The 142,273-nt window shown below is 43.9% G+C and overlaps 4 protein-coding genes and 3 non-coding genes across 19 annotated transcripts in view; 6 read left to right on the top strand and 1 right to left on the bottom strand.

Moving 5' to 3' along the window:
- Positions 1 to 38,698: 38,698 nt before the first annotated feature.
- CLMP (CXADR like membrane protein) lies at positions 38,699 to 87,544 on the top strand. 13 transcript variants are annotated; one of them, XR_004780128.2, is made up of 10 exons: positions 39,266 to 39,679; positions 48,186 to 48,272; positions 59,179 to 59,285; positions 78,067 to 78,224; positions 78,955 to 79,156; positions 79,987 to 80,154; positions 80,499 to 80,621; positions 82,285 to 82,426; positions 83,881 to 85,214; positions 86,123 to 87,544. XR_004780128.2 is itself a non-coding variant. In XM_035555656.1 (10 exons), exons 1-10 carry the CDS (start codon positions 43,991 to 43,993, stop codon positions 84,173 to 84,175), a joined length of 1,329 nt encoding a protein of 442 aa, XP_035411549.1. In that variant the 5' UTR covers positions 43,976 to 43,990; the 3' UTR covers positions 84,176 to 87,544. The 13 variants fall into 13 exon arrangements, 11 of the variants coding, with proteins under 11 accessions (XP_035411555.1, XP_035411554.1, XP_050570959.1 ...); XM_035555656.1 differs by lacking the exons at positions 39,266 to 39,679; positions 48,186 to 48,272 and adding exons at positions 43,976 to 43,996; positions 52,018 to 52,075; positions 52,911 to 52,980 and having other exon boundaries at positions 83,881 to 87,544; XM_035555658.1 differs by lacking the exons at positions 39,266 to 39,679; positions 48,186 to 48,272 and adding exons at positions 49,131 to 49,154; positions 52,018 to 52,075; positions 52,911 to 52,980 and having other exon boundaries at positions 83,881 to 87,544.
- Positions 87,545 to 90,798: 3,254 nt separating this feature from the next.
- Positions 90,799 to 96,043, top strand: HSPA8 (heat shock protein family A (Hsp70) member 8). The gene is made up of 9 exons (XM_035555653.2): positions 90,799 to 91,095; positions 91,840 to 92,049; positions 92,536 to 92,741; positions 92,840 to 92,992; positions 93,090 to 93,645; positions 93,985 to 94,187; positions 94,450 to 94,648; positions 94,968 to 95,200; positions 95,576 to 96,043. Exons 2-9 carry the CDS (start codon positions 91,845 to 91,847, stop codon positions 95,759 to 95,761), a joined length of 1,941 nt encoding a protein of 646 aa, XP_035411546.1. The 5' UTR covers positions 90,799 to 91,095; positions 91,840 to 91,844; the 3' UTR covers positions 95,762 to 96,043.
- Positions 93,824 to 93,914, top strand: LOC118252560 (small nucleolar RNA SNORD14). Its single transcript, XR_004780185.1, has one exon. It is a non-coding gene; the product is annotated as a small nucleolar RNA SNORD14 (small nucleolar RNA).
- LOC118252561 (small nucleolar RNA SNORD14) lies at positions 94,280 to 94,376 on the top strand. The gene has a single exon (XR_004780186.1). It is a non-coding gene; the product is annotated as a small nucleolar RNA SNORD14 (small nucleolar RNA).
- LOC118252562 (small nucleolar RNA SNORD14) lies at positions 95,264 to 95,360 on the top strand. Its single transcript, XR_004780187.1, has one exon. It is a non-coding gene; the product is annotated as a small nucleolar RNA SNORD14 (small nucleolar RNA).
- Positions 96,044 to 116,720: 20,677 nt separating the features above from the next.
- On the top strand, positions 116,721 to 118,683 carry BSX (brain specific homeobox). The gene is made up of 3 exons (XM_035555815.2): positions 116,721 to 117,123; positions 118,099 to 118,295; positions 118,438 to 118,683. Exons 1-3 carry the CDS (start codon positions 116,856 to 116,858, stop codon positions 118,681 to 118,683), a joined length of 711 nt encoding a protein of 236 aa, XP_035411708.1. The 5' UTR covers positions 116,721 to 116,855.
- An 8,442-nt stretch (positions 118,684 to 127,125) lies between these two features.
- The window catches only part of JHY (junctional cadherin complex regulator), a 17,962-nt gene continuing 2,814 nt past the window's right edge, over positions 127,126 to 142,273 (bottom strand). The window contains exons 2-9 of the mRNA XM_035555918.2: positions 141,583 to 142,084; positions 136,722 to 136,832; positions 134,735 to 135,025; positions 134,382 to 134,629; positions 133,181 to 133,454; positions 130,796 to 130,876; positions 129,438 to 129,563; positions 127,126 to 127,329 (exon numbers count right to left, since the gene is read on the bottom strand). Coding sequence (XP_035411811.2) covers positions 127,126 to 127,329; positions 129,438 to 129,563; positions 130,796 to 130,876; positions 133,181 to 133,454; positions 134,382 to 134,629; positions 134,735 to 135,025; positions 136,722 to 136,832; positions 141,583 to 142,084 — 1,837 coding nt within the window. The remainder of the gene's footprint in view (positions 127,330 to 129,437; positions 129,564 to 130,795; positions 130,877 to 133,180; positions 133,455 to 134,381; positions 134,630 to 134,734; positions 135,026 to 136,721; positions 136,833 to 141,582; positions 142,085 to 142,273) is intronic.

Below are 142,273 nucleotides of genomic sequence, written 5' to 3' on the forward strand. Positions count from 1 at the left end.
TTCAGGATGTGTTCCCTCTTTGCTGAAGGGCAAAGGGCAGCAAGGTTCCACAGCTCGGCGGTCTTTGCCCTTTCTACTGTGTCATGTGTCACAACGATGAGTGTCACACCACAGGGAGAGATGACAGCTTGTTCTTCTACATTAGCTTCTCTTGGATAACACCAGGGCTAGTTATCTCTGAACAGCATTTCCAATCCCTCTTCTTTCCAATGCAGTATAGATAGGAAAGAATTAGCACTGCATGATCTACTTATCTCACAGGGAAAAGGTAGGGAAAAGAAAAACACTGTTTGTGTGTGTACATCATAGGAAAGCATAGCAAACCATGACAAAACACGGCAGCTACAAGGCTAGAACATAGCACGGTCCCTCTAATTTATTGCCCTTGCCCTGTTGTGAGCATGGCAATGCGTTACACAGCAATCTCTGCAACACACACACACCAAGTTTTCCCTCATCTCTAGCAGATAAAGACACATGCCCACAAGCATGACATTTTCCATCCTTACAAGACTCACTCCATTTTAAGTCCAAGTATCATCACCCTTATAAAAAAATCCAATTGCTTGGTGTCTATCTTGCCCAACATCCAAGATCTAAGAGTGGAAAAAGTTAAGTGGGAGAGGAGGCAGAAAGATATGGGCATGTGTGAAAAGTGTTGGAAATAGCATCGAGCTGATAACAGAAATAAAGCTGTGGATCAACGGGAACTAGACTGGCAATACAGTTGAAAAGCATGACACCTATGTTTATTTACAGATAGGAGACACTGAAGTCCACATAGGTCACCACCCACATTTTGGGTATCCTGTAGTGGTAGAATACCAGATTTTGATTGTACAGCACCATTTTCAGTGCTCAAGAGACTCCAGAGCAACACTAGTGTAGCACACTGCAGAATTAGGGGCTTATAAACCCACAGCACTGCTGTGCAAGGCTGACTAACTCCAACAAAAACAATGAAGCGTTCTCTGAAGTAGAACAGCACATCAACAGGCACTGTGCTGCCACAGGCAGTAGGGCTACCATTTTGTTTTGTATCCAGCTTTCGAGTCAAATCCTGTAACTGTACATGAGAAAGCCATTAGAAATAGTCTGACAGTATTCAAAGCTAATTAAAGGGGTGCAGAATGTGAAGTCTTACGGGCAGTCACTGGTAAAGCTACCACAAGCGAGACACTGTCTCTGAGAAGTCTATCTAAGCACTCTAGAGCAAAAAGAAACTATAGTGCTGGATTAGTTATTGCTTCCAGACTAACTACTTAAGGTGTTACTCTGTGTAGTTGCAATGAGAGCCAGATAACCTCCATCTGGTATTTATCATTACAACATCCTCTAGGATGCTGCTGTTATCCCCATTTTGCCTGCCAGCAGCTGAAGACCAGCAAGGCTAACATTTAACAGTAGACACCCAGCTACCAGCATATCATAAAATGGCTGACCTTAAATGACTTGCTTACAGTCACTCCAGTGGTCAACAATGGAGCAGGGCCAAAACAAACCTCTAAGTGACCTATTGCTAACTCTCTAACCAGCTGGTCATTTTATCTTTAAACAAAGCTTAAAATATAGATCATGCTGTTCATCTCCCCTATAAGAACAACAGACTCGATCCTGCCTTTCACGAACAGTAGAGCTAGACAGCAGACTACAGGACTACAAGATCAAGAACAAACTTAATTTGCACACTTGTTAGCTTCAACATCTAAAATGCAATGAAATTCAGCATATGTACCCAGTTACTGACTGCACACTGGATCCAGTTTCAGTTCCTATACTGACTTTATATCCTATAAAGAAACTTAGAGATCCAGTATTAAAACAATGCCTTTAACCTATTCTGCACCTGCTTCCTCCAATCAAGATTTATCAGAGCACAGAAACACGGGAGAGTTGAAATTGGCATTTCATTTCTGCAGAAACTTTTTTCAGTATAAAATGCTGTTCTGAAACTTGCAGCAATTTATTAGTAAACTTGTGTACTACAGTGCTATGCATGAAGCAGCTTGGGACAGACATGAAACAAACTGTGCAATGAGCATTTATCTGTATTAGGAGATTGATACACACAGGTCAAGTTCATGGGAAGGCAGCATATGTAACATGACAGTATGAAAGAAGGGAAGTATCTTGCTCTGCAACACACATGGGCAGTGGGCATTTAAGCATAATGCACAGACATGCTGAACATATATATTGACAATTAGAGTTAAAATCAGACTTGGGTTTGATCCAAAAATAAAACATGCCATGAAAGGTCATCAGTATGATTGCATTCCTCAGGTCAAGTAGACCTGAGCTTTCTCACTCATGTTTTCCTCTATGGCTCCTCTTCCTGTTGCTGTTTTACCTTACAGCTCAATCCAAATGAGTTTCAAGTTCTTCCTTAACCAAGAGCCCAGAACTCCAGCACCTCTTTCTCTATCAAATTTGGCTGAAGAATGGAAATGAGTAAAGCTTGGCTTTTGAATCCTGTTTACTAAAAAAAAAAAAAAAAAAAAAAACCACCACACAGCAGAGTGGGAATATAGCCATAGTTTAGTTATTTCTAAATTACACAATTAAAAAATGAGCAGATACTTCAAAAATATTAAGCAGCTATATTGAACAAGTTCTTGAACTCACTGCTTATTAACATCTAATACTACAATCCAGCTACAAGAATAGTATTTCCTGGAAAAAAGTCAACTATTAGTTGTCTTTTATAAATGAAACCTTTATAGGAAGTGTGACCAAAAATGATTATTACCTATTGGCTCTTGCACTTTAAATGCAGCCAAGACCACTTCCTGGGAATGACATCTTTGCCTCCAAGATTCAGAATTTCTTCAAGATGCAAGGTAAATCAGAATTATACATTTTCTGCCCTTTGGCAGCAAGCACAGCCTTTCCATAAATAGTTCCTAGCTCTAGAACTCCCTTGCTAGTTAGCATCCTGTGGTAGGTATTACAGCCTGTACGGATCATCCAGGTCAAAAACCACATTCCTGCTCAAGTGAATTAGCAGCATCCTTTTTCCTTAACGAAATTTAAGCAAAAAAAGACACTTAAAGCCAACTATAAGGCATGGTGTTTGATGGGGCACGTGGCAGCACGACATTCAAAGCCTATACATTCCCCAAAGTTTAACAGTTTTGTCTTCTCTTTAAGGTTGATCTCCCCACCACACACATTTATATGCTACTGCCTTCTGTCTCCTCCTTCACCCAATGCTCTATGTAACACCTCTCCAGGTCTCAGTGAGTGCTCTGGAACAGCTCCAGTGACAACTGTAACCAACTGTTGTTGCTCCAGGCCACAGTGCTAATAGCTAATAAGGGGATTCTCCATTTTCCATACCAAGGGCCACCTCTCAAAAATGGAAACTCCAAGCATTTCTCTACCCATAGTAGATTTTTAAGGCAGACAACGGGTGGTAACTACAGCAGTATTTTGTACTGAAGTAATATGCATTCTTAGCTGGTGTTTAGTAAGTGAAAGCCGAGAACTCCCATACTATTCTAATGGGTAGCTCAGCCCCTTGTTGTTACCTGAGGTATCAGATTTTTGCACAGTCTATCATTAACCTAACCAGCATGCCTCCTGGGCACACAGGGCCCTAAAAAGCATCATGAGGTGTTCCCTCCTAATAGTCCTCTGGGCTCCCTCCTAAGTTGTGCCTGCTAAGAGTCCTTGACCCCTGATTTGCTAGTGAAAAATAGATAAATCACATGAATTTTACTGCTAAACATTTATATTATCAAAAGACAACTAATGGTAAAAAGAATAAGTGACCATTTTCTTTCCAGCACAGGCAACAAAATGAGAATATTTATTCCCCCATTTCCACACTCACTGAGGGAAAGTCAGAGCTTCAAGCCTTGAACTTCCAGATTTTCGAGACCTGAGCTAGCATTGCCACTGGTAACCACTGAACACAGTTTGCAAAGGGAAAAAAAAGGAACCATTTGGAGGTTATCTAACCCAGACAAACGAGCATTATTTAATTTATGAGAATTAATATAGTTCTATAATAAACCTCTTCTCATCTTCCTAATAGTTTTAGGCTTATTTGGGAAAGATCAAAAGCAGAAAACATTAACACCTCTGATCTTTTTATTGATTTTAAGTTTCTCCCCTTTGCTTCAGAACATCTTCCTGAAACGTGCACACAGGCACAAAGGACCATACATCACATGATCTAAGTTTTTATTAGATAGATGAAAGAGAAGCAGATCAGCTCCCCTCAAACTGCAGTGCTCTTTCACTGCTGTTTACATGCTTGCAATTGCCATAAGCAACAGGACACTAAGTAGCTGCAGAAGATACTAAACCAAAAATGAGGGGAATGCCTCCTAGATCTTAAGCCAACGCTTCATCTGTTTTTCTTTGAGATTGAAGTTTCAATCAGAATTCCAATGGTTTATGAAGCTTGTTACTTCTGCATTCACTCAATACATATAACCATACAGGGCTAACAAATCTTGTCTTTCCCTTCCATTTCAAAAATTTGAAAATCATTAAGAGACTCACAACCAGCTAGCGACAAAGACTAATACTGTCACCATTTGAGGCCTAAACCCCACTTCTGAGAAAGGTGTAAGTTTTACGAGCTGAGTATACTCAGTGAGTAATCAGTGTGGCCAAAATCCTTGCCTTGCTCTGCCCATACTCCGGCAAGGGATTTTGGCAACTGCTTATTTACTCTGCAAAGTAATGCCTCCTCTCATACATATATGACAGTGAGTTCATGAATTATGCAGGATATTCAAAACCTTGTTCAAGTTCGTTCTAAGAGCACACAGCTAGCTATGAAGCATGGTCAGACCGAATTTGTTGTCACAGCTTTTCTAACCTGATCCAAATGAGAGGGCTAGACTAACCTGCTGCATTCAGTACCCTGCGAACTCACATTTGCTTACTTCCAAGGCAAACATGCAAACTAAGAATACACATTAACAGCTTAAAGTTTTTGTTTTTTAAATAAACCAGATAAAATTAGAGTAAAAGACCTATAGAAATAAGAGATCAGCACAGGGACTGTAGAGCTTGATTGTAAAATTGAAGCAGTATCTGCATAATGTTTTGCAATATCCAGGAGATCCACAAAATACTGTGTTGCTAAATATACTGTTGGGAAGTATCATTCTTCCTGTGTGAAGGAACATGACTTCCATTCTTCCACGGTGTGTAGTATTTTAGTATTGTGACTCCCAAAAACATGCCTCAGACATTTAAATCTTATAAAATGAAAAGTAACCAAATTTCTTATCCCTTCAAATACATAAGCCCATCACAGCCTTTTCAACAGTCCATGTTAATAGCTTTACTATTGACTTGCAGTAACCTCAATGCCCCAAGAAACAGATAAAATGATGGAAGTCCCCCCTCAGGACACATCCAGAGGGGAGACGTCCCCAGAGACCTACACTTTTTATTCTATGCTAAGAGATCAGCACAGTGATTTTTTCCCACAGACCATCCAAATCCTGTGCTTACAGTACTGCCACTGACTCCCAGGGTTACCTGAGCCAGATGCTGGCCAGAAAGGGGACAAGAGTAAGGCAACAAATGTAAGGCTGTCTTACCTGGCTCTGCTCGGAGGGGCACTCATTCATCAGCCAGCCAGCACCAGCATCTCACAGCAGCAGTCAGAGTCAGACGCCACCATGCGAAGGGAAGATCCCCATCCAGAGAGGCAGGATACAGGCTTGGGAGGAGGGGACCCTTCGCTGTGAACAGGACTCCAGCTCCAGAGATGTGAGGTCAGTGACAGGCAGCAAACAGAGCCGAGAGCTGCTCCACTCCTCCTCTCACACTGTAGCACATCTCTCACTGCCAAGTACACATGCTGCCTGCACAGGAGCTGTGTGCCTTGTTAACCCTCTTCTGGCTGTAGGGCACAAAGCAGGAGCTCCCCTCTTAGGGGATCTTCCTTTCCAATGCATCATCAGTGCCATTCCTGTAGAAACTCGTCTCCCAGATCAGGTGGAATTTTGCAAGGCAATCTAAAAGAGATTTAAAGGAATGATAATGAGGCTGTAAACCCAACAACTCCCCCACACATAACAGCTAAACAGCTGCAGATGTGGAAACTACAAGTAAGACCTAGTATCATCAGAACGACGTCTGCCATGGAACGAAGGTGTATAGAGAAGCTGAACCCCACATTGTTACCTAACAGAGCACTGGGGCTGGAAACAAAGTGCTTTGAATTGTACTATGGAGGGCTCTGAATGTTTATACTTCCTCCACTTACACATGGATTTAGAGAGGGGCAGATTTTGTGTACCCATATCCCCCCACCTGCAGCAAAACTAGAAGTATTCTGTGGGAGTTTAAGTATTTGTTTCCAGCATCAAAAAGGTTAGGGCACTAGGACTGCATACCTGACAAATGTGACATACAGAAAACACAGATACTGAAGCAGATCAGGTTAACAGGTAATCAGATTTGTTCTAGCATTAAATCACCCAAGTAGAGCATACCACTCGTGTGCCAAAAGAAGCTCATACCTTTGATATGTGATCCTCTTCTGGATCACATTCACTTCACTTTTGCACTTCATTTTAATTCATTAGCCAGGGACCATTTTTTCCCTCTTTGACAACACACCCTAGGGATTTGGACACCTCATCAACTGTAACCAAGTTGAAATCTCTTGAATACCTGTGCCTTTTTACCACAGTCCAGTACAGCAGCTAATACAAGAGCTCCAGTTCCATCAGAAACGCTATCCATCCCACCCTGTGGTAAATGCCAGGTCTCTGGGGTCAGGCTGACTTGTACAATCTATGTCTGAGAAAGGTGGTGTGGTACGCTGTTTTTAGCAGGTTGATACAGCCCACCATAAGCCAAGATTAAGTGTTAGAATAAAAGTAGCACATTTCCTTAAGAACATTTATTCTTAGAACCAGACTGCTAATGGACCGTGCTCAAAGAAGTGAAGTGTAGCTTCTAGCACATGGTGGAAGGCAGATTATCAAAAACATCTTCCCCAAACAAAACCCAATGATCTCTCCTACCTACACCCTTCCCCACCACCACCATGACAATCTAACTCAGGGCTCCGAGCTCCTATACCATTTCTTCTGTAAGCAAACCTCAGCCATTGGCAAACTCCAGTGTTTGTTCTCTAAAATCTGAGCATACATGTGACTGGATGCAATCACATTTTGCAAGGATGTTAACAGGCTGTAACCAAAGAGCAGCATTCAGGGGAACAACCTTACCTAGTGTGAAAGACTACTGCAGCAGCCAGACAGGACTGCCGTCAGGGACTAAAAGTTTGTCTACGCTGCAGAACAGACACCCAGGTTATCTCAGCTAGCAGACGCAATGGAAGCAGGGAGCAGCAGGGTGCACTAGCCTACTCAGCATGTCCCACGCTGCACAGCTAGACCGCTTGGCTGATGTACACAGCAGCATATGTAGAGCAAGGAAAAGTAGTTATCTCCCAGTTCCTTCAAGTGGAAGAAACATTCTTCCCCTACCCCCAGCATCAAAGTCTCCCTCACAAAGGCTACAGCTTGTGTATTTTTCTGATCTAATACAAAACAGCAGCATTATACATGCTGAGACACACCGCTCCTGGTTACCACTGGGTTGTGAAAACATTTATATACAAGTTAGCTGAAGTTCGCTAACAGGCATCACAGCCACCTCCCCACAACTTCAGCTAACTGCTTCTCCAGAAGATGGTCCTCCTTTGTTACTGTCACATCTGGCCTAACTCTGTACAGGGAATATTTTACATCTGCTCACTATTATAATAGGATATTATTTACCCAAGTTGGACTCTATGATCCTTGTGGGTCCCTTGCATCTTGGAATATTTGGAATATTCTGTGATTCTATAAAGTACCAATAATCCACAGAATACAGCCATCCCCTGACCTCTCAGTGAACAAACTTTTCACTTTGCCTATGATTCTTACTAGCTATGCATAAGCAGGCACAGAACCAAAGGCACTGCTCTTCAGCTCATGGAGCATACACAATGTGCATGAGTAAAGTACTGTTCCGTAACTATGCAGTTCTGCAGGCTGACACCACAATCAAAGTGAGCAGTATTCTGTCTGAAAAAGACCATCCAGGCATTCTGCAATCTGAACACTGTAATCAGTGTCTGAGGTTAGCCAGCCTGGACTTGGAAACTTCTGTTCTCAGAAGCCAAAAATGTCAGGGATACAGCTGCTATTCAAATACAGCCACTACTCAAACTAGTTGCTTGTGTTATCTTTGTCTCTCCTGCTTTGAGTGCTTGTCTATAAAAAGACAAGCTCACCCTTTCCAGAATCCTGCTACTCCACACATCACCTGATGTCTCAGAAAAGCATCCTTGAAAACAGAGCTGTCAAAGCACAGCTTAAAATATTCTTAGAACAAGAAAGTTACACAGGGTTTTCCACAGAAGCCAAGATGGTGACTTTTGAAGGTAAACAAGAAGATAACAGTACCAAAAAACATGCTCCCTACACTTAGGGTAATTATGCAGTTGGACATCAGGCATCCCCCTGCTTATTCTCAGATAGAAATCCACATTCTGTTTCCTTGTGAAGAGAAAGAATGTGTGCCCCTACAGCCAGCTCTACCATTTTGCCTCCCACAGGCTCTAATCTCCCTTCTGCAAGCTGAGAGTCAGCACAAAGCTAATCCAGTGCTTCAGAGAATGGAATTTGACCTCAGAGACTTACAGGGATATTGATAAGCTGCAAAAGAAATGTAGTTTTACAAAGGAAAAATAAAACACTAAAAAGAGCCCACCTAGACATTGGATTAAGTCTGTGGTTGCACAACAGGTTCCTATTTATTCCCTTCTAAATATGATTATTTTCTACTAAGACTTGACTCAAGGGCAAAACCAAAATTTCAGTTTTGCCACGCATCCCATTTCTGACAAGACCAATAGTCAAATACTGCTTGACTGCTACAGTATTTTTTTCTCTGGGCAGTCAGGCAGCTCCAAGCTTTGCTCCTAGATAAGCCACAGGACACATCTCAGCACTTCTGTAGCATTCTCTGCTTACAAAATGTTTGAGTTGTATCCCTTCAAGGCAGATCACCACCATCCCAGATCCCAGAGAAAAGAGAAAAAGAAAAATCCCAGAGATTGGGATGGGAAAAATCCCATCCCAGAGAAAGCAAAGCAGAAGTGCAATGAGAACTTGGGAAAAAAACCCACCTACAATACAGAACTCTGTTACTATACAGATACAATACAGAACTCTCTTACTATACAGCTTGGCTTTTTGCATACATCTTTATTGCAGGAATGTATCTTCACTTCTATCCTGAACAGAATAGAGAAAGCAGGTAGCTCAGGACTGCAGGTACAACTCCTGAATTGTTCACGTATGTAATAGGCTCCATCCACCTATGAAATGCACCAGGACTAACTTTTACTTTTTCAGGTGGCAATACAACAAGAAGAAAAGCCAAAAAGACCTCGTTCTTACTCACAAGTCCTTAGAGGAAACTTGAAAGGGAGGTTTGGCCTTTCTATTCCAAGAAAAAAAAAATGGAGCAGTGGAATTTATTCCCCCTCAAAACTAGAATGTGAACCACTTACCAATAAGCATGAGCAGGGAGAAAGGAAATCAGATTACTTGAAGGCAGGAAATAAGTAGAAATTGAACAGCTTCTGGGGTTGTGTGAGGCAGCTCAAATACCAGCAATTTCAGCTAGACCACATTACCTGAACTTACACCACTCAAGACACCTTACCCAGAAGGAAGAATGATCAAGTTGACCACAGGGTTGAATTTATACTTTGTCAGTAATAAGCTGTACACAAACGTGAAAGTTTCTTCAGGAAACAGTTGTGTGGGGTTTTTTGTCTTCTGAGATAGTGTTCCAGAAGCAGGTCCTAGCTTTTCACCTCATTTTCCCTCATTGTCCATCCCTCCCTCCCCATATGACCAAGCCAGTTTTGAATCAAGGCGTTGGGTGGGTAACTCAGAAGCTAAAAGGCATCTCAATACCTTTGAGTGCTAAAGAGGAGAAATGAAAGCACATGTGTACTACAGAAGATTTTAAAACAGAAGAATTCTATTACTCTAAATCACTTCCATGAAGAGTTCTTGGCCTACAAGCCATTTACACCATAAGAACTTGACATTCCTCAAGCCATGGATGTCAGGCCAGATTAGATACTTATGCTAGATATGCTAGGTATTTTTCTTTCTTCTGTTTCCAGTTGAATGCTCCTGGCAGAAGTGCTCAACCTTAGGTGCTACATTTCTTTCAGTGAACTGTTGCATCCTGCTTTTAACTCCTGTTTACTTCAGAAAACCCATTTACAAAAGGAACAAAAGTAATGTGATGCAAAGCAATGCTATAGTCTGAGAAGTTGCAGTTGTCACTAACAACAGGAGTGGGCAAAACAGACCTGGTATCAACAACCACGCTAGCTTTGAGCTTCCTTTCCTCAGGAAAGAATCCAATCATCTAAGCCTTGCATGCAGTAAAAATCACTCTGTAGGCTGCATTTGGCAGTTCTGGCAGAGCTACGTAACAATGAACTTTCCAGCCATCAGTTCCTGTTGCAATCCGTAACAGTTTGATAAGGAGAAGAAAAAGATATTAAGACAGTCAAGTACTTGACAGACTGACATGGCCCTTTGAAATGATAAAACAGCTTATTTGTTGACCCTCAGCCTTTGATACCATAGGTGAATAGCAAAAAAAAAAAAAAAAAGTGAAATAACATTTTGCAATTTCATTTAGATATGGTGATTCTGTAGATGTAGGTACAAGCAGTTTAAAACTTAGAGCTAAATTAAATACCTTTCAACTTTAACATTCCCCTTAGATTTTTCTAGTTACATTAATGCTACTGTTTGACTTCAGTGAATTACCTCATACTCTTAGTACCCTTTTCACCCATTCTCATTTCCTGACACACTAGGCTATGCTATACTTGAGGACTAAACACATTGAGTGCAATACAGCCAGAGCTTCACAACATCTACAGCAGTAAGTGCACTTGCAACCGACACATCTTAGGGAAAAAGACCCCATCTCCAACAAGTTAAACGCTGGCAGACACCAAAACCCAATAATCCTAATTCTGTGCAAACACGTCAGAACTTTGGCAGGTGTAGCACTAATTCCAACCTTGCAATTTTTTTTTTATAAGACAAGTCAGAACAAAGTTCTGTACAAATAAATCCCTGACACAGATCAGAAATTCAGCGCACAAGCTTGGAGCAGAAAGTTGGTTCCTTTTATAGAAGCTCATGTGCATTGAGTGTAGTGTATAACTGCTGCTAACCTTAAGGCAGAGTCAGGAGCTGCTCCCTCTTGGGCCAGAATCTATGTTATCTGCCAGGGAAGCAGTGGCCACTGTTAGAGATTTCCATTTGAAAGGCCGGAGGCCAGGCCCATGTCTTTCTACGTACAGGGAGTTGCAGCATCTTCAGGACACTCCCTCCCCATCCAAATGGTCATTGCCATCAAGGCCAAGACAAACACAAAGCCAGTTGATTACATTAAAGACAAAGACAGCGATAACATACCAGAGATAAAAGTTCATGAGGAAGACTGTGGCCTAGAGGCTTCTTTCAGGAACAAGGTATTTAATAATGAATGCAAGAGTAATAGGTCTCTCAATCCCAAGGGCAGACATTTAGGAAAGAGTAGGTTTGAACCCATTTTATTAGTCATTTAGCATATTCACAATAATTCTTCCATACCAAAAACAAGCTTCCACTAAAAGATGCATTACCCAAATTCAGCTCTTGAATTTCCCCCTTCTTTTTTCCCCCCATATGCACACATTCTTCAAGAAGATTTTAAAAGCAGCAAGCAAAGAGAACAACAAAGCCAGTATAAAATCCCCAGTATAACAAGGGCATCAGTCCTGCTAAACAGCTCCTCTTTAAAATCATTAATGAGAAAGCTTCTAATTTGATGCTGCAAGAAAAAAAAAATCACATTGAGCATATGGGGAGAGCATCTGCCTTCAAAGCTCAAACTTTCCTAGTCTTTCTGGAATGCAAGTAACTCGAATAAATGTGGCCCAGCCTGACCTTGGGAGCACAGAATGCTACTGACTGTCACTGGTTTACGTGGAGATGCCAAACCCCAAGCCACCACACTTAATAAACCCCTTGTGCCTTGAACTCCAAGACATGTTTAGACAGCAACAACCATCAGGTGCCCCAAGCTTCAGCATGTCTCCTATAAATTCAGGGCTTTTGACACCTAGGCAAACAAAGTCAGCCCCCCCACACTACAAAGGCAGCACTAGACTTTCATTTTAGGATCCCACAATGAAACTGGAGGAATGCAGCCACCAAGTTGGCGCTACTCCTGCCTCTGCAGTGAAGTCACTGAAACAGCTTATGCTTTCAGCTCCTGTGGCCTCTGACGTCGGGATATGGATGTAAATAAACATGCCTTCTCCAAACAGATTCACAAAATTTAAATATTTGCACCTTAAAATAGCTAGGGAGCAAGGGATTTTTAGGTTTGATTTAGGCATCTATTTTTATTGCCCAAATTATAATCCAAGAACACCAACTGGGATTTTGACAATCACCAGAAGATCAATTACTTTAGCATAAATTTGGAGACTTGCAGAGTTATAAGAACAGTTTGTCACTTCCATGCCCTGCTAGAACATTTCTTCCATTAAAAAAACTTAGCTGCACAGGTATGCATGTATAGAACACGTGATGAGAAAGCTTTATTGGAAAACTAATCCACTCTTCCTTCATGAGATCCCATTTACATCTTAAACTGCAACTACTCACCTTTATCTGACCAGAAGGAACCCTATAGCTGTAAAGCAAATTCCAGTTCCAGAGAGTAACCAGAAGAAGCCCAGTTACTGCTATTAAATGCATTAATGTAAATCTGACTCCATAGATGTATAACACCTGTAAGTTTTGCACCAGTAACTTGCCAGTTTCCAGAAACACAGGCAAAGAAAGGAGCCCACCTGTGAGGTAGCACCAGGGTTGAGACAAAAGTTCTCCTCAAGCACTACTAGTCAGAAAACTGACCTTTAATTGCAAGGCACGGTCACAAGCAAGCCCCCTCTCCCAGCCTCTGGCCTGCAGACTTCTCGCACCCTTTGTCCTCCCTATTTACATTACCACACCAAAGCCAAATGGCACAACAGATGCACAGAATACCTGATATATCAGACAGGAACTATCCTCATTTTCAAGGGCCCACTCTTCCCACAACCCTACGGGTACTACTTCACACTCTGCTTCAGTAGACAAGAAAAAGCCAGCCGCGAGGAGCAGATTTATAGCAGCAGAGACAGCCCAGAGGTACCAGGGATCCAAGGGAGGACAAGAACTGTAGCAGAAAGATTATTTACTGGTCAGAACCCAGAAAACTCAAGACTTAAACCCATGCTGCCTGACCCCCAACAGCAAGGATCCTAAGTTCTCCTTTATTCCCTCATTTTGCCTTACAAACCGAAGCCACGGCCTCAGCAGACAGCCCTCTGACAGCCCCCACAGGACAAACCAGAAAAAGCATTTCCATCCCCAGATGGTGCCACACACACTCCTATGTTTTCCTTTTGCTCAAATTCCCTATTGCTTTGCATAAGTATTTACCAAGTGAAGAACCCCCCTGTTTTTCTGTCTTCATTGCTACATCACTCAATATCAAACTGAGTGCCAAGCTATCTTACCCAAGGTAAGAGTGAGGAAAAAGGCTTCCTTTACACCAATTTCCTTCCAAGCCTCCCATTCCACAAGTGCCTTAGCAAGCCCCACAGAGCACCCACTGTTTCAGAGCACAGGCAGAGGAGATGGGTGGCTGTGCAAGATAAGTGGAAAAAAAAGCATTCATATAGACCTGTTACTTCTTGAAGTCAGAGCTGCTATTGCCACTGGAAAGCATCCAGAAAGGAAATCATCCATTTTAAGGGAAAGGTTACTTTAAGCTAGATGTAAGGTAAATGACTTGCTCTGCCACCTGGGGGGCCTTGTCAATCAGAAATAGAGTTCAACTGAATTCCTAATCTCATCCTTTAGCTGCTAGATCATGTTGCTACGAGCTTTTAACTTCTTGCAATTCACCTAATAGAGCTGTGTCCAGCCAGGGAATAGATCAGAACTAAAGTGCAACTGTTCCCTTTTATCCCCATTGGAAGAAAAGTAATAAAAATTTCCAGATTAGAAGAGGAAAGTTTCTTCTCTGACTGCCTTCCACTGATGCAGAGAGAAAAATAATAAACCTAAGAATGGAACTCTGGACAAACAGAGGTGATTTTGGTCATGGAACCCAAGCCCTCATCAAGCACCTACCAATTATCAACAGTTTTCAAGTCCTGACACTAAACTGGCTCATGTGTTTGGCAGGCAAATTTAGCTCAGCTAGGAAAATACACAGCTTATATGCATCTTATCTTAGCAAGAGACAGTGCTCAGTCATGCCTTTTCTGTCACCTCATGTCATTGTGGTGACAGTATGAGCTTTCTAATTATGCCTCAAATCAACAGTAAAACTCAATCTGCTTCCATTAGGCAAGAGCAATTTCTTCTTTCAGGGCTAGAAGCAGATTCAGGATGCTGCTACGTGAATCAACAGCCAGTCCCTTTGGTGTTTCTCAGTAGGATTACTTAAACTTAGGCAAACTGCAAGATAGGATGACATGTTCTTTTCTGACCATCATTTCCGTATGGATTGTCTTTTCCATTTTTCTCTGATGAGAGACACTTGCTGGGGTAATAGCAGGTAGTTTCAAAACTCACTTCTGTAACCAGCAAAACCGGAAATAGCTTAGGAAGCAAACAAGTCTAACTCTACGGCTGGATTCCAATATTCAAACAGGCAAAAAGCAAAATGAAAGGCTTTCCAGCATTGATCACACAGCAAAGCAGTAGAATTTTTAGTGAATGTGATTATTTATGTAATATTTAAAACATGCCAAGAAGTAGATGAGAAGACCAAAGACCAGAAGACAGCCAAACAGCCTCCTGAGAATCCATAGCTCTCTAAAGTAACTGATCCCCTTAAAAACTGAATTACTTGCACAAAATTCTCTGCAACCCATTTCTTGTTTTTGCTTGTCTGTTCTTCCACCTGTTAAGCATTAACAGTTCACCAAGCTCAGAGCACCAAGCACAAAGGGCCACTGGTCACCTTGGGGACTCTGCACAGCTCCCCAACAACACTCTGAAGCCTAGTATCTCAAGAGAACAGTGAATTTAAGAATGAACCCCCAAATTCCTGTTTTAAAGCAACTTTTATACTTTCTGATAACATACAAAGTTTAAGGTGGGATTTAAGATGAAAATCAGCCTGGTTTCTAAACTCAGTTATAAAGCCCTCAGGGAACAGTTTGTAGAACTGTCCTTAGATTACAAAGAGAACATAATGAAAATTGGTCAATAAACTTTCTTGATGCTCTCTTCTTCATGTTGTCTTAAAAACATTAGCTGCCTTGGCAGGAGGTTTTATACCTAACAAACGAAGCAGTTGCTGTTGTTGCAAACAAACATCCCTGTGAGACATACAGTGGAAAATCACCATCCTTTGACTTTCTAAACTCTTAGTAACTGGGAGAAAGTTAAAGGCATATTAGCCTTTGTTCCAAGGAGAGCCAGAGGTCTACTCGGCTCTTAACACAATATTACACTGGACTGTTTGTTCCTGGTAATACCAAATTTACCTCTTCCAGGGATAAAGATCATTTCAGTAACAAGTTAATTTAAAATCTGAAGATTCCACTGATCAGATGAGAGAAGTCTTTCTATGGAAGAATTGAGAGGGAAACCCCTCGCTTGCCTGAATGTGTAAGCTGGAGAAATCTGGCAGACAGTTCTCTTCAGTCTCCAGGATAATGCAGAGTTTGACTTTTAAACTCTCCCACAGAAGAAAAAGGCACACAAATCCATTATTCCCATACTAGCCAGACTAACCCTTCCGCATTAGAAGATCTAGATCCAGATCATCTGAAACACATCTGGTCCAAGACTTGGATTGTTCACTCGTTTGCTGAATAGGAAGTTAATATTTCATAGTTTCCTGGGGCAGGACATTTTAGCCTGTTGAACAGCAAAGTAAAATATTCATAGCAATCATTCTGTGCAAGATCTCTCAGCAAACATTCTGGGGGAGGAAAAAGATGCAATGGCATTTGTCTATATTCCACCGCAGCACAGCAAATTCATTCAGCAGAAGCAAAGCAAAAGTAAAAGTAACACAGGATATGTTAGCAACTTTTTATTTACCCTATACTTAATTATATTGCTAGGCTACGTTAATGATATTTGTATACAACTTTTAGGTCACAAGGTTTAAAAGAGGCCATTATCTAAGGTAAAATGTTCTGAAAAATCAGAAGTGGGAACCGTCTATAGAGATGCCGAGAGTAAAGACGATCACTCAGACTTCTTGCTGTGGTTCACTGCTTTTCCAGTATGTCCTTGTTTGCAGCTTTTGTGCTTTGTGGGATACTGAGCAGCTTCCTGACACTCAGGATGGTTAGGAACAAAAATAAAAATGTGTCTCCTAGAACTAAAAAATAGGAAGTCCTCAAGCCAGTCTCCAGTAGATGTAGGGAAAAATAATAGGAGATTTTGAGCCTTGAGTGGTCAGGTGTAGTTAAGGCCAGCAGCACATCACCTATTTTGACTACTGAGGGGTTATAACGCTCCAGGTCTGCCAGACAGGAACAATCAAATTTACTTCTAGTACTCTGGCAAGTTATGGACCTTCATATGAAGGCTTCATACCAAACCATTCTATTTATAGCTACAGGCTTTATATCAAATATAGAAGGATTTTTTTTTCCTAGTAGCATCCAGACTCATGTTCCTGCTGCAGTCTTTGTTTATTACACAACCACAACCAGCGCGTTCCCAGAGGCTAAATTTCTCATTTTATATAAGGCAGTAGCAGATGTAGCCCCAAAGCTGAGAATAGGGGAGGAAGAACTCTTATTATATAAAGTGAGAGCACACAATACCCTGACAGTTTTCTGTCAGAAGGCATCAACCCTTCTAGCCTCCTTCAGTAAATCCATGCCTGATTTAAGCCTGTTTACAGACCATAAGAGTTTTGCTTCATAAGCCACAACATTGCACTGTTCAAAACTGGGAGGCAAGAGAGGCACTGCAAAAAAAAAAAAGGGCCTCGAGGGAAGCACTGTCCTTACAATACCAAGATCTTAATGTAAGAGCTAATTGAGCTAGAGACCCATACCACAACATAGGCTTATCGCACAGAAGGCAGGTTGTCTCTTCTCCCCTGGGAGCCAAGCAGCATTTGTGATCCTCAGCCGTCAGGTGGCACAGCCACACTGTGTTCAGAAGCTGCCACCCAGAGGTGGCTGCCAATGTGCATAACAGGTTTGAGCTGTTTCTGCCAAATACTTTGGGATCACATTTAGCTGACTGGATCAAAAACCAAGCTCATCACTTCACCCCCAAATCCCTCCTCTGTTTCCAGATCTGCTGATGTTGGGCCTCATTCATCATCTTGACCACAAAAAGCTTACTGTCAGAGCAGTCCTCTCAAATCTTACTCCAGATCTGAGGGGTGCTCCAGTTCATTTCATTTGTTTGAGTCCATGTTTTTCCAGCCTGGAGGGTGACTGTTTTCTCGTATACTGGGCTGCAGAAATTGGTGTGCTCTTTCATGCTAACCTTACGAGCCACCCAATTTCAGAGCAAGCCTTTGACTTCATTTCCATCAAGAGCACATGCTGCCTTACATGTTCAATCAGCATTTTCAAGCAGTTAGCAATTCAAAATGCACTTTGAAAGGCAGGCTGATTGCTACTGAGAACACTGATTACTGTAAATCCTCTGCTCTCTAGGGATGCCAGCAGGACACTGCTAACTGTCAACTGCCAAGCTAGAATTCAGGACTAAATACCAGAAGCTAGCAGAATAGAGAAGGGAATATCAAGGAACAGAGGCGGCATACCACTTAGGACAGGAGCATGATGCTATAAATATGAACTCACACCACTGTACAGGCATGCATGCATTCCTGCATGAAGTATTTGCTGAATGTTTTAACTGACATTATTTAGACCATCTTCAGAAATGAATGCCATTGCTCAACTAAAGACGTCAAAGCACTTCAAGTTTAGCTTAACATGACAAAGCATAGCCTCTTACACCACTGCTTTTATCCATACAGGAAAAAGAAAACAATTTTAAGAACAGTCTTTTCATTGCAAGGGGTCTAACATATCTTGGTTTTAAATCACGCTGACCATCCTTCCCACAGCTCACAGTCCCCACACACCCTCCTACACTTTCTTATGTAACCTTCAGCAGAAAAACAACATGCCTCAGGAAACCTTACCATATATTGCATACATTCATCTGTTGGCATGAAGCTCCTTTGCATGGTAGGATGTCCTGTCCCTACCAACCATACACAGCACATCCAGACTAGATTTTAATTGGCATTGCCTAATGAGCACCTTCCAGTTTCAATTCTTCTTTACCGTTAAGCTAAATACTAAGCTTCCCAGACAGCCTTACACAAAGGACTTTCACCTGAAAACATCAAATAACTGCGTGAAATGATGTTAATTGCACCACTCCTGGTTTCTCATTTTGCCTTTAGGAGATTCTGCTAGCACCAGTAATGGATAAGAGCATACACAGGTATTTACAAGGAACACTGCTAGGACACTGCTGTGACATCTGTGAACAGTTGAAGTAACCATCTGTTTTCTATACAATCTATTATATTGCTCCTAGTACCTGCCAAAATTTGTGTTTAGAGAAATAATTGCTGTATGAGCAGATATACCCACAGACCATCCTGTTTTTGCCAGTGTACAGAACCCAACATGCAGAACATTGTCCACCAACACAACATGAAAGAAATACAACAAAGTCAGGATTCACAGGTATTATTTCAAACTCCCTATTCAAATACTAACCTAGGCTGAGCTTGCTGAATTTATCATGTCATAAAAATCATGACCTTAAAGAAATTTGCTGTGGAAAGCAAAAGAGCATGCTTATAATTGAAGTGCAAAATAAGTAAAAGAACTAGGGAAAAACATTAAGCTTTTATTATTTTAAAAAATATCAGGGGCATTTTTTTCCTCTGCTTGTCCTGCATAGCAAGTTCTTTGTCTTCTGGACCAACTTAGTCAAAATAAACAGCTTCAGTACTGCTCTTCCCTTTACCCCACAACACACAGCTGTTTCCAGACATTTTGTTTACCAGGGTGCACTCAGCAGATGCAGCAATAACTGAAAGTGAACTCAAAATGGAAAAGCCCAGCAAGGGCTCCATCTGCTGGGACACAGGACAGGCCTTCGGCTCTGGTGGGACTGCATCCCAACAGAGGTTAGGAGCCTGGAAGATAGTTTAGGTTCCTTTGAAAATTACGTGATTGATGCCTGCATTCAGCAAGTTCATCAGCTGCAAATCCCAAATAGACATCCAGATAAGACAAACTAGATGTTCTGTACTTATGCGTGTGTTTGAGTAGAGCTCAAAGCCTTTTTCATCTTTTAGTCTGCTAGAATCAAATGATCTATGCTTACCAGCGCATTGAGCTGAGGGTAAAAGTAAAGCAGGCAAGTGTGGCTTCCAGTCTTGGCTAAGAGCTAGGTGTGAACAGAGGCTTCAGCTTTAAACCAGAGCAAAACACCTCCTAGCCAGCTAGCCTCCTTGGTTTTGTTTGACTTCATACTTCCACATCCTCATAGCATTTGTAGTTTCTATGCTAAGTATGTTTTCTGATGGGCCCAGATCCCAGTCAGGCAGTGCTTGTTCTACATAAAGATAATCATTGCTAACATGTAAAAACTGTTGGCAGTCTCCCCCAGGAATGTTTTTTATGAAATGAAAACAGAAGGGATGTTTCTAGTCTGCAGGCAGCCCACAAGCTCATTTTACACACACTTGTTTCTTGTGACAGAAGTCTCGTATTTCAGTGGCAGCATGAACTAATAAGCAGGCATTTCCAGCCCTCTAAATTAAGGGGTTTCTTTGCAAGTTTCTGTAAAAATTTAGTTAACAAAAGTGCAGTAACATTTCAGCATTTGTTTTCCTCTTTAGAACCAGGCTACTCTACAGTGAAACAGTGGGAAAAATACAGAATTACAAAGAAAATACCAAAAAGGTATTATGTCTAGAATTAAAATTCTCATGCCATGAACTCTTTTGATTAGCGTCTTTTACAGCAAGAACATAGTTAGCACATATAAGAACTTATACATTTGTACTGCCTTTCTGCAGGAGAACCAGAGATTCAGCTTGCAAAAAAATCCATAAATATACCACATTCCCAGCACACAAGAGGCTCGTTCCTAGTGAGGCATAGGTAGATTCCTAACAAACTAAAGAAAGACTAGCTTTAATAAAAAGGTGGCAGCCATTTTATGGAATTACAGCATTTTTTCTAATATTTTATTCTTCACAAAAATTAAGGACACCTAGTCACAGTGGGGAGGAGGATTCTTTTTTACCAGAGTAGAATATCAGAAATCCACGCAACTTCCCTGTGCTATTAACAGATTTGCTTTTTTCTGCCTATCACTGTCACAAGATATCACAGCATGTAACTATTTTTGTTGATGCTGCAGGCCAAGGAGACCAAGTGTTTTCTCTGCCACCCACCATCCTTTGAAAACACACCAGATCTTCACTAAGAAAGAAAGGTATAGCAAAGTAATTTTTTGTAGGACATGCAGACAGCACAGAAGATTAAATGACCTCATTCTTCTAAACACCTCTCATCAACGTGGCTAAGTGGAATGATTACAGGACAGCCCCAGCTGTTAGAAATCCCAAAGATTTCCATAAAGCTGCTACTTCAGCACTCAGTCTCAGATGGATACAAGCTTTAACTACAATAGTCAACCTATGAGCCAAGCCCTTTCAAATCTTGAGTAAAGGAGCAGTAAGTTACTAAGATTTGCAATGAATGAGCTGTTGTTGGCACTGTAGTTCTTTGATATATGACAGAGGCATCCACAAATTCAAAGCTACGATTCCCTGCTTTTAAAAGTGCAAATTAAATCCAAACACGCCTTCCTTTACTGCAGCAAGAAGTTGGAAACAGCTAGGTGGCAACTAAGCGTATGAAGTTTGTTAACCAGGAAACTGTTGCTAGGTAAGGCTGTGTAATGGTAAGCAGAATAAGTAGAACAATGGCAGAGGCAAATACCAGCCTCCCGAAGGCAGTGGAAATATGCTCCCTGGTTTCCAGCCCCATCCAGTCTGATGGGCCCACCATTTCATAGCCCACTGTCCTCCCTACCCCACTAGGTGGCATCATTACTAAAAGAATAAGAGCCTGGAAATTCATTTCACAATCTAATAACCGATAGCCCAAGACAGAAACCTGAGCTTTTACTGCACAGTTTGAAAGCACATTTTCCGGAAAGAATGGCTTTTCATTGCCAAGTTTCCCTCTAGCCCAACATAGAGGAAAAATAAAAGTCAGGGGCAGTCTGTTTGGTATTTGTAGAGCATCTAATGTCAATGTGCACAGTTCTGAGTGAGGCTCTCCAAAGCTTCTGTAACACAAATAACATTCGGCTATCCCCTTCCATCTAATGGACAGGGCAGAGACACATGGAGGCTTGCTTCAGAATATTTTTTAGTTTGAACAGCTACTGTCTGGACCGTATTTGTAATAAATCTGTCTGACATACCCTCGAGCTTTCATCTTGTGCATCTTCTCTCCAGTCCTAATTTTCATAACAATAGCATCAACAGAAGCATTCTCTCCCATCAGTTTCATTGGTTTTGACATACGCCTCAATATTTAATGACTAGAATATTGTTCTCCCTCTCTAGGTCCCTTGTTCCACTTTCATTTCAAGGTAGAAGTCTCAGATTTTTCCTGCTCCACCTCAGAATGATAAACATGTTCTGACTTTGCTTGAAAATGCTGTGCTCAGCAACTGCTGAGAAGTGTTGCATTCTTGTTTGACTCAGTGATAGATGTATACTTCTCGTTAGCAAAAAAAGAATATAATATCATTTTTCCCCCCTTTATTGTGGTAGCAATTTAGAATATCTTTCTGTAAAAGTCAAATAGGTAGAATCATCCCATGTTATGCTGTCTCAGCAACTCCAGAGTTCAGCCTAGCCATCCTAACACCTTTGAATAAACTTGCATCTTCAAAATCCTCAAGTGATACAAGGATGAAATCAAAGTCCTTGTTAACATCACTTCTTATCTTGATCTCACTTATCCAAGCACAGTGTGCAAGTGGCACCTACGTTTTAGGTGATTTCCTCAATAAAACACAAAAAGCATGAAGCTGGACAGAAGAGCGTATTCCTAAATACAAATCTTGTCTTACTGCTAGATAAGACAATTTCTCATATCGATTTAAGTATGTAGTGATGTGCTAGCAGAGCTTTACTCTTTTCTTGGGTAAAGAATGTTAACTAGAATGGTAGAAATGGCAGTGATCAGTCCACTGAAAATTGAAGGTGAGATCCTTGGCAAGGTTGGCAAGAACAGGTGATATACTAAACTAGATTATCTACTAACCAACAGTGCTTCATGTATTTGTAATATCAGCTTCTAACATCTCAACTGAAATTTGAGAAACTGTATTTGGACAAAATTCAGCTTAAGGTCCAGCTCTGTTGGAAGACGATAGTCAGGATGAAAAATTTCTAGTGTTTCCTGCAGAGCACAAAAGCCACAAAAATCATGGGTTTCTGCTGCTAAAGGTCACCCTGTCCTTCTCTAAGATCATTGTAATCAATGTGACAAAGGGGAATCTGAAATGAGGAGACATTCTCTACTTCACTGTGCAAAACACAAAGTAGGAATGAGTTGCATTCCCAAACTACCAGCAATCACAAGCATCTTATCAAGTGAAGGAAAAAAATTAGAGGAAAACACTACATTGTATGATATGTACACACATGCAAATGGCAGCAGCCCTCTGAAAGAAGGTGAATATGCCTTCTTGCCAGAGGAATGACACAACAGACCCAAAGTTTAGTCTTACTTTTTCCCCAGTTTAAGATTTTCCTCTTCAAACATTAATTTCACATCATATAGGCAAATCTTCACCCATCTCATATCTTCCCCCCTCAAAGCAGGCTATGAAACCCCCTACTGCACTGTTCTCATTTCTCCTCCCCATCATTTTCCAATTTACTCATGGCTTTTTCCTGAGCTCCTGTGGAAAATAGAGTTCATTAACAGACCAAAACTGTCCAGAAAAGGGACTGCTCCATGTACATATTGTAGTCTCTGCTCTGTAAACACTAATCGAGCAAGAAACATGAAATCGTAGTCCTCCTTTCACAAATGGGAGACCTAGGGCATTGCTCTTCAGAAGGTCCCATTCAAATGCCACCCAGTGTTGTTAGTACTCTTGAGATAACAAAACCTCAGTGGTTGTAGAGAGAGCTAGCGTGACCAAGAGTTATACAAGAGGAAGGTGGGGCTCACCTAGAAGCTTCAGTAAGAGTTCACCTGGTCAGCTGCATTTTGTTTCTTTTGCTTTTAAGCTCTTGATTAAAATTGCTGAGAGATACATGGGGATGACAACAGCGTCTGGTTCTGTTAGCATACTGAAACAAGAAAAAAAAAAAGCCGCCTCCTCCCTCTAACCAAAGCTAGAATTAAGAAAATGAAATTCTAATCAAAACATCCAATAGAGCCACACAGTATTGTCAGGCAGTGCTGGTCAACACAGTATTTACACCATATGACTTTGTAGCCTTCACTGCCATTCTCAAACTCACAATCTGTTTAACAACTAATTTCTGGGAGAGAAAGCCATTTCAGCTCTTATATCTTTCACTCTAGAAACCCAACTCCTTTAGAAAATTAAGACAGATATTTGTTTACTTGATGCATCTTCATTTTCCTTGCAATTTGCTCCTCCATCTGACCCTAGGGCTTAAAATCAGCACTCTGCTTCTGGGGAGAAATTAACATCCAGTCACCAAGGTTCCAAGATATAGAAGCTGCAGGATGAACAGGAATGTCGACGGCATCTGCCCAGTTAGAGGCACTAATCCTAACAGAGCATGGTCTGTGAATTATTCAATAAACAACATTTTTCTTTCCTTTTTGCAGTTCAATTTTGAAAAAACCCACAGTACAAGAGAAGCATCTATCTCATTATCCGTAACAACTTATATGTCTGCCTGAAACACATTGTCCTTCAGCAGGCTTCTGGATACATTCAGAGGAGAATGCAGACCTTCAGCACTCAGATGTTAAGGGACAGCTCGCAGCCCATGTAGCCATGTAAGAAGCACACCAGCCCAGAGGACTAAGCAAACATCATGAAATCCAACGCTTGAGGTACTAATCCTACCTTTAGTTCACATCACAACGACATTACACTTTTATCAGCAGCCTCATTCAAGTCCATCTCCTGTCTTGCTTCTCTTAATGGCTTCAAACCCCTTTCTTCCTTTCAGAAAAGATCTTGTCATTCAACTGTAGGGAGGGTAGTGTCAAATCTGCTGCCATATTATGCTGAGAAATAGATATATTGAGGGCCTCAGAGCAGTCAATCTACAATCTTGAAGGATAAACTACTTTCAAGATAAATAGAGTATCAGTTAACAGAACAGGCAACAAAACACTTGACAGCCTTACCTTGACAGTGCAGAGAAGAATTCTGCATTGTAAAGCTAGTTTCTGATTCTCAAAGATCAGCAATGTTTGCTGCTGCCGCCTCTACATCAAGCTTTACACCCCTCGATGTTCCCTCCCATCCGTCCCCCACAGGCCAAAGGTAAAAAAAAATTTCAAATCACAGTAATGGAACTGTCTGGGAAGTAATAAGGGCTCCTTGTAAAGATAAGAGGAAGAATATACTGCTGTCCTTGACTTATTTCACATACACTTGTCCTTATTTCACATACACTGAAAAATAGCACTGTTTTTTGACACTGAAAGCTGTTGCTCCCTAGCCTCCAGCTACTCAGCATTACTTCCTGAACTCCTTGAAGCTGCAGCTCAAGTGAGGCAAGGTACGGGCAAGCTCACAGCAAACAATTAAGTATCAGTGAAGCCTCCACTTAGAGACGAGGAAACAACGTACAAGACAGGAAAAGGAAAAGTGGCCTGATAAGCTGAGAAGATACTAGCACATTCGTAATTGCTTCTGCAGGAGAAAGTTGTTTCAGCAGAAAGAAACTAGGCCCCCAACACAGACCACACTGCCTAGAAGGCTCTAGCAAGCACATCAGCTCCTCTGCAACCTTTGTCTGCCTACCCTGGTCAGCAGAGCAGCTGTGGAACCCACCAAAGGAACATTATCGCTCTAGATCTCCTTCCCTTTTGTAGGAGGCAAAAACTAAGCAAGGATTCACAACTGTACAGTTACTCAGTAAATGACCAGGTTCCCCCTGCCAGACACAGGTCAGATGGCTTGTTTCACCCATCTGTTAAACCAGAATTACCCCTCTTTAGGTAACTATAGCAATATCAGCAATTGAGCAGCTGATTTCCCCAAGAGATGAACTTCTGTTATCTCATTGTTTTTCTCCTCAGTATGAATGATGGGATACAGCACAAGAAAAAGCTAAATCCGCCTGCTCTGTAAGTGCCAGAACTTGCTTCCCCAGCCGGTGACAGTCAGACCACCCAGCAGCTCCCTGCTCAGAAACAGCAGGGCACAGCTTCCACAATTTATGTTCCAAAGAGCTTTTTGCTTTATCTCCCAGACATGTTATTTTGTCTTCAGTTCCAGACACACAATGTACTTACAAAAATATTTAAGTTTGAAAATATTTCCATTAGCTAGTTTTCTTCTTTTCTTTTTGAAGGTCAGTCATAAATAATTCAGAGCTTCCTACTGAAGGAACATATAAGGCCCACCATTAAATGCACCAGAGTTAAAGGACCAACTTCCCATTAACAGAAAATTATAGATGTGGTAATCTGTGTTACTACATCTATTGTATCAACTTAAGGACAGGTGTAATGCAGGACTAAGTACAAAGTCACATGAGGTACTCCAAGGAATTCAGCCACAGTAATGCACAGGCATACTATATCCTGTAACACACAGGATGTTGATAGGCCACTTTATCTAAACCTGTAGTTATACCCATAACTAAGCATATAATGACTCATTAAAGCCTAAGACTGTTTATGATTTCTGACATTTCACAGAAACAATGACATGGGATTGTAGATAAAACATTGAGCCATATACTTCTAAGAAACAGTCATGAATGGACAAGCTGAAAAGAGTAGGATTTTATCTTCCAATTTCCCCAGCTCCCTTGAGCTTATTTTTTCAGCCATCAAACGCTGTGAGGCAGATACAGCCTGTGGCTCAAGCGATCTCTAAATCACTCCCTGCAAAAAGTTGGGATGGTGTAAAGGAGAAGGTCATACTGTGCTTGCCTGGTTCCTACACTCAGCCACTGAACTTCACTACCAGTCAGCATCACACAAAATACTGCAACTTCTGGATTTCTGCTCTGACCACATTCAGTTGTTCTATCTTCAGATTTTATCTTCCACAAGGCAGGGAGAACATTCTTGTGTATGGCCACAACTAACACAGGGCTCCTAAGCAGCCTTACAACAGTGGAATAGAATAGAATAAATACAAAATAAGGAAAATGCTGATGCTTCACAAATATTACCATCCTCACCAGGACACATGTACACACCCTTCACCTGCCTTAGCTCTCAGCAGCTGTCCTCTCTGGAGGAGGCTGGACAGGTGATTAAAAACCATTTGTGGTTGGGACACAGTCAAAGTAACAGCATGGCTCGCATTGCTATCACTTTACAACCTGTTTACGAGTCTCTCATTAATTCTCGGAATAACACATTGTGACAACTTGTTTAAAAGTTCAGTAAAACATTTATAACAAAACAAACGAAACCATAGGTCCAACAGGAAAGAACTGGTTCCTGCCTCCCCTCTGACAAACTTCCTATCCTCAGGTTACCAAACTTAGAGGAATTAATTAGAAGCTGAAAGAACAATTATAGTGACATCAGAAGAGAAACTACATCAAAGAGCAAGAACCTAAACCTCAACTTTCCCGTGTTTTCTGAACTGTGTTGCCTAGGAATTCCAATAAATGCGAATACCCTCTGCACTCAGCTTCCAGCTAGAAAGGGCAAGTTAAGTGATATAGCTAGCTGCAATGTATCTGAGCCAACAGTTTTCCTTCAAAAGGAGGCAGTATTACTGAAATCTGAATGTTTCATGGGACCAGTGTCAATTACTTAATTCCTGTCCACCAACAGAATGCAAGTAACATAGGGATGGCAGCAAAACATCAGACGTCATTCCAGAAGTCAGTGTTTCTCATTTATTCTGATTATTTTTACTTGAAAAAATCAGTGACTAAATAGTAAAACTTCAAAGTGAGATCACTAAAAGTTATTGTAAAAAAAAAAAAACAAACAAAAAACTTAGATTCATCTTTCAGTTCACACAGGCTTTTAGCAGCTCGTTTCTATGTAGAATTATTTCTTCCTTTAACATGGCTGTTGATCATGGAATGGAAGTTACAGTCCTAGGCTAAGAATACCTCACATTAAGAAAACCCACCTGCATAGCCAGATGAAATTAGAAGTTGAGGCAGAAAAGACATTTCACAAGCTATTTCAAGCTTTGATTTTGAACCAACATAAATTGAAAGCAAAATGTGTAGCAGGTAGTAGAGGTCTATGAGCCAGAATAACTCACTTTGAACATTCCTCTGTTTCAGTAATCCAAAGCTGAAAGCATCCAAAAACAAGTTGGCTCCATCTAGTTCCTGTCCAGATGCAAGCAAGCAGATACTTTCTAAGGCACCATACACAGATTAATTCCCCCATTTGTAAACTGAACCCGTTATTATGCAAAGCCATTTCCTTCAAGCAATAAATACACAATTCCCTTTCTACCTACGGAGCCAAGACAGATTCTAAATTTTATGCCTTAAGCTAACAAATCTCTTCAGTTAGAGGTTTAATAATTTGTTTTACTTTGCCTAAGAAAGCACTAGTAGGAGGTGGGGAGAGAAAAATACTGCTTCCTAGACGCCAATTTACACACAACTTCAAAGTGGCTGTCTGAAAGCTGACATTAAGCATGACTTGGTTTCAACGCCAGTTTAGGTTCCCAAGCACTGCAGCCTAAGATCTGAATGTCTCCCATCACAGTCTAAAATGAGTTGCATTGCTTTGCAATCACAGTGGCCTAAGTGTATGAGTAACTATCACTACACAGCTGACATAACAGTAACTGGTTAAAACACATTATTTTCATTGCTTGCTTCAAGTCCTAAGACTGCATCTTACCCAAGTTGGTCTGCAGGGTTGATTAATTCCATGAAATGTATTGCCATGACAAAATACACAAGTGTTGCCCAAGACAGATCTGTCATGTATCCGTTAGAAGCAGGAAGTGAATCACCTAAAGTTGGGATATGCTTTCCCATAGCTTCTATTCCTCATCTGATGGTAGGCTATTAAACGACGTGATACCAAGAATTAGCTTGCGTACAGGATACACATAGTGCATTTGAATCTAATATACAGAAGAAGGCGCAGCTGGTAACCCAGAAAGGGTTAGCAGAAGGAGCTAACCACTGAACAGTTTTCTCCTTGTGCACCCAAATGACAACAGAAGGAAAATCCTGTTGTGTTCCTGGCAAAGGCACCGTGTTCTAAATGACTAAACCTGCATGTAAGTGAACATCTTCAGCTAACAGTGTTCAAATGAGATTTCTCCCCGACACTGCTTCTGATTTCCATTTCTATCTTTAACCTCATTGTCCTTCCCACCACTTTTAAAAATATTTTGTATTTTAACTTAGTTGCAGAAATTTAGTTTGGAGCTTTTCCAGGTTGGAGCCTTCAAGTCCCTGTCAGCAGAAGCCTGAGAGTTAGAGAGAAATTTGCAAAAATCTGACACCTGCCACTTTCCATTGAGCTTTGGGTGGAAAATGTCCCTGGCTTCTTCCATTTTTAATGTCAAACTCAGCCTGGCGGAAGAGATTACCTCCAGGTAAAGTCATTCAGAACAGGAGTTTGTGTCTGCCAAGCCCCTCCTCTTTCATCACCCCACTGATGCACCAGAACAGCAGTGTGTGTTTTGGCTGAGTGTTGCTTTTTCAGTGGCAACCTTCTATAGGGGAGGTACATGCAGTCTGTGTACAGGCAGAATCGCTGCCTCTCAGATTTTATGTCTGAAGCGAGGAATCTAATGACATCCGAATGAGAATTTTCCTCTGCAGATACAGAGCAGGCTGTCTCTTTTGTGATTCTTACATGATAAAAATCAGGTTATTTCAAGAGGCTGAAAGAGAAGCCAAAAGTTAGTAGTGGGGGAACCTTCAGCTTCCCAGATACTTAACAGCCCTCAGATGTCTTCCAGAGGAGAGAATCTCAGCCAGAGAAAGTTTTGTTCCAAGGTCTTTGGGACTACACATTTTAGTTTTTTCCAGACTGAGCTGCATCTTCACCAAGTGAAAAACCTCCTCCCATGCTATCAGCACTTCCAGAGCATTTCTGTGCTGCAAATAGGAAAGAAATAAGCATTAAGGCTACAAGAGTTAAGAGCCAGAAAACTAATGGGCATATTTAGCAATAGTATGGAAGCTGGTCAGCTTTAGATTTGAAAGCATTATGGTTAGAAATTAACCATTATAACACTTAGATCTCCCCCCCTCCCCCCCCCAAAATTCTGAGATCAGGATCTGTACCTAGTAGAGAAAGCACTACATGGAAGAATCATTCCTGATTTTCCTCCAGGCCTTCTCCAGCCTGAAGTCAAGGCATTCAGATCTGCCAGCCAGCTATCTCCAACACCAAGATGCCCAATGGAGAGGCTTAGGGAACTCTTACACATCCGTACGTTCCCCCCTGAACTTAATGGATTCCTTTAGTACAAAGTAGACTTTTTTTTTTAAGTCATATCTTCAGAAACCTGCTTCAAGTGTCATTTTGAGCTGAATATTATAACCTGAATGTTCTAAAATAGAAGGAAATAAAAGCAAAAGATGTCATTCTTTCCTCACTAATACCGTAAGATACTGATGCTCTTTATTTATTGATGGAGAGCTCTCACTCCAGCCTGGCAATTTCAACATCTTCATGAATATTTCTATGTGCACAGGAAGGAAGTTCTTATGCTTCTGTCCTTACTACGGGGACCATGAAAATTTGTTTCCTCAGAGACGCTAGGCTATTGTAGTTCAGCTTTCAAGAAGCCTGAACAAACCCAGCTTGTCTATTCATTTTCCTTAAACTAAAACTCCTTGCAACTGACAAAAATCCTGTTCCAAGTAGCCAAGAATACCTTGGAAAAAGTTTACTCATTTAATAACATGATTAATACATAGTACAGTGCATGCATTAAACCTCTTCCAGATATTTAAAGACATACCTTCTTCCAAGACAAGTCACAGAAGGGGGAAAAGGACAAGCAAAATTCAATTAAGAACAAATCAGCTCTGTTCACTCCAAGCAACACAGCAACAGTCTATATGTATGCATTATTAAGCACAGACAGGTTAAGGAACATGCAGTCCTGCAATCCAGAAGCAACATCCACCAAAATACATTGACCTTTCAAGAAAAGCATCACCCCCATTGTCATTGTAGGGTCCCATGGCCTGTATCTCTCTCATCTATGTTCAGCATTTCCTATCACTTCTCAAAAGTCTTTTGGGCCTTTGGGTTTAAAAGGCTTTGACTTGTGCAACTGGGACTGTCAGAAAAGGTTTGCCAAGTGAGCAGTAAACCTTTCAAGGTGTCTTTTAGCCATGCAGAGACAGTGTCAGAGCATCAGTGACCATGCTGGCATTTTAATAAGAACTGAAAGAACAGGTCTTGGAACCTTCAATTCTTACAGCTCACATTAAATTAGTAATATACATTAAATGATTATCCTAGATGGCATTATTTAAACATAACCTCACAGGATATTTGCCTCAAGCAAACTACAACAGAAAACCTGAGCGATTATGCACCTCATATGCATGAGTGTACAACAACGTGTTTGCACATCTAGGTGTGCCAAGGCAAGTTCACAGGCTTCAACAGTTTTTGAAGCATACGGACACACAGGGCACAAACCCAAACCTATTAAGAATGCATACTGTACTCACACCATAGGCAAATGCCAGCTATTATGACCCTAAAAAGCATGCAGCCTTGAAACCATCTTAAATCCGTGGTCTCCTTCAAACACAATCCATGCATTTGAGCCTGTCAGAACAGTTGCACACTGCACAATATTGATACAATAGCTGAATAACAAACAGAATATTTCAGCAATGTGTTCAGGCTACTCCAACCAAGAGAAAAATATGCCAGTCTAGCCAGTAAGATATCAAGACAGCAACAAACAGTCATTAAAACTGGATATTGAGCAAATTCAACAGAAGCATGCATGCTTCAGCATTCATATTATTGTTGGGAGTTCCTAATCTTGACTCCATGGAACAATATGCTCAGTGTGGCATTGGCAAACAAGGGATTTTTCCAAATGGCTTTGTAAATGTTTCTTGCAGTACTGGATACCTAATGGAATTATTCTGTCACTGAGTTTACAAGATTTGACTGTTGAGAAGGAAAACACAACTCAAGTGCAACAATTGTAAAAACAAAGGAAGAAACGTCATGCTCAACCAAAATACACACAACCTACAAATAGCAGACTTTATCTTATGATGTCAAATGGCTTAAAATATGTTCTAAGTTCAAAAAGACTATTTTCAGATGTATTTATGGAGCCGTACACCACTGCACAAGTTAACAGCTCAGTGCCTCTCAGAGAAGAAACAGAACAGAATCCAGTACTGTGGGTGCTCAAATGCCATGCAGTCAATAACAATGTCATGCAATTCCAGTTTATTGCTTCATATTGGTTATCCTTGAATAAATAGGCTTTTAAGTTTCCACATGCTCTAAGCGAACTCTGTATTAGTAAGGACTAAACCAAAAGCCCCAGGGACAGAAAGCTTCTGCCTGACCCCTACTTGCAACCGACTGGCTGCCATTCAAAACCACATTACCCCTACGTCATCTTCACTTCACAGTATTTTTTAACCCCGACCTAGAAAAAATGTTTTTAAGACTAAGCCCACAAGTCTCCACTGATTATTTTAACTTCAGCCTTTTTACCCCTGCTGTGACAGGTCATTGTAACAATATGTGGGGTTAGTGCACCCACTAAGCAGTTGGGTTAAGTTTTCAGATTTATTTCCTGTGGTCCTGAAAACAGCTGCCGCATGATGTCACAAATTTTTGCCAATTCAGTTAGGTATTTTACAGTAGCCAAAAGTTCCATTTTACACATGTCATGGTCCCTAATGACAAGATTAATAGTTGAGAGAAATTTCTAAGATAAGCTGCTTCATTTCCATCTCTGGTTTGGTACAAGTCTTCCCTTTTCCTTTGGGTCACAAGAGATCTTACCCAATTGTTAAACACTTGTATGGGACTCTGCTGCTAACAAATTGGTGGCAGCTGTAAGGGAGCAGAAGTGAAGATAGCGTGGAAGCAGAAATAGTGACCATTTTGACATTGAAACGACCTGCTGCTCCCCCTTCTCCCCTTCACCAAGGGTGAGTAAATGCGAAGTACAAGACAAGCAGACTGTGGTTTGGGACTAGCAGTTTGTCTCAGCATAGCTATTCCTAGATTGCCCTGTCAACTGTATTCAGTATTCAGCCACTTGAAGTTCACTGTCAAGAATTCATAAACACATATAAAGGAAAATTGACAAAGCATTCTCGCCCCCACACACACTTTTAAAAAAAAAAAAAAAAAGATATTTCTTTCTCAAGTCAGCACTTCTAACTAATCTCTTCTAATACTGAGAGGAAAACCTTCTTTCTAGCCCAAACTGTCAACATTCTGCTAATCAAGATCAATGGAAGACCTGCTTTTATGCAGGCAGACAGCAATACTGTGTTATACAAGCTACATCATACGATGGAAGCAGTCAAGAATGTAAGCTTCAGTCTAGTTGTTTATTAACAAAAGAGAGTGTAAAAGGGCTGAAGTACATGGACAAATGTTACCTGAAAGCAATTCAGAAGCAGTATAGTACATTAGAATAGCTTGCTATTCTAGAGCATACAATTTTTAAAAAGCAGTACTGATATTCAAAGTGTTAAAAGAAAGCTCACTTTCAACATTTCCATTTTAAAAAGTCTTAAACATTTGTTCCTTGAGTAAGAGAAACTCCTTAATGTTTCTGCAAGTCAGGCCTAACCTTTGCTATTCTTTATGGAAACCTTTGAAGAAGAAAATTTCTAGAGTCCAAATGGTGCTTATGATAAACCTTCTTATTTCCAATCCACTTGAGGAATAAAAGACACTGGAATGGAGAAAATAGATGCAGGAAACTCTGGAAGTCTATGAGTACTCCAGGACCATGATTTCAAGTCAGTAAAAAAAAAAAAAAAAAATCTTTTTTACAGCATTGACTTTTTATCAGTTCAATTACAGTAAACATTATTGCTTTGTTTTGCTTCTAGGCATCTGAGCAAATTTTGGATTCACATTGTTTTATCTATCCCTGAAAGAACTTACACTCAGAATTAACACCATACTCTATACTGTGATAGTACTTAGCAAACAGATTTCTGTTTTACATTCTACAATATCTGAAGGCTCCAGCTGAAACTGAGATTGGTAGGAACTGCACAGCTACTGTGCTGTGTAAAAATGGTAGAAGAAGAAAGAAAGGGGGGGTGGGGGGTGGCAGCATGCTGAGTATCACTTAAGAGGTCAGTAGCAGGGCTAGCTTAAAAGCTTAGAGATATCTCTCAACTGCAATGTGCCAATGTACTTGCTATCCCTACTCCAGGGCAGCAGTTATCTGCTAGGAAGAGAAAAACAAGAGCTGTATACCTGTCTTCCTCCATTAATAGCTTCACAAATACAGGAGCTTCTCCTGTGAAGAGCCATGCCAATACAAAAAAGCCCTATCAAAACTCCAATATTAACACACAGAAGAGTTGTTTTAAAAATAAACTAGAACTATGTAAGCCTTCCTAAGCAAAGGCATAGGCAGAACACAACATGATCAATCTCACTCAATCCTTCTCTAGCATTTTTTCCTATACTACATTTATTTCAAAGTTGACTTTGTATGTTCAAATTATGCCCCTACTCACAGAAATTGTACTTAATCTAGAGGTATAACATAAGAAAAGAGTTCTCTTATAGATATTAATTTAAAAACTAACATCCTACTACTTAGTAATAGGCTCACATTGCCTTGATTAAGATTTCATTGGTTTCCTAGGCATAGCTGTATTTTATTTATTGTCATTTACTTACTCTTTCTAGTTTATAGAAGAGCTACTTACACATTACCTATAGCATTATGATAAGATATATCATATACCTCTACATTTTTGATCTTTGTTGGCTTGGGCAAGTCAATAATGAATTTCTTTATTTTAAAGAAAATGATTTGAAAAAAAAAATAAAAATCAATCTTTACCTTGAAAGCATTTCCTAAACAAATTAAACATTATATAAAAAAGTATTTGAAGAAATAACATTTTAATTACTTTGCACTATAAACAACTGTTCCTTTCTTCTTTTTCTTATATGTCACTTTCGCTTGCTTTTTTTCTAGCTAGCTTGCTTATACTTTCTACTAACATAAATACATATCTATTAAAATACACATCAAAACTAAATACATAAATATATGAAAGCACTTACAAACAGATAAACACTTAAAAGTAAAATTCACCTTAATTCTTCAAATATCCTTCTCTCCTACTTTTTTAAGTTGTGTTCTGACCATCCTTTTTCATCTTATAGGCTTCACACCTATGGATAGTAGATACAATTTACTTGCCAATTATCCAATCCCACTGATGGGAAATTAAGGCATGGTGTTTCACTGGCAGATGTTTCAGAGGAAACTGAATAAAATCCAGCATTCCTTATATATATGTATTTATTTTTCTTAGTTAGAAGTGGGAAATGAACTGTGAAGGTAAAGAGAGGTTATTGCTTGCTATGGTGTTTTTCTGTTCAATCTGTTTTTTTTTATGATCTTTGAGTTTAGGTGATGTTATTTGTCCTAGGAAAGTTTGTTAAGTGTACAGCTTAGAAGCAGAAGGTCTCTGTTATTAGAGTATTTTTGATTTTTTTGGTGTTAATAATAATGAAACCTTGTTGATATGGACCTATTTTATCCTTTACTTTAAAGTCAATGATGGTAATATAAGCAGTTCACATTGTGCTCAGCTGCTGGCCACCTTGCTATCAATATAAAGCTTAAATTAGTGTTTTTCTGTATGAAAACTCTTCTTTTCTGCTCAGCTAAACATTAAATTTAGTTATAGGCTCACATAGGTAAGACTATCTAAATAGTAATAAGCGTGTGTTCATGTAAAAAGAATAAATAAGTAAATGTTGGAGCGATAAATTGTGTGGCCTGAGATGTTTCAAAAATAGCTAGAGGTTGAAGAAGCTTTCTGGTTGCTTGTTTATCAGTCAGAGATGCACTTACTGACAGCGAGCACTAAGGCTTGTTGAAGTGACACTTTTCACCAATATTAAATGACTAATGATGCTTTTATGATCAATTATTGAAGCCTGCATGAGAGATGGAGACTCTTAAACAACTAGTTTGTAAGTAAATATCTGAGCACTGATGTGGTATGAAGCAACATTTTTAACGGCAGACTATTGTGAAAAGAAGCTTATGTGAAGGATTTTATTTTCTGCCCTAGTATTCTTTCTTATCTGTTTTGAGCTTTACTACTTGGAGCCTGGTTTGCCTGTGTGGCTTGCCTTTCCTTTGGTGAAGTGTATTTTTGTACTTTGTAAAGTTTCAAAGCTAGAAGCTGAACGCAGCATAGCTTTGCTCTGGAGTTTCAAAGTGCCTTTCTGGACATCCTTATGGATGAGCACTGTTTTTCTACTGGCTGTCTGAATAAATTGTTTAAATCGCTTAAGCTGTATGTGGGAAGCTTCTGTTGGGAGTCTTGGAGAACAGACTAAAAGAATCAATACAAGAGAGTGGCTGAGTAGTGATAGCATTTGCTCCTGCTACGTAATAACACTCCTGGAGGAAGAGGTAGAAAAGAAAGGTGATAGTAGAGCTGGTTTCTTTACTTTTCTTGAATGTCTAAGCAGGACTTTTTCTGTTGTTGCTTCAGAAGAGAATGCTTTTCCCTCCGGTTTCCTTTAGGTGGTAGGGGTGTTAGAGCCGCTGCTGGGTGTGTGCAGCACCACTTGACCCTGGGAAGACAGCACGTGGCTCTGCAGTGGAGGGGGCAGCTGCACCTCAAGGGGTTATTTTCCCAGAGTTAGGGGTAACCAGGTGAAAAGAATAATCCAGTGGGGTTTTTTGTATGTTTGTTTTTTTAAAAAAAAAAAGGTTGGGAGAGGGTCCCTTCCACATCCTTCAACCAGTACAGGAATGAGCTAGCAAGAGCTGGGCAGGCTCTTGGGATGTGCAGGTTTGAGGGAGCGTACTTTCCTGGCAGGATTGATGCAAATGTGAAAGGGGCTGAAACTGAGAAGTCACTAGGGAAGACAATGAAAAAGCTGGTGTGGGGCTTGTAGGGTTTCTACAAGTGTTTTGTGTACAGCTATTTTAATCTGGACCTACCCCAGATTTAAAGCTGTGGCTTGTTAACAGCAGTACGGGAACCCTGGAAACAACTCTGTTTACTGAGTGTTTTTCCTTAATGCTTATGACAACAAACAGCAGTTTCTCTACTCCCCTGTTCTTTCTCCCTGCTGAGAAGCATATGATAGGTATCTTCCATGCTGTGCTAGCACTGTATAGGAACAGGTGAAGTCATTCATGAGCCTTCTAGAAGAATTATTGCCTTCTGGGGATTAAAAAAAAAAAAAAAAAAAAGAACTTGTTATAGATAAGACCTCTGTAACCTCCAGGCAGTCAGCAAAGGTCTTGAGAGAGGCTGTGCTGGTGTAAGGCGGGGGGGTATGGTTGTCCTTGTATGTACCTACACCAGCCCTTGCTAGCCTGTCACTGCTGTTACACAGACAAGCGAGATACCTTGCTGTAAGGGGTATGAACACCAGAGGGAGAATCCCCACTGAACCCCAAAACGTATTTTTTTCTTGAGTTGCTTCCTGAAGGGACTGAATGTAATGGGAGAACAGGCTGTGGAGTGGCTCCTCTGAGAAGATGGAGGAGATTTGGCATGCATGGTCTCCTCTCTGATCCTCAGCATCCTCCTCCTCTTCTGTGGGCATATTCCAAACATCCCAGCTCTCTGTTTCCGTGGAGGCTGGACAGCAAGTGCAGGGTGTCACCACTTCTCTCTGCCTTAGTTCGTGCTGCATTGATTCAATTAAAGCAAAGCGGCATGCTGGGTATTCACAGCATAGCTTGGGACATCTTCTGTCAGACTTGTAATGCAGAGAGACAGGCTTGGTGTTGCTTGGCTTCTGGGAAGTGGAGGAAAGGATTAAATGCACTTTTCTCCATTGATTTGTGTTCTGCACTGAAAATCGATGATGCTCTCTCAGAGCCAGTCAACCGTTTGAAAGCAAGCAGCTTGTTTGGTCAAGGGTGTGGGAGATGCTCTGAAGGAATCCAGCTCCAATGCTATGGCAGATGATGCAGATAAAGATGCTCTGTAGAAGCTGTTACGTTCGCCTGTATTAGTTAAATATGCTGTCTAAAATATTTTCTCACTGTTATAGATAACAGCTGTTTTGGAGAGGAGTTGGGTGTTTGTTTCTATCTGTGAAGCAGATAGGGTCAAAGGATGCTGTTTAATGAAAGAGGATGTAGAAAGATAAATTTTATCCATGTTATTTCTCTCTAATGGTATTTACCTGAATCTCAAGCCCCACTTTGTCTGAGGTGGCAATGTTTCCCATCTTCCAGTAAATGCTTGAAAAGCTTGTATGGTAATGAAGAGCCAAGATAATGAGGTCCCATAGAGCTTCTAAACATAGTGCCTTCACTGTGGACTTAATAACAATGATTTCATCCCTGGAGAGGGAGAGCAGCATGCTGTCCCTGATTTTACAGGGATATCCATTTAGAAACTAAATGTAGATGGTCTTGCCCAGGGAGCTACTGAGAGAGCCTGGGACTGAAGTCAGAGCTTGCAAGCTCCAAGCTGGCAATCTTGCATATGGCCTGCTTGTCCTCTTAGAGATATGTTCGTAAGTGCTCCTGAAGCAGAGGATTTTTATCTTCAAAGCTTTCCTTCAGTCCCAAGTTGCTCAAGGTGGGTCAACTTGATTTGCAAGCAGCTGTGCATTTTGGACGATGCTGTGTGAGTGTGCCTGTGCTTAGAAAATGTACAGTTGCTGCTTGTATAGATGCACCTCAGCGTGTTTAAATCATCTAGTTAGGGTCCTGGGATTTGCAGTGTTGTGGCAGCACAGGTCAGCACAAGACAGCCACCCGAATGCTTACTCAGACACTTGGTTGGTTTTACAGCCCCTGTGGTGTTTGTGTTACTCTGTTGATATGCAGGTGGGAAAGCTGAAAGTGCTTTGCTTTTCGGAAAAGCAGATGTATCCCAGGGTATGTGGAAGTAAAGGTGTAAGCACGACCTGTATGTGTGAAGTGCTGTAGATCGGAGCAGTGGTACATATGTGCACATATCAAACACTGCTTCCATAGTCTTGCTGTGAGCAGGAAGATTTAGAAATGTTAGCGAGGCATTTAAAAAGTTCAGTTCTGGCTGTTTCAGCTCTGTAGATGGCCAAAACCTTCTGTGAACTTGACTCTATTAAATTTGATCCTTCTTATGGAAAGTGAGAATTTTGTCTGAACTGCAGCAATGGCAGAAAATATGGTATATTTAAGCTAGCTTTTTAAGCTTGCTTACTGACTGCACTAGTGTGAGGCTGAAGGGAGGCTGCTCGGGTTTAAAATGCCTTTGAGGGTATCCTAATGAATTTATCCAGAGGGGTCACTAAATGTAGATATACAATGTTTGCTTGATTTGGCCCTTTCTCTAGTTGGGAAACAACTGACAAAATGTGTGATTAAATGAATTTTTAGGATTTTTCTTTCCTAGAAACTCAGATTTATTCAAAGAGAAAATAATAAACCAGACAGGAGAAATCCTTCCAGTAAGACTAAAAGCTTCAATTCCGTAGCTTACTAGCTACAAAGATAGTGTACATAAAATGTATATACGTGAGTGTTTATAACTCCGCAGTGCATGTGTGCTTTTTCCGAGGGAGTCTGTCTCCAGCCCTTGAGTGACGAATCGGATTCTTTTTTCCATGCTGGATTTTACTGCCTCCAAACTTAACTGTTTTGACACTAGAGAAATCCTCTTGTTTCTCCCCCAAAGGTAAACATATATATTATTGCTAGAAGTTATCTTTACCTCACCCACATGACTGGTCTTCACTATTAATCCCAGCTGATGGTAGGGAGGGGCTCTTCTGGGAGGCAGCCATGTGGTGAACATTGAGCACAGTGTTTTCCCCTGCTTCTCTCCTTTTCTTTTCAGACATGCAAAATTGTTCTATGCTGCTGGAGATGTGAACTCCTTGCTGCACTGCCTCTCTCCTCATCCACAAACTCAAGGGCCTGAATTACCAGCCGCAAATCTAAAAGCTCTCGCTGAATCTGGATGGAATATGGACAAGGAGATGAATAGCAGAAGGGAAGAAAGAGTGAAGTTGGTTATTTTTCTGGCGCATGGATGCAATTACACTCGGTGCATTCCAGAGGCGTTCCTTTGAATCCTGTGCAGGTCTGCCTGCTGTTCCTGGGAGAAAGGAAGAAAAAGGGAGGAAAAGTCCCCCTCTTGCCTGGAGACGGAATGTCTGCACTTTCCATCCTCTTTTTAGGTAGGTTGGCTTTTTGGTGTTCGGTGTTTAATGTAACTTCCATGCGCCCTCTCTGCGCGACTGAAATTCATTTCTGATGAGCTAAACGGGTTTGCAAAGAAAAAACTTTTACGGAAAACTCCAATTTCAGTGTCATTTGGTGCTTTTCTCGCTGCTTTGGTTATTAGCAGGTTGATGGCCAGAGACCTTTTAATATCTGGAATCGTTTTTTAGAAGTGGTGGTCAAACAGACTCCTTTAGGAATGTGTGTTTTTGTTTAAAAAGGGCAGCGCTTTCAGACAATGTACTAGTAAGGGGCTTGAACCTCTTTGACAAAACAAAGTGAACAAAATGTCTTTGTTCCAAGCATAGTGTCAAATTTGTTAAACTGTTTTGCTTTGCTCGAGCCTTTAACATTCAGATTTTTAAAATGAAAAGGGGTTATTGTTTCCAATTGATGTCTCAGATTAAAAACAGATGTGTTGAAGTGCAAGAGGGAGGAGTTCAGGAGGAAAAGGATGGGAGAAGGGAGAAAGGGGGGAAAAACAAAAGAGCATGAAACAGGGAGGGAAAAGGGCTGCTGAAAGAAAGGAAAGAAAATAGGTAGAGATTTCCTGTTGAATAGGAGTGAAGGAGAAGAAAACAGGAGTGGAAACAGTAAAAGAAGGGGGGAGAGAAAGTAGAAGGGCTGAAAAGCGAGGTTTGTTAAATCCGTAGTCTATGGAGAAAGGGTTTGCAGCCCTGAGGTCTTTCAGGGGGTCTTGCCTACAAGAGTGACTCAGAAGCAGCCTGGGTATCTGTGTCTCCAGAGGCACTGTAATGTGATGAGTGAGCTTCTGTCTCCATTCTGCTCACAAGATAGTGCTGACAAGCGGACAGCTCTGAGATCTGTTGTGGTTGAATGAGGGCTGTGATTCCTGGGTCCTTCTGTCCCTCCAGAAACCTGCGTACAGGTGTGGAAGGGGTCAGGTCTTTGATTCCCACGGAAGAGTTGTGCCCCACATGGTGAGGGACTGATGTGGGTGGACACAGTTAAAACAGGTTTTGGATAGGGTCCTAAAAAGTAATGCTGTACAATACAGACCTGTTCTAGTCTCACAGGCGTGGGACATGAACTATCCAGCTTTACAGACATCCAAAAGAAAGGCAGCATCTCTAGAGCTGCTGAATATATTATGGAAAAGTTTTTTGCTCTGGGAATTATTGTTAGCAAAGGCTTTATCTGTGGGAATGAGGGAACTTGAACATGGTGAAGAATCCATAGGGGAATGCAGGCAGCAGTTTGTCCCCCCTACATTTGCACATTTACCTTGGCAATTTGTCTCCATGTGGTGGTGCTTAAAGAAGACTGAGATGAGGCACCAAGAACTGGATGAACACCTGGGCTTCTGTTAGAGGTGCATGGGCTGAGTCTGCTGTGCAGAAATGGCTAATGAGCGTTTCTGAAAATTAGGAAGCGGAAGGCAAGGTTGTCTACCTCATTAAGGAGAATGGATAACGGCAGTCTTTGATCCACCAACCCTCTTCAGAGGGTGTATCTTCTCACAGAGCCCCCATGATGAAGGCTTGGAACAAAAGGGATAAGCTGTTGCCACAGAAAAAGTGCGTTTGGCTGTCATGACAATACAACTATCCTTTGGGTGACTATTACTAGTTTTATCTGTGGAGTGTAATGGGCTTTAATCGTTCCCATTTCTTTGGAATCAAGGGATCTCCGTAATGCTTGTAATGCATAAGCCCAAAAGAAACGACAATTCCTGCCCTGAAGAGCTTATGCACTTACCCATGAACTAAGTTCCTCAGCCTCTGTGGGAGTTGTCCCAGCTGTGGCAAGGGGAGGATAAGTGGCTTCCTAGAGCTCACAGCACAGCCAAGAATGTTTTTTCTCCTTGTCATTGACCTGCCCCTAGACTTGCTTGTGCCGTACCTGTCTTGTCAACAGACAACTTGATCTTTCTGCTCCAAGTCGAGCTTTACTTATCAACATTAGAAGCATGTTCTAGGGAAGAGGAATCATGGCAGTCCCTGTTCAGGGCTCCTGCTGGAGAGAAAACAAGGAGACTGGGTGGTCTGATTTGCTTGCTTGAGAACGTCTAATTGCTCCTTTGTAGTAGAAGGGTGTAGAAGTGTCAGTGGCGGCTTGCTTTTTCTCGCTGTTAAAGTGAAGGAGTAGTGTGGGGAGAAGTGTTTAGAGAAGCCACGTAAACCTTGAAGGTTGCCTCTTCTGGGTTTTGATTATTGTTAATGGTACGTGTATACAGTCCTTGTCTTTTGCACTGTTTACCTCTGGGGCAAGTGAACAGCTGTGTGAGGAGGCAGCAAACAGGAGTCAGTGACTAAAGGAGGCTGTTAAAACATGACAAGACTTTCCTGAACGTGGCCAAGAGCAAGACCATGCTTCTGTAGCAAAGGCTAGGTGAATGAAGCAGGAAGGAGTGTGGAGAGGATGGTGATGCATGCCAATTTTTGCCTACATGTAGTTGTGATGTCTGATTCTCATCTTGGTCCGTGGCTGGTCAAAATCCTGTTTTGAGCTTCAAATATAACAAACTGTAATTTTGAAGATGAAAATGGAAGTTTCCAAGGGAAATTCCTGATTCTTCACTATGGAGTGTTTATTTCTCAGACAGTAAAAATAATTAGTAAATATATTTTCATATGTTTTGCTTAATTGATTTAAATTTTCAGGTTCTGGAAATCTCCTTTTACATTTTCCCATCTCCTAGTCCAAGTCAATTTTGAATATTTGTAATGAACTTTCTACTAAAGTAAAAGGAAATTTCATTTTCTTGTAATCAAATATGTTTGTGTGTAATATTTGTATGCCTGCTTCTACTCTGGTATTAGACTATTGTCTTCTCTTTTTGGCTAGTGTATGTGCTTTGCCCTTCAGAAACTGGTGGGTTCGAGATCCAAAGGAGTAGATGTGCCAAACCAATGCAGCCATCCAGCTTTCTGGTGTCCTGCTGCTGACACTGAACCTTTGCCTTAAAGCGTTAGGGGTTGCTCATCTCAGTGCCCTAATTGCTCAGATCTTGCTTCGTGAGCAGCGGGCAGCTGCTTGTCCACAGGAGTTCTTTTTGCACGGAGGAATGGTCAAGTCTGCTTTCAGACCTTTGCAGTTAGCTTCAACCTCAGTAACTGCAAAGATGTCTTTGTGGTTTCTTTAAATCTGACTAGCCAGCAGGATGTAAAGAAGTCTGCCCTCCTAGATGAAGCACAGATGCCTTGGGAGCCAAGTCTTAACTACCTCTGCATATGGTGTCCTTGGGAAAAGGCAAAAGTAGGGTACAGTGATATGTGATATAGGGAGACGTATGTACCGTACTGAGGCTGATGGATGCAGGTGTACCTGGTGGCTCTGACTTGCATATTTAGTCTGCCTTATGGTAGTCTGATGTGCTCAGTGTATAAGAACTGGTGTATTGTGTAGAAGTGATTCTGCTGGAGTGGATGCAGCTGTAATGGCAAAAGTACCTTCTGTGTGGATGTGGCTGAGCTCTGCTCTGTAAGCTGAGGTCAATGGCTCTCTTGCAGTGCTGTCCCAGGGGAACACAGTTGCTGCACTGAACACCAAGACCTGATTGTCTCACTGTGCTGGGAAAGGTTATGGTGCAAATCCCTGTAGTGCTTGTTGGCATGAGCGATTGGGTCTGACAGCATGCGCTTGCCTAGGTATCCACCAGAATCCCAGCCTGAAAATCCTTGATGAAATGGAAGCTGCTCTGCAGCATTTGGCAGTGGCAGGTCAGCCTGGGGCTGTGCTTGTATACTGACTGACTTCTGAGACTTGCTTTTTCTCCTGCTGTAAGAGCACGGGCAACCTGCACAGTGCCTTGTCACACATCCTCGAGGCCCTTCTTAAAACCTTGCAACATTACACTCCAGCAAAGCCAAGAACTGCTGTGTTATAAAAACCAGCATTCATCCCAGTGAGGTTACTGGGGAGCTTTCGTTGTGATAGAATGCTTCTGCCTGGAACCAGTAAAAAGCAAGGGAGGCTGTTTTAAGCAAACAAAAATTCAACTCCTCTTATTTCTGCTCCGTCTCTGGGTATTTCCCAAATTTCTGAGGTTACCAATATTGAACATACTTACTATCTCCTGGTTTTCTCATGTCTCTTTCTGTTGTCTTTATTTGCTTCATGGTGTTCTTAGGTTAGAAGCTTGGTGGGGCAAGAATTTTGCCCCACATTTTTACAGCACTTAACAAAAATCTTTGGCTCAGGACTGAAGTACAAAAAGAAAAAGAAAATATGTAGCTGTGAACAGGGGTTCTGTACAGGATTTTGCCATGTGGATTTCATCTTTTCCTTCATTGGATTATGAAGGAATGCAGGTAATTATTCTTGATTTATTTAGCTCAAGAGGAGGCTGTTCTCCCAAAGACAACTTCAAATAATTAATAATTAACGTAATTGATTTTTCTTCATGAGAGGATTCTAGAAGCAGTCAACAAAACACCAGATGAAAGCAAGAATTGTTGGTGGTGTGAATTTACTTCTAGGAGAGGGCCAAGAGCTCTTTAGTACAACACTGCCCTAAGAAAACATAGGGAAAGAGCAAAGAAGCAGTGTGCCCATTTGGTGCTCCAGGGGGAATTCAAAGAAGCAAGACATAATTGAGTGAGTTGCTATCTGGCAGGATATCAGGGTTAACACTTCTTGTGAGACACTAAAATTCTTTTAAAGCCAGGGCTGGTTTGCATCAAATATTTTCTGTCAAGGCACTTCATAAAAGTGGCCTATTTTTCTCTAGTACTGCTTTATTTTACATGAAATAGTTCAGATACGTAATGTTTAAAATGCTTGGTTTTGGTTTGGGGGTTATTTTTATCCTTTGTTTTCTTCAGTTTAACCATAAGAAGGAAAAGGAGAAAAAAGGTAACCTTCCAGAGTGGGGAATAGCAGCGTGCCAAAGTTGAGTTGAAATACTGAAGATGGATTCATTTTTAATCATGAGAAACAGCGTGTGTGTGGGGAGGCAACTTTTCTGAATTTCCCATGCGAAACAACTGGTGTTTTGCCACTGTGCCCACACTGGGCCTTGTCTCCTCTCCACAGAACTAGCGGTCTGTTTCTGTAGGGTACTCTGGCCCACTTCAGAAGGACATTTTGTGTAACAGCAGAGCGAGCTTCCCAGAAATGCTTGTCATTGCACAACGGGCTTGGAGATATCCCCATGTTTATCCTCTGGATCACAACAAATGCCCCTGTCTTCCTCAAGGCAAATACAGGGCTTTATAGGGAACTGAGCAGGTTTACAGTCTGCGACTTGTTTGAGTTTGTAGGAATTGCATGAAAGGAAATGTAAACAGTCACTCTGACAAAGTGTGTGTATTGGCAAAAATCTGCTTTCTGCACCGTGTGGCAAGCACACTTGCACATAACGATTGTGAGTGTGTTCGGTACCAGTGAAGAGGGGGGTTGCAAGCTGCTTGCTGTGCCTCTTCTCTCCAGAAATGGTTCCCACAGCTTTAGTCAAAGTGTATTTTAGGTTTCCAGCTAAATTACTCCCCTCGGTTAGCCAAGGCAGGAGCATTGCTTGTGTATGTTGCACGCAGTGCAGATCTGCAATGGGCTTTATATGTGTGTAGAAGAAACTTGGCTCTTGTGCACTTAATATTGTGCATGTCTTGCTTGCACTCACGTGTTACAAAACAGAGGCTACTTTGGGTGCAGCGGGAAGTTGGTGGTGCCCTGTCTGGAAGATGACTGGGTCTCTTTTCCCCGAGCTCTTTCTTCATCTGTTTTTAGAAATGGTTAGTTTACAGAAACAGCCCAGCAAAAAGCCAAGGGTGAACTCAGGTCATTGAGGTCTGTGAATAGATCCTCAAAGGCCAGGGTAGTAGTAGATGCAGAAACAGTGAGAGCAGGATGCACAGCAATGGAAAATGTGCCAAGTGATGGGAAGTGAAGTCAAGAGAGGAGGAAGGAGGATGCGACATTTCTATTATTTGTTACTCTCCTCTTCCTTTGATCTACTACTTCAGTATGTCTGAGTGGAATGACAAGGGAGCAGAGCTCTGCTACCACAGCCTACCTCTGCCAGCCTGGGCTCCACACCTTGCCCGAAAAGTGCTTTCCACCTGGGCAGAACACAGCAGGTGTATGCAGGAGTGACTGGGAGCTCTGGCTGTGGGTTAGCAACCCAAAGTAAAGTTAGTCTTTTTCCCCAGAACCTCACTAGCTTCTGGTAAAAGCAACCAGAATATGTAAGGAGGATGGGTCCTGTCCTGCCTCAGCACAGCACCACTGCTAGGTTTTCTCAAACACCTTTTTCTGGTGTCTCAGCTTTTCTGTGTGAAGTGGAGAAGGGATTAATCTAAGGGAAATCTAACTTGTCTTTGCAACAAGTTTTTTCTGCTTGCAACAAGTTATGATGAGGACTGAGCAATTGTGAAATGCGCTGAAGCTGGTGAATGATGAGGAAAAAAAATCATGACAAGTCTTGCCTTCACCTGTTGCATCATCTTCTCTAGTGAAGTGTTTGACAGCTTAAAAAAAGGGGGAGGCAATTGTGCTCACTCAGCATTTCTCTTAATGGGCCAGACACAGATTCATGATGTCAGAGTTGCTGTCCTGCAAGAATCGATATACATTACAGAGGGTATTTTCAGCCTGGCTCTTCTCCCATGTAGCTGACATCCACGTTTTAGAGGCTGCAAAATGAGTATGAAGCCTTAGTGTGACTTGTTCCCAACTAACTGGGTGGAAAGGCCAAAGCTCAGCTTATTGCCTGCAGTTTAATTGCCTATGGTAGGAAAAGGTCAGTGAAATTTTTGTTGTGCTTAAAATACGCATTTGTAGAAGGAAGGCAGCTCTTCTGGAAACAGTCTTTCTGAAATGGAGTGTGCATAGTTAGAGGCAACTGTTGTCAATGACTTGACTGCGTGTGGTCTGCCATAATACGGCTCTGCTGCTTCTGTAGCATCCTTTGTGACAAATGCCATAAATACATAAAGCTCTGGGTAGCTAGTTTAGTCCAACCAGGTGATCCTGGGTAGAGAATATAGGAAGCCTACCTAGCAGAGGAGGAAACAAAGGCCCAGGTGGGTGCATTCTGCCTCACGACAACATAGCAGTACTGCTGCATGTTTTGAACCCTTGCAGCTCTGACTCAGTCATTTCCCTTTTTAGTATGCCCTAAAACATGGGAGAAGTGATCAGTGACAAACAGCTGAATCCATCAGCTATGATTTATCAAGCTGAGTGTCTTGAGCTGTCATCTGGAGGGATGATTTCTGAGGGATGGGAAGGTTTGACTTATTCCTACTTAGTAATAATATACTTGATTAGAAAAAATGGGATAATGGGTTTTAGAGCACCACTGTGCTGAGAAACTCCACTCATGATGTGAATGGTTATTACCAGAGGAGTCCTTCCAAAAGAAACTCTGGGCTGCACATGTTTAGGCCATGAATGTCTTTATTTTCCACGTGGGAGAGCAGAAAACAGTCTTGCTATCTAGCGCAAACCTGTTCTTTTGTGTTGAGATGCTATGTAGAGCAGAACCTGGAAGCCAGCTATGCTACAAGTATTTGGGAGTCCCCTCGTCCTTCGCTGTGGCTTTTGGAAAAGGGAACACTTGTAAATCTGTCTTAAAGCATATGCCCAACAGCACTCATTCAGAAGAGATGTTCCCTAAAATGCTGTAAATAGGAGCAGTGGCATAGTAACTGTGAAAACTGTGCAGTGTCTGTGGACATGCCTCTGAGTAGTGTGCTTGCTGGAGTGTCTGAAGGTGAAAGAAAAGCACAGTTGGGAAACCAGCATTAGCGATGGCTGGGGAAGCATTAGCGGGGGGTTTAAAGTAAGGACAGGGAATCTGAATGCAGTTATAGTTCATGGTGAATTGGATTGGATTGGATCCCACTGTTTTTCTACTGGCTTGACTTTCACTTCCTTTGGCTACTGAGGCTCTAAGTGTTTTGAGCAGGTAGATCTTTCCTTATGTGCCTGGATGGCATTCAGCGTGAACGGGGCTGGTGAGAGGCTTCATCGGAACTGGTGTATGAAAAATCAAGTGGCTATGTTCCCTTCCCCCTATGTGCCTCAGCAAAAACATCAGAATGAGGTGGTTTTCCAGTACTCGGAATATTTATGAGATGCATGTTGGCTGAGTCTCATAGCTCAGACTGCTTAGGCTATTTTTTTTTGCTTTTTAAAGCCTTGATAAAATTTTAAAGGCTATGGAGATGTTTAATATAGATGTAAGCCTTTATCTGTGGGGTAGGGCTGCAGAGTGCCAGGAAATGGTGGGGTGTTTGTGTGCAGGGGGAATCTTTCGTACAACACAGCAAGCCTTGAATATTGAACTAAAACAGTCAGGCACTCTTTCCATTTCAAAAAAAGAATTGCAGGGTTTTCAACCTTGAAGGCAAATCACTTTGTGACTTCATTGTTTAAATTTAGGTTTTGTTTTGCGGGGGGGATCGTTAGACTTGAAGCAAAAGCCTTATAGCCCAGGGACTGTCACTTCTGATTACTTCCAGTGACACTTCCAATTATTTCCAATCACAATTCCAGGGACAAGAGGAAAAACCACATTCTCCACCACCAGGGCTTCTTTCTGAACAAAGGGCCATCTATCAAACCTCCACAGGAAAAAAAAAGGTACAGAGACAGATTTGGAAATCTGTTTTGGTAGGGTAATTCCAGAGCAAATCTGATGAAGCGAGACTCAAGACCAGCATCTGGTGGGGTGCTGGGAATCCTGCTGTGGATCCTGCCTTGTTGGGTAATATTAAGGAAATTGCTTCATTTTGCTCAGGCATTTACTGGCACTCAAGCTCATTTCAGTGCGGCGACATGCAGCTTCAGCAAATATCTGTTAAATGCTCTGTGGATCTTGTAAGAAACAATGAATATTTCTCATGGAAAACAAACTTTTTTGCTCAAAATGGGTAAGGAGTCTGCTGAAGGGGTTCAACTGACTTTCAGGTAACTCTGAAGGATTTGCTGCAGGGGCTTTACCCAGAGCTAAGAGCTATTATGCCCTTCAAAAAGCCCACTGGGACTGGAAGGCTGGAAGGAGGTGGCAGAATGACTGATGAGGAAACAGAATTCCTCGGGGCTTGTGCCTTGAGGCAGAAGTTGACTGTTTTTTCTCCTGGCAATGTCAGATAGACTGACCCCAGCCGCATCCCAGCTTGTCTTAGGAGCAGGGAAATAGAAATGTTAAATATTTTGTGGCTTTTAGCTGTGTGGTCAGTAAGGGAGGTAGCCATTCCTGCTGATCGGAAAGCTGCCTGGTAGAAAACAGTGTGGCTGCCGTGCAATGAATTCTGTACCCTTGTAATGTGGAAGGCCAGAGGAAGATAAAACCCACAGTGAGGCAGCCTGATGAGCAAGGCCTTCTGCTGATTCTGCTGTAGGTCTGTGTTCCCCAGTTCCATGGGCTGAAGGTCCATGTTCCCCGATGCAGCTGCAGTTCTCATTTGTACTGTGACAAGTCAAATCATAGCCAGAAGTCAAATGACAAACCACGTAGCTTTGGTAAGTTTATTCCCTGAGTATCTTTACCCCATTACTTTCCATGTTTCCATGGGTAGGGATATTTGGTGCTGGAATTGCTTTAATTTTATCAGGGTTAATCTACTCTGTTAGGGGAAGTTCTCATCTGGGTCTGGCTCCTCCTCAATATTTGCCAATGGAAGCCAGAGCACAGCTCATATACAGATGTCTTCGGTAGATTACTTCAGGCTGCTCAAGTTAAAAACAGTCTTAAAATGGTGTCACAGTTTTCAGTCACACGTAGTGAAGCATTTCATTTCCTTCATCAGATTGCACTAAGCTCTGAGTGAAGTGGGGCTGCTGAGTGAAGGGTTATTAGCAAGTGCTTGCTTTATTTACTTTATAGGAGCTTTTAAAGGTTCCAGCTAAAATCAGGACTCGGCAAACACTGGGAAGGAAGGCTGTTTTGTTGCTCTGATAGATGAGTAGCAGACCAGGTCTGACGTCTTAGACAGTTACTTAGAATCTTGGCTGAATTTACAGGGGAGCTAAGTGGAATCCTGGGCCTGAGCAGGTTTCAGAACAACAGCAGAGAAATGCTCAGCTTCCTTGTGGCAACTGAGGATCTGTGACCCTCTGCTTCTGAAGTAGGAGCAGGAATATGTATCAGTGATCTGGCAAAACCAAGATCTGATGTTGGCTTGTTACTGCCATAACCCCACTGCTGCTGTTCCTTGAGCAGTGGTAGCCTTTCCTGGCTTGGTTTAGCCTGTGGGCTTGGGTGTCATTGACAGCCGCTTGTGCTGGTTTCATCTGTTTTCCTGTGAGCCGACGCTTGAATATCTTTTTCTAGAACTGACGGTGCTGCATTATCAGGGAAAAAAAATGTTATTAGCCAGTTGAGCACAAAGCAGAGCTTTTTTTTTTTGTAAGCAAAGTTCAGAAACCCAATTCCAGATGAGGGATTTGGCATTATTGCTCCAAGGCCTCTGAAGTCTTGCATCAGCTCTGAAGGTTTTGTGGCGTTTTGCTCCCACGTCTGGAGTAGGTCTGTCTCATAGGCATCCATCACAGACGTGACAGAGGTGTCACTTGCTGCTAATCCTCAGTCTCAGCACTTCACATAAGGAGTTGTTTTACTGAATCCATCCAATCTGGATCGATGTTTCCACAGCACAGCTTTGTCTTGCTCTGATGTGGTCTGTGCTGTGGGTAAAACCTCTCCATTTCCATTGTTTCAAGCTCTTGCTTGGAGACAGTGGGGATTTTAACAAGACAAAGCATAGCTTTTGTGTTGACTAATGCTTTACTTTCTTATTTCTTTTCCAAAGGGGGGCTTTAAGTAATTGAGTGGTGTCTGGTCAAAACAGCATTCAGGATGTCTAGATTCCCTTGTTGGTTTTGCCAGTGACTGTGATTTAAGTAATTTCACGTTCCATTTTTAAGTGCCTGTTAGTTTTGACTGTTTCAAGTGATGAACTTTGTTATAAAGAGCCAGTACTGCTGAAGATGCAAGTCCAGGGACCTGTGAGCCTGATGTGCTCACACCAGCTATGTGCAATGTTGGGTGTCCTTTAAGCAAAGTTTTGGGGTGCATTTGAAAATGTTGGTTTCAACTGCTGTGTGCCTCAGCTTCTGTTGTGGCTGGTAAATGTAAGAGCCCTCACAAATGAAGCAAACCTTCCCTGATGAGCTGCAAGTGCTTTGAACTTGCTGAAAATGGTGTTATAAAAGGCCAAAGCGATAGCCTGTTAAGATGTGCTGGGTACTAGCTTAACGGGTGAAGATGATGTTGCAGTTCTGGAGTCTTCCCATCAGTGTCACTCTGTGGCAAATACATCCCAGCATATCTGGCTTTGTCAGAGCGCCTTCCATGTAGCCCAAGGCTTCCCCTGGAGTAAGGAGAGGAGACAATTCTGCAGCTGTTAGTTAATTCAGCCCCAGTGTGACCCGGTACAAGGGATGTTCAAAACCTGAGCTCCTCTGCTCTGGAGTTAATTATCCTGCATTGCACAATACTTTTTTCCTCTAATTGAGCTCCCATCTTTCTCCTATTTAGTAATGCCTTGGGCATGTTGTTTCCATTGTGGGATAGCAATGAGTATGTACCCATTAGAAAAAGGCATTGAATGCAGCGGAGGCTGTGGTGTTTCTCTTTTCAAGTTGTCAGCAAGCATCTTTCCTTACCCTGTGTCTTCTCTTCTGTGAAAGCACCAGAAGAAAAGAAAGCCAAAACCAGGCTGTGAACAGAGCAATGGGGCTTTATTGTACCAGATGCAAATATTCAGGATATTTTCTTGGATGTAAGTGCTCTGTAGCAGGGACCATTTCCTTGCCTGTTTGCACTGTTGCTACAACACTGCAGACTCAAAGCTTGCATAGCAAACCAGAATGTCTTAAACCTAGTTTTCTTCCTGCTTGCTGTATAAAGGCAGTCACCAGGTTCGCATCTGCTTGTGTGAAACCCAAGCAAGGTAGTTCTGGAGCATAAATTCATGCGATGAGAAGACAGGAAAGCTGGGAACCTAAGATACTCAGATAGCATCTGTTGAACAATTAGATGTGGTGCCAGGGGTGCTCACCTAGGAGCTTTTGTAAACGGGGTTTGTTCCACCAGATCACAAAGCAGATTCTGTGAGCAATTTTATATTTTCCTAAAGGTCCTAAATACTGACCAGCTCCATGGTGTAATTAGGGTGCATGGACTGCTCACCGCTTCTGTAACTCAGCACGTTAAAGCTACATAAGAACATATCTGAAATCTGTCTCAGGCATATCCGTAAAAGCTTTGAGATCCTGATTTACACACACTGACGGTTGGAAGGAAATTGAGGGCAGCATTGGAAATTGTTCAAGTATATTGGAGGGTGAAGAACTTCATCTTTATCTCTGCATTCATTTTAAGGGCTTGAGTAAAATCTCTTCCAGAAGGACAGCCAGGCTTGCTTTGAAGACCCCAAGAGGTAAAATATCCCATCAGTTTGTCACCGAAGTTATGTATTTTACTAACTTGACCATTTCTGGGTTCAGTTTGTATGTTTTTTCCCATTACCCGAGCTCTTTATGCTTTTTATTTAACACTGGCCCAGCTAGCAAAAGTGATTTACTGTAGCCCAGAGCAGACTTGTGTCACACCTGAGGGGTGCCAGGAACCACACATTCCTGGCAAGTGCTCAGAACTAATTTAAAGCTTTAGTTGCCAGGCCATAATGCAGGCCCTTTGGAAGCTGTTCTGAAAGCATGGTAACTGGGCATTTTCAAAAATCTCCGCTTCGTTTAATTAGTGCTTTCTTTTAGAGACATTCAAATATAGGAGATAATAAATACAGTTCTTCAAGTATATTCTTACTTGGGTTTTCTCAGCTCCCAAAACTCATGCTAGCTTTCTAAAAAGAATGAAAATGTTGCTTTAGTTCACATTCTTTCCTTATTTGCACCTCCCTTTGTCTTGAAACATCTCTAGGCGAAAAGCTGGGGAGAGGAGTTGATTATTCATGCATGTGAAAGGATTCTTAAATTAACCAGACAATATTGGTACTCCTTTTTTTCTCCCCCATCAGTGTTAATGAGGGCTACTGAAGACCTGGACTGTTCCTTTTACTAGCTCTGAGTAGGATACATGTTCTTTGTCTTCAGAAACTAATGTACTGATAAAGCTCATGCTTTTTTTAAAGTATATAATATTAGTGTACAGCACACCCTACCCCAGCTCTGAAATATATTAAACGAACAGTTAAGTCACTTACAGCATTTTTTTTTTTTTTTTTTTTTACTTTCCATGTACTTTAAAACTGTAAGTTGATGGAGATGTGCTGGGCAGAGCCAAGTCCTTTATTTTGAAGACTTCGACGAGGAGAATCCTTCAAATGCAAGTACTTCTACTGCTTGCCAGTGGCAGATGTGTAAGAACCTTGCCCCTTTCTGTGCCATACCTGGCTATCTTCCTACACACAGAGCAGATTTTCAGCCTCTCCCATGCTGTGTGGTGAAAAACAATGTGCAGTGGACTTCGCTTGGCCTTCTCAGTGCTTCCTATTCTGCAGCCATGTGCACAGAAACCCAATCCAATGCCAAGAAAGAGCAACTTCAGAGAAGAGCTGCAGTGAGAAGAGAGCCCTCATTCCAGTGAGGCATTCCTGGGATACGTTAAAGCTCTTTTAACTCTAGATGCATATCTTCTCCTGTGGTTTGAGACTTTGTAAGCTTTTGATGGAGTCCGGAGCATTTGCTGTAAATCTCCAGCTTCTGGCAGTGGGGCGGAAAATCACTGCATGGGAAGTACCTGATGTAGTGACTGACCCAGGAATGTCTTTAGTCCTTGGGAGGGGAGGAATTTCCTCTTTCCTGGGTGGAGATGATTCAAGGAAGAATTGGCACTGGCTCTCCATCCTTGCTGATTTTAATGTGTCTTTTATGATGCTCTGCTATGAGCAGAATGGAAGAAATAAAATGGCATTTTTTTCTGATGGTTCTCCTTGGATTAGCTCAGAGTTGAGCTCATGGAAAAGTTCTTTTCAAAAAGTCCTCTAGTACCCCTTCAGTAGGGGTCTGCCTGGCAATATGATCTAATTGCCATGGATTTAGGTTTGTGAGCATGTCCAAGTCTTTGTTCCTTTATGCCTTAGTGTCCCTGCCCCAGCTAACTGTCACTTCTGACACGACTCAGTAAAATGCTTTGGTTTCCATGGAGGAGAAGCAGCAGTGTGGCCTCATTGTTAGTATTTAAAATTCCTAACTCACTTTTAAATACAGTGCATGAAGGAGTGGAGATGGTCATTGGGTCTTATTTGCTGACACTGGATAAGGCCGGGTACAGAGTAGGTCTGAGTTACAGGAGGAGGAAATGGTAGGTAGCTGCATATAACTGATCTTAAGGGAACAGCCCTGCTCATTGCTTTAAATCAGTCTAGGGCTGTATTTTTCTGTCTCGGCACTGTCAGAGCCTATAATCCTCAACCAAAAGAGGCCATCCTGCCCTACCAAGAGAAGAATTTAAAGTGAGGAATCCCCTTCAGCAAGGAAGTGGCAAGCAGACTGATAATGTAAAGGAAAGGAAAAATATCCTGAGCCAACATGCATAAAATTTGGGCTTGATGATTACAAACAAAACATGAAGAATCCCCCTAATACAGGGAGCTGGTGGAGCCCTGCAATTGGCAGCACTTATTGCTAAACCATGCATTATAACAACAGTAATTGAGCAGGTAATGATTATGCATGCTTTATAAACACACACCATCAGTTATGTTCAGGCTGTGCAGACGGGGAAGACTTGATGTAGCAGATAGATGTTATTTCTGCAGACATCTTAAATAGCAGTCACCGTTCATGTATTCTCTACAACTACTTTGAATCCAGAAGAAAGTAGTGCATAATATATGAATGTTGAGGGTAGATGCCAGGGAAAAATGTCTTAGGCAATTTTGAGAGATTAAACATGAGACTTGCATCAGTCCAGAGGTATGCTATGGAAGCTGAGATGGGTTGGCCTTATGGGTAGAGGAGCTCTGTTCATTATCCAGCTTTCCTGTCTCCTGCAAGACGGAGCGAGGCACTTTCCTTGTGCTTAAGGTGGAGATAGACTTCCCATATAAAGTACAGTGGCTAATGCATGAAAAATGGCATAAAAAACTGGGTACCATCTTTATTTGGAGAGATAGTTGTCTCTAAATAGAAGAGATGGGGAGGCAGGAATCTGTGGTTCTGCTTCCAGCTGCAGTGGTGACTGCAGTCAATTGGGATGAGAACTTTTCAGCGATAATGTTGAAATCTGTTAGTTAATTTGTCTCTCATCTCAGCTATAATCCCAGCAGGTGGCTTTGAGTCCTTTTGGAGCTTTGGTTTCCCCAACTGTATAAAGGGAAATGCCTTGTCTGTTATATGATGTGGTTTATGATGTTCAGACAAAACAATGCAGAGTATTGGTAAATAGTTTGATTATGTTTTAGTTGGTCTGTCTTTTCAAAGAGCTTGTAGCTGCTGTCTGTTTTCATTTGTATTTCATGTGTTGCAACTGTGCTGTGGCAGAGCTGTGGCTCCTTCAATGCATTTAGTGAAGATGAGTTTGAAGTCTTCGGGAGCCATAGAAGTCCTTACTTCAATTCTTTATAAATTTTGTAGGAAATATGCTCAGCCATGCTTCCTAAAAGAGGAAATGCCTGAGTCCTGTCTCCTGTGTTTAGAATAAACAGAATCCAGATACTTTAATCTAAAAGGAGAATGCTCTTTTGAGGATAAACAGCCTGAATAAAACATTTCTGAGCAAACCATGACAAGTCCCCTCCCCTCATACCATCCCCCCCAAACAGCAGCTTCCATCCTGCAGGATGCCAGAAGCAGCTGGCTGTTAACTTACGGGGTTGCATGAGATCAAAGGAATTGGTCTCACGACAAACCAGACCATAAATCCGATGCGGGATACCCTGCTATGGCTGCTCCAATCAAGCTGTTACCTGTACTCTTCTCAAATGAGCCTTGAGGATCAGTCAGGACCCTGCAAGTGGGTGGTGTTTCTTTGATTATTCTGCAGGAATTTCGGATGAGACTCTCTGCCTGGCACACAGATGCTCTGGTTTCGTTTCTAGATGTTAAGGAGGGCCAGATGTGGAGACTTGTGTGGTCTGGGGCCAATGAACCGCTGTCGTCCCCAGTATGGAGCCATTTGATTTTGTCTCCCTCTACTAGGCAAACAAAAGTAAAGTATTTGCAGTGTTATGAAGCTGTTAAGGCTTCTCCATTTGAGATGAAGAAACACAGGAAGCTGAGGCTGGGAGGATAAAGTTAGGCTTGAAAAAGGGAGACAAGGGGTGTGTAGCTCCTGTCACTCCAGATAAGGCAAGCGAAGAGCAAAAAGGCATGTTAATTATCAGTGCAAGGTTCACACATTAAAACTGTGTCCCAGTCAGAATGCCAACATCTAATATAATGTGTTACAGAATAAGAGGTACAATAATGGTTAGGATACCCACTTAGCCTGGTGTCTTGTTTCTAGTAATTATTAGGTGCTGATCTGAGGGGAAGAATACAGGAACAGGATAAAAATAGGAGGGACTCTTCCCTGGCCAGATGTTTCCAGCTGTTCCTAGTCAGTACTGTAGGGACTTCCAGAAACTTAAGTTTGATACCCTTAAGTGTATACTTGGGGGCATAATTCAGGGCAGGGACACCTCCCACCAGCCTAGGCTGTCCAAAGCCCTGTCCAGCCTGGCCTTGGGCACTGTCAGGGATGGGGCAGCCACAGCTCCTCTGGGCAACCTGGGCCAGGGCCTCACCACCCTCAGAGTAAAGAATTTCTTTCTAAAGTCTAATCTAAATTGACCCTCTTTCAGTTAAAGCCATTACCCCTTGTCCTATCACTGCACCCGCTGACAAGGAGTCCCTCCCCCAGTTTTCCTGCAGCCCCCTTTGGGCACTGGAAGCTTGTTGTAAGGCCTCCCCAGAGCCTTCCCTTCTCCAGGCTGAAAAACCCCAACTCCCTCGGCCTGTCCTTGTAGGAGAGGTGCTCCAGCCCCTTATGTCGTTACCCTTACAGCTCTCCTTGATCCCCTTCCCCACGAACTACCCTTATTCTCATGTAAGAACATGAGACCAGGTTTGACAATAGGTTCCACATGCAACTCATGGCTAATGTCATAATCCAAAATACAAATGAGTATCAGCATTTTCTGTGGTATTGTTTGTACTAGCTGTAGAGAGGTCCAATGGATTTCTAGGCATTATTTATATGCCTCCAGCACTACAGATACGTGCAGATAGACCTGTGGGCAGTGCACGTAGGGAGCAAGTCAATACGATGTGCCTTTAAAAGGCCTAAATGTACAACTCATAACCCTGGGAAGTCAGAGGAAGATGAAACGTGCTGTGAGAAATGTATCCATGTAACCATGCACGCTTGTGTTAATGGGGCACTTGATCATCATTTAAGTCTTTTCTGACCTAAATGATTCTATAATGCTTTGTGAAGTTCATTAGACACCCTGTGCTCAGTAACAGCAAGTGGCTAATATACTCATTTAGCCACACTTTCTTCCTCTGGCCCATAGGTTTGCAATAGTTATTCATGCCCTGGATTCGCTTCTGTGAGCTGTCACAATTGAATCAGACCCTGTCTGCCAGATGCTTTGGAAACTCTACAGTAACTCTAATGTACAACTATTTGACTTTTTTTGCATAGATTCAGCCAGTGAATCAGACTCCTTCTGCCTGAAAGCGAACATGAAAATAAGGAGCTAGGAATTACTGGACCAGATGACTAAAAGTTTATCTAAAGCACTGATTCATAGAATCATAGGATCATTTAGGTCAGCAAAGAACCATAAGATCAAGTCCAACCATTACCTAACCCTACCAAGTCACCACTAAACCATGTCCCTAAGCACAACATCCATTCATCTCTTAAATACCTCCAGCGTTGGTGGCTCTTCCACTTCTCTGAGCAGCCTGTTCCAACGACGCCTAACCAGTCCTTCCATGGAAACAAATCTTCCTGACATCTAATAGAAAAGGTGTGGGCACTGGCTGAATCTCTAGGTCTGAACTGCTGCACTTGAGAAAATTTGAACTGGCTGCAGTACAGAAGATGGGCAGGAGAATTTCTCAGACTGGAAGACTTAAAACCAAAAATAGGCTGGGGATCCTGTTGAGGAATCTTTTGAGCTTTGGGGTTTTGTAGAGCCTCAGGTGGTTTTACAAAGCTGGCCTGCCAGGTCTCCATGCAGCACCACAACAGTGATGTTTTTCTCTGCTTGGTTCAGGGCAACTAATGTGTGTAAACAAAGGGAACATGGTGCTTTGTTCAGGGCTTGTGCCTGGGGAGTTTAGCTTAGTCTGGGTCAGGGTAAAGGTTCCTGCAGCAAACCCATGGCACGAGGCTGCCTTCCTGCTTGTTGAAACAATGCAGCCAAGCGCAATTTAGCTTCAGGAAGGAATGTGAATTGTTTAAGACTGGGAGATGACTCTGGGCTATGCTAGCTGTCAGATGTATACACAGCTCTGTCAGAATGCACTGCCTTGCATCTCTTGGCACCTCTGTATGTTTTACCTGATTACCTTTTATAGTAAATGGGTTTTTTTGACATGCACTGGTGTGTCTGGGTCAACGCAGGCACAAGGGTGATGCAATAGATGCTTTGCACTGATCAGGAGATGGTGCTGTGATTGATCCCCTAAAAAGAGGGGGAGAATGAAGCAGCTCATCGTGTTATTTAAATCCCACCCCCGGTTCTGAATGAGTCCTGGATCCTAACATCAACTGACAGCTAGGGCTGGTTCATGCTAAGCCTCCCCGTTTCTGGATGGGGCCTGAGATCAGGACAGCCCCTGCTCCAGGCATGGGAAGCAGCAGGAGTTCGGGGCGAGCGCACATGGGGGTGAGCGCCTGTCCTTGCCTTGCTCTCATTGGGTGAGAAGTCCAAGCTTCGTCGTGGGCCTTTCTTTTTAACAATAGAGTTAAATACCTATTTTCAAGGGTTCTTTGTTAGGTAACAGTTTAGAATGCTCTGTGGTCTAGAAGAAAACGACCTTTAAGAACTGGTAGCTGGAAACTGAACCTTCAGAAATGCAGAATAGAAACCAAGATTAAACTCATTGTTAGTTCCTTAAATGTGCTGCTGAACCAGTCTATTGGTAGAGCAGGTAAGCCAGTTTTCTGGAAGGAAACACTAACAGAACCACGTCTCCTACTCCGGCTTTGAAAACCTACCAATATTGAATTTCATTCTTACAGTTTTATTATGTATTGAGATGTAATTCAGTAACATATTGGTGGAAATAAGCACGTCAGACGTCCCATTGAACTGCCACTGTCTTAAAATATGCATGGCTGAAGCTTTTTGAAATAAAACGGTAGTAGCTCTAGAGCTGCATAATTCATTACCATTAAATGAGGTGACAAGTGCAAATGTGGGTAGATAAATGTATATCAATGACTGGATCCAGTGTTCTCTTAGACTCTAGAAAAGAAGGTAGCTGTGATCTGTTTTACAAACACAAGCCCTGTCTGTATTGAACTCTTAAATCATGCAATTTATTGGTTTGGGTTTGAGATGTGCTTTATTCTTGTTGGCAGTAACTTCTCCTGCGGAACCAGCAATCCTCTCCCAGAACTGACGTGTACATCTCGTCTATGTCCAGTCAAGGTGGTGTGCTGTGAACCTTGTGGAGCCAACAGGTCTTGTTAGTGTGGCCTACATCTGTTTAAAAACTGTCCTAGGAAACTACTACAAGCTATCTGTTCTTCCCTTCACTTCCTTTAGGGTGATCCTAATTGCAAGGTCTTTGCTCAGAGCTTTGAATGTTGCATCAAGCTTTGGCTAAATTTCCCCAACTTCCTTTCAAGCAGATCCTCAACAATTAATCTGCTCTAATGCTACTGCTTGTGGTCTGAGATAGTTCTTCCAAGCAGACTTTGGACAGAAACAAAATTAGATCACTTCTATTGCAAAAGGGTCATGAATAAAATTTATGTAGCTGAGAAGTGAAAACCACACTGAAACAATTATTGAGGATCAAAATCATGTACAGCAAAAGGCCTAACACAATAGCTGCAGTCTGTAGTTTGCTTCCAAACAAAGCAGTTTGTTTATACAATGATGTCTTTTCATGCCCTCTTACTCATCTCAGTTCAGTTGTTCATATACATCATCATTTAACTAAGCGTAAAATATAACTGGTTATGTGCTGTTTTATCCATTCATTTTCAAAGAAAAATGTTGCTTTTTTATTCAGATTAATCAGTTTATCAGCTCTAGTTGCTACAAACATCAGTAGGTAATACAGTGCTTCAAAATGCAGGTATTTGACTTCTATTCCTCAGTTTCCTTAATTAGTTCCTCTGTTTTGCAAATTCCTTTTCTTATCCTTGTTAAGCTTCGTATTAGACTAGAGGCCTGACTTGTCTTTAGAGTAAATTCTAAGATTGAGGACAGGCAAACTTCCTTCATTGTTTTGAGAAACCTCGTGGGGTTTGAGGTTTTGATCTCCAACTGTTTTTAAAAAACTGTTTTTAAAAAACTGTCTGCTTCACAGACAGACGTTTGTGTACCAGTCTTGCTGTTGCCAGCTGTACCCACAAATTTCCTTCAGACTCAATCAAGTCTTTAAAACACTTGAGTTCTAAGTATACAGTAGCTATTTCCATGTTGCATCAAAAGGAGGGTGCTTTAATTGCTTTTCAGCATAGCAAGCAACAAACAAATAATATGTATATAGCACTTATATAGTACTATGTATAAGTACCACATAGTTTATTTAGGTATAGCTGCCTAACACTGTGCAGGCTGAGTCACCCTGTTCATACTTCACTGTTTCTGTTCTTTTGTTGTCAGCTTTTGTACATGTCCTGAGTTCCTTTTCCCTATTTGCTGTCTGCTGTTGCTGTCTCTGCCAAAGAGCAAATGAAAGCAAAGAATTTGAATGAAACACCAGGTTTTTATATTTGCAGTAGTTGAACGGCTTTTAATTTACATAGATTTTTAACACGATGCCTTACAAAAATCTTTAGCTCTCCTGTTTTTCCCCAGCAACTGGATAATCTGGAGATGTTGAATATCAAGCTCTTCTGTTTCCTCAACCATCTAAGTTCATGTGCTGTCCGTTTATACACAAATTATGAGAGAACCAGAATCAGGACTTTGTTATTTTCTACTTTATGCAACGCTAAAAATATTGTCTGGAGGCATAGTTTACTGTAAATATCAAGCCACATATCTAATAGGCATCTTTAGCTAAATTGATGTAGTCTGGGAAACATGCATAGAAGCAAATTTTTACTTAGTAGTAATTTAACCCTGAACAGAAAAGCCTCAGATATGCTCTATTTTTCAAATGCCTTGGCCTTTGAAATGCAGTTGGATTCACCACATCAAGAGCTTTACAATAGCAGAGAGGCACCAGGCTACTGCTTGTGCTTATTGCATTTATTTTCTTTTATTTGATCTTAAAAGTTCTTTGGGGGAAATCTCTTATCAGCTCCAGAATGTGGTTGCACCAGTAAATAAGAAGCAGTGACATTAAAAGTAATTGACATTAAAATGTTGTGACATTAAAATTAATCATGTTTGATGGATGTTGGAGACTGAATCCGCAAGGCTCCAGGGTTTGTGTTTTAGCAAGTTTTGACATTCATTCTCCCCCTCAGTTCCTGCAGCTGTTACATAACTGCCTTCCCCCCGCTGTCCCCGAAACCTCGTGCAGGGAGGTGTCGCTGGTTTGTAAGGGAGAAGGGCTTTTCTTAGAACTCGCAGCAAAGGCTTAAGGTAAAAATAATCAATCCACATTACCGGGTTCTCTCCGCTGAATGCACTGAGCATAAAACGAGGCGCAGGGAGCGCGGAGTCCTTGCTGTGCTATTGGTAACATCGCAGCCTCCGACTGCCACACTGTTGGTTCAGGTATGACAGATTTTCTGCAAGACCGCAGGAGATGAGCAGTATATTTAAGTCTGACTGAAGTGCTTTTCCTATACTTCTACCTTAGCATCATGCATCAAAATAGCCCTTAAGGGTCTGGGCCACCGAAGTGAGCAGCTGCCTTGGTGTAAGCCATAAGTTCCCCCATACTGAGGTGGGAATTGGGTGTGCTGAAGGCACAGGCTGTGACCTGCTCTGCCAGCTGCTAGAGGGATGCTGTTAACCAACAGGGGTTAAAAGGGAGGCAGCTGACAGTGGCGACACCTCCACGTTTGGGAAGATGCAAATACATCAGCTAGTTTTGGGATCCTGTCTTTTTAGGATGGAAGAGCCTTAAGGCTCTGGTTCTCCTATCAGCTTTTTCAGTAGCTTGTGGCAAAATGGCTGTCCTACTCTGCATCCCATGAGATGGAGGGACAGATTGTCCATCAAACAGTGCTGGTGACTGACTTCCTAATCAGCAGCAAAAGGTTGAGGATTAAATGGACCACTGGAAGGTCTTCAGCAGAGCTGATGGAGTTGTTTTGGGGTCCTTGTTCCCTGTCTCAGGGCAGTTCTGGGTAGGAACCTGGCAAAACCTAGCTACTGCAGTGTGACTAGGGACTTTGTCTTATTTAGTAATAAAGGGAAAATATTTAGTTATAACAATTGCACAAGGTTCAGTAGGAAACAGTTGCCAGCTCTGCTCATGTGGCACCAGTACTATGCCAAGAAGAAATGGGTAGTGTTTCTTCAGGACCTGGTGGTCTTGGAAGAACTGGTGGGGCTGTGGTATAACATGACACCTGTGTTTCACAGCCAAGTGCTTTTGCAGCAGCCAGGAATATGATGAGTGTCAGGAATGGCTGGCCACTGGTCATCGTGCTTGTAAGTCTCTTGTGAAGCAAGCATCAGGTGGAAATCACAGCAGCCTGCTTCTCCTTTGGGTGGCTGAAGTTTAGCCAGAGGAGGTGCTTTCTCCAGGCAGGGAGAGAGAAGGAGATGCAGCCCTTCTTGTTTTCGGTATGATATTTTCCAGCTTCCTTTTTTGGCTGTGTGAAGCTGAAGGGGCCTCAGAAAAATGAACCGATGTGTTGGGCAAGGAGCCAGCTACCTCCTCGCAGCCTGAGCTCTGTGCTGGCTTCACTTTCTGTCCTGTTTGGAAACCAGAAATAATAAGCTGACACAAGATGCTTTTTCTCCTTCCTCTGTGGACTGTGGGCTGTATATGGTGCCAGCCTCCCTTCTGAAAGTCAGCACAGTGGGCATACAGCCTCTGTCACCCTTCCTGGGTCTGACGGGTAACCTGCATGAGATCCAATGCAACTTGTTACAAGAAGCAAAAATACTGTGCCATAGGTTAATGTGGTTGAAGTGAAGCAAGCTAGGGGCACCGAACCGTCTGCAGGCAGCCAGTTGAGAGGTACTTTCAGTGTTTTGTTTGATTTGGAGTTTGTGAATTGTAGAACCCAGTCCCAACTCTGCCGCTGTTTCCTTGTGACCTTGGTCAGCTTTGCTGTGTCCCTAGTTAGTCATGGATGGGCTGAGCCTTCAGGATCTGCTTTCTTTCCTTTGCACACTAAAAAGTATTACTTCGGAGCTTCACTATAGGGCCGCAAAGCTCATTTAACTAATGGGTGTGAAAGAACACCAAGGTCTCGGCATGGGAGGATCAATGGGAGAGTGAGTTGGCTGTATTAGCTGTACAATGTGCACAAGTTACTGTGGGGCATCAATGGGGGAAAGGTAACGTTAAGGATGTTTTTGCTTATGCAGAATGACACTAGTTAATTGAATGCCACTGGACAAAGTCCATTAGGCTTAAAATCAAGGTAAATAAGTGAAACTACTCAGTAGTCACTTTCCTTTGTGCTTTTTTCTCTTTACTTGGTGATACCCAAGCCCCTGAGAAGTAGTAGACAGGCTTGAGTTATCCATAGCTTCTTGTCGTGTAAGGTAAAGCACAGAAGTTACAGTTGAGGTATTAGATGGCTGATTTGCAGAGGTGCTGAATACCTGCAACTCTGTATGCACTCGGTGAAGGGTATGAAGGTGAATAGCACCTTGGGGAGGCAGGTGAAGACCAGAATGCTCAGTTTAGACAGCCAGCACTTTTATCTAGTCTTCCTTCTGACTGAAAATGCCCTCTTAAACAGAGGGGGAGAGCTGTGTGTCAGCTTCTATTAAAGAAAACTTACTTTTCTGGATAAACCTAAACAGCAGAAATACACAGGTATTGCAGTGGCCAGCCACATGTTCTGTTTGCTGCTTGTAGCAATTCTGGCTCAACAATATTGGGGGTTTTTGGAAGATAAAATTAACCCACTGGAACACTGAAGGGCAACAACATAAAAAGCTGATTCCAGCTTGCAGGAAAACACACTTGGGCATTTCTGTGGGGAGGTTATTGTCCTGAAAACCTGTGTTTGTTTTCAGTATCACTCATAGAGCATAGAGGCAAAGCACACCAGCTGGAATGTTTGAGCTCCCTCGTTCTTGTTTCAGCTCCCAAAATCTGCACCGCTGGGATAAGGCAGACTACTTTGCAAATAGCAATGTTTTACCTTAGCAAATTGCCTTGGCCCTTTTTTTTTTTTTTTTTTGCAACTTTCTGTGGTCAGTTAATGACTTATTCTGCTGGCACTTAGGAATAAATGTTGGTGTTGTACAAGTAAGTATTGGAGGGAATTCAATGTCAAATATACGTATGTATTTACTTGCAAGTTCAGGCAATTGGGAAGCAATATCACATGATGTATCTGATCAGATAGAACAGCTTATTGTTTCTGTCCTGTAGAGAGGACTGAATATGCTGGTACTGGAGTAATGAAACTGGAGACAGCTGTGACCTGCTCACAGATACTGTCAGCAGTAAAAGAAGCTAAATTCATTAACTAAATTATGTGCTCAGCTATCCCCACAGACCACACATGCTAGGAGAGCTGGAGTTTACTGTAAATGTGGCTGACAGATGGCTGCCAGACATTACAATGGACTTAATCAGCAGAGAGCCCACCACCCTGCTCCAGCAACTGTGTACACAGTGCACGTCGTGGCAGCTGACGCCAAGTGTGGCCCGCAGGAACTGGAAGTTGGGGCGGCCTAGAAGTTGTGGTGAAGCAGGAAGGCATAAGGGTTTAGGGAGTGGTACTTGAGTCTCGTGGGTCTCCCCTTGACCTGCTACGTGACTTTGAGCTTCTCACAGGATTGTGTAAAGCAGGAGGGATGGCTGGAGGCCTTGGATCCAGCCTCCGGCTCAAAGCAGGGTTGGCTTACATCAGGCTGCCCGGGACTTGAGCCAGTCCAGTTCTGAAAAACTCCAAGGATGCTAGTTCCACAGTCTACGAGGATTCCACAGTCTATGAGCTTTCATGCCCTTGTGGTAATTTTTTTCCTAATATGACTATAATTGCCCTTTTTACAGCTTGTCCATTGTCTCTCATCTATTTCTTCTGTATCTCTGAGAAGAGTCTGGCTCAGACTTCTCTATAATCTTGTTATTCCTTCTGTAAGCTTTTACATATTCATCCCTGAGGCATGCAGGTATTCTCACATAAATTTGCAAGGACAGAAGTGAGGCACAGAAGCTGCAGCTTGTCCAGGAACCCTTACTTCTATAGCAGGGCTAGAGGTCATTCTGTAGAGTTTTTCTTGTCCCCCTCAGGAAGCTTAGATAAATTCCCTGAGAAATCTCCACTGCCAAGTCTCCCAAATCATTCAGCAAAAAAAAAAAATTCATCATTTTTCTTCAGGCTGTTCAGACCCACTGAGAAGCTTGCTTCCATGAAATGCCTGTATTCCTGTATGAGCACTGGAGTCCTCATATTCTCCAGTTTATATCCTTTCTACTTTCTAGAAAAAGAGCTGGGGATCCTGGTGAGTGTGAGCAGTGTGCCCTTGTGGCAAAGGCCAACAGCATCCCGGGCTGCATTAGGAAGAGTTGGTATCAGGTCATGGGAGGTGATCCCTCACCTCTACCCAGCAGTGGTGAGACCATAAGTATACTGGGTTCAGTTTGGGGCTCGCCAGGATGAGATGGATATCCTCGAGTGAGCCAACCTAAGTGCCACAACGATGGCTAAGAGACTAGTGTCTGTTTGGAACCAGACCTTGGACTAGATCAAGTTCAGTCCCTCACAGCCTCCACTATCCCATGGTTCTAAAGCAGTTTTAAGGAAAATGATTTATCAGGAGTTTATGGCAGGTGCTACAGGTACTGCTTGCTGCCCTTAACTACGGTTGTAAAAGTGGCTCTGAAAGATGGTACATGTGTTGATCACACAACTGTGTTTCAGCTGGACACAAGGTTTATAAGATGCCATTTAACCTCTGAGAACAATTACCAGAATTAAAAGGTGTTAGAGAAATGGAAGTTTAAATGTGTAGTCAGCGCTACAGAGCATTGCTTCTTGCAACCTTTTGTACCAACATACTTCAAATATTTCTAGATGGTCAGGGGCAGGCGTGGATGTTTAAGACGGTTCTGCACACTATTGCTTCAACATCTCCTGTTTTATGACCATAAAACTGTATTTCATAGAAACTCTTCTTGAAGTTAAGGAAATGAGTTAGTCAAGTTGTGGTAGGGACCTCAGTCTGCATAAGAGCAAAGGAAAATATTTGCTTTTAGGTTGAGGGTCAGACTTCTTATATACACTGTGTAGAGGATGGAGATTCAGAGTCCCAGTGGTAGAACTGCAGCTGGTCATACCCATTTCTTCTAGGCTTCTGTATACTTTGCCTGACCTTTACAGTATGTTTCTTGATAAGATACCTGACCTTTTCACAACCAATTAGCAGATTTGTTCAACTGTTGCCTGAATCACATTTTATCCTCCTCTCCCCTCCAAACCCCTCTTTCTGTTCAGCTTCTCGGAAACATCATGCTTGCTCACCGGAGCTCGATGTGCTGCAGCTCCTACAGCTTCCTTGTGCTCAGGACACTGCTACCCAGCTGCCACTTCTCACAAAGAGCTCTGCCTCTCCGGTCACACTTGGGGCATCCCTCCCTTCAGAGGAGGAACAAGTGCCAGAGGGGAACTAGATTACTCTTTTGTGCAAAGGTCACAGGAATATTTGGCAGGCATGATGCTTGCATGTTCTCATTAAGGGTTTCCCCTAGCAATGGCCCTAGGCTTTTACAGACTTTCCTGCTCTGCAGAGCCCTTGGTATTTGCAAACATGCAAAATATATGTAACGTGCATTTCAGCTGCTGGCATGAGAGCCCTGCGGTGAGCAGAGAAAATCTGCTTCCTGACCAAGCTCGCTCCTATTGCAGAGGCAATTGGTTGGGTGATATGACCACTAGAAAGTAGTTCAGTGTGGTTCAGCTCTGACAGATTCTGAGCTCTTTAACTCTGGAATAGGCTCCCTCTCTGTCCCCCCCAGTAATTTACAGGTTTTATTTAGCTTAAGGGATGCTGAAGCTTTGCTTTAGTCCTTCCCCTTGCATGGTAGAAAAAGTTACTTAAAATGGCATTTAAAAGGTCAGTGCTTTAAGGCTGCATCTGTTTCTGAGGAAGTGAAATGGATCTGCTTTGTTTTACTCGTTATGCCTTTACCAAGCTTTGTAAATGGTAACTTAAGTCATGCTTCGAACTTTTAAAACAAGACAAGGGTTTTGATAACTTATGTTAAGCTTAAAAAAAAAAGAGTGTAGGTTTACAGTAAATAGGTAGTTGAAAACAATAATAGGCTTTTCAATTTCAGAGTTGCTCTGAAATTTTCACAAAAGAAAAGCCATTTTTTTCTTAAGTTCTTTGGTTACAGCATTGTTGCTGCACTTAACAGACGTGATTAATGTAACGTTATTGTGTAGCTGTGTCCTTTTTAGGCTGGTAGGCTGTTGTTGTGTGGAATAGATCCAGAAGTCTGGGGAACGTGGAGTTTGGCCCTCAGCTCGTAAGCTACGATCTTATGGGTAATGGAATCCTTCTCAGACCTCGGCATCCCCGCCTATTGTCAGTGCACTGATGTCCTAGGTTCAGCTGTGCCCAGTCACTGAAAAACATATAGGCATGGGTTTATCATTGTCATGCTTTGCATTTAGAGTTAAGCAACACTTTCTTACTTCCTGAATTTAAGTCCTTTTAAGTTCTGAATCAGTTGTAACAGCTGTGCAGCGTTGCTGTCAGCAGTTAAAATAGCTGTTGTGCTCCTCTTTGGGAGATGTGTCCCTCGGAAGGGAGAATGCTTTCCAAATTATGCTCATCTTTTAAAGTCAAAGCAAGTTCTCACGGGTATACTATTCAGTCTGCCCTTTAGTTTTTAAGTGTTACTAGGAAGAACCTCACAATCATTTTGAATACATAACCCACCAAATGCAAGATCAGACCTAATTCAGTGCAACACAAACCAATGCTCAGCATGTAGAGATCTCGTGAACTGTCTGGCTGATGCCATCTGCCTAAGATGCAGTAGGTGGGTGTCTCTTCCAGCATTTACAGGGGAGTTTGCATTGCTCCGTAATCCCTACTTGTTCAATTTGGCTTCAGAAAGCAGGATTTACAGAGTGGATCTAGTCTTCCAAGACTTGAGTGCATGTGTAGAGATGCAGCAACTCCTGGTACTGGGGGGCTGGACAGAACAGATCTGTTCTTAGGGGTCTGCTTGCAGCTGGGATGCTGTTGCCCCAAACTGGGGGAAAGATGTAGGGAAGGAGCTGAATAAATAGTGATAATGCAATTAGGAATGTGATCTTTATTTACTTGTATACTGAAACCAGTGCAAGGACAAGGCTAAAAGAACTAGATTTCTTGTGTTTTCTAACCTCCAACAGGTTCAGTAAGTATAACTTAATTCTGGCTACTGTTGCAGTGGTGAGAAACAGCTGGGCAGGCAGTATCTGTAACCCTGACCCTTTTAGAGTCAGCCTGCTGTTGGTCTTGCTGTGCTCAGACTCAAAGATTGCACCTTGTATTCATCCCAGAAGTGCTGCAGAATTTCACATCTTCCCCAAGACTTACGGGGATGATGGGGAGGAGCTGCTGCTGCTGTTCATTTTCTGCCCTACAGCTAGGCTGTAGCTGAGTGTTTGAGACTGAGTGACTGGGAGAATATGAAAAGTGACAGAGTGCTAATACATTAGGCATTCATTCTGTATCATATTAGCAGTGCTTGTAGTGGATAAGTGAGATGTCATACCACGTTATGTGCAATTATGGGTGCAGAACTGAGCATCTCACTGAAATAACATGGATGTGCTGAACAGGGGCTGAAGCCTGTACCTTAAAACCACATCCAACTTGTTGAAAACATCTGAGATGCCAAAAAGGCATAAGGTTTGCTTGAGAGTACCTTCCAGGTTTCTTAGTACCTTTCTTGGCATGCTTAAAACAAGTTCGTTCTATGATGAAAAGCAGCAGCAGAGCAGAATCAGTTCAGTGCTTCCTGGTTAACCTGTTACAATTTGGCACTAAGAGGGGGCAAAATCAAATCCTTAATACAGCCGTGGTTTTATCAGGAATCTCTATCAACCTCCTCCTCTTTCTGAAACTTTCAGAGTTACCTCTACTGATACAACCCATTCCTTGGATTTTGAAATTGGTGAAGAAAGATCATGTAAGGGACCTGATTTGTTGGACAAATACCACCTTCAAAATCAATTTTTCTGTCTTTGGTTTGTATTCTGGATTCTTGGTGACTGCCTTGGGCAGGTCACTTCATTTGTGTGTCTTCGTTTTAATGCTCATTAATTGAGAGCAGTAATAGGCATCAGTCTCTTAGGGTGCCGAAGTATATCTTCTCATGCAGAAGAGACAGCAGAAATTACTGAAACAATCTCTTCTCATATTTAAGCCTTGTTTGAAACCAGGTGAAAGGAGTGAAATTTTTGATGTTGGGGGTGGAACATGGTGTTCTACTTTCCTGTGTTGCTAATTTAGATATTCTCAAACTTAACAGGAGTTAGCATTCATTAATCTCTTATGGTAACTCATGATGATTAAGTACTGTTAAAAAATCACAGAATGTAATACAGCGAAATAAATCGGATTTCCAATACTTATAAGTTCTTAAGGTTTATTGATATAGGATAGCAATTTAACAAAAAATAGTTATGATTAAAACAGTGACTTAAAGATTTGATAATAGCAAGGTTCACATGAAACTTACTGCAGGGTATTGGGGGGTTCTCAAGTTGTGTGCCTAAGGATTTCCCCTTGGTGAATTATTCACCCTTTTTCGCTGGCATTAGTCAGCAGATGATCTTTGAATCTCGAAGCCTGCCCTAAGAGGTAATTGTGCATCAGTTGTCAGTGGTGTTAAACCTTGGAGATAGCCCTGAGAGGTGTCCTAGCTCTAGGGGAGTTCCTCAGTCACAGCCTGCTGCAATTCCAGAGAGCTCAAGGGGCTCTTTGCTTAGAACCATTATTTATAGGAGCATGAGATGATTGACTATTAGTCAGTACTTTTCCATTCTAGCTATGATTCAGATAGGGGAGTTTTGGTATTTTCCACCAACTGTGCTGTTCTGGTATATTCCAGAACCTGGTACTTCTCAGATTGGGCTGTGACTCAAGACACAAGGGTTTGAAATGTGACTGGGGAGCACCTGTTTGTTCTCTCCTGTTGCCCATTGACAAGAGGGATGTCTTAACATTAACCTTAAACCATAGCTGGGTTTGGGGAAAGAACTATTCCACCACACTCGGCACAAACCTACGTAGGGTACACAAAGCAGCCCAGGGATGCTCTCAGGAAAAGGGAATATCTGACAGTCTTAGGTGCTTCAGCCCCCTGAGGATGTGATATGTACTGACAGTCTCTGTACAGATCTCATCCACGCAGCTGGAAATCACCAGCTGCATTACTGAAAGCCTTAGCTGAGCTGTGTTCCTGTAAAAAGAAGACACCTGGACCATTTTCCTGATGAAATGCCTGGACTAGAGGCTAAGGGACTTCACACATCCCTCTGTACAAACATTTTGTGACCTATTAAATAGGAAGAAGCAGTTCTGATGTAGTATTTTCTGTTCTCTGTGGTCTCCAGGGATATAAATCCAGAACTGTCTACTTGCACTTGATTTTAAAATACAATGAGAAAAAGGACAGACACGGTACATACATAGCTGCTGGCTCTCTCTGAGGATCCTCAGCTAACTGAATGCTTTGACATTTTTCCAGTATTCCAGAGTCTCTGCAGGTTTTGGACTCAGTTGTGTGTTGGTGTTGAAGGCAAGCTTCCTGCTGGCTTTTTTGAGGACATTTTTACCTCTTGCTTCTAGGAATGTGTAGGTAGGGTCCTTAAATTGAATGTGGCCTCCAGTACTGCCATGAGTCTCTCATTTGTGAGCCTCAGGCTGGCACTAGGGGCAGCAGGACGCTGCATTTAGGGCATTTCTGTGCGCACACGTGCTCTGCCACTACGCTGGTGTAACAGCTCACCACGGCTCGCCTCCCTCATTCCAGAAGGGCCAGGGAGTGAGGGGCTGTTCTCAGGAGCTTGGAGGAAGGGTGGCCAACAGCTGGCAGTGTTTCTTCTGGCAGGAGCCTCTGTATCACCAGGAGGATTCTAGCCCCTTCCTGCGCTTTTTGCTTTGTCCTTGCAAACCTCTAAAAATCAGAGGCTCTGGCTTTGTGAAATGCGGCTTTTTTCTCTTCTCCTTGGGCCTTCCTAGCTCTGCAGCGGCTTCAATTCCAAAGACTTCACGTCACCCCATGGAAACTCGGCAGCGTGCTGGAGCTCTCTTTGCTTTCTGTTTAACAGCCTCCTCAAACCTCAGCCCCAGCGCATGTGGTTCCAATTACAGAGGACCTCTGCAGTGCTATGAGGATAGGCCGACCTCTTCATTTTGACACAGCCAGCCTGTCCCTGCGGGAACTGACTGCTAGCTCACATTTTTCTCATTCGAGATGCTTTCGCTTCACAACCAAATTCCTGAAATCAAAGGGAGGCTGAGGGGAGCAGGCTGCAGGCAGCATGCGCTGGGGGCCAGGTCTTGGTCACTTGGAGCACTTGGGCTCTCGGGAGAAGGTGACCTCTGGCCTTTCTGTCTCTGCCAGCCAAGGAATACAGAAAGCAGATGTCCCAGAGCACAGCCCTGGCTGAGTTAATTATCCTTAGGAGACTTCCAGCCGCCCCCAGCTTTTCCTCCCTTGCACAAGGAATGCAAAATAGCTGTCTGTAAGAAGACACCATTTTGTATTTATTTTGGCCTAAAATGCTGTCAGGGTAACTAACTGTTAGTGCTAGCGTGGTCTGATGGCAAGCGTGGGGTGTCAACCTTGTGGGTTCTTCTTATAGCTCTGTCACAAACTGAAGTAGCTATTCGCCATTTTGGTTGTCCACAGCAGAAACTGCAGAAGACTTAAAGGGGAGATGCAAGATGATGCGCAGGTCTGTCCTATTGCCACTGAACAGTAATAACTTGAAGAAAAAAATGATTCATTTCTTGGTGGAGGAGAACTAGAACTAGTGTCTGTAGTGTTATTGATACTTGGCTGATTTGAGTTTCAAAATCACTCAACCATCTCTGAAAGTTTTACTCCAGATGTAGTTTTTTGGCCACAAAGAATTCTGTAGTCAGCCTCCTATTGAAGCATGTAAAATACTAAATTTTTTTGTTACAAAATGCTCAGATCTTGTTCATTCTCACTCGTGAGAGCACTAGATGGAACGAGGGCAGACTTTTGCTTTTCTATGAAGAAGCTCAGAAAAAAAAAATTCTTACAAGACTGCAGTAAGATCTAACAGATGTGAAATCTTAAATTCCTGGCATGAAGGAGTGGTTCAAAGTTGCACCCTGTCAGGCTGAGCCGTTTTTTAACTCTCAAACATTAGTCTTGTGTATATATTGTTTAGACAGATACTCTCTTTAAATACTTGCTCGAGTGGATTGCATGTATTAAGCCTGTCAATAAGCGAGTCAAATGTACAGGGTTATTCAGCTAGAGAAACATTACCTGTCTGAATAATACAGTGGACACTTACTTTTTGGAGTGTGGACTAATTTAAACTGTTTAAGTAGAAATTTTTTATTCCTTTTAGTCGAAATGTTCTAAATGAAGTATACTTCTACAGGCGGTTCAGCCTGCAGGTCTAGCTGAGCGTGGGATGGCTGGACACACCGAGGTGGTTTTCCAACAGCCACCCTGGATTTTGAGAAGAATGTGTTATTCAGAGCACTGCAAGACCAAACCTTCCTCGTAATCAGGCAGTGGGATTGCACTGAGGTGTGAAAATAAATTCATTCAAGAGCATCCCCTAGAGGACTTGACAGGCTACCAAAATTATTCATGTTGAAAAAACTTGTCTTTAGCAAACTATTCTCCTTTCAGGATGTGTCTTGGCAGCAGTGGCCATTCTCTGCTCCTGTTGCATGTTCTTCCAGGAAACAGTTTGATAATGAACAAAGCAGAGGGAACACCTATCACAGGTGAACTGGAAATTGCCCAGACAGTCCTATAAACCGTGCATGTAGATCTGACCAGAGTTTGGTTTTGTTTTATTGAAGAAAGCTTTCCTCAGCAGCAGAGTCGAGTCACTCACCTGTGACTCTCTACTTCTCTACTGTGAAGAACGCCTCCAAATACACCTTTTTAACCTTGTGCACAGTATCCCATAGAATTAAGATCCAGATGCGAACAGCCCTGTTAAAACTGAAATAGACAAGGTTGACCATAGAATAAATGGAAAATGCAAGTGGCAGAATAAAAATCAAGTGTATAAATAGACTGGCTTGGAGCATGAGTGGTAAATATGGTATTGTGAGGTCTTGTGTTTTGCTACTTGTCAGATTACTTTTAAAATTTCTTACAACTTGCTAGCTTATTGTAATGGAGGAATATAAAAATGTATGCTACTTCACGGATTTCTTTGGAAAGGTGCTTGTATTCTGGCCTGCAAGGCTGAAGTTTCCAAAATGGGGTCAGGCTAGGTGACTGGCCAAGGACAATCCATGTTAAACATCTTTTATTTTTAAGGTTTGCATTTAGTAAAGCACTTCTATAAAAATTTGCTTAATTTAAGCAAGTGTTTACATCTCACTCACTAACTTGAGTTGGTGACCCTAACTTTTCCAAATAAGCCCTGAAGCTCCAGGAATCCACTTTGTCTCCTCCTAGCACAGGATGTCTCAAGTCACAGGGAAATTACAGGTTGTGTTTCTACTTCTCGGACATTACTGCCTTGGAATAGTCTGCTGCAAATGTAATTTTTGATAAAAAGCCAAAATAAACTTTCAAAAAAACCCTTAAAAGTTTAGCTTCACAAGAGAAGCCCCTGGAGCCCAATTTTTAACATTGATATCCCAAATGATCTTGGTTTGGTTATGGTTTGGGCCAGGCTTGCAAAGTGTCACTGTGGATTTCTTGTATCACAATTCTTTGTATTTTTGTAAGCTATTCCTTCTAACTGTAGCAGACAAGTATATAGTACAACTTTATACTTTTAAAAAGTATTGTCTATATTTAGCATTACTCCCTAATTCAAGTTGCTTTCTGAAGCTAATGAAAGATTTAAATCTGGAAGCTCTTTAGCTTTTAGCACATGAATTTGCCTAAAAATGTCAGCAAAACATTTTCAATCTGATCCTGCATTTATTTTTGTGCATTTATAGATGTGTGTATTTAATGTCCTCAGCACGTGTATTTGTGTGGATATGTACATATACTTGGTATTGCATGGCCATGAAAATAAAACTGAGCTTTATAATAACGTGTGTGAAAGCATGTGTGATCATGTTAGGGATTCAGACATGAAAACACTTCTTTGGAAAAACTGAGGTCTGACAACACCTAGCTGTGAAGAGCTCGATATTTGCATTGCACTGGGGATGGTTCCTTCACTCTAAGTCCACTCCAAAAGGCAGGCTTTTCGGGAAATTCAAACCTTCACATAGTATCTGTAGTGCACTTAAAATCAGTCACTTAAGTGTTTATATGAGTTCTGGGAAGTACTTGGACTACTGTCCTCTATTTTTTTTTAAACTCTAAGGATGCAAGGCAGAAGGGCCTGTTATTGACAGCTAAACTCTGCCTGTGTGCCCTGGTTGGCTGGATCTGTCCTTATCCTGAAATCTGGTGGTGTAGTGTGTGTATTGGACTCTTAGGTGCATCCGCTTGGTATTGTTTAAAATACTTGCTGCTCTGTATTCCTTGGATTTGAAGCATTAGCGAGGGATAAAAGACAAATCTTTCCCCCTTGTCTACTGGGTGCCAGAGCTATTGTCTTCTGAACAATTGTGCAAGTGTTAAGGCATTACAAATGTCTCCTTCCCCAAACAGAGAACGCTGCAGTGTGTCAGCAAGCCTGGCACTGCACCCAAGGTTTTTTTCAGGCCTGTGAGCCACTGCTTTGCAATGATCTTAGGGCTCCTGCTCCGCAAAACCAAACCGACCTCCCTCTGGAGTCATGGGACGCAGGCTGAGTAAATTGCTGAATTACTTGTGGCAGAGAGCCCCACACAGGATGTGGAAGGGGAAGAGGTTTTTTGGGTAAGAACTGTGGAGCCTGCATACGTATTGCATTACTGAGCGAGACCTGGGGGTCTGACATTTGGGAAAATCTACTGTCATCTGCTGCAGCCAGCACAAAAGGCCTCACCCGGGGCGTGCTCTGCCCTCGTGGAGCTGGGTAAGGAGCAAGGTCTGGAGCCTTCTGCACCCACCCAGTGCAGCAAAAGGCTTGCCCAGAGCAAGCTGTTTGCTCAAACTAGCTGATGTGTGCTTTGGCCAGCATGCGGGGTTGTTTGCTGCTATGAAGGGTTGCCCATAAGGAATTCCTCATTTAAACAATTTAGGCTGGAAAAATAACCAAACGCTATCTGCAAACTCCCATTTCTTTGAGCTGTTCTTGCTGGGTCTCATCTGCAGATAAATGAGAAAACCTCAGATGGCATTTATTCTGTGAATAATAACTCAAAGTAACTAGATCGTTGCTCAGACATGGTCTCTAGTTCCTTTCCATTTAAAAGATGTAAATTCCAGCTCACATCTAAAGGCAAATTTCTGTTTCTGTTCCATCACTTCTTGCCACAGTGAGACCCTACCAAACAAAAAAGCATGAGGAAAGCATGTGGTCTGTTCACTTCAAGTTCTCTTCAGATTTAGCACAGGTAATTTTGATAACCAGCACCCTCTGAGCACTTCTAGGAAGCTGTATTTTGAGCTTCCTTTTGTCTTTGTGCAGGTATAGGTGACTGGAAAGAAAAAGTGAGGGTTTTGTCTAGAGCACCTGCAGGCTTCTTTTGGAATTTGTGGGCTTAAAGAACCAATAAGGACCAAGGGGAATTTTTTTTTGAATAAGAAAGACAGCTATGTCATGGAAAAGGGAGCACACAACCTGTGTGGTGCTCTGGTAATCAGTTCACACGGATACAGCCTGCAGTTCTGTGGTTAATCAGCTCCCAAGTACCTGATGGTGAATGTACCATTGAAATGGCTTTAGGTGCTTTAGGAATTTGCAGATGCTATCTTGCTAGAGGGCTCCCTGATCTTACTCCTCTATAGAAGATGAGCTTACAGGTGAAAGCCTCTTGAAATTCAGAGCCTGCTTGCTGGGGGCAACAAGAATAGACCAAGGTGCTCTCCTAAAAACAGTCTATCCAAGCCAGAGATGAAGGAAAGTGATACAAATATACTGCATCAAAAAGCAATTTTTAATCCTGATCAGGGTTTCTAATGTAAAACTGCATTTTAAAATCTAAAATAGCCCGTGATATATATATATATATACAAAACCTCAGTGCTCTGCTGGCACTGCACTTTGAAGCTGTTGCAAATGTGATGTGAATGCTTGCTACTGTGGCGCTTTAATTAAACTTATTGATCAGCCATCTAGTGAGTATCAGCGTGTTAATGACGGCAGCCCGCAGCAATGTGGCTGCAGGAGAGAGCAGGCATTTGTCTTAGGCAGAAGGTATAATTGTATTTGGCAGATGGAGCTTTGGGACTAGTGAGTCCAGTGATAAAGTGGATTAATTTTCCCTTTAAAGAAAGCAGCTAATGTGACTGAAAAGGAGCTTTCACGCTCATCAATTCATGCGGAGATCTAGATCTGTGCAGAGAGGAGTGTTTGATCCTTTGCAAGACTCCACCTGTCTGATATTTCAAAGTGTTTTTGTACACGTGCATGTAGCAGATACCTTCCATACAAGTGCTCGACAAGTATTGACTGAATATTGGGAGCTGAGGGATGGTCGTGGTCTGAGGATGGGAGTGGGAACAGGATGGGTAATTCTGTTCAGAATAAACAGAATAACAGAAAAAGCTAAGAAAATGTCGCTTTTGATGTCATATTTCCTTTTTTTTTTTTTTTTTTTTTTTTTTTAAGGTTAAAGTCCCAGTGTTTGAATACAAGTGCAGGAATAAATTTAGCCTACGTAACTGCAGCTTCTCAAGCTCCTGCCAGTAATCTTGCTGTGTAATCATGGGGTTGTGTGTTTAATATACGTGTGACGTATCTTCCTAGTGCTTCCAACTCTCACTATTTTAATCAGTTTCACGGTAATTGGTCTAAAAATTGAGAGATCTCATCTTGCTTCTTTTCACATGGAAAAAATAAATATGTTTGGGGGCTTTCTTCTTGCACAGCAAAAATTAAGAACAACCCAGCTGCACTCTGAAGATTCAACACAAAAGGCAAATGGCATTCATGCCACAAAGCCACGTGGAAGCTCGGTTGCAAAATTTTTCATTTGGCTTTGTAGCAAATCTGAAAGTCCCTCGCCTAAACACCCAGGTTTTCCTTTCCGTACCTCTGATCTTTTGGGCTGGTTTTAATTGACATTGAGCTTACCAGAGTCCGTTTGTTGTCTGGAGATCTGTAAAGCAAAGAATCAGCCCCTGATTCTGTTCATTTCTAGCAGGGCTGCAATACGGAAGGAAACCCGGACAGAAACTGCGAATTTCGTTATGATTTAAGCAGTGCTGGTTGAAAATCACGTTTTTCTGGGATGCGCCATCTGCTGGCTCTGGTTTCAGGGCGTTAGCTTGTGTTTGGGGTTTTTCTTACGAACGTTGAAAGGACGCAGCTTCCATCTAGTGGTTCATCTTGGCAACTTCTTTTTCTCCTGACAAACCGTTTTTGACGACTTCTGGTGGTTGGTTGGGTTGTTTGATGTTGCTGTTCAAAGAGACTTCACTATTCTACTCGCACCACGCTTTTGTAAGGGCGTCAGGCTGTTTTCTTGTTTCCAGTGCTGAACTGCATGCAGAAACATCATTCAGTTTTAGGAAAGAGACTCTAAGCATCATCAGGCTGACGTAGGAATAAATCTATGGGCTCTGAAGGTCTTTCAGGCTAAAATGTCACTTATAAAATAAGGGAATAAAAGGAGAGGGCAAAAACAAGGAGGCAATCTGAAATTCTGAGTGCACGGAGGATGTAGGTGGATATATTAGCAAAAGTTTGTGTGACTTGAGCGTTCGCAGCTCTGAAGTGCAAAGCCATCTGTTCTTCATGCTTAAATATCGGTGTGAAACTAACTCCCTGTGCATGGATAGATGTCCCCTTTAATCAGCTGCAATCTGTCCTGGAAGCCAACCTGTTGGGCTTTCTCTGATGCTATGAAGCAAATGTTGAAGAACCCTTATTCTTGGCCTCTGACTGCCAGCATCTCTCTTTCAGCTTCCTGCTCTGTTTGGCTGTCTGAGGCTCAGACTGAATTTAAGAGAGTGGCTGAAGAAAACGTGACTTTGCCCTGTCACCACCACCTGGGCCTCCTGGAGCAAGGAAGCCTGGATATTGAGTGGCTGCTGCACATTTCTGAAACAGTGCAAAAAGCGGTAGGTGCATCCATGATTAGCACCTGGTGGGAAAACAGCCTTGTTTCCATGTTGACATCATCAGCAGACATTCATTTAAAGAGAATTGTGATTTTCTTTGCAATTTATACTGAGGAAGTAGGCAGCACTTAAGAAAACATAGCTATTTTATTTAAAGAGATTTAAAATGTATAAAAGTTATTTGATATTCATTTATCATATATTAGAGTGGGTATTGATACAAACTGTGCTTTCTTTAAATCACCACTGTTATATAATCATATAATCAAATAATCTGGGTAAGTCTCAAAATTACCCTTCAGGTTTTCAGAATTGGCTTTTGATTTTATAGGTACAGGTATTGAATCCTTAGTTTCAGGAAAAAAAAAAAAAAGAAAAAAAATTGTAGCTTAGTATTTAAAAAATCAAGTCTGTTAACTTAAATTAGCTAGCTAAATCCAGCTAAGATTAGCGAATACATTTACATATTGTGACATAAGCTTGTGTCTATTTTGATGCTAGTATAAATGCTCAAATATGAACCTTTAGTGTAAATACAGTTTATGTCTCAGTCTCAGACTTGAATTACAAGTTTAATTTTCCGCCTTGCCGTAGGCTTTCCGTGTGACCCTAGGTAAGACCCTTAGCCTTGCAGAACCTTAGTCTGCAGTTCCTGGAAATACTTTGTTTTGTTGTTCCATATGAAAGTAAAATTCCAACTGGCTGATCAGTGACTGTCTCTGCCCCTCAGGTGATCACTTACTCTGGAGGCCGCGTTTATGATGACCTCAACGAGGAGCAGAAAGGCCGTGTTTCATTCACTTCCAACTTCCGTGCTGGAGATGCATCCTTACAGATCATATCCCTGCAGCCCAGTGATGCAGGGAATTACATATGTAAGGTCAAAAAAGCTGGGCAGTATGAATGGGTTCGCATCACCCTGAAGGTTGTAGGTAAGATCATCTTATTGTTTTTCCAAAGGGGAAAAAAAATCACTAGTCTCATTTCCTGGAGAGAGATTTATTTCAGTGTGTGTATAAATACACACAGACATCTCATGATCAGGTTTCACTATCTAGCTCCATATCAACCTTTGCATTTTTTGGCAAAGGACAGAACACAGGAAGAGCCCAGAGAACTGTTTTGAGGTAAGTGTACACACTTGCAAAATCATATGAACTGTTCTTTCCAAATTATCTCTATGATCTCATCGCACAAACTAGAATGATATCCTAGTGGTGATCGCTCTGTCCGGTCACCTGCTGAGGACTCCGGGTTCATGTCCCCGGACCCCAAACTGATCCAGGTCAGTGAGGGTGATGAATAAACTGCTGGGGTTAGCATTTCTCTTCCTTGATTCTGGTTTACCAGTTGGCATTTGGCATGTATGCTATCATTCTGTGGAAGCCCTGCTGTGGCGTGCCAGATGCCGTGGGGAAAAGGGAGAAATGATGAAGCAAGGGGAGGGAAGGAAGTTCTCTAAATAGTACCTAGAAGAGAAATGTAGTGATACAGCTCCACTGGTGCAAGTATCCATGAGGCAGACTTCCCCAAAACACATAATTTCTATGTCTGAGCCAGCCAGCTCTACTTTTTAGACTATGAAGTTGCACAAGGTTGCAGTTGAAGTCCACTAACAAATATCAATGGTGTAATTCCCCAGTGCTTTCCTGAGAAGGCAGCTTTTGGAAGCTGCTTAAATGCATCCTCTTGCCAAAAAAAGGGTTTTCCACTGAGAAAACAGTCTGCTGCGTGTGCATGACCTGTGTTTTGTTTCTTATAGAGAAGCCATCCAAGCCCAAATGCTGGCTAGAAGGGGAGCTGTCAGAAGGAAAAGACCTGTCCTTGCAGTGCCGTTCATCTTCTGGCACTGTCCCCATCTCCTACCGATGGCAGCGCATAAATGAAGAGGATGAGAGAGCTGAACATCTCCCGCCCACATCGAGAGTCAGTAAGTCAGGTCATTTCCTCTTGGAGCTCTCCGTGTGCTCTAAGCCAGATAACCACCCACATGTACAGTCATGCCTTTTAAATGGGGATCACTTGCCAGCAGTGACAACAATGGTGTATCAGTGCTTCTCACTGCTGCAGCTGGATGCTGTGGCATGCTCCACCCTGCACAAGGAAGTCTGAGTTGTAGTGTTTTGCAAAAGGTTGACAACGGAGCTTTCTTGAGGTGTCATTGTTTTTGAGCTGATTTGATCTGGAGGTTCAATGAGTTCTACTGTGTTCCATCCACCCGTACAGTCGCTTAGTCTTTTATGGTTAATCCTGGTGTTGTTTTTCCTGTTTCAGACATTTCTAATCCCGGGCAAGTCTTACTGAAGAATCTTACCCAGATGAGTACAGGGTTATACCGATGTATTGCCACCAACGAGGCTGGACAAGAAAGCTGTGTTGTGCAGGTGACAGTGCAGCGTGAGTATTGGCACATAACTAATATTCTCCCTACCATATGAGCAGCGCAGCTTCTCAGCTGTCCTATTTCAGCTGATGAACTCTGCCACACCTTTGCCCTTTTGTACTTGAATCACATGCAACAGTTCTTACTTACTACATTTCTGTTTTGCTCAGCAGTCCTTCTTAAAACGTAGAGTGGCAAATATGTTATTTGGGCTCAGATGTTTTGGTCTGTTAGAAAATCTGAGTTTTGAGAATGACTAATAGAATACTGGGGGGGGGGGGAAAGGTGAGTTGGTTTGCTGAATCTCCAGCTTTTAATTATTTCTGGGTGTAATGACTGCATGAGATTACTGTCAGGTATAAAATCTCCATGGGTAGTCCCTCATTCCAATTCCAAATTAAATGTTTGTTGAACTTGAGACAGTAAACTAATCTAAAGACAGCCTGGAAAGGTTGACTCTGACTTGAAGTAAAATGCAGAATAAAAAGCAACTTTTTGACACAGTTTGATTTTAATCCAGCCTTAATAAATTCCGGCCAAAATACCAGAGATTAAAATAAATGTCCTACCTCATTAACCACATCAAGGGTGTGTATGTGTCTAGGTACCTGTGTCTTTGCATATGCATGCAATAAAAAGGGTGGAGTGTGGCACCAACACTGACAGCAAGTACAAACAATCAAACAATACAGGTTAGCAGGTTTTTATGTGCAGCTCTCAGGGGAGATCAGCAAGAGCTGGAACTGTTGTGATAAAAGGCTGCTGATAGAGAGGTCTCTTCTGTGGAGATTCCTTAGCTTTGGAATTTGTCTGCCCAACCAGGCCTGAAATAACTGGAATATGGTCATGTAACAGAGAAAACCTGTTCCCCTCAGGCATTTTACTTCCCCTCTGATGTAAAAGCGTGCTGGCAGCTTTTATACCAATTGAATTGGTTTAAAACCTCATTTTGATTTGCTAAACCCTCCGCAGGGACAAGCCTTAAGGAAACAACTTTCAGCCAAACCCAACCTGAACACTGAAATGAAGTTTCATACAGGTTCAACCAAGGGCTCATAGACATCAGGAAGTGTTGTCTCATTACCTTTATTATTATGGATGAAAAAAGCCTTACATTTGCACAGTACAGTCTTCCTTTCTCCCTTCCTCTTTGTCATCCTCAGGTCACTTTTTTTCCAATTGAATAATTCATTCTGCAAGTAGGTTGTAATCATTTCAGGGTGAGTTGAAGGGGAAAAAATCCTTATGGGGAAATATTTGTACCTCATGGGGAAGTACTTGTAGTTCAATCACTCTTCTGCCTCTGCAAAACTGCTTGGTACTTATTTTTTGGATGTGGGTTGTCCTGTCTGCCTCTGTGCTTTGTGTGGTTCTGGGTTCTTATGTGAGGATTTCTCCTCCCCGTTTCAATTCTGACCCACAGCTGAAGGCATAGCTCTTGTGATCTCACCCTTCTAGAGGTGAATGCTTTTCTCAGTCTTGGCTCAGGTTTAGAAATAAGCGCTTTAAGATAAATTGGTTCAATTTCTGCATAGTGACACCAAAAGTAGTAGTCTAATTTATTACATTCTGTTCTGATTTATACACGATGGTGTAATTTCTAGTGTGGACTAGAATCTGACCGTATGACTCCTGCTGGGAGTTTACCAGCTAACACATTTATTTTCTGGACAACAGATGCTCAAAATATTGGTATGATTGCTGGAGCAGTTTGTGGCGTGGTGGTGGGACTTGCCCTCCTTTTCCTGGTGGTGAGGCTGACAATAAGGAGGAAAGAAAAGAAGAGATATGAGGAAGAGGAGGCCCCAAATGAAATCAGGTAACGCCTTTCGTTTAATCCCCCACCTCCTATCCTCCCTTCTTTCAGTTTCACATACACCCAGCATGATCCACAGTAATGTCTCTTTTCACTCAGTTTTAAGTAACTGAGATGTTTTAAGTGTCTTGAAAAGTTGTTCTAAAAAACTTGTAAAGCCTCCCTGAAATACCACTGACAAATTTTTTGTTACTGTGAGAATAATACTTGTGAAGACTTTCCAGAAAACAAGATAGAAGAAAAAAAATGACATTTTTCCCAGGACAGATTAGCATAAAACACAATAAAATTACATTAAATGCAATTTAGTATTAATTATTCTCTCGCTTACAATTTCAGCATTTTGAAGCACTTACGTAGTTCTCTCCAGTATTAAACTCAGCCCTTATGGTTCTGAGAGGTTTGATTTTTCTTTTAAATTGCTTTTTCCTGTTGGGAACACTATGAGGCAGGCAGGTTCTCACAGTCCTCCTTGAGTCTTTTGAACAACTGTGCTTCTGGATTTAGCTCAGGCAGAAAAATCCCCTGAGCTTCTGGGTGCAGAGTTGAGAAGCCTCACCCCTGGACGGGTGTACCAAGAATGCTGATGCATGTTCTTTAAATTCATGTGTTACATGCGTGTGAGGTCTGCTGCTCACTCCTCTAAGCGGAAGTTGGACTCTAGCCAATTGAGCTTAACCTCGGGAAGGAAAGTGCTGGAAAAAGATATTTCCAGGAAGGAGTTTTAGCTCCTCCTGCCCTTGAAGAACCCCCTCGCCTTGTTCCACCCTTATTTCTGTTTGCAAAGGGCTGCCTGCCCTCATATGACATCTATGTGCTGTTAAGCAGGCTTCTCTATAATCCATTCAGTAGCTGATTACACTGGCTGACAGTCAGGTTGCCTATTTGGCCAGCAAGAAGGTAGTCTTTGCTGATTTATTCCCTTCCTGTTTTCTTTTCTCTTTTGCTTTCAAATCTTGCATACCTTTTTATTTTTAGTCTGAGCCTCCTCTATCACCTTTTCATGCATGACTTTTCTTTCTCTGGGCCCAGTTCTAGCACTTCTTTTACTACCCACATATTTTAAACTGATGAACTGGTCTCAGCTAGTCCTGTTGAAGTAATTTGTCATTATGAGTAAAGATTGCAGAGCAGACAGTACTGTCTGAACTCTTTGCACTGACACTTGGCATTTGGTCCACGGACCTCAAAGCCACACAGAAAGAACCGGTTGTGTGCACATGTATTATAAATCCATTCGGCTAATAGCTCTGCAGAGAAGTAATGAATTCAGTTTATAAAGTTGTGTTGCACAGAATTCAGAAAACCCAGTACCTTGCTCAAACTGCTTGATAACTGTGCATTGGTGACTTGCAACTTCAGTGAGCAACTGCTCATTGCAGCAGCAATTCAGTCTGGCAAAATGTATGAGTGTTTCTGTTCTCATGGCATTTGAACCCTGCTGTGTTTGATTGCAGAGAAGACGCGGAGGCACCCAAAGCCCACCTTGTCAAGCCTAGTTCCTCCTCCTCCGGTTCCAGGAGCTCACGCTCAGGTTCCTCCTCAACCAGGTCAACAGCCAACAGTGCCTCTCGCAGCCAACGGACTTTGTCAACAGAAGCTACTCCCCATCTGACTCCTCCCCAGTACAGCCAGAGGGAGACAGAAGGGAAGGAAACCGAGCCAAGGAAAGTCGACTATGCTAACCTGGTGAAAATGGGAGCCACGCAGGTCATGGTGCCTGCCCAAAGCCGGGCGTTCCAGACAGTGTGACTGCTCACCAGCCAGCTGGAGACTCCTGCCATCCAGAAGCACTTCACACACCACCAGCCACATAGGAATTGTTAGATTAGCTAGTTATCTCCCTGGTCAGCTTAATTTTAATCACTTGTGATTATTGACACAACAAGAAGCCCTCCCACTCAACTCTTTCTTGTATCTTCCAGCACTTGCGGTTCTGATACAGATTTTTTTTTTTTTAAGAAGGATGAATTTGAGGGGAAAGGGGAACTTTTTATTTTAATTACCTTGTTGGAAATGGAACACTGAGCTTTTTAAAACTACAGTTGAAAAATGTCAGCTAAGAGCTGTACAAATGAAATGAAGCCAAACTTCAGGATTTTTTAAAGAGATCAATAGAAGACAAAAAGACACATAATATTCCAGCGAGTTTTAAAGGGGAAGGGAAAGTCTCTTGGACTGTTTTTGGAGAACTTTCTAAAAGATGCATTGTCTCACCTGAAGATTTTGAGGTAGTCTCTGCTGAGGCTAGCCTGGTGGTCAAACCTCAAAGGGAACAGACGCTTCACATTTTCTGCATTCATTCTTCTACTGAAATACTTTTGGAAGCTGTAACTAAAGCAGAAAGGAAAGGATAACTCAAAAAGGTTAAGAGATGCAGACTTAAGGCATGTGTCTGAACTAACCTCTACTAAAGAGAAAGGAGCCTGTATGTCAAGGAAACAGAGGTGCTTTAATTGCCAGAACAAAATTAATGATGCACCCTGAGACATAGAACAAGGAGCTGGACTCTGCTTCTATGGACAGCGCTGTAAAGCTGCAGTAACTCCACTGGAGTTGTATCTGTGTCAAATGAGCCTTAGTGAGATGAGAATTGGGTGCTTAATCCAAAATGGAGGCATACCTCAAAAACTGAGGGCCACCGATCTACCAAAAAGCTGGGAGGAAGCATTTGGAGGATTACCAGGTTTTGAATTCACCAGTTTTAGGGTGAGCCACACTATAGAAGCCTTGGAGAGCTCTTCCCAAGGTTGAACAAAAAGCATTTTTGGACTGACCTTCAGGCATCCAGGTAAGACTGAAGATGCAGTGACAGAGCATGTAATGAGGGAAATACACTGGGGACAGGTAAACAGGTGCAATGATAAAGGAAGAAAATATCTGTGTGTAGTGTCACACTTATATATCAACCTGTGGGCCATATGCTATTTTTGAGGCTTAAACATTAGCGGGATTATTAATAAATAAACAAAAATTGCAAGAATCAAAATAAAAACAAACAAACGAAACCCTTCCTGTGACTGTTAGCCAGAATAGACATTTTCAAGGGGTATAGTCTTATGCTTCAGGTGAAAGGCCAACAAGAAATGATGAGAGGTAGTCAGGCCTTCCTCTGGAGGCAGGCGTTCCCATAATTGTCTGTCATTTATACATTCCTCTGAAGGACTTGGCTCTGACCACTGCTACACAGAAGACACTGAGCATATATGTTCTAAATTCCTGTATTCCTAAATTGATGATTTTCCATTAAAAAATAAAAAAAATTATCTTTCATCTGAGGGAGGGAAGGTTTTCTCCAATTTGTGGAATGAGTCTGCAGGAGATGGATCAGCACAGAAGAACCACAGATTTCTGATTCTTTCACTCTAGGGATTGTAATTAACCTCTTTTTCTGAGACCCAGCATTCTAGCTTACAAGCTTGAGATCTTAGAAGATCTGATTAAAGTGAGGCCTTGTTTGGGCTACGTCTGTATGAGAAACAGTTTTCAAATTTGCCCGATACTACCTGAGGACTTCTCTTCCTAATAGCAGCCACCCATTTTCATCCCACATGCTGAGATTCTGCTTGTTCTCTGTACCACAGTCAACCTAACCACCCTCAGTATGACAAAATACTAACTTGTTGGGCAGGGAAGGTCTTGAGTCACAGATTTAAACAAGGGGATTAGCTGTTTGTTAAGCTTTTACTTTTATTACAGCTCTTGGTATCGGATACCTTGCGATTTTACCCAGGCAGTTTCCCTGGTTACTCCAGAGGTGCCTTCCTGGCTCAGCTTTGTTCTGGTGGATTTGGCTGTGGCTGTTTGGAAGCAGCAGCTGTGTCTGCAACTCTTCTGCTGTTGCTTTCTTCGTGGGCCCTGGAGGCCTAGGCACTGCAAGGTGCTTACAAGGCCCTCCAGAGCTAGGGAAGTCCTGAGGAAAGGCATGAGAAGGACTTCTAAATTAGTTTGTGGCTTTTATGGTTGCCTATTGTGCTTGATTTACCTCAGCAGATTATCTGGGGACACCTGTTCCATGCAGAGAAACCCAGGGATGAATTTCTCAGCAAAGCACACACGCCTGAGCAACCAGCAGCTGATTACCACAAAATGAGGATAACAGTTCCAACGGCTGAGCTGGTTACGGTTTAAGCACCAAATACTGTCGGCTAGCTTTGAGTCACAGGCCAGGCTTGCAATTAGCAAAGAGGAGGGTGCTCTGCCTACAGCCTGGGGGCTGCTTGCTGCCAGCTACGAGAATTTGCCCGGCCTGCACCAAGCAGCTGCCTTCCTGGAGGCCTTGGGGAACAGGCTGCAGGCAGCCCTCTCCTGGAGTCCAGCTGTCCTGGAGCAGGAAAATCATCCCCTGTCAAACGTCCGCCTCTATGGGATGAAAGATTTATGGGCCTCGGGGAAAGGTTGGAAGCAATAGCTGAAGCCTGGTGTGTGATAATTCCTGTCTGCTCCTAGCACTGGTTGGGAAGCAAGAGGCCTTGTGCCCACTATCCACGCACATGCAGACTGCCCTGTGTACAAAACCGTGTCAGGAAAACCACTCCTGGCATGGAATTTAGATGTATGGTCCTGGCCAGAAAGCGTGGTGATTTAAGATCATTAAGTCTGAAATGAAGTGGTGCTTTTCAGTCTGCACACCGGTGATCTCACAGGTGAGCACCAAATCGATTCCGCGCTTCAGTTGCTAGCACAAAGCCCAAAAGAGAAAAGTTCATTACTCAAAGGAAATATGAGAAAGAGATCATTTCTAAGGGATTTTATTTTCAAGGGGACGTTTTCTGGGCTCCAGATGATGCTATCAGGAGTTGCACAAGGGAAACAAATGAACCATAAGCCAAACTCTGTTTTGTAAAATAGTGTACTTAAAACATTTACTGTCATATACCAGTTATTACTAGTGTGATTAAATGCGTACAATTTTATGTAGCTTTCTTTTGTCTCAGCAGCTAAACTGAGCTTACATCTCTTCTATCTGCTATAATTGGTGTACTTGTACTGTCTGAACAACTCAGAGGAAAGCAAATATTTATTATTGATTCCTTTGAATCAATGATTTCGTAATTTTTTTTTTGGTTGGTTGTTTTATAAATAAATATGCTGCAGCTGAAGTGCTGCAGCTCAACTAAACTTGTGCTAATGCTCTATCTTCTGTGCTGTGATATGTTGTATGCTGTCAAGTTGAATCCAAGAAAAAGATACGGGGGTAAAAATACTATTTTTAAGCTAAGAAGGACTACATGCACATTTGTGTAGAAACTGCAGGGAAGCTGCAGCTTTTTCCTGGGCATTTGTTCAGTCTAAATTATGTGACATGGTATGAAATATGTGAAATCTCGGGTGGATCGAAGTAAATCGAGTTTTGACTTCCATGCAGCTATTTCACCTGAGATGTTCTGGCTGAGGACATAGCCACTTCAGGCTAATATGGTAAATACTGCCAGTGCAGACACAGCACAGATAAAAATCTCACAGCAACACCGCTCTCCTACTCCCACATACACAGGGCTTGCTTCTGAGCCACCCTGTGTGTTTCAGTTCATCTCCTGAACTGTGCATGAGATGACAGTGAAACCTTGAACAACTAAGGGCTGTTTTCAGACAGCTTAGATCTCGTCTGCAGATAAACATTTTGAACTAGCTAACAGGAATCTCCAGTTGTGGAGATGTAGGTGGAATTTAGGCTAACTAAATGTGACCGTGGTTGATTTCGTCTCGCAATGCTTTCAGCCTTCTCTCCCTCAGGGTGTTCTGCGCAAAGGTCTCACATCAGCAATCCTCTCTACAGAAATCTGGGAGTAAAAGTTGCAACATAATTAAATTACACAGCATTTAAAACAGTGACAACAGTGGTCTCATAGGTGTGCCCTTCTGTCTATCCCTGATTCATGGGGAAAGGCTGTTACTGGCTCACTCCTGAATTGATGACATCCAAAATCCTGATTAGGCGATATGCATTTCAAGAGGAGTTGTGCAATTGCATGCTTTTCTACAGTATCAGGAATCTTGGGTTATTTTTACCCTGGCTCAGTTTGTACCGCCGTGCTGAAGGGGAAGAACATGGGGGGAAGGGGAAGGGCTGCATTAGAACTGCATCATTTTCAAACTTCAGCTGGGGCATGCGGTTGCCAGAGGTGTGTAAGTAACAAATGCCGTTACTGTGAATAGGAAGCATGCCTTTCACAATCTTCCCTCTCTACCTACCTCTGTTTTAAATGTGCTTGATCTGCAATGTATGAAACTGGCTTAAAAAAAAATATGTTGGCATTCATCGTTTAAGAAAACAAAACAAAAACCCACACTACAAAACACTTGGCAGTGTCCAGCCTGCTGGGCCTTAATTTTTCTGATTCGCGGTAAGCGGGCTACTTTAGTCAAGTATGTTAAAGAGCCTTTAATTTCTAATGTAATGAGTCATTTGCTAGACTGCTCTCCTCCCTGCACTGACTCACTGGTTCCTTAGGCTGCTTTCCCTTGCCATCAGTCCGTTGTGCAAAGTACAGTTGCGCATCTGAGTGTCATTGCTTTATTTCAAAGTGCTGGTAGTACTATTCTTAGGTCCTACTGAAATCTTGCTCGTGATTTAAAAAAAAACAAAACACAAAAAACAGCGCAGGCAATGCCTTGCTGGCAGCACAGCTCACCTGAGACCTGGTGTGCAATGCACTGGTGCAAACTGGGGGGCTCTCGAGGGCAGCCCAGGAGCAGAGAGCTCAGCAGCCTGTACTCTGCTCAGGGTGGAGTAGCCTTGCATGCCATCCCTGGTCAGCATATGGGATTCATATTGCCCCTTATTGGTGGCTCATATTGCCCTTTATCTTTAAAGGCACAGCGGAGTTCCCTTATTCCCAGGTCAGTGCCTCAACCCCACCCCTTTATGTGCTGCACCTCCCGTCTCTCTGACCATGTGCACCCAAATTCCAACCCGTGGTGCTGCCTTCTGTGCTCACCCAAAGGTCCCAAAACAGGTTCCAGTGCATGGCAGAGCACAAATCACAGCCACAAACTACTGAGGGCTGTGGGTCAGCACTTGCCACATGCCAGCTCCTAGCCAGTGGTAGGCAGCAGTAGGAACCTGCCCATTAGTGGTCCGATAACGAGCTACAAGCAGCAGCTGATTCAGGGTGACTGCATCATGTTCTCCAGTAGACATAACCCAAGCTCGCTGCAGAAGGAAGATAAGCTCACAGCTTTCTGGCTTGGGGTGCAGGCAGCGAGGTACCACAGAGGACACGCAGTCATTTGACTGGAATAAGGCTGAAGGAAGAGATTTGTTACTCCCCTCCCCCTCCCCAAGAACTGGACTTTAAGCAGTTAACAATAATGTGGAATTCTATTTGTTTATTTATTTTCCTCCCTTGCACCTTTTCCTACTGCCTAAGCTTACAAACATGCGGTTTGGATTCACTTTTTTCACTGGGCATTTTATGCCATGTGAACATGGGATGCAATTCACAGCAGTGCTGATGGGGCCGGGGCTGGGTTATGACCCCTGACCAGCTGTCAGCCTCCTGCACCACGACCAGGTGAAGGTTTGCAGTCCTCCCTCTGCTTGCTTTATCCCAAAACTTGCTGGAGGGGAACCTGAACAGCCAATTTTCCCCTGTCCTGAGCCTCTGGTTCTTTCCTGCTGGAAACACCAAGAGCATGCACTGTGGGTAGCACTGACGTACAAAGAGGTGCCACGCGAGCTCCTCGCTTGGTTCGCTGCATTAAGAGGTGCTTACGGGCAGGAGAAACTAAGACTAGAGATGCTGAGGCCGCACTGTGCTCTATGGAGAAAACAGCTTCGCCCTACACCATGGTGGACAACAGCCTGGGCTCCTCTGCCTGAGCAAGAAGCAGGGTGCGGAAGGGATCGGACACCGCTGGCTTCACCTCCTCACAGAGGCCAGGGAGGGCTGGCACGGACACGGGGCTGGGAGAGGGCAGCGGGGCCGGCAGGAGCAGCTGCTGCGGGAAGGGACAGAGCCAGAGGCTGGGGCTGGAGTAAGAGACTGGGCCTGGAGTAAGGCCGGGTCTCGCCCCGCGGGGCCGTGCCCCAATTAAGCCGGGGCCGTGCCGTTAATTGCCTTTAACCCGGCCGGGCGGGGACGCGGGGGCCAAGGCGGGGGCCGCGGGGCGCCGCCATGTTGTCACCCCCGGCCCGGCGCTATGCAAATGAGCCCCCCGGCACCGCCGCCCCATTGGTCGCTCCCAGCCCGGGGCGCGGGAAAAATGCAAACGAGCCTGCGGCGCCGCGCTGCCATTGGCTGCCGTTCGCGCCCTCGCGCGCCCCTCCAGCCGGTGCCGCCACCCGCGCGCGGCCGCTGCAGGGCTCTGATTGGCTCCCGCGCGCGGGAGGCCCCGCCCCTTTCCGTAGCGGGCGGGGGACGAGCGGAGCGGGGCGGTGGGCGGCGGGGGGAAAGCGCATGAAGGTTCGAGAATACCGGCCGGCCGGAGGCCACGCCCCCTTCCTGCTTGCGTCACAGAGGGTGTGGGTTCCGGCGGGCTTCCATTGGCGGAAAGGTCCGCGGGCCGCGCGAGCGGATTGGCCGGGGCCGAGAAAAGGGGCGGGCCCTTCTGGAAGGTTCTGCGGGGGTATATAAAGGCGGCCGGGCGGGCGCCGACCGTTCTCATTCAGCAGCCGCTCGTTAGCAGCGCAACTCCCGTGCGCGCCAGCCGCCGCCCGCGCCGCTCAGGTAACGGGGCTGGAGGGCTTGAGGGCGGTCTGAGGGGCTTGCGGGTGCCCCGGGGGGGAGCAGCGGTTTGTGGGGAGCGAGGCGGGGCGGCGGGGTGGCTGAGGAGCGGGGCGCAGGGGAGCAGGGCCTGGCCACTGCGGTCTGAATCCGCTTCGGGGGCGAGGGGGCTCCGCAGAATGGCGTTCACTGGGCTCTGCTTTTTTTTGCCCGCACCTAATGGCGGCTCCGTATCGGTTCTCTTGAAAGGGGGGTGCGGGTTCCTGGTGTAATTTCTGCGGTCTCGTGGGGAGTGAGGAAGCCGGCCTTGCCGGTCGGCCCCCGAGGGCTTTCGGCCGGCTCTGTCGCGCCCCCCCCCCAGTCGCGTTCCCGTCGCAGCGAGTCTGGGTCCGCGCCAGGCCCCGCGGGCTGCCAAGCTCGGCCCACGCGCGGCGGAGGGGCCGCTTCCCCGCACCCAAAATGGCGGTGGCGCCACGTGATCCCCGCGGGGCGGGGCATGATGGGAAATGGAGTCCGCGGCCATGTGGCCGCACCGCGCGGCTGAGCGCCGGCACCCGGGCGTTTTAAATAACTTGTCTAGGTTCGCTGAACAGTAGACGCTATTAAAACAGCAAATACTAGAAAAATTATTGCCTTTAAATAAAAACTTCTTAACGGATTTTTAGTAAGATTTGAGCTGGTAACAGAATGTGTAGATAAGAACTACAAGCCACTAACCGTACCTTCTGATTTCTTCTATCTTTTCAGACAAGATGTCGAAGGGACCAGCTGTTGGAATCGATCTTGGCACCACCTACTCCTGTGTTGGTGTGTTCCAACATGGGAAGGTGGAGATCATTGCCAATGACCAGGGGAACCGGACCACGCCAAGCTACGTCGCCTTCACAGACACAGAGAGGTTGATTGGCGATGCTGCAAAGAATCAAGTTGCAATGAATCCCACCAACACGGTCTTTGGTAAGAAGGCTACAAGATTTGTGTGTAGAGACCTTACCACTGTGATAGTTAATGTGAGCTGCTGGTATGTAGCAGAGGTGGTGATTTCTCTTAAACTTAAAAACATAGTGTTTTAGTCAAAAGGAGAAAACAGAGTTAAGAATGACCAAGTTCATACCAGGTATTAGGGAACTCCATGCTCTGAAGTCAAACTTGTCTTTCTGCAGACCATTTTTTGGTGGCAAGTGTTAAGTGGCCTTGACTGAGTTACCAAGTGGTTCATAGCCTCTACTTTGGCTTACTGTGCAGCACCTCTAGCATTGCTGCATTGGCTGACACAAGTCTCACAGCAAGCATTTTGAGTTCTTACCTCTTTGGAGGTTTTGGCAAGGCAGTAATTCCAGATAAAGTACAGCTTTGGAGGCTTTTGTACAGTCTTCCTAGGATGAAGTTGATGTTTCTGTGCTGGGGATGAAGTGTTTTAATCTGGTCAACTGACTTTTCCAGATGCAAAACGGTTGATTGGGCGTAGATTTGATGATTCTGTTGTCCAGTCTGATATGAAGCACTGGCCTTTCACTGTGGTGAATGATGCTGGCAGACCAAAAGTGCAGGTGGAGTACAAAGGAGAGACAAAGAGCTTCTATCCAGAAGAAATTTCTTCCATGGTTTTAACCAAAATGAAGGAAATTGCAGAAGCATACCTTGGGAAGGTAAGGCATATGACTTGAGCCAAATCTAACAAATTGTTCTGCAGGTGTGAGGTCATCAAAACCTAAAACACAATTTTTGTTTGCTTTTTTTCCTCCAGACTGTTACTAATGCTGTAGTCACTGTACCAGCCTATTTCAATGACTCCCAGCGCCAGGCCACAAAAGATGCTGGAACCATTGCAGGGCTCAATGTGCTGCGAATTATCAATGAGCCGACAGCTGCTGCTATAGCCTATGGTCTGGACAAGAAGGTATGCTGTGGTGTGACAAGTCTCTGGAACCACTAAAACTGCTAACCTTAGTGGTAGGAAACAAATTAAATTGTGAAAAATCAATTTTCTCTTTCAGGTTGGTGCTGAAAGGAATGTTCTTATCTTTGACCTTGGAGGTGGCACCTTCGATGTGTCCATTCTAACTATTGAAGATGGCATCTTTGAGGTGAAATCCACTGCAGGTGACACTCACCTGGGTGGAGAAGACTTTGACAACCGCATGGTCAACCACTTCATTGCTGAGTTCAAGCGCAAGCACAAGAAAGACATCAGTGAGAACAAGAGAGCAGTTCGTCGCCTTCGCACCGCGTGCGAACGTGCGAAGCGTACCCTGTCGTCCAGCACACAGGCCAGTATTGAAATTGATTCTCTCTATGAGGGCATTGACTTCTACACATCTATCACCAGAGCTCGCTTTGAAGAGCTGAATGCCGACCTGTTCCGTGGCACCCTGGATCCTGTGGAGAAGGCTCTGCGGGATGCCAAACTAGACAAATCGCAGATCCATGACATCGTGCTGGTTGGCGGCTCTACTCGTATCCCAAAGATTCAGAAACTCCTGCAGGATTTCTTCAATGGCAAAGAGCTGAACAAGAGCATCAATCCTGATGAAGCTGTAGCTTATGGTGCAGGTAATCTTAGCTGCCACAATTTAAATGTCTTAACCTCTGTTCTCCGTGCCAAAAAGTGGGGTGGGTTTCTTAGTAAACTGGGCCCTGTGTGAGCTAATGTCTCAGAGCAGTGCTGGTGTGGGTGCTAGATGTGCTGGAGTTGGTACTGCTTCTCAGAGCAGTAAGAAGTTACTTTGACTTGCAATGATGAATCCGGTTCCAAAGCCATTCGTAGTTTCCACCAGAAGTCTACTAATGATGGCCAAAACCTTCCTTGGATGTCTGAGCGAGCTATGGGGTTAACTACAGCATGTGGTTGGTCTGTTCCAAGGCTCTTAATGTCTTGCTTTCTTTGCCTAGCTGTTCAAGCTGCTATTCTGTCTGGAGACAAGTCTGAGAACGTCCAGGATCTGCTCCTGCTGGATGTGACTCCCCTGTCTCTTGGTATTGAGACTGCTGGAGGTGTCATGACGGTCCTGATCAAGCGGAACACCACCATCCCCACCAAGCAGACACAGACATTCACTACGTACTCCGACAACCAGCCTGGTGTGCTGATCCAGGTAGGCGAGCAACACTGAGGTGCACTTGGTCCTAAGACCCTGTCAAAATTCTGAGTAGCTAACTTGTTAGGGGAACTAACAACTTAACCTGGTTGCAATGATGAAAGTGACTCCAAAGCCATTCGTAGTTTCCACCAGAAGTCGAAAGACTGATGTTGGTCCAAGCACCTTCCTTGGATGTCTGAGCGACCGAGTCACAGGCTAAGCTCCTGTTGAAACTTGATGTGGACAAATCTGATGTATCTGTTGGTTGTTCCACTAGGTGTATGAAGGGGAACGTGCGATGACCAAGGACAACAACTTGCTGGGCAAGTTTGAGCTGACCGGTATTCCCCCTGCTCCCAGAGGTGTACCTCAGATTGAAGTAACCTTCGATATCGATGCCAATGGCATCCTGAACGTGTCTGCTGTGGATAAGAGCACTGGCAAGGAAAACAAGATCACGATAACAAATGACAAAGGTAAACACCATGTTTCTGAGGGTAGGAGGCTGGCAAGCTGACTGCAGTGATGTCAAAGCTCTTAGAGATTTACTAAATTTACTAAATCTTGGTTATTAATGCACATGCCAGCTTTATCAAAAGTTGGATATAAATGTGCACAGCCCTGGATGTTCAGTGCAGTAATCTGTAAATCTTGAAGCCCATGAATCCATGGGTGGTCTTACACTGCCTACGTGACCAAGTTAACTCGGGTAACTGTAGAAGTTGTAAAATAAAGATGCAGGGGGTTGGTAATTCTCCACCAGAAGTAATGTGAAATGCGTGCTGTGTTCTGCAGGCCGGCTGAGCAAGGAAGACATTGAGCGGATGGTTCAGGAAGCAGAGAAATACAAAGCGGAAGATGAGAAGCAGCGTGACAAAGTGTCTTCTAAGAACTCCCTGGAGTCCTATGCATTCAACATGAAAGCTACTGTTGAAGATGAGAAGCTCCAGGGCAAGATCTCTGATGAGGACAAACAGAAAATCCTGGACAAATGCAATGAAATCATCAACTGGCTGGACAAGAACCAGGTATGTTGTACTGCTCGGTCAGTGCTAGCTACAAAGACAGCTCAGGTGGAAGAGAACTACTGGTTGCAGTGATGAAAGTGACTCCAAAGCCATTCGTAGTTTCCACTAGAAGTCGAAAGACTAATGTTAGTCCAAGTACCTTCCTTGGATGTCTGAGCGACCACAGCTAGTGAGAATCAGCTTTCTCTTCCTCCTCATTGAGGCTAATTAGTTGACAAATAATGACCTTCTGTAGTTAAAGCAGAAATACTGACACCTACTCCAGTGCTGGTGATGTGAAGGGTGAGCTTGTTTTTCAGATGGGGCTGTTAAGTTGGCACTAGATGCCTTGGGTATGGTGAGAGCAGTGGGTGTTGAGCTCTCTCTCTCTTTCAGACGGCTGAGAAGGAGGAGTTCGAGCACCAGCAGAAGGAGCTGGAGAAGGTGTGCAACCCCATCATCACCAAGCTGTACCAGAGCGCAGGAGGGATGCCTGGAGGAATGCCTGGGGGCTTCCCTGGTGGTGGAGCTCCTCCATCTGGTGGTGCTTCTTCTGGACCAACCATCGAGGAGGTGGATTAAAGATGCTGGGAAGTGCATTCCACTAGCAGTTAGTGTTGGAGAACCCCTGCTGGGGGTCAGAGTGAAGGACCCAAACCTGTAGGCACATCTGGTTGTATTGCCAGATTACAACTCCATAACTGAGCTGCTGTAAAAATAAATAAAGAAATTTTCTGGGCATTTTAAATACTTGAACATGTGCACAGGAGCGGAGATTAATACCATTGCACTTTACAGTACTGTAAACAAGTGGAAATGCAATTCATGTCCTAAGGAATAAAAACTATTTAATGGGCATCACAAGGCTTCTCTGAGTTCTTCTATGTTGATGTGGGTGTCAAAAGAGTTGGGAGAGAAAACTGATCAATGTTTTCATATGTTGGGCTAGTAAGAGTTTGCTTCTAGCTTGAGTCACAAGGGTTAAAAAACAGTTTCAGAGACTTAAAGACTGGAGTGAGTTACAAACTAGACATGGTTGGTGGCAGTAATTTTTTTTCCAAGTTCAAGGCTGGTATCAAACCCCATGAGCTATGGAAAAGCATAAAGTTTTTTGTGTTCAAAGGCTATAGAGCTGCACCATCCTAAAAACATCAGTGAAATAATTAGATGTATCACTTTCTCACCCAGTTTCTCATCTCCCAGCTGAAAAAGCAGTGGCCAGCCTGAAGTGGAGGGTGGTAGACCACCATAGGTGGGCTGGAGCTAGATGGAGTAGGGGTTTAAAGAGGTTGGTGTAGAAGGGGGGGGTTGTGCAGCACTGCACCACCCAAGGAGAGAGGCTGTTAACTTGTGTGTGGATTTGCATAATGGCTGCATGACAAAGATAAGCCTCTAGTAAGGAAGGGTTCACAACCTGAGTGAGCTTGCAGGAAGTCTGGCAGCATTTTAAGAGAATTGGTTTTAGAGCCTGCTTATACCTACCCCACAGCAGCAAAAATCTTCTTTTCCTTAATAGATACAAAAAATAGATACAAAAAAGTCTTTGATTCTTGCAGTGTTTCTCAGCTCAAAGATCCCCAACCCCCACTCCTAGGGGGAAGTCGTGGGATTGCTTATCATTTAGAGAAGTGGTGGCTGTGCTGGGGAGGTGGCTTTGTGTTGTCTCCATGAGTCAGATCAGGGCTGGGGGTGACTCAAACAAAACAGTGGGATAAGAAAAGCCCAAGTCAGTTATTCAGTTTTGGACTGCAGTTTTATTGTGCGGCCTTGTATAACAGCGCTGCGGGGTTCAGGGCTGTACCCTTCAGTACTGATTATTTTTTAACTAGGTTCTTAAGGAGTGACAACACTTCTCTCCCTGATCAACCCCTTTCTCAACATCGGGGAAGAATTTGGTTTATTTTTCAGCAGTGCTTACCCAAAGGGGAAGAAGAAGGGGCCGATAGCCTCGTATTCCTATCGCTGCCGGTGGAGTGCTGCTGCCTGGCCGGTGGGTTCGTGCTCGGCTGCCAGCGGAGGAGCAGCAAGGGCACTTCTAACAGGTGCGAGGCTCCATGTGTGGTCGTAGCAGGCATCTTCCTGTTCACATAAGGACATTTCAGATCCCTTTTGGGATTGGCAGGCTTGCAAAAGGGAGGCTGATGTTGATAATACGCAAGGAAGGAGCTGCGGGATCTGGGTGTTGGCCCTGATGTCCCTGTCACCTCTGAGTGGTGGCTTAGCTCTGGTGCCACACCTCACGGTCACCGCTTACTTTCCTGCTCGCAGTGCCAGCGGCGCTGCTCCAGGTGGAGTTTGCTCTGAGGAGTGGTAATTTTCATTGGGGCACGCCTGCAGTCCTTAAAAATCATCAGTAGGCAATTAAAATCTCCTAATAGTAATTGAGGAGTAATTGATGTACTAATTAACCTCGCCCACAAAATAGGGGGGGAAAAGCACCGAGCTCTCTGATTAGTATGAAACTCCATCACCTGGACACACTTTTGACTGGGATGAGGGTTTGCTTTAAGAACAGGTGGCGGGGGGGGGGCAGTGAGCCTGGTTACACAGGGTGCCTTGCTGGGTTTCAGCCACCAGATGTCAGTAGATGCCTGCAAAATCTCAAAAAATCACCAGTTTTCCAGGGGGATTAAATGAAATCTCACAAAATGCTTTTATTCAAGAGGAAACGTTGACTTCACCAGGGAGTTAGGACGGGGGGACATGCGAGAGTAAGGGCTACAGATGAAGTTTGCAGTCACACCAGCACGTGGAGCAGGGTACAGGCAGGTTTAGTGGATTGAATTAATACAGAGTCAAACTGGTGAGATTTTTGTATTCATAAAAAGGGCTTGACAACAAAGCCTGAAGGTTTGTGGGTGCAAAACAGGGGAAAGGTTTTTAGGTTAATGGGTGGGTAACTGAAGAACAGAGCAGAGTCGGGGTGATGAAAGAAGTCTTTTCCCTTTCTGCCTGCTGCAAGCATTTCTCGGTTAGGTGATGATGGGGTAATGGGGTGCTGCAAACGCAGCGAGCACCTACACGGCTTTAATTTGTGCAGCTCCACGTGTGCCAGGTATCTGGCTTCACTTTCTGCCCCAGTGAGCGAGGTCTGTCTCTGCAGGTGCAAAGAGGCAGCCGCACCGTGTCTGATGGCGGTAGCGGAGCTCTGCAGAAGCAAACCCCACGTTCAGGTCCCCACCTTCCCTAAATAACAAGTTTTACAGCAGAGCTGCCATTGCGATGCCTTTACCACCCGTTGTGCTCTGAGCACTGTGGCTTAAGAGCTGCCAATGAAGTCCAGCTGAACAGCCTTGCACTGACCAGTGTTGTCTGTCTTAGAAGGCAAATCAAATCTCCTGGTAAACAGGCATAAGGGAAAATTTGTAATTGGTACTTCAACAGTAGAGGCTGAATTTGGCTCTGCTGAGGAGGAGGAACCTTCAGTTCCCTTGCAGGTAACACAAGCACGCTGCACAGCCAGTTCATGAGACAGGAATTAGCACCAGTATTTTGGTTTTACAGGCTCTGAGGTCTGCTTGGGCGCTGCAGGCTGCCTTCTGGGCGCACTCAGCAGGGTAAATGAAATCTCTCCTTTTCGAAGTGTCTCGTGCTATGGGAGCCAGGCTCAGTTTATTTCCTACACACACTGCAAAATGCAAAGAAAGGGAGATCTGAAGAAGCTTTCACAGTTTCTTGAAGGAGAAAGCACTATCGAAAGACAGTTTTATTGGGGTTAACCACTCACAGGTTTTGCAATTAAACCTAGGTTTTTAAGCTGCAATAGCCTTAAGGATAATTAACCAAGCTGTGCTAAAATTTCTTGCCTTGGGGAAGAGGGAACTCTCTTACCCCCAGCAATTGCAAGGGTGTTGTTAGCTCTTTGAGATAATCCTTAGGAACACACACAGAAAAAAAAGCACCCGAAGAAAAGGGAGAGCTGAGTGTTTGGTGCTGGCCACGCTGGGTGTAAGGAGGGGGCACAAAAGAGAGCTCTGACTTGAGACTACCGCTGTAGCTGGGTCTGCTGCAAAGGCAAACTGCGGCTACACCAGGAGACCAAGCAGCAGCTCAGCGCCGAGCCTCAGTACTTGTCTCCTCTCCTTGGTCAAGTGCCTGTTTGTTCATCGCACGATTGACTCCGTGGCTGTTTTGTTCAGGCTGAAAGGCAGGAGCGCTTGCTGGAGGAGGTAGTCAATGCAGAGGTCCTGGGGCCTCGAGCAAGCGAGGATTAATGGGTTTGCTGCCTTCGAGCTGCGCGCCCAAGTCAGCGCCGAATGCGGGCTCTTGCGGCGGCCACCTTGGGCCAGCATTTGCCTGGGCTCGAGGGGTGGGAACACCCGGCGCTCTTTTACCAGACCCAGCAGGAAATAAAGCAGAGCTCTGGGCATGTCCTCATGAGTCTCATGTAACGTGTCAGGTCCCTTGGCACACCAAAGCGACAAAGGAGCAGCCAAACCTGGTGTCTGGAGCAAGGTACAGACACACCTGGTTGGGAATCTCTGCCCCTTCACTGGATTTATTAATAACACTGCCTTTAATCAGCTGCCCTCCCTGCAGCTCTCCTTCTCCCCTCAAGCTCTTCTTCCACTACCCCATATCATCATTGTTCCTTTCCTGTTGATTTTCCAGCAATGCCTAATTCTATTATTCGGAATGATTTCCCACCGGGCGGTAGTTTATTTCTGTCATCAAATCTCTGATGAAATCTTTAGACATGAAATATTTAGCCCGATCCCAACAAATCGCACATAGTGTTAACGTGTCACAAGCTGCCTGGAGACAGCATTAGGCTGTAATTTGAAAGCGAGTGAAGTGATAATGCCATGCGCACTTCTTTTGTGAGCGTGCATTAATGCATCTTTTGCCAGGGCTGGTCATTGACAGCAAATCGACTCACACTAATAGTATGCAGGAGGGTGGCAAAATTGGGGGTGATGCAGAAAATAAAGCATATTGACCAGCCAACTGCAGCGCCTCAGTAGCCTTTAATCTATTATTGCCCTTGATGGGGATGTTTTAATGCAACTTTACTGTCAATCGCATTTATAGTCACACACTCCGCCTGCTGGGGAGCACTGTGAAAATGGCAGAACTTGGCTCATGCTGTTGCTTAGAGCTCATAGGTATTGATTGTGGCTGGGCTCAGGAGTCTGAGTTATAATTATTTCATTAAACCATTTAATGGTTATCAAATATGAACCCTTCTCCGGCTCCATTTAGGAACTGCAGCGCGCTCTAAGTTTTATTGTTAATCCATGTTGATCTCATTTTTCTTAAATTGTCTGAGGCTCCCAAGTGGCCCCCGTTCCCCCGCTGCGGCTCTCTGTGCATCGATCCCGGCGGAGCCGCTCTCCCAACGCTGGACTGGGAGCCCCAGGAGGGGGACTATGGGTGGGTGGGATCGCAGTGCAGTGAGAGACCCTGTGCCAGCACGGACAGCCCGGTCCCTTCCTGAGCTGCTGGTGCGATGGCGGAGTCACACAATTTGCTGATGGGGAAGGAAGGAGCGTGATTGGCCTCGGTCTCCGCCCTTCTGGGGGGCGTTTCGTGCCTTGGTGTCCCCATGCCTCGGTGTCCCCATTGCTAAAATGCACCTACATGCTTTTCATGTGAGGTTTAGGGGGGAAAAGGGCCAATTCTTAAGACCCAAATCCTCCTTCAAAGCTCCTGCCTGGAACAGAGGGAGGACATTCCCCTTGCAAATAATTCCTGATTTTTTTAATGACAATGAGAATAATTATGCTGTTTTTCTTGTGTAACTGCAGTACGGCTGTGCTCCACTTGGCCCCAAGTGCTCGAGGCAGCCTTCAGAGCACAGTGGGCAAATCACCACCTGGTGCTGAATCCCTGGTGCTGAGCATCAGCCTCCCTTCCTGGGCACGTTATCCTCAGGCTGGCAGGAAGGAGGCCGCTAGCAGAGGAGGCCAGCGGCAGCCGGGGACACCTCATGTCCCTCTGCGGGCACCCAAGGGACCCGGCGGTTCTGGGGAGGGTTTGAATCCCATAGCTGGAAAGCTCTGCAGGAATCCAAGGAGCTGTAAACGTCCCAGGGATTCCCATCACTGCTTCTGCCCTCTCTCATGCCCAAGTGCCTTCAAAGTCACGCAGCCCTCACCATTAAAACGTGGAAAAACTGGGGGAAATGGGGTCTAGGGGGATAGGGGGGCTCTGAGGCAGCACCTCGGCATGCATTTGTATTCAGGGACCATTGAGAGCCTGTGTTCGTTGGCACCTTTTCATTAAAACCCTGGATGCTCTGGAAAAGCTATATCTTAATTTGAACAAACTGATTCCTTTCTTCCGCGGGCAGGCGATACAGTTTGTGCAGAGTCCTTTATCAGTATTCTGTGCTGCCTTCCAGCAGCTGCTCATTTTATGTTGCCTCAACCTGTGCTGACCTCATTTTCTATCACAGAGCAGTGAAGGATTTGGTAAAAATTAGTTATATTAGTAGCTCCCGATACAGCCAGTTTATTTGTGATATGACAAATATTTCAGCCATTAGGATCTTTCCATCTCTTAGCAGCTTAAATGCACTCACTTATATTCCAAATCACTGCTTAATTTAAAAGCCTATTTGTCTAGATTGTTGCAGGCACGGAAGAAGATGCAGAACACTTACCCTTTCAGATAGGACTGGAGCAGGGCTGGAGGCGTGCTGGTGATTGGATCTCCCGCTCCATAACTTTACACCCGCAGACCGATCGCTCGGCGCCGGGCAGAAGCACACCAATTCCACGGAGGGAGGTGCTGAGGGAGGCCGCTGCCTGCCCTCTCCCTGCCGTGCAGCCGTGCCTCAGTTTCCCCACCTGCCCTGGCGGGACGTGGAAGGCACCCGCTGGCTTTTTTGGGAACGCCGTGTGTGCGAGTCACTGCAAGGCTGCAGAAGGACAGGGGGCTACGAAGCCACCCCTGGCGGTCACTTGGAGGTTTTTAGTTCCCGCTAAATCTCTCTTACTTCCAGCTCTTGGCTGTTTGCAAGAGGCTGTAGCTCCATGGCAGGAGGTATTTGGTGTTTTGACACTTGTAGCGGGGGCTTTCACATTTCCCATGACCTGACCGCTTCTGAAAAGTCCATAAACTCGTGGTGATGCCTGACTTCTTCGGCCTTGTCGGCCTCCTGACTCCATCCTAAGGTTTGGGGAGGGGGAGAGGGAACAGCAGGAGTTCAGGGTGATTCCCGCTCAGCCAGGTCACTGCTCCAGGCTTTTTCCACACACAGGATGCCCAAATACTTCTAGGGGACACACACCTCAGCTGTGAGGGGTAACACCAGGCACACCTCCAGGGCTGCTTTCAGGAACTCCTTTTCTCTTGGGAAGAGCACAACAAAATGCCCCGAGCTGCCTCTGCTCCCTCCTTCCCTGTGCTCCCCTGGGCAACTTCTCGATTCTCCTCTGGCATTTTTCTACCACTGAACACCAGCAGCAAGCATGTGTGCCTTGGGACCAGCAGAGGGGCAGGGGGGTCTCCACCAGGCCCTTCCCCAGCTGCAGGAGCAGATTTCTGCCCCCATAACGCACCCACCGGGCAGCCTCCAGTACCAGCTCCTTAATGGACATGTTCAAATTCACGGGCAGCAGCTGTTTAGAGCTAGAAAAAGGGAACGCCATCAAAGTCTTTGTTGTTTTTGTCAAAAAGACGAGTTTCCATACAACCATTTTTGAGAAATCTGCCATCAGGTTGCTTGCTGCGTTTGCTGCTTTTTCTGCCCACCCCACTTCCCTGCCGGGCTGCAAACCTGCCCCGAGCATCCTGCATGCTCAGGGTTCCCTGCCCCTATTAGCTACACGGCGCATTTCCCTTTGGCTTTTTGGGGTGAGACTCAAAGGCTGCAGCTCTGAGACAATTTGCAGGGAGCGGGGAGGCACAGGTTGATGCAATTAAAGGGTTCCTCCCTGGCTCTGTCAAGGGGCAAGTCCACATCTTCACCTGGGGAATATGTGTTGCTGCCTAGCCTGGTCCTGGTTAGGTGCTGGTGGCTCTGCACCACACCTGGTGGCTTTGTAGGACACACAATGCTTGATTTTGTGAAGTGCAGAGCAATGGGAACCGCAGGAATTCAGCAGGCGATCGCTGGAGGTGGTGCTTGCTCTGGAGGGAAGGGTTTTGCTCAAGTTCTTGGTCTGTTTGGCAGAGCAGGCTTCGTGGTTGTGAAGAAGAAAGAAAAGGAATTGCAATGTGAAATACTGCTCACACACAATCACTGCTGTTGATTGTGTCAGCTGGGATGTTTGACATCTTCTCTGAAGGTAAATCATTTATAAAAATGTATCCTATTTTACAGTAGGTTATGGCAAAGATTCTGGGTAACAATAATTATCCTAAGGCTACACAGCCTTAGGATATTCTTAGGATTTAGGAAATTCTCCTGCATCTTTCACAACTAAGGAGTCATGATGGAAACGCATTTAATTGCTAGAAACCCCCCTGGCAAAACCGGAGCAAACTGTAATTCTTGCTTAGTTTCACTATTCAACTTGCAAGACTCTAGGAGTTCAGATGCTGATGGAAGTGTATCGATTTTCCCCTATATTTAATGCTTCCAAAAAAATTCTCAACAAAAAGACCCAACCCACCTCCTGTGATGCAAGTCCCATGGTTCCAATTAAAATCACCTGTTAACTTAAAAAGGTCTCTTTTTAAAAAGGGTTTAAAAGATTTTCATTTAATTGACTCAATGTAAAATGCCCTTTACAATTACCAATATAAACTACTTGTTTCCCACTGAGTAAGACCCAATTTGAGATGTTTATCAAGACTTTGCACTCTTTCCACTCTTCATACTGAGTTCTTAAATTCCTTATTGACAGCCTGCATCTGTCAGCAATGGATATTTTTAGTTTGTTGCAAGAAAGCTTTTAAAAGGTTGTAATGGCTTGATTTTGTCTCTGTGGTCTCAGGCGATAAATCAGCTCTGAACGGCCTCGTAAGTGTGGGCAGCGCCGGGTGCCCTTTATTTCAGAAACAATTTAGACGTGATTTAACAAATTTCTTTTTGCCTTCCTCTGAGTATTGCCATGAAGGTAGTGTTGTTCGGCGCCAGGACTACACCGCTCATTTGTCTCGACTTTTTTTTCTTGGATGGTTTTTGTTGTCCCATGCCCTGGGACGGGTCCCAGTCCCCATAGCCCCCCTAAATTTGGGCAGAAAGGGCCCAGAAGCGACCCCCCGGGGGGAGATCAAGAGGCAGAGGGGAGAAAGAGAAGGGTTGTGACACAGGGCTTGGGAATGGAAGCCCACCTTGGAGGAGGGGGCTCGGGGCTCCCCCTGGAGCCTTACCCTGGGGAAAGGCAGTGGCTTGGCCCTGGCAGCGGCCACCAGGAGCCCAAGGAGGTGCCCCCATACGTCACGGTGTCCCTTCCCACAGCCCCCATGCCCACGTGTGCCTCCCTTCGAGCGGAGGCTCGGCCCTGGGAAGGCCTCGACCCCAGCCTTGTGGCCTTGGAGGCTATTACCACCCTTCTGCATCTCTTGGAGGCTCCTAACAGGAATGGGGTTGCCTGGGGGGGGGGGGGGGCACTTTCCCAACCCATCCTGCTTGTTCCCACCTGAGGGCAAAGTGCATGCCCCGGGGGCAAGAGACTGGCCGGCCTCCACCCACAGCGAGGCAGAAGCCGGCAGCATGGCCCTTCCCTTTCGCCTTTCCCTTTCCCCTTTCCCTTCCCCGGGCAGGCTGTGGGTGCCCCGTCCCCCTGCCCATCGCTTTTCTGCACCTGGGGAAACTGAGGCTCAGCCGGAGGCCGGTGCTGGTCCCGCTGTGCCTCCTCTCACCGCTGACCAGGCCATGTTGTTTGTGGGGTCACCCAGTGTGCCCACCACCCAGCCCAGCTTCCTAGCCTGGCCTTGCTGCTGACGGAGCAGCCTCCCAAATTACCCTAATTACAGTTTCGCGAGCAGAGAGTTTGTTTCCGCACTTTCAATCAAAAATGTTGCCGTGCCAGGGGAGAGAAGATGTCAGCCTCCAGCCCCTAACGCAGACATGATGATTACAAACCACAACAGGTTAAAGTGTCCGACACAAAGGTGATAAATATGCTGTAATTATGGGTTATTGTAGGAGCTTAATTAGGATAGCTGTAATTAGCGTGTTTCTCCCTATCTTTGTTTAGCAGCTAACAAAATCGAATGGAAAATATTTTAATTTAAAAGCCCTTCTCAGCGTAGGGTTACTGGAAGAGACTTAATTGCTTGTTGATAACTATGAGGTGGAGAAATCACTTCTTTTGTGGCAGGAGCAACAAAAGCAAGGATATTTGCCAAAAAATAACACCCAGCAGGTTTAACCCTGGAATTTAGGTTTCAGTCCATGTTAAAACCTGGGAGCCTTTGCCTTAGGTTTGGTAAGGCTTAACTCACAAAGTGGCACCCAAACCTCCAGGGAAGGTCTCCCTGGGCTCGGGGCACCCCAGCCCCCTTTGGGGGCAGCTGACGGCCGGGCTCTGAGCTGGGTGTCTCTGGGTCTCCCTCTTCCCGGCAGACTTGGGGAGAAAATGGGGACAGATGTGGCAGGAGGCAGGTTCCTGGGTGTAGAGTAGCAGAACAGGGGCATGGAGAATGGTAGTTTTTGATTCGGGTGCCCAGGGACCAATTAAGTCCTTCTTCTGATCATATTTGAACTATTGGTGCCATCCGAGCCTCCTAAAAGCCCTGGGAGTGCCCCGGTGCAAGCGGTGTGAAAAGCCTTCTCTCTCCCTCGTGCGGGATCTCCAGCCTCTAAGCAAGGAAAAAGTACAGCCCTGCTCAGTTTCCTTAAGCAAAATAACCCAAGTCCCCGGCTCCTGCTCCTTTTTGGGAACAGGGCACAACCCGTATTGAAGACACCAGGATTTAGGGGCATTGCAGTTTTTAAAGAAACCCCTCCTGCTAGCATCCCTGTGGATTAGGTTGCTCATTTACTGGGCTTGAAAACATTTTCCTGTTCACAAGCTAAACAGATGAGACTCCAAGATTCCTCTCTTTCTTGTTCATTTAGGGGTGAAAAATTGCCAGCAAGAATTCAATTAGCATCATATCTGCTTAGCCCGGGCTGCACTGAGGGCCTTGCTATACCCATACTTTCACTGCATCGTCTTCACAATAGCAGCATCTGCTTTATTATTAGTTGCCTAATTGGTTCTGACATGCCCAGTTATTATATGGTAACAATGTCCTCTAGGGTGAATAGTTAGAGGAAATGGAGGGGCAGGAACAAAGATGTTTTTCTTCTGTTTCTTGGTTCTCCTTTCAGAATTAAAAGCTGTGGCTGACCTTAGGCACAGAAAGGTCCCTAACTTCTGGACCTAACTTACTTGCAAGTGCTGGTGGCAAATATTCTTCTGAGTCTTTTTCTTTTTTTATATAATTAATTTGAAAATGCATATTCAAGAATACCAGGAAGGCTTCTAAATTGTTTGGAAAGAGGTTGATGTGCTACATGAAAATAAAAGTTGCCTCTTTTTGCCTGATGAGGCAAGCTTGGTGGGCTTGGTAGTGGCAGACAGCATCTTTCGTGAGCTCAGGGGATAAAATTACGAAACACCGACACCCTTTGAAGCTCATACATCTTTTCTCAAAGGCCTTCATACAAAATTTGAAGCCATTGGTTCTTTGGTCAGGGTATGAGGTCAGAAGTAAGATATTGCTATAGGAATTGTAAAAATATCCTGACTTTTCCTTCTAAGAAAATTGGCGTGTGTTGCTGCCATCCCTTCTTAAAGCCAAGCTGTTTGTACGACTGGACTATCATCTGGGTGGTTTTATCACCCTAAATTTAACAGTTTTATAATCTGGCTTGACTTAGAGCAAGGCCCAAACCTCCCTCTTGGCGTGCAAGGCACCCTTGTGCTCGGCGGTGTCTGTGCCTCTGGAGCTCTGGTTGTGCTGGCTGAGAGCAGGCACGTCCACAAAGCCTGTTTCCATGTCAGGCCATGTCTGTCCACACTCTATTATTTCCTGGCAGTGAAAAGCCTACTCCAGAGCCAACACACGTTGCCCTTCTTATTTTTGCTGCTGCAGAAGGGGAAGAAATCTTCCTTCTCCTCCTGACCCCTCCTGGAAACCTACTCTCCTGCGTGATGCTGCGAGCGCCTCTGTGCTCTGTGAGCATTGCCCGGGACAAGCTGAAGTGTTGGATTAGGGGAGAACTCACAGCAATGCAATGGTAAAAAGGTTCCTCTTGCGAAATAACCATGTGTGTCTCTCAGGGGAGCTGGTTCTAGATGGATTTACGCCTGTACCCCGGGCAGTCAACAGTGATGCTGTAGGGCCGCAGGCTCAAACTGCAAGGTCCTGGTGTGCACCCAGCCGGGTTCTGTCTCCTCTTTGCTTCCCCAGGCCTGCTATGGGGTCACACGTTGAGATTTGCACGATCCTTTGACATTTAGGTAAAGGAAGTAGGTGCCTGAGCTCGTGCCAAAACCACGTTCAAACCCCTCTGATCGCAGGCAGTGGCAGCTGCAGGGTGAGTGAGCCGAGCAGCAAGGCAGCACCTAGAATTTTGTCAGAGTCACTTATCAGGGAACATTAGGAGAACTTGTTACCCTAATTGAAACAAATACTTAAATAAAAATCAAGGCTTCGGGCATTAATGGATGCGCGTGTGGGAGAGGGATGAGCACACGAGTAACTCTGCTTCCTGTCCTTTTAGGATTGGATAGCAATAACCTTACAACGATGACAGCTAAATTAGAGAAGATGGCTTTCCATAATTTCTCCAAACAATCACTTAATGGGAGCGGTATAATTCCACGAAATAGGTGAATGGAGTACTGATCCATTTTATGGAACCATCAATAAACTAAACCTTGCCTGCTTTTAAGATTAAACTGAAAAAAAAAAAAAAAAAAAGCCCACAGGCAGGGAAAGGAGAAAGAGAGTATTTATCTTTACACATAAAATTTGTGTGCTAGTAAAGTGCAGGCAGTGACAGGAATTTCAATTATTTAATCAAAAAGAAAATGAAAGTGGCTTTAAGTGTTGTGATTTGAGCCAGTGAAATCTAATGTGGGCTCACATTGAATATGAGGAAAATGGGAAGAAAATTAAAGCTGCTCCTACTTAAATCATGTGGTTACAAATGGTAAATTAGTTTCTTGATGTTTTCATTTAAGTGTTTAAGTGGAAGGTTTTATTCTTAATGTAGTGTTGTGACACAGAATAAAAACCTTATCTGTCTCTATAGCTTTTTTTCTTCCCCCCTCCGTGCTTCTGCCTTAGAAGGCAAAAGGGGAAAAAGCTGCAGCAATATTAGACTGCTTTTGTTAAAATTGGGAGGCAATATGCTTTCACCACAAGCTCATTAAGGTAATAGATGAATAATGTCTATTAAAAATGCACTAGGCTAAATGAATTTAATGTGTGTTGGGAGGGAAATTGCATTTGCCAGAGGACACAAACTGGAAAATTCTCCTTTTTGTATTTATTTTGAAACTCAAGTACCGATCTCGGTTGGACAGAAATGCACGGACAAGCACACAAACATGTGTGCCTGCACCCCTATCGTATCTGGGACCCTGTCAGAAAGATGCTCGAGCTTATAATATTCTAAAATCCCCCCTTAGCTTGGAGGACGTTTTGTATGATATGTTGTTTCCCATAATTGTGCTGCTGTTTTCCTTCATTCAAGCTTATGGCTCTTGACCTGTTGGACTTTCAGGTTTAATTTTCCATGTGTAATAACAAATGGCAAACTAATTTGCGAAGACGGCTGCAGGCTGATGAATGCCAGGTCTTGATCCCCCTGAAGTCAACAGAAAACAAAAGCAGATTTTGGCAGAGAACGAATACATTCTTTGCATCGGTGAATCTTGTGATTACATTGTACTGATAATTTCTAATGTTGGCTTTGAAGAGCAGATAACATATTAATGGAAAAGGAAACCCCATAGCTCATTACTAAAAATGCTAGCTGAGTGAAAGCTAATTCAAGAACAGAAAAAAAACAAATTCACCTGTTCCATATATATGCAATCATAGCACGTTTCTGAGCCTGTGTAGTTTTCCATAACATTTCTCCCGGTCTAAAAAAATGCTTAATTCTGTATTTTTTTTTTTTTTTCTGAAATAGAAAGGTCTTGAAAAGTGTGTAAGATCCAAGCCTTTTTTGCGATCAAGAATGTGTTTAGCCCACTTGTGGGATCCTTTCGTATGCATGCAAGAAGCAACAGTGGTGGTGCAGTTCAGTTCAATTTCCCAGAAAGTTTCTCTTCTTCCTGTAGAAGCCCTTACTGGCCCTAAGGAAGGATTGAAGGTGATGCTAAAGCTCTGTCCTGTCGCTGGCCAGGCTCCCTGTGTCCCCTGGAGGGGCCTCGCTTGCTCAGGAGCCTGCCGAGAGCATCCCCGCTGCCATAGCCCATCCCGCAGCTTCTTTGGGCGCAGGGGGAAACTGGAGGGTGATCCCTGATTTCTTTTGGCATTAAAAACCACTTCCAGCTTCTAACCCAGGTGGGTTTCCTCACCTACTGCTGAAACCTTTGCAGTCCTCGTGGTAGCCTCCTGTGAGCAAAATTTGGGCCATTTGCTTTTGCTGCCCACAGACCCCCAGGAGGCAGGCAGACAGCGTTTGGGAGAGAGCGAGGTCGGTGGCTTCAGAAATTAAGCTCACGCTGCACTAATGAAGCTACTCTCCTCTATTCAGCCACCTGTTTATGAAACATTTTTGAAAAGTGTATGTTTGAGACCGCTAATTGTCCAACTAACTTCATTGAAACTGGCTGATATGTTAAAACCTTACTTTGGTAAGCAGACAAAAGAGAGTTAGAGAAGGATGTACAAGGTTTCTTATTTTTATTTCTTTTTAGCAGGAAATCGTATTAAAATAAAATACCAAAATGAGCGAGGAAGAACTGGACTGAATCCAATAAACTAAATAAATTGAACGCATTTTTGAAGTGTGGAAAAATCATGCAAATATTATCGTACTAATTTATTATGATGCACCTGTCCACATCATTTCTTGTTTCAGATGACTTAGAGCATTTTAGTATTTCCAGTTTAAAATAATATTGACAAATGTGAGAAAGAGTTTTTAACATTAGACAATATTATATTACATCATATCGCCATTTGAATACCTCATCCTTGGAAATGTACAAAATGCCATTTCAAAATGTAATTTCCAGTTTTAAAGCATTATTTGAAGATGCATTTGCTGGACGCTGACTAGATTCTATCTTTTTTTTCCCCCAGACCTGTCATCCACTTCTGGAGTGCTTAAAATAAAGTGCACAGATACAGAGTAAGCTGAAACAGTCAAGAAGCAATATAATACAAAAATGTTTCGAGTAAAGTGTGTTACTCAGATCTTTCTAAAGTACATTTCTCCCTTTATTCTGAAGGCCACAGCACAGACAACTCTGACTAATGCAAGTAATGGAACCAATCTCTTCCTTTGATCATCAAAAAGGTTATCTTTTTTGTAAACTAGGTCCAACTAGTTTTGCAATCTGGTTGGAGCAAACATGAAAGAAATAGGTTTAATTATCTTTCAATAAAGCATGATTTCTTTTCTTTTAGCAAAATGATTGGCTAAGGCAGCATCAGTTTGCGACTGTCGCTGTGCGTGTGACACGTAGTGTGCGAGATGTATGTAATGCATGGCATTTGTGTGCATCTTGTGTCTCATCATGAGATGATATAACAATTTGTGCATTAAAACCAGGAGGAAAAACTAAGCCAGGATGTTGAGACTTGTCCTAAGTGATGTGTAAAATCTAGTGTCTAGAAGAGATTGATCTTTTAACTGAAGGCTGAATCGTATTTAAAAAAGCTTAGTGCCGAGTTTGTAAATAGTCTCAGATTTTCAATGGAGCTAGTCAGAATATAAATACAGAAGAGTGCAGATGCTTGCTGGAGATATAGAGAAGAGAGGAAGCTGCTCATTCACTCTATTTATATACAAGAATTTCCTGTGTATACATCAAAATGGATCAAACATAGTTTTAAGTGTTAGAAAACTGGTATTATTCCACTGGCTACCTAGGTCGGGTGTTTTTTATGGTTTGATATGGGAGTTACTGGATGAAACTCTGGCTTGTGTGATTCAGGAGGTCAGGTTGGGTGGCCATAATAGCTTTCTCTGACCTCACAGTGCATCATTTGTGTGCTTTTTATTTTTAAGACTTCAGAATGAGACACTTTAAAGTTGGAAAGTAAAGAATGGACTTGAAAAAATCAAAGCACCTGCGTCATTTAGATTTATGTGCTCCATTGGATTTTATAGAAGTTATACCTGACTTTCGCCAGCCTGAGACCAGACTTGGGATTATATATTCAAAGTATTCCTTTAAGAAGAAAAGGCATCTGAGGTTTTTGTGAGGTATTTGGAGCTACAGAAGCAGTATGACAAATAATCAGAGGAAAAACACAAAGAACAGTAGGAATACAATGGGAGTAAAATAAAGGTTGAATGGATAAGAAAGGGACAAGGGGGATTATCCTGCCCTGATGGTTAAAAGCAAGGATATGCAAGGTGCATATGCCACGAGACTAGGGAAACAAGGGAGGTTCTGAATCGTTACTGCAAAAAGGTGAATCAAAATGTTGAGCTGTGCATGTGATTGTTACACAGCCTGAATGAAAGAAAATGAATGAGCATTAATGTGCCAAAGGCAACAGCAAAGCAGGGGCAACAGCATTGAGAATGGATTTTTTGAGAGCAAAGGATTAACGGAGATCCCAAAGTACAGATGGTCATGGATGAAGTAATCACCTTCGCCTCGAGGGAATAAGCAATGCCCATGGGTTGGACACACGATGAGGAAGAATTGGTATGTAAACCAAATGAAGAGAAGATTAATTGAAAGCAGGTCCCTGGGAAACTTCCAAATCTCCCTCCCAATTTCTGTGTTTTGGAGTAATACAAATACACTGATGAAGTTGCATACAGATTTCAGATAATTAAACAGATTCAACAGATTCTAGCTCCTAGTAAGGGTCACTGCTCTGGGGGAAGTGTTTAGCCCTAACCTGTTGATGATAGTCTTTTCGTTCTCTTTATGTAGGTACCCTGTCATCAGAAAATATTCGGGATAATCAGATAATGAGGCAGATTTTCAGTACAGAGACAAAATTCTGGATTTAGGAACAAAATCCCCGAGCCCATGCAGCACTTCCATCCTCCCCTGTGCTTCTTACCCAGACCTGTAGCCCTGAAATTACTGCGATGTTGTTTGTGGGTAAATTCAGTGATTCTGTTAGGAACAGACACGTTTTTTAATTGGGGCACTGGAAATCTTGGGAAAAAAATAAATAATAACAGTCGGATTATTTATTTAGTTCCCATTCTGTCTTCTTTTCTTCATCTAGGCTACGAATAAGGGAATGTGCCTGTCCCTGGGCTGCAGGACAGCGTGTTTTGGGGTGGCAGTGCTCCTGAGCCTTTGAAGACCTGGCTGGGTCCCCCCCTGGTGCTGCAGTCAGCCCCTGCTGGGGGCTAAAATTGGTTTTGATGCTTCCTCCCCGCCTCCATCATCCCCATCACTCATTCCCAGTCCTGAGGCCTGCTTGTTTGAAGCATTTTGACCTCAAGGCTGATCCACCCGGCCCTCCTCCAACCTGGGCCCTGTCAGGGCACAAGGCGGGGCTGCTGACAGCAAAATGCTGCTGCGGGCCAGGCTGACACACTCCAGCCTCGTACACGGGTGCTGAGCAGGCCTCTGGTCTATAACTACTCTCTCACACTGTGTCTCTTCCCCTGGATTTTAAAAATCCTCAGGGATTCAATGTCAGCACGTAGGAGGCAGGGCCGGGCCCACACCAGGCGGGTGTTGGAGGCCTGCAGAGATGGAGAGGCCTGGACACAGGCGGGCTGGGTGTGGATGGGGAAAGCTCCTGGTGGCCACCAAAGTGCTTTTCCCCACACCATCACCCCCCAGGGAGCCCCCAGGCAGAGGCACCCCATGGTACAGGGTGGGATGCCTGCCTGAAGAATCACACAGTGAACATTCTCCATTAAGCCACGCGGTGTGTTCAAAGGCCCTCTCTCCGCGCTGTGTGTGTGGCTACTCAAACCGAGCTCTTCAGACCTCTTTCCCTCAGCCAGGCTCCCATTTTGATCATAGTGAGGCTGTCTGTTTTTAATTTAACCCTTCCTTTTTGAGTGGATTTGTCTTGAAAGGCATGAAAAGGCTGGGCTCCCAAGCTACCCTACCTCTTCAAGAGCCACAGGGAGGTAAGTGCATGTATTTTTAAACCGCACCAAATTTATCCTTAATGCACTGAAATAAAGCTAACATCAGTGCAGCTACACCAACCTTTTAAATGTCCCCCTAGGACTTAAGTCAAATTTCTTTTCCTCTGTAAAATTTTCCCATAATACCTTCAAATGATCTTAAGTGTGTAAATAACGGCAATGGGCATTTGTGTAAGCGCAGCACTTGTGTATGTTACTAAATTAGGAAAGGTGTGTGTGTGTATACATATTGGGGGGGGGGATATCTGTGTATCACTACTAGCAAAGTTTATAAAGCTCTTTGAGCCTGCAGAAATCCTTTTGTTGTATTGAAGAAACAACAAACGAGCTCCACAGGAGCGTGGCTACCTGGTTGCACAGACTTGTGCCTCTGGAGGAGGTCTGAAGTGTCGGGGCCTGCGGACTGAGACATTGCACACACCATAGGGTATTTGGGGGAGGATGTGAGAACATGGTGCCGAGAAGGAATTCTGTCCCCCCATGGGAAGGGAAGCACATGGTGAGTGAAGCAGCCTGCCCCATTGCTTCTCCCTGTCTTGCACAAAGCCCCTGGGTTGCGCTGAGCCTTGCTCTCTCTCCGAGGTGACCCCTCAGCTTCTCCCCAGGTTTGGGGCATTTTCTGCCTCAAAGGGGGACACTGCTCAGTTTAAGGGATGTGCTGAGGGGTCTCTCTGGAGACCCGATGCACCTGTGAATTCGGCAGCAAACGGGATCGTGCGTATGTGTGAAAGCCCAGAGGAACACCTGTGTGCGTATGTCTGCACGGACAGAAAAAGGGTGAATCTATGATCCTGGAGCTGCTCCCTGGGGTGCAAGGGTGCAACCGGGAGGGTTTGGGAGTGCAGGGGTGACAACCCTGTTGCTGGACACCTGTCACCACAGGGACCTGTAAGCATGGGCCAAAAGGAGAAAAACAGGTAAAAGGCTTGTGGGGTGAAGAGACTGCCCTGCCACCACCACCTGGAGGTGCCCAGCACCCAATTCCTGGTGTAAAAAGCCACAAAACAGTTACATGAAAATCACTGGTAGTGAGGATTGCAGTGCAGAGGTTCCCCCTTCCTAGGGTTACCTTCCTTCGGGGGGGGGGTTCTGCAGGCAGAGCACTATCGTCTCTGCTTTTGGCCCCCGAGTTAGCCCTGGGGAGATGCTGAAACTGTGACCCGACCTGGCTGAAGTATCACATCTTTAATCTTCTGAACCTTCTTAAAAAAAATTATCTCTCTCTGTATACATGACTGACGAGTAAAACCCCAGCCCTCCTGGAGAAGCAATCTCAGCTGATGAAATGGCCAGTCAAGCGGCTTACACGCCCCTGGCTGCGCTCCCTCCATTAACAGCCTGGGCATTGGCCCCGCTTCATCCTGTTAATTCATTTTCTTACTCATTTGCTCCTCAGAGAAAGTTGTCAGCCTGGTGTGTTTGCAAAACTGCCAGCACAAATCCTGGCCTGATATTAGAAGGGGAGGGGACACAGCAAGATGCATCGCTGTGGGGGGACGGGGATCTGTCCCTGTCCCTATCCCCATCCCTGTCCCCGTCCCCATCCGTGCTCCTGCCCGTTCAGCAGGCACCTGTCCATCTGTCTACTTTGTGTGTCGGTCGGTCGGTCGGTCTGTCTGTCTGTCCATCGCATAAGGGTGTGTGGGGAGCACACCGGTGCCTTCCCGCGTGGGGGCAATGCATGCAAAAAAGCAAAGCCTGTGACACGCGTTGCCTGCAGGCACCGAAAAACAAACAAACAAACAAACAAAAAAACAAACTACCACTAAAAATACAAAAACCCAGCACAGCCGCCTGTGGATTTGCCTGGGAATGCTCTCTGGTACCCCCGCTTGTGAGTTTTGGCCAAGTGCAACTGATGCTCTCAGTCGCACAGCTGAATATATAAAGATATTTATGTAGATATGTTTATACCTACACGTGGATGCAGCTGTATTTTAACAGCTACCGCGGCATTATAATTCCTTCATCATTTATAAAAGGAAATATAAGTCCTTTTTCCCTGCTCCCCCGTTTGCCGAGGCCGGGGGCTGCCGCCCCCCCCCCCCTCCTGCGCGCATCCTGCGCGCATCCTGCGCGCATCGGGGCCGCGCCCGGCGGGCACTGGGCGCACCCGCGCGGTTCTGCCCGGCAGCCGCGGCGAGGAGCCGGCACCGCCGGAAAAAGTCGGGCGCTCCGAGTTGGAGCTTCATTAAAAACAGGACGATTGCCATTTCTATTCTTTTAAAGGTTTTTTTTTTTTTTTTTCCTCATCTATTTACCATTTACCAGCTCATCCATATGGAAGACGCGGCTTACACTTCCTGGAGAACTGTACTTTTAGGACTAATTGATTCTGGTAATTAATTTGTTCTACCTGCTGGATCAGATGGAAATGCTGTCCGTGTGCCCAAGGATTAGCACTTGCCTTTCTAACATCTTTCTTAATTATCTAATAGCATGGGTTGCGCGAATTCTGGCTCTATTAGAACACTTTTACTATTAACGGTAGTGATTGGAATTGTGATGACAACTCGATTTCAACAAATTAGAGCTTAAAATCAGGAGATGAAGGAGAAGTGCCTTCTTTTAATTTCCCTGAGTTTAACATCAATAATTAGAGCAATTTTCTGAGATGCGAAGCGAAATTATCTCGGCTATGATGTGGTATATCACCCTCATTTTAGCAAATTGACTCCGGGGAAATGAATGTTACAGATTAGGGGGGAAAAAAGACAAACAGAGGAAAGACAGAACAAAAAAAAAAAAGGAAAAAAAAAAGAGAAAAACGAAGTGTTAGCACAACACAGAACGGGGAAAGGATGGGAACAAAACCCTGCTGGGACACAACCCGGGCAGGAAGGCACAAGGTGTGTGCGTGGGGCCAAGTTGGGAGCGGAGTGTGGGACAGCTCGGGAAAGCGCAACACCCCCAAAAATTTCGACGTTAAAAAAATAACAAACGGGAGTAAAAAGCCCAAAGGGAAACGACCCCCCCAGCCCCCCCCCCCCCCCCCCCCCCCCCCCCCCCCCCCCCCCCCCCCCCGGGGCTGAAAACTCCCCAAAGCCCCGCGCTGGGGCAGGGGCTGGGGGCGGCCGCGCTGCACGGGGCTGGATGCGCGGCCCCGCGGTGGTTCCGCGCCCCCTCCGCGGAGGCTGGGGGGTGCCGGGGGGGGCCGGGGGGCCGCCCCCTCCCACCATTGCTCCGCCCGAGAGCCCCTGCCCTGCGCCTCAAAGGCGCGCAGCGCCCCGCGCAGCGCAAAGCCAGCCGCCTCGCCTCCCCCGGCGCTTCCCGGCCGTTCCCCGCCTGGGGGAATTATTTCTTATCGGTGGTTTTTTTTTTTTTTTTTGGCCTTTTCTGGTCTTTTTTTTTTATTATTATTATTTATTTATTTGTTTGTTTGTTCGTGTGTTTGTCGTCGCCCTTAGTTTTGCTTCTTTCGCTTTGTCCCGGGACGCGCAGCCGGCCGCCCTCTCCCCCGCGGCAGCCAGCGCGCAGCCCGGCTCCGTCCCTTCCCCGCTGCCCAGCGAGGGGACGGCGGCGATGAACCTCAACTTCACCTCGCCCGTGCACCCCGTCTCCGCGCCCCGGCCCACCTCCTTCTTCATCGAGGACATCCTGCTGCACAAGCCCAAACCCTTGCGGGAGGTGCCCCCCGAGCACTTCCCCGGCTCCTTGGCCTCCCGCGTCCCCCTCTTGGACTATGGCTACCCCCTGATGCCCACCCCGACCCTGCTGGCGCCTCACGCGCACCCTGCCCTGCACAAGCCGGAGCATCACCACCACCACCCCTATTTCCTCACCGCCTCGGGTAAGTGCGGCGCTGGGCAGGGGGCACCCACCGAGCTCTGCCGTCGAGCCGGGTGGGAACGGAGCTCCCAGCCCCGGGAGCAGCGGGGACAAGAGGCACAGGGCTCCGGAGCCGTCTCCGTCCCGCTGCGGGGCTCCGCTCCGGATCCGGATCCGTCCCCGTCCCGCTGCCCGGCGGTTTCGGGGAGCCCCGGGCTTCGTTAGCGGGGAGAGGAGCCCCCGGCGCCGCCGCTTTTCGTTCCCTCGGTTAGCCGAGATCCGGAGCCCGGCGACCCCAGGATCTCCCGCCTGTTCGTTTTTTTCTTTTTCAATTATTTCTTTGGTTTTGGAGCGATAACATTTTATTTTTTTCCCCGCGCATCGCCCACTCCGGATGGGGTCCGGGCTTCGGTTTTCCACCTCCGACAGTACCGCTGGGGCCGTCCCGGGGCTGGGAGATGCTGGGAGAGACTGGGGGAGGCTGGAGGAGGCTGGAGGATGCTGGGGGCAGCCCCTTCCCGAGGCCGGTTCCCCGTTGGGGATGGAGAGACCCCGGCGAAGTTTTTTGGCCGGGCAGCCGGAGTTGCGCAGCGGAGTGGCCGCGGAGCAGCGCTCTGCCCCTGCCCGCCCCCCTCCCGGCCTTTTTCACGGCTCCCCCTCCTTGCCCTGGGTGCTTTTCGTTTGGGTTTAATCTCACGGAGGGCTCCCGTCCTCCTGCCGACCTCGCCGCGCTCTCTGCGGCGGGGAGGCTGCGGGCTGAGCCGGGGCGATGCGCTCGGCCAGGCAGAGCAGAAATAAAAAGAGAAACATCAATAATAAATAATAATAAAATTAGAAAAAAAAAATTAAAAGGCGGTGAAACGACCTCAGAAAACGAAATGTTGATATCCGGGTGGGGACGAGGCTCGGGGAAAGCCGCCCCCCAGCCTCCGCTGCCCTCCGGGGACGGCTCGGGCTGGCCGGCCGCAGCCCGGGTGTCCGCCGCGTGTCCCCCCAGGAGTGCCGGTGCCGGCCCTGTTCCAGCCCCACGCCGCCCCCGAGCTGCCCGGGAAGCACTGCCGCCGCCGCAAAGCCCGCACCGTCTTCTCCGACTCGCAGCTCTCCGGCCTGGAGAAGCGCTTCGAGATCCAGCGCTACCTCTCCACGCCCGAGCGGGTGGAGCTGGCCACGGCTCTCAGCCTCTCCGAGACCCAGGTACGGGGAGGCAGCAGCCTCCGGCGAGGCTGGCACCTCTCCCTTCCCCCCTGCAGCCTCCCCATTTCGTTTTTAATTTTGTTCTCTCTTTTCCACGCTTTTTATTTATTTTTTAAATCCTCCTCGCGCTCTCCTCCCCCAGGTGAAAACCTGGTTCCAGAACCGGCGGATGAAGCACAAAAAGCAGCTGCGGAAAACCCAAGACGACCCCAAAGGGGCTGGGGGCGAGGAGAGCCGGGGGCAGAGCTCCCCCGAGCCCGAGCTGCCCGAGGGGGCCGCCGCCGAGCCCCGCAAGGGCCCCCCCGGCCCCTTCCTGCTGCAGGACCCCGAGGACGAGGTGGACATCCTGGAGGACGGGGACCTCCTGGCCGCCCCCCACCGCCTCTAGGGCCGGCTTCGCCCAGCCCCGACCCCGCAAATCGCCCCTCGCCCCCCAGCCTCCAGTAGTGCCGGAGCCCAGGGGGATGGAGAGGGGGTGTTTCTGGATGGGGGAGGTGATTTGGGGAGGGGGGGGGACACACAGCACGACCCCTGCCCGCAGGGGTGAAGGCAGCGGGGGGCTCTGCGGAGCCTCCACGTACCCCCAGCGCCGCCCCAAACCTCAGCCTGGTGGGGAGAAAAAAAAAAAAAAAGCGACTTTCCATTTAAATTTTCCTTTCCCTTGGAAATATCGGACTTTTCCCCGTTCCCTGACTTTTCCTCGGTTTTCCAAGGAAAAAACGAGGGCACCGGGAGCGGCGGCCGGGGGTTGCCGCCCCCAGCCCCATAGGACCCCGCCGCCTCCCTCCGGAGCGCTGTGGGTCGGGTTTGGGTCCGGGCAGAGCTTCCAGGGAAGGCGTTTTGCTGGCCAAAAGAATTGTACAAACGCCCTGCCGAGATCCAGGTAAGCCAGAAGTTACCCTTGCTTTCCTTCCGAGCCGGGGAAGGGAAAGAGGGGGGCAGCAGGAACAACTCGGACCCGCCGGGGCTGCTCTCTGCTAGCAAGAAATATTCCGCAGCTCGGAGAGCCGCCGGCAGCGTGATTTCTTCACGGCTCCCAGGTGGGAATCACCTGCAGGATCTCTTTTTTTCCCCCTCCGAGAGCCCCGGACCTGGCTCTAGGTTCTGCTCCTTCCCCCGCTCGCACCTGCCCCACCGCCTCCCCGGGCTCCGCACTGCAGTCACCACCCGTGCTCGCTTTGCCTTTACCTTTCTGCCAGGGAAATGGTTTTAATTTCCAGGTAAATCACGGGTTTTTATTTTTTTTCCTCCCCTGGGGTGAGCTGTCGGCCGGCGAAAGCGCTCTGCTCCTCCTGGGGCTTCCCTCGGCTAAAACTCGGGTGCGCTCCGTCGGGGTCTCTTTAGGTTATCTTTTTTTTTTCTTTTTTCTTTTTTTTTCCTTTTTTTTTTCCTTTTTATTTTCTTTTTCTGTTCTCTCTCTCTCTTTTTTTTTTTTTTTTTTTTTTTTTTTTAAACGGGAACTAGATTTGGTTGTCCGGTGTCGCTAGCACCTTTCAGGGTATTTTGGACCACGGGACATGCGGTTTTGTGAGGGAAAATGCGTCCCTATTTAATATATAAAATATAGACGACTGAAAAGTGTACGTTTCCTTCCTTTCCGCGGGTTTCCCTTTATGTTTTTTACATGTAAAATAATAACGATAAGACGTTGAGGGGAGGGAAAACAACACCCAAGCATCTATGCAGAAGGTAGCTAGCTTTTACATTTATTTACAAGTACCTCCAGGACAGACGTTTTAATTCAAAAAAAAAAAAAAAAAAAGGTGCACCTCCATAAAACCTCTCCGCATCCCGGCTCTCGCCTGCCCCGACTGCAGGCAGGGAGGTGAGGGGGGAGGACTGGCAAACCTCGCCATTCGGCACAGTGCTAAAAAAAAAAACCACCAAAAACTCCCCGAGTGCCAGGTGTTTTGTTCGTTTTGCTCTGTGCTGGTTGCCAACCTCACCTGGAGCGGGTGTTTAATTAGGAGTTATTCGAAGTGAGCTAAAAGAGGAGACCCTGCGGTGACATTTATGTGACAGATCTCTCCTGGCCGCCTTTGGGTGCTGCGGCGCTTTGCGGTGCTGTGCGGTGCTGTGCGGTGCTGGCCTTCCCACCCACACGGAGCTCAGCGGCTCGCATCCGTTATTCGGGTGGATTTGCCTCTGGTAATGGGCTTGGGCAGCAAAGTGTTTGGAGAAACACAAGAGAAATGCCTTCAGGTTAGCGAGGAAGAATGTTAGGAGGGGAGTACAGAATCATTAAAAAAATTGCACCTGAGTGAAAGGGGAGACTGCAAATCCTGATTCTGTATGTGTGCAATTCCTTTTATTTGTGAAATGTTCACTCTGTTATTAATGAAGACATTAATAGCCATATTAAGAGCATATAAAATACTCTGATGTGGAAAGTCCACAAAGAAAAAAGGCAGGAGGAGGTTAAGCACAAGGACAGAGGTTTTGGGGCGCGCGCACGCAACGCTGACTTTGTCCTTTGTGCGTTTACACCGCGCTTTTGCAAGGACGTGGAGCAAGCTGGGTGTCACCCCAGGTGCTGCCGGGCTGTGCCCTCCCAGCCCAGTCCGAGGGGGCAAGGGGCTGCTGTGCAAGTGGGGGTGATGCCACTGCACCCAGCTGAACCCCCAAACCGGTGCTTGTTTCCATCACAGTGGCAGAGCCAAGGTGATTTTGCCTGCAGGGGGCTGTGCCCTTCCAAAGCCTCCTGGCACTCGGGTGCCTCGCAGCCCCCCTCCCCTGTCTGCTGCTGGCCGTGCCCCCTCGGGATGTGCCAGGCGTACGAGGAAGGGTCAGGATACGACCCCGGCGCTGCTCGAGTCTCTGCTGCCTCTCCCCTGCAGCGACAGGAACTCGCTTCCCGATGTGTTGATGCTGATCAAAAGAAAATGTATTAATCCCCAAACGCCCCTCTGCCTTCCCCACTCCAGGCTAACATTTAAAACTACAAGTGTGTTTAAAACCAAAGCCGCTCACTGCTCGTAACAAATACATGCACAACAACCACCCGACCCCAGAGAAGCCCCTGTCCCAGCCTGGACGCTGCAGTGGTGTGCACCTTGCGGATAACGGGAGAAGGTTTTGGGAACAGGCTGCTTAGCCCAGAAATCTGGGTGCAGACAAGGGCTAAACGAGACTGAGGCAGAGGAAGGAAATCACCACCCGAAACAGCCCCGTCCTTAGGAGCCAGCTCCTTCCAGGCTGGGATGCAACGCCCGCGACAGGAGGCTGCAGCCTCTGAACTGTCTGGTGAAGAGGTTTTGGGAAGAGGTTATCGTGTGTTCGGAGAGTGGAGGTGGCCCCGGGAAAAAGGAAGGGATGGGGAAATATTTTGTCTGTTTATTCCTGAGATTTGCTCTTAGAATATGCGAAACGAGCTTTTATTCCCTGGTCTTGCCTTATGCAGTGAGAGCTGCTGACTTTTTCCTGCTCTGCCTCTGCGGCTCTCCCCAAGAAGCTTGAGGAGTAGGAGAGACATTGTTTGGAGCTGGTTTATTATTATTATTATTATTATTATTATTATTATTATTATTATTATTTTATAACTATTACTTCTTTGCTTGGGAATTGCTGTGTGGAAAAGTCTTGCAGGAAAAAATTGATCTTGGTGGATTTCCTATTTTTCAAGATATCCACTGAAGTCTTGATTTTGATTAAGGATTCTTCTGTGTGCTTTTTGAAATGAAATTGTTTCCTGTTAATTTAATTTACACTTAAGTGGTTAATGTTTGTGGCTGTTTTCATTAAATAAAGTGTAGATTGCTCTATTGAATCTTCCCATGAACTTTTGCTTTCTGTTTTTATTTTGAGCATTTTCCCCTCTGCTGTTCTTAACGTTTTTAACTTTTTTGGGACTGGAAAGCTGTTCCTCCCCCCCTTTTTTTTTTTCTCTTTCCTTGTAAGCTGTATGGGCAGTTGTATAGCAAATCATTTGCACAGTCTTGCTATGAAACAAATGTGTGGTATCAGCCCGCAACATAGTGTGGATTGTCACCTGGTGTGGGTGTAAAAAACCCATGGCCATGCCTAGCAAGTGATCCAGGCACTGCATGAGCTGTGTAAAATTCTTTTTACATCCTCCTCTTGTTGCTTCTCTGCTGGCTAATGGATGCAGTGATTTCTTCCCATCGGCTGGCAGAAGTGAGGTTTCTGCAGGTGGGCCACGAGGAGGAGCAGAGGATGGGTGGCTGTGGGTGGGATGCTGAGCACGGCACTGCGAACGTGAGTGCCGCAGCCTCCCAGACTGATGACTTTGTTCTTCCTCTCTAGTCACAGTAACAAACAGCCTCACCCCAATTAGCTGCAAACTCCCACTTGGATGGTCTTGCTCAGCTTGAAAAGTGGCTTATTTCTGTCTTAGATTTATCTTGTTTCTATACCCTAATAAGCTTAGATGGAACACTTGCAGCTCTGTTGCTAGCACTGCCATGGGGTGCACTTGGTGATAAAGGCAGGTGGACGCAGAGGGTATGGTTAGGAGAAGAAAGGGTGATCCCACAGCGGACTGCAGTGCCTCTTCAACCTGGTAGTGCACAGACAGTCGTTCAAGAAGTTGGCTTTAACTCGTGTTAATGAGGTCGCTCTGTGACACAGGTTTCTGAAATGCCAGGAGCAAAGGCAAGCTGCCCAAATGCTGTGCTGCTCTTGGTTCAGCTATTGCTGAGCCCACTCACCTTGCTTTCCTAGACTCCACCTTCTCCACCGCTGTGCACCACGTTGGCTTTGCTGCGACTGCTGGAACAAACCCTTAAGTGCTCCTAGTGACACGCAGAAAGCCAGCACTGTGGCATTACCTGCAGCTGCCCGCTCTGCGCTCACGATTATGCAAAGCTCTTGCTGAGCTGCTGGACGCTTCTTTAGCATCTGCTCTATCCAGGTTTTTGGCTCAGTATCGCTTCTGTTCAAAGCAGGCTGTTGTGTAAGGCAGGCTGCTTTAACTCACCCTTGCCAGCTGTCACCAGTGGAGATTCACTGCATTTACCTGTCGCCGTGGGTTTGTGCATCCAGGGTCGTTTCTCGCACCGCGGAAGCAGTTGCCAGAATCAGTCCTTCCTTCACATGCCTGCTTAGTCTCGTGCAGGAGATCTCGCAGGTTTGGGCCACGTGGAAAAGACAAGGCACGTTCTTTGTGCTATTATAATTTACTGTAGCATTGATCTCAAAACGCAGATGATTAGCGATCAAGTGATTGGTTTGTGCCCCGTTCAACCATTACAGCTTGTTGATGCCTGTTTGATGTACTCGGTGACTGCAGGGCTGGACTTGCTCTTGCCTTGTTTTACAGTCCTCACCTTTAACAGTTTGTCTTTAGTGCTGTATTGACAGGACATGGCTTATTTAATGCTTTAAATTGATAAAACGTTTTTTTTTGGTCAGTCAGTGGCCTACAAGCAGCTGTTTTCACTTGTTGAGGGGAAGGTGGTAGAAAGCTCACTTCAGTTGTCTTCAAAAGAAATGCAGTGGTGATGTTATTGTGGTGCTATTGCTCCTAAATAGAACTATCCCCGGGTTTTTGACTGCTGAAGGTACCAGAGGATCACCTCTACTTGTCTTGTGTCCCCCTCTTGATGCTTGGAGCTCCTGAACCTCTGCCCCTTCCCTCCCCTCCCCAGGCAGGGTGCAGTGTTGTCCACGCTCCTGTTACAACAGGAGTTGTAGGAAGAGCTGCACTCCTCTCTTTCCCCCTTTGCGGCAACGCTGCTGGTGGGATCATGGAGGGAACTGGGCCTCGAAGGGAGCAATCTTTGCTCGGGCAGAGTGTTCGGGGAAGAAGGGGAATGAGGGGATTGAGAATCACCTTTTATTGCAACCTCCACCTTGGCATGATGTGCCCCAGAGACAAGACCCAACACTCAGACAGATCAGAGACCTTGTTTTTTCCAGCAGGTTGGCTGGTGATGTGCCATTTGGTAGTACCAAGGTGGCTCTGATTTGGTGTAGGAGTTACGAAAGCTTCAAATGCTGTTGCCTGTCAGCACCAGATGAGCCACACCTGTATGCCTTCCTGCCTTGAAAACATTATTTGCCTCTGCCTCTAGGCTTTCCCCAATCAAAAATTTTAAGGAATGGTGGCAAGTAGCGGGGGGCTGCCAAGTGAATGCTGCGAGTTTCCATTGTGTGATGTATGCAAATATGTTTCTGCCCCTGTCCAGGCAGCCTGTGCTCACGGCGAGCAACGCTGCGCTCTGCGAATAGCTGTGCTGCAGCCGTGAGACTACGGCAGACAGGTTCTACTCCAACTAAATCTCTCCCTGAATACTTAATGCAAAATTCAAGGCCTATTTCTTATTTAAATTCCTCGCCTTCCTAATTTGAAAGACATTAAGTTTTGGCCTTTGCTTTTAAGCAGATGGATGCTCATCATTTACTTGTATGGTCCCTTTCTGTGCCACCATATCTGTTAGGTGCAGGAAGAATTTGCATTAGTATTGAGGTAGATCAAAAGATTTTCTTTGCACATATGCTGCAAATAATGTCCTTTTCTGGGGGAAAAAATACGGTCCTTTCCAAATGGTTTGTGAGATGATCATGATCAGCTTTTTTTTAAAAAAACCCCCCCTCCCCAACACAGCATCATATAAATATACATGGCTTGTAGTTTAGCATGGGTTTAGTATTTAAATGTTTCCTAAGAGTTCATTGTTTTATTTAAAAAACAAAAACCATACCACCCACCCACAAAGATCACCCTAATTTATGGGAGCTCTAAAAGGTAGTAGGATGATAGGGAGGAAGATGATAGGGAGGAAGGTGATCAATTAAGACATTAAGCATTTTGCACCACATGGACGCATCTGCATGGCAGCCAAATAATAAGGCCATCAGCTCATTTTCAGGGGGCTGTTGCCTACTTCAACTCAATCCTCAGATCAAAGAGAAAATGTCTGCTTGCATTTTCTAATCAGAAAAGGGATGCTAATTTAGGTTCCTTAATGTGTGGTGGTAAGAGACTTCTTCAATTAACTGAATTCTATAGCTCAGAAAATAAAAAAGGGGGATACAAAGGGAGTCAGGCTGGAAAGGCAGAAGTTCTCATTAAATCAAAGGTCCAATATTCATTACCTCCAGCATCTGGGGCTAAACACTAAACATGGAGATCATCAAAGGGGGTTTAATGGGTTAAATTGAGAATATAATCTAATTAAAATATTAGATACGAGTAAATAGCTCTTTGATATTCATCTGAAGGTTTCATTAAAATAGGTACTTGAGGTTTGTATTAAGGGGGGATTATCACTTTTAAGCAGAAACAACAAGTTGAGGTTCCCTAATCAGAAATGCTTCAAAGTGTTACCATTTAGTTTAAAAATAAATCCAGAAAAGCAGCAACTGGCGTGGCATGGAAACATTTACCCAGTCTAGCTTGCTGGATCATACGCACGTTCTACAAAGAGGGGCCAAATGCTGAAGTGTCCAGATCCCAAAGGGGAGGAGGAAGGAGGCTGAGGCAGAGGACAGTCCTGTTCCAGAAGTTGCAGAGCAGATGTCCACTGCTGTGCTTTGAAATCCAAAATATTTTCCCTGCAACCCGACCCACATTCCCCACACTCAAGGCAATTCTTCTACCAAGCTTCCCCCAAAGATTACGTACGTCACAAAGCCTAATTCAGCAAAGCACCGCAGCACGTGTGGTGGGAAGCAACCACAGCATGACGAGCTTCCTATCTCTTAGGTGGGTCAGGGTGGTTTTAAAGAAAGGAACGTGTCTTTTTCGGTAATGGAGAGATGTAATATGGTGAAACATTAACCCGGAAATCTGTTAAGTCTTACTCATTTCTGTCTTTACCTTGAAGAGATCTCAGTGCATCTAGAAAAAGACAAAGCCATGTCAGAGGTATTCTGTCTTTTATTCCCCACCTTACCTTTAGCCCACAGACTAATTCTCTCTCCTCACATACAAAACAGGACTTAATAAATCAGATAAAGCAATTACACATATTCACAAGTTTGTTTTTTTTTTAAGCTAGCCTATTTTGTAAGAGATCGTAGTGTTTTCTTCAAAATTCCCTTGCTGTGTTTTCTAATCACATTTCATATGTTGACTTAATTCATAATTTACTAACTTGCAGAAACAGAACCATCATAAGAAACCCATCTGTTGGTTGTTATTTTTATAGATTTAATCTGTTAAAAGCTGCTTCCTCTCAAACATGTAGCTCTCAATTATCCTTAGTTACTCAATATATTTTCCAACTGCTTCTGGCTAATACCAGATTGTCTGTATGAACAGCCAGTTCTTGCTTCATATTTTCCTGTCCCAAATGAAGCTTCAAAATTTTGGTCTTGCTGTGACAATGATTCACTAACAGATAACAGAGTAACAGCTGAATAATCAGAATTGTATCACTACCAACTGATGTGTTTGCACAATTTTGTTCTCTTTCTTACCAGTAATGGATTTGACTTTATTTCTGGATAGTCTGCCAAAGTCTCCTCTGCACTTTAAAAAAGAGAAACATCGCTGGTATCATCAAATGAAACTGGTGATTATTTTTAATGTTTTACAGATATGCTCGTATGTTTGACATGTCTAAAAAAAGACCCAGCTCTGACAAGCCAATAGCTTGTTAGTCTCAAAGATGCAACTGCTAGATCAGTTCATTTCAAGGAAAAAAACAAAACAAACAAACAAAAACACATTTAAGATGCTACATATGTAAGTGTTTATGTTTTTAGAAATTAGATACAGTAGAATGATTCTAAAATTTAAAATTCATTAAACTTAAGCCACTTTATGTTTGAATGGAATGGTAAATCAATATGTGGTGGTTATAGCTCATAATTAAACAGTTCAGATATTTTTGCTTTGAAGATATCTGTAATCATTTCAAAACACTTATAAGATATGAAGGGTTCTGAAAGCAGCTACAACTTGCTTCTCCTTCTCGTGTCTGCTTTGTAAAGTTTCCAAAGATGCAATTTGAGGTAAACTGTCTCCTTTTAAAGTTGGTGGCAGAACTCTTTCCTCTTTCACCTCTTCATCTGATTGTTTTGCTGTGAAAGTCTTTGGTCTCGGAATCTTCTTAGCATATTCCAGTGCCTAAAAACATGAAGATTGCAGAAATTGTGATTAAGAGGAAACCTGTCCTTCACTTCAAGAAAATTTGGATGTTTCTATGTTGAGTCAAGTCAGTAGTTCTTCTAATTCCCGATCTTGTTTCTGGCAGCGTTCAGTATTAGATGCCTCAGTGGCAACAGCAAGAAACCTCTCCGACAGGAAAATAACCCACCTCAAGGAGATTTGCTTCCTGACACTTACCTCTGGAGGCCACCCTACATACAGAAGCATAGCATTTTTTCTTTAAAAACAAAAAAGCAACACTGTCTAGTAAGTCTCTAAACTTCATTAAAAAAAATATCTCATTAATCTCCCGTCCCCAGTCATACCTTGCAAGGCGTTACACAGGTTAATGTGACAAAGATGGAAACAGAGCGTTTTGATGACAAAATCTAAGGAACTGATGTATCGAAAGGCCTCAAATGATAAAACATTTCTTTATCAGGAACACCCAGTCTGTCCAGGATCTACACATACGATACTGAGAATATGAACAGCAGTGGGAAACAAGCCATTTTTCTACTGCAGACACTCTGCCTGTGTATATACTGGACAAATACACAGCAGATGAAGCAGAGGGAAAGGAGGGCAGTAATGGAATATTGACGGGGACAGCACATCTTGAAGAACCGCACTTCCCAGCCTGGCAGACCATTTTCTTTCATCAAGTGCTTTTCCAAATATGTGTTTCCATAACAGTACGTAGGTAAACCTTCATGTGAGCATGTGAGAAGTGGGTAAAGACTATACTGTGCAAATAAGAAGTATTTCAGCTCTGTTTAACTGACCTTAGTTTCTACTGTATGATACGCTTAACTATCAAAAGCAAAAAGACAAAACTGAATAATTCAAGTTGCTGTTCTAGATCTGGCATGCATCACTGAAGCAGATCAGGGCCATGCTGAAAGAGGAACGCAAAGCAGATGCCTGTAGGATTGTCAAAGATGTACAAGACCTGTAAAGCTACCTTGCAGAGAAATTTGAAACGGTATTATGGAACTTCTGAAAGTGTGAGAGCCCCGGTTTTACCTGAGGTGTCTTTTGGCATCTGTGTTTCAGCCACGTGCTTGGAGACACCTGTTAAGTCTCAAGTGGAAGTTGCATTATCTCATGTTGTTGGTGAAAGAGACAGACCAGGAAGTCTTCTGAAGGAATCCAAAGCCCTTTTGACATCTAAAGAATGCAGTTTCATCTCTGTGGTTTATGTGACATTTGAAAATGAATGCAAGTAACTGAGGATTCAGCTGACAGTAAACTCAAAAACTTTTTTCTCTGAGGCATGCAGTTCTCATTCGTCACCTTGGAGAAATACCTACTGTGCTTTCAGCACCAGGTGAGTGAGCTCCTGCAGAACAGATCTGATAGAACGTGGTATTTTCAGAGCTTTATTACTTCCTCCAAGATGCAAAAGGCACTCCCTTTGTTTGTTTATATATGCCATTGTCAAGTAGTCAGCTGTTGCTCATTTAGGTTATTTTTGAAGGCCAGTGAAGGCTAAAGTAATGTTGTATGGGCTTGAAAAATAAGGCCGATTACGGTAGCTATGCAACTGAAGTGAAAAGAGTTTGTGATTGAGACTGGCAGGCAGGTGGGTAATAGACTAATAAGAGGTTATCTGTGGTCCATCGGAAGGGTGCACTCTGTAGTGGCATGGCCTCTAACACCGCTGTGAAATAGAGCATGTGCTGCACTGGGTAGTGTTCCTGCAGGGGTCCTGCTCTCCTTTATTCTTGCCCTTTTGCCAGGAAAACATCACTAGCTGGTTAAGCCAAGCTGAGTGCTCATAGCTTGGATGGAGCACTGCTCCACTTCCAATCGGTACATTCTCGTGATGAGCAAGGTGGATGCTTGGAGTGAAGACTGCTGCTGGCAAAGAAATCAGCAGCTCTTGGCATACATCTACAGCAACAGAACAGATGCACAGAGCACCTGCTGAGATCCCATTAGAGTAGAAGTCCTTAGAGTTAAAGGAAAATCAATGTGGATAAAGTATTTCAGCATACTATGATTTAAATTTCCTGCTTTTCTTTTTCTTTGTGCAAAGTCCAGAATCATTCCCTGCATACATTTGACAGGAACTCTAGTCTTACCTTCTGTCTTGACATTGAAGATATGACCTGGGGTTTTGTAGGTAACCTCTGAACCAAAGCAATGTTTTTCATGTTGTGTTCCTTTATTTGCTTTGCATATTCCTTTTGTTGCTTTAACTTCTCTTTCTGACAAAAGAAAAAAAGAGTATGGTTAACTAAACATCTCAGTGGATCCATCAATGAAACACTTTTTCCACTGGAGTCTTCCGTTTACACCTCTGTTGCTGTTTAAGCTGGCTACGCTATTGGTCGTTCCTAAGTAGAACACAATGGGAAACCCTGATAAAAGGCAGTTTTTGAGTCATTCTTCATTTTTAAGAGCTTTTTCTTGGACCGTATCAAGAATAGAGCTCAACAGAAATGCATCAGTTCTGTTCTAAAATGGCTGTGCTAATTTTTGTTGCCTTTTGGAGAGACTTTCAAAATCTCTGTGCTTACTTTTAGGGTCCTGAATGACATGCTTCATTTGCTTATCTGATATTCTGCTTCTTTATGTTTCCAGCAATTCATTATGCTCAAATTCAGCAGTATGCTTTACCTTGCTCCAGTTATTAATGTCAGTGACTTCTTTTCAGTGCAGTAATACCACGCTGGCATGCCAGGCTCCACAAGTGATACGGAGCTGTTAAAGACACACAGTGTCCCGGGCTATGCACCACTGTCCATTTCAATTTGAGCTCTCTAATCTGTCTCATTTATGGAAAGGCTGAAGAAATCACAGGAGCTTCTCAACATCATTTTTGCTTCCCGCTGTCCTACAATCTTTCTCTAAAGAATGCCATGTAAAGCAACTGTTGTCAGATTAACAAGGTCTCACGCAGGATAGTCTACAGCACTTTAGATATACAGCTGCTACCAGCAGAGAACAGGTCAAATGATACCAATCGTTCAGATCCTTGTTCCAAACAACCCATTTCCATTTCAACAAGGTAATACCTGGCATTTACTTAACAGTCAGGAAAGTTTACCCAGCTATTTTCTTTTTGTGTTTACACTACTTACATCTTCTTTTTCTTCCACACTGAAGGGTAGGCAATATTAGTCCCTACACCGGGAATGACAATACAACTCATTCATGTGAATGTATAATTTCATGATGTGCAGCTATCCCTGTCGAACTCTTTGAACTAATGCCTATTTTTAGTAGTACAAAGTCAGAGGGCTGAAACTATCCTCAATACGGTTGTCTTTCCTTCTATTTGAATCTCCCCTTAGGATCTCAAGCTAGACCTAGAGTCAAGGACACAAAGTACAGGCAAACATGAGCTGCTTCTTAGCGATGATTTCTTTGCCATTCTCTCCCGCCTAAGCTCACGTTGCACAACTGAAAAGCAGACTGTATGATGGGCACCACTTACTTTTTCCTTGATGGCTTCATAGTCAGGTCCCAGGCCTCCAAGCTTCACATCCAGATTCATGTCGGCCTTTGAGCTATACGGCTGAAAAACACACCGTCGTGAGAGATTTCCCTTTATATGATTTCATGGAGAGCATAACTAAAATCAGTCTTGTAGCGGACAACGAACTTAAGAGCACAATTCAACTTACAGTCTCTGTCTTACCTCTGGCATGGCTCATTTCAAAGATTGTAAGTGACCAAAAAGATTGAGTTAATTGCAGAAATCAAATTACACTGTATTTCCTTTGAATCCAGATGGGTAATTGCCAGTCATCCACATTACAAAGCAATACTTTCTCAGTCAAAAATCATTTTTTGAGAGCTTTAAACGGGTTATAGTGACCCAATTGACAGTTATCAGAATGAAATTCCAAAGAAACTATTATAAGAGAAACATAAAAGTAACTGATTTTGGTGGCTGCCCTGTTTTCAGCTGGGATAGAGTTCATTTTCCTCCTCGTAGCTGGTACGGTGCTGTGTTTTTGGATTTAGGATGAGAATAATACTGATAACACACCGATGTTTCAGTTGTTGCAGAGCAGTGCTTACATTAAGTTGAGGATTTTTTTTGGCTTCTCACACCGCCCTGCCAGTGAGGAGGCTGGGGGTGCACAAGAAGCTGGGAGGGGACAGAACCGGGACAGCTGACCCCAACTGGCCAAAGGGATGTCCCATACCATGTGGTGTCATGCTGAACGATTATGTGGGGTGGCTGGCCGGGGTGGGGGAACCCTTCCTTATTATTTCCCTTCCCTTTCTGTCCTATGAAACTGTCTTTATCTCAACCCATGAACCTTTATTTTTTCCCCTCCCGATTTTCTCCCCCATCCCACTGGGGTTGGAGGTGACCAAATGGCTGCATGGTGCTTAGCTGACTGTTGGGTTAAACCACAACAGTGGCAAAAAAAACAGGCAAATATTATTAGTAATAGTAACAATTCTTCGTTCTCAAAACTGCAATGCAAAATTGTACACAGACAGATGAAAAATGTAGGCCTTGCAGCACAGATAAAGCTTTACAAGCATAGGGAAGACAGAAGATGAGGGATAGATGACACCATTTGAACCCTTTGTGACTTTTCTACAAAAAATGACCCCAATACTTCCAGAATTTTAAAACTCTGTTAAGAAGACTAGGATAATTTAAAAAAAAATGGACAAAGTTTTAAAAACTTGGCAGTGGGAACTAATTACAATCAGCTCTGTAGTAATTTTAATCACGAAGCAATGCAGAATCTCCAACAAATTTCTATATGCAAATAAAATGTGCATATATTCAAGTTAAACTCAACTGCAAAGAAACTAAATCTATGCACTGAAATTTCTATTTGATGTCTGTGTCAGTTACCCCTACTCTTTTCTGATATATTTATATCTTATATCCTCTGTGGGATATAAACAGTCCTGTTCTCTGTGGCATTCCTCACATGTAAAGTGTAAGAAAAATACTGAAAATACAGGACAGAAACATGGTTTGAACTCAGGGAAACAGAAAGGGAAGGAAATCTGCCCTTCAGTTACTATCATAATCCAGCTAATTCTTCTTAGGGGCATTCAGGCAGCAATACACAAACGCCCTCCTAGATGAAGCACATGAGTAATTACTCCAGATTAGTTTGTCTGTCCTGAGACATGGAGCTAACTTTGTAAACATTTAATTTGTCATGGAGACACAGGGATATCTCTATTCTCTTCCACTGCATCTGTGTTAAGTGGTTACAGCATGAAATCTGAATACACATCAGAAACAAAAAGAGCCAAGTTTTAACAAGGACCACAATGGGATTGTCAGCAGACCTGTAATAATGTTTATGCCGTTAGCTTTACAAATCCTCTAAGTTTGGTCTTGTTCAGTTTGATTCCCTTGGAAACCAAGAGATTTGAGTTGGATAGCAAATGAGCATGACCCAAGATAATGGTTTGCTCACATCTGAAGCCTGGCTACCTGCTGTTTTATACAAACAGCTTTATTCCAAATCTTTTTATCACTGGATACCTTAAAGGACAAAAACTGCTCTGTGTGTTCTTAAAGCTAATCAAGAATGAAAGTGACGTAGAGGCGGCAGTGAACTGCCTCGCTCTCTAGATTAAAATAATTTGGTCAAACAAAACTACCAGTAAATGTCTTCATCTTCAGTGTCTATTTCCACATTTGTGATATTTAATGCTCTGGGCAAGTCATCGTGCATCAGTGTGTGCTCTCTGTAATAACAAAATAGTTCTCAGTCCCTGTTCCTTCCCCCTTTTTTTTTTTTTTTGAGTGAAGATCTTTGGTTTATCAAGAAAAAAAATCAGAGGAGGAAGTAAAAAGGTAAAATTGCCCAATCTATGTCTACTTGATTACCTTCTTGTAGACTTTAGGCTGTTTTTGCTTTTCCATTTGCATGAGATAACCTTCAGAGTTGCTTCGGTTTATTTTTGCTTGATTTCCTTCACCTCTCTTTGGATCCACCTCTGAATCACTTTTGGCCTGTAGAATTATAGGTGGAAGCGGGCTGAACAAGTGCCTGTCATCAGCTAAGCGAGCTTCTTTAGGATGAGACATTTCTTGGTGATGTTGCTCCACGGTTGGTGTAAGCTGGGAGGCTGTAGAAGGGGCTGCTGGTGACCGGGAAGGCCTCAAAAAAGAAAGAGAAATAAAAAAAAAAAGATATTTATTTGTATACAGCAGATAGCTCTACTAGTAGTCTGTACAAAGAATCACTGCTCACGGAATATAATGGGAGCACGAAGGTGGACACATGGGCATTTCACAGGGACTGACTTTGCTTGCACCCAAGTGAACAGAAACTGTTTAATATGAATGGCAAAAATATAGATGGGGATATTTTCGGCCTGATGCAAAGCTAGCTTACATCAATGAAAACTGCCTTTAAAGGGCTTTGGATCAGGCCTGCTAAGTATTGAAATAATTAATTCTTTGTCTATTTGAAATAAAACCTTCATTTTTATCAAGGCAGGTGAAATTCTACAGAGCTGATACTAGATTTTCATGCTCAACATGCCAACAGTGTCCAGCCTTTATTCCCAGCACATGCGCACAAAGCCTTTTAGCTCCTACACTAACATGGGACACCTAGAATAACGATTGAATCTGACTGATTGTGCATGTGGCTATCCATGATGGTAAATGTGGACAACTTTTAAAACCCTTGTGGTAAGCCAGAATTGGCACTCGAATAACTCTGGATATTCACCCTGTAAGGCAAATTTTGATATAACTCTATACAGTATAGCTTAGGCACAGTGCTCTTTGCTATCTGTTTTTTTTTGTTAAACTTCATCTTCTAGTCTTTAAGGGAAACTTTCAGTCATAGAAAATTCTTTGTGCAAGAGAGAATAGAGTATAAAACGGTCCTTTTCCAATGATATATAAAAAAAATCAATAGTAGGAATGAATCTTAAGTTAGTAGTAATCTATAGTGGTAGGCTCGTAGCAGAAGAATTTTATCGTTTAGACTAAAAAAAAATCATTTTCTTGTTCATTTCTAATTTATCAGGGTATCATAGTGTTACCATAATATTGTTTCAACACATATCCTTACCTTAAACTACTGACAGCATAGTTGTGATAGCTTTTTTGTGCATAATCGTGCCTCTTGCAATCCTGAAGTGATACACGATCCTTTACCAGTTCTTGAAAATTAGCATTAAAAGTAGATGAAATATTCCTCCGATTTGGATACGCTTGACCACCGGTACTGCCATCTCTTAGAAAAACCTGCGCAGTATCATGCTTGTATAGACGTTGCTGGTCATGTGGAAGTCCATTTGGAAGTTGATGCTGGTGTTTCTCGGTCTCGTTGCTGGTATATGCTGGTGACATAACCTCTGCTGGGTTAAATTTACGTAGTGTTGGGTGAATAGGATAGGTAGATGTGGTAAAATCCTGATTAACAAAATGTCTCGGATTTGGGAAATTTATTAAGCTATTTTTGGAATTTGCTGCTGTGTTAGTGTCAGGTCCAACAGAAGGACTTGGGCACAGCCATTTCTGCGGTGCGCTGCTGTTGTCTTGCTCCACTGCCTGTGTGGGAGCTGTCCGAAATTCTGACGTTTGGTGATGCCGAGGCTTTGGTTCTGCCAGTCTTCCTGGTGGCTGTTGGTTATCACTCCGTGAGAAAGCTCCCCCTTTGAGACTCTGTTTGGATTTTATTTTATTTCTCTGGGACCACTTGTTTTGGTGCTCCTAAAACAAGTTATCAAAAGGGGGGTGAATTTCAGTTGTTGCTATTTTGTATGTTCCTTAAGATCAACAATATGCGAGCCTATGGATAAGTTTACATACGCCCACAGTCCCCACCTGAAAGGGGTTACAGCAATGTTTTATATGTCTGAATGAGTACTGGGATGGAAATTAATTTTAACAGTGAGCTCTTCACAGAGTGACATGTTAAAGGAAAAGCATCTGTTTCCTGAAGTCTAGTATGGTACGGACAACAGTCTTATTCTGTGGCATTTGTTTCTGGATTTGGGACGTTTTTGAATGAACAAAACATGTTCTGATGGCAGGGCCCTTAAAGAGACCTAGGTATGGTAAATTGTACTAAATGTCATGAAGAGAGAGCTATGTACACTTTATTAGACTGGTCCACAGCAGAAAAAAATGTATGTCAATGATTTAAATGATTTCACTTCTAAACCAAGCACTCCTCCCTGTCCTGTGTCCTGAAAAAACATTATCCAAATGGTAAAGAAACAATTTAAAAATTTAAGCACGCCAGGACTACTGTGTTCTGACAAACAGACATACTCCAAATCCGGAGTTTATTCACTGCTTTCCCATTACAGCATCAGGTATTGCCCATTTTGAGGAAAGGCACGGCTTTCCTTCTAGGTAATATACAAATCCATTCTCAGTCCATTTAATCTTTGTCAGCACTAAAATCCTCCATTTCATCCTCCTGTCTCTCTAGGGTTCTTTTGTTAGCAACACTTGCAACCACTACATAGCATATGCACTCAGAATAACTACTTAACGGTAGGTATTAAATCCACATATAGAGCAGCATGTTTTGGTGAAAGCTTTAGCACTGGGGAATCCTGACTCCTGGTGCCAAGATGATGATTTGTTAGCTCGACCTCTGCTGTAGCGATTAGTGTTCTGGCATACTGTGCCAGCGGTGGAAAGCACCAACTGCTGCCAAACTGACTCTAGGCCAATGTTTTCCCATTTAAATGGAACGAGCAGCTCAGTGAAATACCTCTCTAGCTCTGAAATTCCATATTTCGAGCACATCTCTTAAAAGGAACAGCAGCATAACATCTTGTTTGTAAAAGTGCAGCTTCCACTCTTAAATGAATTTAAACCATCTGCTTGAATTACTTCACATACATTCAATACAAAGTCAGTGACTAGGTTTGCTAGTAATAATTCCAGTTAGCTCGAAGTTCTCATTCTGATCTTGTTTTTTTTCACCAGTGATGACAAACAGGTCTCTCTTATTGTTCCAAAGAGTACCCCATTATATTGGTTTGAAAGGCCAGCATAAAACAAATCTTTTGTGCAAGTGGAGGTCACTGCAACTTTTTCTACTTGTAACATTTTCTGTTTTATGGCAGCCCCTTGATGTTCACTGGGATTTTTGGGGACAAGTAATGCAAGGGCAGTTAAATTCTATCTCAGAATCCTCATGAATGAGGAAACATGACAATGTACTAATTTGCTCTTTTACATTATCAAACAAATAATGTCCTAAACAGATGTGACTCTTTAAGCTCATAATTTCTTGGGGCTTGGAGATCTATTTTGATTTAAAATCATTTAAGTCAATTAAAATCATTAAAATCATTTAAAATCACTCTAGAAATAATCAGCTTGAAATATTCAAACTTGCACGCTTTTACTTATATAATTCAATTATTGTGTTCTATTGAAAAGGAACCTTGAGCTGCTGTGACTTCAGGTACCATTTGTCTTCAGGGCCCATTTTCACATTCTGGAATGGTAGGACACTCTGATCTGGCTCCTTATCAACAGTTTTAGCATCTGCAACCTAAAAAACCAGAATGTTTATGGCCACACATAAAGATAGCCCAGCCATATAAAAGGATTTAAAAGTCCTGGGAAAGGATGAGAAATAATTTGACTCCCAGTAAAGCTAAAATGGTCAACTTAGGCATTATACAATAGATGGCAAGAAAATGAATGGCTGAAAGAACAAACGAAAAGGAAGGAAAAAACAAACAACAGGAGCAGTGTGGTAGCAGGGAGTATTCCTTCCACTTTTAAGGAGAAGAGAGGAAAAGAAAATTGCAGGAAGTATGCGGCACAGAAATCTACTTGTAACTTTCAAATGCCTGGGCTCCTCAATTTATATGAAAGTCAGTGAATGTACCTAGTAAAAGATCAGCTAGACAGTCGTCATGGTCCAGGAAATCAGCCAGTGCACCAAGATACTGATGGATAAACACACCACAGCAAGGTCTCGAACAACACGGTCACGTGGAAGAAGATGGCAAAACACAGCAATATTGGTAGGAAAGTACAAGGAGTAGCTACAGAAACAAAAAACAGCCAAAAGGGCAACACTATCAAACTGCTTTTGCAAAACAGCAAGCCCACGAACAAGAACAACGTCTTCGCGTGGTCACAGCCATAGTAGCGCGATGTCTGGAAATTAGATTTGAGCAATTACTCAAGGGTGGCTGCTGGCTCTGCAGATTTCAAAGCCAAGAGATACCTGTGTAGATAAGGTTTGAAGGCATCAAACTTTTTTTTCAATCTGTAAAGTTTCACAAAACAGAACGCTTTCTTACTTTTTATTTATACTTGTGCCGTCTGAAATTATCCTGCTGTGTTCTCTAGGAGGTGTGATCTCAGTGAAGTGTGCAGTCCCACAATAAAGAGACAACTTTTGTAGTTGCAGGGGCTTGCTTGTAGTAGGAGTGGCTGCAGAGTGATGCTGGCTAAAGCAGAAGTTGCAGTGATGAGGTATTTGTGACTAAGGTCAGTAGTACGAATGGAAAATCATCATGGTGAAATCAGCGTGGAGGAAGTGTTAAACCCTTCTGGGGAGCCGAGACCCATATTTTGGGGTGTAGGAGATTGGGAGAACTAGAAAAAGGTAGCTAGGGTCCCTTGCTGAGTTTTCAGGTGACCTCACTGCCCCAGACGACCATGCAGATTCTATAGCTGTCGCTAGAAAAGGTAACAGACCCAAAGTTACCTCGTAGGCTTCCTGGTGTGGATAGATGTAGCTCTGCAGTCAGGAAGATGTTTTTGGTGGAACCAACTGACTCACTGCACTGATAGTTTACTGGGCAGGTAAAGCATACTTCTACATTATCTCTTTGAAAGAGGAACAGGACACAACCTCTGCCAGCATTTTTTGTGAACTATTCTATTAATACCAATCAAATTGAGAAAATGATCAAATGAAATTGCATTTTGAGCATCATAAGCTGTGTAATGCCTATTCTGTTAAATTGAGGCCCATAATTGCTTCTCTACTGAAAAGATACAACAAAGACAGCAATCATGGCATGTCATTATCCCAGACTAGAAAACCGGCCTTTGCAGTGAGGACTTCAAAGGCTTGTGGTTCTCGAATTGCATTTGGCTGCTATTGTTGAAGCGCAGGCAATCTTGATTAGGTGTTTACACTGAGGTAAGGCGCAGTGCACAGAGAGTCTGAGTGCCTTGGTCTAGAGCCATTAAAAAATTGTACATTATGTTCCTTGCTTTGAAGTAAGGGGCTTGTAGGTAGGAAAGCAACTCATATTGAGTACAGCTGAGCTAGATTTGGCTGCTACTTCTCTCTCTTTCTCTCTCTCTCTCTCTCAAAGAAACTCATCATCGGGTTCTTAAAGAATCAGGCAACACTGCCAAGAAGTTGATGCTTTATAAAATGCTATATGAATTAGTAAATATACAGATCGACACGCATTTAGGGTGTGTTTTGGTACATGCAGGCTGCTGTCTGTATGCACAGAGGTAACATCTGTAAATCTTTCAAGGATGAGGCTGCAAATATTTTACCTAATACTGTGTCAGTTGAATAAACTTGTGTGCAATGCACTTATTTCAGTGTCCACAACCATTTCATTATGTCGGTACCTGACACCTAACAGTGACTGTATTGATAAAAACAGCTTTAACATCCTGCAAAGCTCCTAATAATCAAGTTTAGGAAAAAAATATAATATTCAGAATGTGTTTAATTGCTGCAGAAGAATACGTGTGGCTTGTTTGCATCCCTGCATACTTGCTATTTTTGCACTTTCGATAGTTTTTCATAGGAGGTGACTGGCCTAAGTGAGAAGACTCGACGGTTGAATTGAGCATCTTGAGTCTCGAGATGTTTGGATTTCATTCTCTGTGCTGCAAATTGTCTGAGGACTTTTTTTTTGATTTTTTTAATGGGCTTCCTGCCCTGAAGCCCTGATGGACCCCTGTGTTTCACTGGAGCAGTGTGAGATCCTCGGCAGTTTGTCTTCTAGCCTGTGAAACCATCTGTCGGATCCTAAGGCTTTGGACCTCACTTCTCCGCTTCAAGTGAAATGGAGAATAACCCAGCGGCGCTGCTGCTGTAAAGTAGGTATGAGTGATGTTACCCTTTATAAAACTCCCTCTTAGTTCACACCCGCAGCATCGATTGTACTTTTCCTCATCTCTCTCCAGGTTTCCCTTCTCAGCCCTCCTGATGCTGTCAGACGTTCACCCTGGCACTGACTCCACATGCACCAGTTTTGGGGCAGTGCCAGCCTTATCCACCCCTCTTCCTCTGCTCTGTAACCCCCCAGCTCCTTTGCACCAGCACCAGCAAACTATGGGGTTTGCTGGATGGCCACAAGAAGGGTGAGGGTTATGGGAGCTGCTGAAGCCAATACTTCTGTCAAGTCACATCAGCCAAGGTATTCACAGCAGAAGACAGAGAAGTCCTGATGCTGTTCAAGGTGCTTTGCAGGCAGTGCTGGGTTTCTTTTATCACCCGTACTCAAGAAAAAATGGAAGTTCCCTAAAACGGGCAGGTGGATAGAAAGTGCAGCTTAAGCCTAATGGCTGCAGGAGTGGGGCTTGTTGAGCCTAGCAAGATACAGGCTGGAAATACCTTGCAAAGTAGGAAAAAAATTCCAGAGGGGAAAAAACATTTTAAGCCATGAGACAATGTCGATAGAAGAGCAAACCAGAAGTGAATGAATCTAGACTGGAAGCTGGGTTTCTAATCATTAGAGGAATGACATTCTGAAAGAGCTTTTCAACAGGGGACAACATAGTAATGAATTTTAGGAAGACTTGGGTATAGCCATGGGAAGAATTCTTCAGCGTGCCTGGGGGTAACAGCAGCAGACGCTTTTAGGGATGCAGGACGTTTGTTTAGCTCTCAGTCCTAGAGCATGTTCAAACGCTTGGTTTCTGTGAAGCTGACGGTGGGTTCTCTTACACATTGTTGGAAGATCGCGGCTCACGGGTCAGTTTTGGTCAACAAGATGGAGGGATGGATGTCTTCATTAAGACCAAGTGAGGTAAGGAATTCTTCCTACGTCTATTCCTGGCAAATCCAGAGCTAGCTCACCGAAAATGGTGCTGCTGCTGCTGCTGCTTCATCAACTTGTGGAGGAAAGAACCAAACCTTTCTGCACACGTGCTGCCTGGCTCCTGCTATGGTACAGCTCTGCTATCCCCCAGGCTGCCTCAGCAAGGTAATCTTAGAATATAGTCCTGATTTTAACAGTGGTTTTGTTATTGTTGTTGTTTGTTTTTCTTTTACATATCTTTCAATAATCTTTCAAATATCTTTCAGTCTACACAATGAATTCCCGATCCCTGGCTCCGATACTTAAATATGAAACACTTTGAGAATTCTCAAAGAGTGAACATAATCATATCAACACAGCTTTAATTAGTAGCCATCTACACTAATTATTTTTACCATCAACTGAATTATAACCGAAAAAAACAAGTGCTTTTAATAGCTCTGATAGAAAAGCGCTTGCCCACCACTGCACTCATTGTAATGTAGTCAGCAGATGCCCTCTAGTGTTGTGTCAACTGTTCATTAGCCTTGGAAAACGTGGCACTCGAAACAGAAAGTCTCTGTAGTTTTGCAAGGTAAGAATTATCTGTGTTATAACTTGTGGAGCGATTCAGTGCCATCCACCTCGCCGTTATGCATAATGTGCAGCAAGGAAAAGCAACAAACTCTTGTATAATGGTTCATTAGGAACTGTCGTTACATTTCCACTTAGTCCTTCATACAGGTTGTCTGACATTTCGCAGCCAGTCATTAGGCCAGGCACTTCAAATCCCCGTACTGCACATTCCCAGCATTTGCTGACGGCGTTCAAATACAGGGTTTGGTCTGGCTGCGAAAAAAAGCAGGGGGAAAGGGCTGGCTGACCACCCAAACTTAACACATCTTTCCCGGATACTCCCAGATGTGTGACCCTAAAGGTCAGTGTTGAGCTTGGCCCCTGAAAGCAGTGTGACCACAGGGCGTTTTCTCAAACTCAAATGTAACTTTGCATGCACCATTTTGTTAGGATCAGCGTGGGTGGAAAAACGCTAATGTAAATTTTTAAGCCAAACGTCAAGGTTTCCTACTGCAGTTACATATATAATTGTGATTATAATACGGAGCACAAACAGGTGAACCAGATTCCCATCAGAAATCTTACGTTATCAGTTGCATGATGGTCCCACACAAACCTGTAATATCATGCAGCTGTTCTATTTTAACGTTAGACCCCAGTTTATACAGTCCTCAGTCTACACCAACTGGAAAACTTGTCAAAGTCACCTACCTGCTCTTGAAGAACTTCTCCTTGCTTTTTGCTGTGTAACTGAAGATACGAATTTTTCTTGTCTGTACGTAATCCCAAAGTCCGTTTATTTTTCTCCACGAAGTCTTTTTTTGCTCTTTGGGGTTGATTTTCTTGAATCTGAAGAGAAAAAGCACTGCCGTGCGCACTGGGACTATGCCTGAAATAACAGGCATCTGCAGATTCCTTCCCTCTGGTATGTAACCTAAAAGGCTCACTGCTGATGAAGGCATTTGGTTCATGAAAGCTCAGTAATTCTGAACCAAACTCAGAGAACGAATCCTGCAACTTTGCCTCCAGTTGATTCTTTTCTTCTGGAGAGCCACTGGAATGGAGGTAAAATGAATCCTGTGAAAAGTCCACACTGCCTCCTCCAGCAACGTGATGTGGTTTTTCTGTCTCAGGAAATTCTGCTACCGCATTTGTGTTCTTCCAGTTAGGATTGTACCTTAGGCTGAAATATTTGTCTACAGACTGCTGCTCCCTGTTTAAAAAAAGAAACACAGAATTATTTATGTATAAACTGTATATCTCCTACATTTTTCAGTGTGCAATTTGAGCCTACAAAAGTTCTGCAAACATGGTCAATTGAAATAGTTCAGTGCATACAGTATGACCATTTGTTGGATCCGGAGCAGAACACTTTTATCAAACATGTTTTGAGTAGAAAATT

Source organism: Cygnus atratus, chromosome 22 (assembly GCF_013377495.2).
Source record: "Cygnus atratus isolate AKBS03 ecotype Queensland, Australia chromosome 22, CAtr_DNAZoo_HiC_assembly, whole genome shotgun sequence".
In the NCBI taxonomy this organism is placed as follows: Eukaryota; Metazoa; Chordata; class Aves; order Anseriformes; family Anatidae; genus Cygnus; species Cygnus atratus.

Excerpts from the sequence above, each read along its gene's own strand:
- CLMP (XM_035555654.2), top strand. The coding sequence starts at position 39,528 with ATGGATGCAATTACACTCGGTGCATTCCAGAGGCGTTCCTTTGAATCC. Across the intron at positions 78,225-78,954 it reads CTGAAACAGTGCAAAAAGCG|GTGATCACTTACTCTGGAGG; the intron begins GTAGGTGCATCC and ends TCTGCCCCTCAG. Across the intron at positions 79,157-79,986 it reads CATCACCCTGAAGGTTGTAG|AGAAGCCATCCAAGCCCAAA; the intron begins GTAAGATCATCT and ends TGTTTCTTATAG.
- HSPA8 (XM_035555653.2), top strand. The coding sequence starts at position 91,845 with ATGTCGAAGGGACCAGCTGTTGGAATCGATCTTGGCACCACCTACTCC. Across the intron at positions 94,188-94,449 it reads AGCCTGGTGTGCTGATCCAG|GTGTATGAAGGGGAACGTGC; the intron begins GTAGGCGAGCAA and ends TTGTTCCACTAG. Across the intron at positions 94,649-94,967 it reads CACGATAACAAATGACAAAG|GCCGGCTGAGCAAGGAAGAC; the intron begins GTAAACACCATG and ends TGTGTTCTGCAG.
- BSX (XM_035555815.2), top strand. The coding sequence starts at position 116,856 with ATGAACCTCAACTTCACCTCGCCCGTGCACCCCGTCTCCGCGCCCCGG. Across the intron at positions 117,124-118,098 it reads CTATTTCCTCACCGCCTCGG|GAGTGCCGGTGCCGGCCCTG; the intron begins GTAAGTGCGGCG and ends GTGTCCCCCCAG. Across the intron at positions 118,296-118,437 it reads TCAGCCTCTCCGAGACCCAG|GTGAAAACCTGGTTCCAGAA; the intron begins GTACGGGGAGGC and ends CTCCTCCCCCAG.